The 144,179-nt window shown below is 42.0% G+C and overlaps 7 protein-coding genes and 1 long non-coding RNA gene across 14 annotated transcripts; 3 read left to right on the top strand and 5 right to left on the bottom strand.

Annotated features, from left to right (window-relative positions):
* Nucleotides 1-23,444: 23,444 nt before the first annotated feature.
* Nucleotides 23,445-26,391, top strand: dlx2a (distal-less homeobox 2a). Its single transcript, XM_029643907.2, has 3 exons — nt 23,445-23,941; nt 24,053-24,237; nt 24,476-26,391. Exons 1-3 carry the CDS (start codon nt 23,626-23,628, stop codon nt 24,800-24,802), a joined length of 828 nt encoding a protein of 275 aa, XP_029499767.1. The 5' UTR covers nt 23,445-23,625; the 3' UTR covers nt 24,803-26,391.
* Nucleotides 26,392-30,964: 4,573 nt separating this feature from the next.
* Nucleotides 30,965-34,209, bottom strand: dlx1a (distal-less homeobox 1a). Its single transcript, XM_029633679.2, has 3 exons — nt 33,264-34,209; nt 32,782-32,981; nt 30,965-32,434 (listed from the first exon to the last, which is right to left on the bottom strand). Exons 1-3 carry the CDS (start codon nt 33,574-33,576, stop codon nt 32,180-32,182), a joined length of 768 nt encoding a protein of 255 aa, XP_029489539.1. The 5' UTR covers nt 33,577-34,209; the 3' UTR covers nt 30,965-32,179.
* Nucleotides 34,210-75,185: 40,976 nt separating this feature from the next.
* On the bottom strand, nt 75,186-88,611 carry hat1 (histone acetyltransferase 1). Its single transcript, XM_029633666.2, has 11 exons — nt 88,510-88,611; nt 87,813-87,884; nt 87,530-87,605; nt 87,264-87,384; nt 81,007-81,186; nt 80,700-80,821; nt 80,062-80,166; nt 79,520-79,626; nt 77,996-78,147; nt 77,397-77,513; nt 75,186-75,743 (listed from the first exon to the last, which is right to left on the bottom strand). Exons 1-11 carry the CDS (start codon nt 88,532-88,534, stop codon nt 75,576-75,578), a joined length of 1,245 nt encoding a protein of 414 aa, XP_029489526.1. The 5' UTR covers nt 88,535-88,611; the 3' UTR covers nt 75,186-75,575.
* A 3,170-nt stretch (nt 88,612-91,781) lies between these two features.
* Nucleotides 91,782-112,460, top strand: LOC115109007 (electrogenic aspartate/glutamate antiporter SLC25A12, mitochondrial-like). Of its 4 annotated transcripts, none has more exons than XM_029633553.2 (18): nt 91,782-91,852; nt 92,395-92,448; nt 94,596-94,738; nt 95,405-95,520; nt 96,892-97,031; nt 99,715-99,861; nt 99,946-100,084; nt 100,498-100,591; nt 101,135-101,219; nt 102,478-102,562; nt 103,542-103,700; nt 104,604-104,656; nt 104,870-104,950; nt 107,736-107,876; nt 109,130-109,268; nt 109,546-109,704; nt 109,851-109,941; nt 111,805-112,460. In XM_029633553.2, the coding sequence occupies exons 1-18, from the start codon at nt 91,841-91,843 to the stop codon at nt 112,016-112,018; spliced, it is 2,052 nt and encodes a 683-aa protein (XP_029489413.1). In that variant the 5' UTR covers nt 91,782-91,840; the 3' UTR covers nt 112,019-112,460. The 4 variants fall into 4 exon arrangements, with proteins under 4 accessions (XP_029489413.1, XP_029489434.1, XP_029489427.2 ...); XM_029633574.2 differs by lacking the exon at nt 91,782-91,852 and adding an exon at nt 91,884-92,036; XM_029633567.2 differs by lacking the exon at nt 91,782-91,852 and adding an exon at nt 92,056-92,162.
* dync1i2a (dynein, cytoplasmic 1, intermediate chain 2a) lies at nt 112,356-132,971 on the bottom strand. Of its 4 annotated transcripts, none has more exons than XM_029633594.2 (17): nt 132,863-132,971; nt 130,683-130,800; nt 130,258-130,372; nt 129,342-129,432; nt 127,969-128,028; nt 127,511-127,626; nt 122,451-122,543; nt 122,067-122,229; nt 121,834-121,933; nt 120,712-120,837; nt 119,503-119,649; nt 119,214-119,327; nt 118,646-118,779; nt 116,082-116,226; nt 115,643-115,783; nt 115,298-115,423; nt 112,356-113,435 (listed from the first exon to the last, which is right to left on the bottom strand). In XM_029633594.2, the coding sequence occupies exons 2-17, from the start codon at nt 130,788-130,790 to the stop codon at nt 113,322-113,324; spliced, it is 1,893 nt and encodes a 630-aa protein (XP_029489454.1). In that variant the 5' UTR covers nt 130,791-130,800; nt 132,863-132,971; the 3' UTR covers nt 112,356-113,321. The 4 variants fall into 4 exon arrangements, with proteins under 4 accessions (XP_029489454.1, XP_029489462.1, XP_029489470.1 ...); XM_029633602.2 differs by lacking the exon at nt 132,863-132,971 and adding an exon at nt 132,660-132,814; XM_029633610.2 differs by lacking the exon at nt 127,969-128,028 and having other exon boundaries at nt 132,863-132,970.
* A 309-nt stretch (nt 132,972-133,280) lies between these two features.
* On the bottom strand, nt 133,281-135,954 carry LOC115109066 (plasma membrane ascorbate-dependent reductase CYBRD1). The gene is made up of 4 exons (XM_029633644.2): nt 135,716-135,954; nt 134,888-135,096; nt 134,266-134,420; nt 133,281-134,151 (listed from the first exon to the last, which is right to left on the bottom strand). The coding sequence occupies exons 1-4, from the start codon at nt 135,906-135,908 to the stop codon at nt 133,866-133,868; spliced, it is 843 nt and encodes a 280-aa protein (XP_029489504.1). The 5' UTR covers nt 135,909-135,954; the 3' UTR covers nt 133,281-133,865.
* Nucleotides 135,955-137,178: 1,224 nt separating this feature from the next.
* dcaf17 (ddb1 and cul4 associated factor 17) lies at nt 137,179-142,382 on the bottom strand. The gene is made up of 14 exons (XM_029633632.2): nt 141,773-142,382; nt 141,582-141,685; nt 141,383-141,473; nt 140,845-140,981; nt 140,609-140,687; nt 140,380-140,469; nt 139,713-139,820; nt 139,475-139,577; nt 139,199-139,341; nt 138,650-138,759; nt 138,415-138,499; nt 138,177-138,260; nt 137,881-138,036; nt 137,179-137,689 (listed from the first exon to the last, which is right to left on the bottom strand). Exons 1-14 carry the CDS (start codon nt 141,890-141,892, stop codon nt 137,573-137,575), a joined length of 1,527 nt encoding a protein of 508 aa, XP_029489492.1. The 5' UTR covers nt 141,893-142,382; the 3' UTR covers nt 137,179-137,572.
* An 86-nt stretch (nt 142,383-142,468) lies between these two features.
* Nucleotides 142,469-143,469, top strand: LOC115109076 (uncharacterized). Its single transcript, XR_003860471.2, has 2 exons — nt 142,469-142,591; nt 142,668-143,469. It is a non-coding gene; the product is annotated as an uncharacterized LOC115109076 (long non-coding RNA).
* The last annotated feature ends 710 nt before the right edge of the window (nt 143,470-144,179 follow it).

The following is a 144,179-nucleotide window of genomic DNA, read 5'->3' as shown; positions in this document are numbered from 1 at the left end:
GCCAAGACCTAGGATCAAGAGAGACGCTCAAGTGTTTTAGTACTATATCTCTTGACACAATGATGAAAATAATCATGGCCTCTAAACCTTCAAGCTGCATACTGGACCCTATTCCAACTAAACTACTGAAAGAACTGCTTCCTGTGCTTGGCCCTCCTATGTTGAACATAATAAACGGCTCTCTATCCACCGGATGTGTACCAAACTCACTAAAAGTGGCAGTAATAAAGCCTCTCTTGAAAAAGCCAAACCTTGACCCAGCAAATATAAAAAACTATCGCCCTATATCGAATCTTCCATTCCTCTCAAAAATGTTAGAAAAGGCTGTTGCGCAGCAGCTCACTGCCTTCCTGAAGACAAACAATGTATATGAAATGCTTCAGTCTGGTTTTAGACCCCATCATAGCACTGAGACGGCACTTGTGAAGGTGGTAAATTACATTTTAATGGCATCGGACCGAGGCTCTGCATCTGTCCTCGTGCTCCTAGACCTTAGTGCTGCTTTTGTACCATCGATCACCACATTCTTTTGGAGAGATTGGAAACCCAAATTGGTCTACACGGACAAGTTCTGGCCTGGTTTAGATCTTATCTGTCGGAAAGATATCAGTTTGTCTCTGTGAATGGTTTGTCCTCTGACAAATCAACTGTAAATTTCGGTGTTCCTCAGTGTTCTGTTTTAGGACCACTATTGTTTTCACCATATACAGTGCCTTGCGAAAGTATTCGGCCCCCTTGAACTTTGCAACCTTTTGCCACATTTCAGGCTTCAAACATAAAGATATAAAACTGTATTTTTTTGTGAAGAATCAACAACAAGTGGGACACAATCATGAAGTGGAATGACATTTATTGGATATTTCAAACTTTTTTAACAAATCAAAAACTGAAAAATTGGGCGTGCTAAATTATTCAGCCCCCTTAAGTTAATACTTTGTAGCGCCACCTTTTGCTGCGATTACAGCTGTAAGTCGCTTGGGGTATGTCTCTATCATTTTTGCACATCGAGATACTGACATTTTTTCCCATTCAACCTTGCAAAACAGCTCGAGCTCAGTGAGGTTGGATGGAGAGCATTTGTGAACAGCAGTTTTCAGTTCTTTCCACAGATTCTCGATTGGATTCAGGTCTGGACTTTGACTTGGCCATTCTAACACCTGGATATGTTTATTTTTGAACCATTCCATTGTAGATTTTGCTTTATGTTTTGGATCATTGTCTTGTTGGAAGACAAATCTCCGTCCCAGTCTCAGGTCTTTTGCAGACTCCATCAGGTTTTCTTCCAGAATGGTCCTGTATTTGGCTCCATCCATCTTCCCATCAATTTTAACCATCTTCCCTGTCCCTGCTGAAGAAAAGCAGGCCCAAACCATGATGCTGCCACCACCATGTTTGACAGTGGGGATAGTGTGTTCAGGGTGATGAGCTGTGTTGCTTTTACGCCAAACATAACGTTTTGCATTGTTGCCAAAAAGTTCAATTTTGGTTTCATCTGACCAGAGCACCTTCTTCCACATGTTTGGTGTGTCTCCCAGGTGGCTTGTGGCAAACTTTAAACGACACTTTTTATGGATATCTTTAAGAAATGGCTTTCTTCTTGCCACTCTTCCATAAAGGCCAGATTTGTGCAATATACGACTGATTGTTGTCCTATGGACAGAGTCTCCCACCTCAGCTGTAGATCTCTGCAGTTCATCCAGAGTGATCATGGGCCTCTTGGCTGCATCTCTGATCAGTCTTCTCCTTGTATGAGCTGAAAGTTTAGAGGGACGGCCAGGTCTTGGTAGATTTGCAGTGGTCTGATACTCCTTCCATTTCAATATTATCGCTTGCACAGTGCTCCTTGGGATGTTTAAAGCTTGGGAAATCTTTTTGTATCCAAATCCGGCTTTAAACTTCTTTACAACAGTATCTCGGACCTGCCTGGTGTGTTCCTTGTTCTTCATGATGCTCTCTGCGCTTTTAACGGACCTCTGAGACTATCACAGTGCAGGTGCATTTATACGGAGACTTGATTACACACAGGTGGATTGTATTTATCATCATTAGTCATTTAGGTCAACATTGGATCATTCAGAGATCCTCACTGAACTTCTGGAGAGAGTTTGCTGCACTGAAAGTAAAGGGGCTGAATAATTTTGCACGCCCAATTTTTCAGTTTTTGATTTGTTAAAAAACTTAGAAATATCCAATAAATGTCGTTCCACTTCATGATTGTGTCCCACTTGTTGTTGATTCTTCACAAAAAATACAGTTTTATATATTTATGTTTGAAGCCTGAAATGTAGCAAAAGGTCGCAAAGTTCAAGGGGGTAGAATACTTTCGCAAGGCACTGTATTTTACCTCTTGGGGATGTTATTCGAAAACATAATGTTAACTTTCACTGCTATGCGGATGACACACAGCTGTACATTTCAATGAAACATGGTGAAGCCTCAAAATTGCCCTTGCTAGAAGCATGTATTTCAGACATAAGAAAGTGGATGGCTGCAAACTTTCTACTTTTAAATTTGGACAAAACAGAGATGCTTGTTCTAGGTCCCAAGAAACAAAGAGATCTTCTGTTGAGTCTGACAATTAATCTTAATGGTTGTACAGTCGTCTCAAATAAAACTGTGAAGGACCTCGGCGTTACTCTGGACCCTGATCTCTCTTTTGAAGAACATATCAAGACCATTTCAAGGACAGCTTTTTTCCATCTATGTAACATTGCAGAAACTTTCTGTCCAAAAATGATGCAGAAAAATTAATCCATGCTTTTGTCACTTCTAGGTTAGACTACTGCAATGCTCTACTTTCCGGCTACCCGGATAAAGCACTAAATAAACTTCAGTTAGTGCTAAATACAGCTGCTAGAATACTGACTAGAACCAAAAAAAATGATCATATTACTCCAGTGCTAGCCTCTCTACACTGGCTTCCTGTCAAAGCAAGGGCTGATTTCAAGGTTTTACTGCTAACCTACAAAGCATTACATGGCCTTGCTCCTACCTATCTCTCTGATTTGGTCCTGCCATACATACCTACACGTACGCTACGGTCACAAGACGCAGGCCTCCTAATTGTCCCTAGAATTTCTAAGCAAACAGCTGGAGGCAGGGCTTTCTCCTATAGAGCTCCATTTTTATGGAACGGTCTGCCTACCCATGTCAGAGACGCAAACTCGGTCTCAACCTTTAAGTCTTTACTGAAGACTCATCTCTTCAGTGGGTCATATGATTGAGTGTAGTCTGGCCCAGGAGTGTGAAGGTGAACGGAAAAGGCTCTGGAGCAATGAACCGCCCTTGCTGTCTCTGCCTGGCCGGTTCCCCTCTTTCCACTGGGATTCTCTGCCTCTAACCCTATTACAGGGGCTGAGTCACTGGCTTACTGGGGCTCTCTCATGCCGTCCCTGGAAGGGGTGCGTCACCTGAGTGGGTTGATTCACTGATGTGGTCATCCTGTCTGGGTTGGCGCCCCCCCCCCTTGGGTTGTGCCATGGCAGAGATCTTTGTGGGCTATACTCAGCCTTGTCTCAGGATGGTAAGTTGGTGGTTGAAGATACCCCTCTAGTGGTGTGGGGGCTGTGCTTTGGCAAAGTGGGTGGGGTTATATCCTTCCTGTTTGGCCCTGTCCGGGGTGTCCTCGGATGGGGCCACAGTGTCTCCTGACCCCTCCTGTCTCAGCCTCCAGTATTTATGCTGCAGTAGTTTATGTGTCGGGGGGCTAGGGTCAGTTTGTTATATCTGGAGTACTTCTCCTGTCCTATTCGGTGTCCTGTGTGAATCTAAGTGTGCGTTCTCTAATTCTCTCCTTCTCTCTTTCTTTCTCTTTCTCGGAGGACCTGAGCCCTAGGACCATGCCCCAGGACTACCTGACATGATGACTCCTTGCTGTCCCCAGTCCACCTGACCGTGCTGCTGCTCCAGTTTCAACTGTTCTGCCTTATTATTATTTGACCATGCTGGTCATTTATGAACATTTGAACATCTTGGCCATGTTCTGTTATAATCTCCACCCAGCACAGCCAGAAGAGGACTGGCCACCCCACATAGCCTGGTTCCTCTCTAGGTTTCTTCCTAGGTTTTGGCCTTTCTAGGGAGTTTTTCCTAGCCACCGTGCTTCTACACCTGCATTGCTTGCTGTTTGGGGTTTTAGGCTGGGTTTCTGTACAGCACTTTGAGATATCAGCTGATGTACGAAGGGCTATATAAATAAATTTGATTTGATTTGGGATATGTTGGACACTTAAGTAGAATGTATAGATCGTCTCTAGAGGTCAAAATCGTTATCTGTCACATTGACATCCTGCTGTCTGAACTTTGACTGCTAACAGCAAGTATTAATACCAGCTGATGTTTAACTACTGAAACCTGTTTGTAACCATTTTGCATCATACAGAACTACAACCTACCTGCGGTAGGCTCTTTTATGAGGCTCTAAAGTAGCAGAGGTGGGTGAAGATAGGGCAGGAATGTGTTGTTGTGCCAGTGAGGGCAGTAAGAGCTACATGGAGTCAGAGAGTGAGGTTGTGGGTGGGAATGCAGGGGAGTGAGAGGAAGATATAGACGCCATTGCTTTGCCTTGATTGTACAGATTGTGTGCTGTGTGCATTAGTAAAAAGGACAGAGAGAGAGAGAGAGAGAGAGAGAGAGAGACAGACAGAGACAGACAGACAGACAGGCAGAGGCAGAGAAAGAGAGGAATATGACCCTGTTATCAGCATAACCAAGAAGTTAGAGGATAACAGAGCACAGCAACCTTGTCTGGCCTTGTTGTGTCTTCAGGGGTATTTAGAGAATAAAGTCTAAATAAAACACACACTAACACAGTAATTTATAAATGCCCATTCACACCAAGACATATAAATCACATCAACTCAATGTGGCAATGACATTTGCTTAAAAAATGTTGTCAGCCATCTTTGCTAACGTTCCCTATTGACTTACACAGTAATACATAATATATGAGCATTTTAAGCATCCAATTATTGATAATGCAGCAAAAAAAGAGAAGTGCTTCTATTACACATGATTTCAGGCTTTTATCCTATAACAGATCCAATAGGACGTCTGTACAGCATGTGAATTGGCCAAAGAAAAAAAACATCCAATCAAGATAGGTCCATTTTTCTCAGCCATTGAAACAATACATCTGGAAAAATCCTGTTAATTGAATTCTCCCTGCAGCTATCTGTTCTACTTGCCATCAGCAGATGTTCACACTGTTTCTTATTACGTCAACACATTGTAACCCCATTCTCAAAGTCAGAATGAAACACGTTGGGAGACGGATACTGTCCAGTTAGTGCTGCAAACCAACTAAAACGATAGTCATTGCGGCAAAGATCCTCACAGACATTCAAACCAGACTGGTTAGTGAGCTTCTCCTTGGGTCAAGGAGGTGTTACGAGCACAGGGGTGAAACATGATTGTTCTAGACGGCCTTGGCACCTGCTCCTTGTCTCTTGTCATTATCCTCATTTCAGTTAACACTGAGAAGATCCACTGTGCCATGCTGGAGCACAGCGCTGAGGGGAAAATCTCAGGAAAACAGCTAAATCAATAAGTTCAATACAACCAGGACCTGCTGTCCTTAAGGTAGTAGTGAGAAGAGTAGTCGTGTAGTAGCTCCAGTCCTGTAAATAATCCCCATGTAGGGTAAAACAACACTGAGATAGTGTCATGGCCGTGTGAAATCCCACCATTCCACAATTTGAAAGTGATGACTCACGCATTCCCAGTGCCTCTCTGCTCCTTTTAACAGCTTCTGACAGTATTTATGTTTTTCATGCCAAGTATTTGCACCCTGTGCCTTGTTAGCTGGCCTCCTGAGAAAAACAGATGTTGAGACAATGGGCGAATCTATTCTAGGGACACTCTCGTGGCACACAACCAAGACTCAAGCTGTCACCTCTTCACACAGTGCCAAGCAGAGGAGAGTAGTGGGAGTGATAACTGCTAATCTTTTCACTCCAGACTACTTTATGATGCCTGTCCTGGCTGAAAACACCTTGTCAGTCTATTTCCGCTTGTTGAATCTCAACCCCCAACATATCAATAACCAAATGAATTTGTATGGAGCACATATTCAAACTAATTAGCCACTTAAATGTAGGAAACGTAGCGAGACTACTCATAACCATGCAATAGGTCGCAATAGTTTTTTCCTAGACAAATGCTTATTTCAAAGAACAAACCCACACTTCTATCCTTAGAAAAAACATCAAGTGATACTGAAACAGATCAACTTCAGTGCTCCTACTCTAACTGCACGGGAGCAGCTCATTCTGGCAACAGACTATTTGGTTTTTGCTGGCTGAGTGCAGTGAGACTGTGGAGATCCTTAATTGGCTGTGACAGGCAGTCCCCATCGGTCCAGCCTGGGAATGGAGTGCTGTGTCCCTGGAAACAATGGGCAGACTGTATCTCCCCTCAATATGTGTGGAAGTGAGATCCCAGCAGCCTGGCTCTGAGACCAGGAGAACTCAAACTGACCATGTCCACCACAGCAGACGGCCAGGTCAGAGGTAACCTGGCAACAGAAGAGCATGTGCATGGCTTATTGAATCTCATTTTCCTGTTAACTTATTTATTTATTTTTTATTTCTATTTACAATGTAACCATATTATGCCTTTTTACGTTTTCAATGCAAAGTGCAAATTGGACATCTTTCTGAGTAGGTAAAGTCTTTCTGAAAGGCAGTAGCGGTGCGTTGATAAAATCACTGGAGAAGCCAAGCTAATAAAAAATGCCATATTACAACCTATGTTGTGATATTTGTGTTCTTTTCTCTATAACCCATTTATTCATATGCCACCTTGATATACAATAAGGGCGTGACAACAAAAATACAACAGTCACACAGTGGAGGAATGAAATCACAAAACTATAGAGAGCAACATCTGTCCTGTGAAGTCGACGAAGCAAATATCACAAGTAACAGTTATATGACCTGCAACATGGTCAAGCAAATGAATGTTTTTGACAGTTGACTAAACAACTGCTAATTTAGAACCACAGAGCTACCGCAAGTCAGTACAAAGACAACGAGAGCACTGCCTCCACTATTGCAGCACTATTTCAACTTCAACATTTAAACATAATCAAATCAACAAGGCTATATATTGAATTAGAGGGTGATGCCTCTGGAATTTATACACTGATTGAGTAAATTAAGTTATGGAGATTGTACTCTTGTTAGAGAGACGGTGAGAGTGACAGTTCCTCCGTTCAGGGTTATTTAATGTTGATTGGACATTAACAATGTTTGCAATTTTGTGCCATGTCACCGAGCTGTGATTATCCAATTAACTGTCCATTTATCCATACAAGATGTGGTCTGGAAATAATAAACATGAATACAATGGCATCAATACTAAGATAAGGCACATTCATTTAGCAATAACAAAACAAGATAAACAGCTCTCATCTATTATAATAATCCAATGACTGAAACGAAAATACATGTAGCTAGCAACATCAGACTAACAAGCTAACAATGACAGGCGAAAATGTAGCTAACAATGTTAGATACAGTTGAAGTTTACATACACTTGGGTTGGAGTCATTAAAACTCGTTTTTCAAACACTTCACAAATTTCTTGTTAACAAACTATAGTTTTGGGAAGTTGGTGAGGACATCTACTTTGTGCATGACAAGCAATTTTTCCAATAATTGTTTACAGACAGATTATTTCATAATTCACTCTATCACAATTCCAGTGGGTCAGAAGTTTACATACACTAAGATGACTGTGCCTTTAAACTGCTTGGAAAATTCCAGAAAAGGATGTCATGGCTTCAGAAGCTTCTGATAGGCTAATTGACATAATTTGAGTCAATTGGAGGTGTACCTGTGGATGTATTTCAAGGCCTACCTTCAAACGCAGTGCCTCTTTGCTTGACATCATGGGAAAATCAAAATAAATCAGCCAAGACCTCCAAAACAGAATTGTAGGCCTCCACAATTCTGGTTCATCCTTGGGAGCAATTTCCAAATGCCTGAAGGTACCATGTTCATCTGTACGCAAGTATAAACACCATGGGACCACGCAGCAAGGAAGAAACCACTGCTCCAAAGGTTTGCAACTGCACATGGAGACAAAGATCATACTTTTTGTACTTAGTGTAAGGGGCCAGGAGAGAGTTTAGGGCAGGTAGCGTACAGGCCGGTGCTGATGGAGGACGTTAGCACCCAGCAACAGTCAACAAAGAGCTATTTGAAAGTGTAATACTTAAAACCAGGCCGGTACTGATGGAGGACAATAGCACCCAGCAAACGTCAACAAAGAGCTATTTGAAAGTGTAACACTTAAAACCAGCAAATTAAATTATTTGGGGACAGACTTGGTGGAGACAGCCGAGCACTGAAGGTGATCCTTGGTAAAGATTGCCACTACCCCATCTTTGGAAGATATGTCTTGCCAAAAAAGGTTATAACCAAAAAGGTTAACATCAGTATTCAAAACACTCTTCCTTAACCAAGTCTCAGTAATGACAAACACATCTGGATTGGAGCTGTGAACCCACACTTTCAATTGATTAATTTTAGGTAATAAGCTTCTAGTGTTAACGTGCAGAAAACTCAGGCTTTTACGAGAGCAGAAATCAGTGAAGCAGATATCAGAGCACAAGTCAGAATTGGGGCTAGCAACAGTAGATGGGCCTGGGTGTACATGCACATTTCCAGATATCTTCAACAGTAATATAATCACGGCACGGCATAGGACAGGGAGAGCTCTGCAGTGCTGATTTATGACATCTGAATGTGCATCAGATGGCAACCAGATCATATTGTACTGCAATTAAATCAGGTAGCATGATTACAAAGCCGGCGAGAGGTGGTTACAATGGGATGGGATTCCAAAAGTCAGTGTAACCAATAGAGTCAGAGTCCCGAGTGTGGGAACAAACATAGTCTGTCCCACGGTTGAGTAAAGAAAGTTCGTAGTCAACAAAGCATGCATGAGTCATGAGGCAAATAGCAAAATAGCAAAATGCACAATAATTTAAAAATATATATAACGACTTGAGGCTAGCCATTGTACTTGGGTGAGGGTGAGGGTCTCAAGTTCCGAAGTGAGGTTTACTTGTTGAACAGACTGTGGCAGGACGATGTTACGCTCCAAGCGTCTTCAGGGCTCGGTCTCCATTATGAAGTAAAACCTTCACGACCTTCCGCATTACTTTTGCCAATTGGTTTTGTTCTGTCCAGGTAAACATTGGTCGTAGGGACACTCACCATGAGCACGCTTTTCTGGTTTTCCTGTATGGCGTCAAAAAAGATCATTAGGTGCTGCTCTTTACATGTCTTGTAAGGTTGTCTGAGGGTGCAAGAGATCAGCTTTGGATCGTCCGCACTTCCAACACCTTTTTCCATTCTTTATCCACTTGACGATCTGTTCTGTGTTCAGCTTCTTGAACTCTTCACATTAGTTGAGAAAGTGTTCTTTATTGTCACAGTGGGGACAGTATGGCTTGGGTTTGGATTTCTCCTTGGATTGAGCAGGCTCCTTGGGGTTTGGATCTTCACTTGCGTTGAAAAGGTTTGAAGTAGATTTCTCCTTCTGTCTCGTAAAGACACGGTGGTCTTGAATGGCTCTGCTTCATATGCGCTTAGCCTGGGACTTCTTCCGAAACCAGGCTGCAAAGTCACGTAGGGTGTACATCTGGTCCGTGCCAGTCCTGAGGATGACGCGATCAAATCAATACTCAACTCATTTATCCTGGTAGCTCTGTGGCATCTTGCTCAAAAGCTGGTCGACATAGGATCCCCATCTGAGCTCATAGCCGTTCTGCCCCTCAAGGGTCCTGAGCATGCCTACCAGTGAGTGGATAGACAGGGCAAAGGTGTAGAAGGCTTCTGCATCTCCAAACTTGACGGTGGGGGAGTTTAAGATGGTGGCTAGCTCACACTGGACAAGTTGGCGGGGCTGACCGTACTTGTCCTGCAGCGATTGTAAGGTGTAAGGTCTCGGGTCATGCATGTAGGCCTTAGTAAGCTGGACTGCACTCTGTAGTTTCAGAACTTGATACTTATATCGCTCGTTTAGGTGTCTGTGACTGCTCATCAGGTCAACCTAGGGCCATCTTGAGGAGGGTAAAGTCACTCTCTCTACCGCTCTCTAAGTAGGGCAACGACAACTTCGGTGTGCCGTATGATGAGGCAATCAAATCAAATGTATTTATATAGCCCTTCTTACATCAGCTGATATCTCAAAGTGCTGTACAGAAACCCAGCCTAAAACCCCAAACAGCAAGCAATGCAGGTGTAGAAGCACGGTGGCTAGGAAAAACTCCCTACAAAGGCCAAAACCTAGGAAGAAACCTAGAGAGGAACCAGGCTATGAGGGGTGGCCAGTCCTCTTCTGGCTGTGCCGGGTGGAGATTATAACAGAACATGGCCAAGATGTTCAAATGTTCATAAATGACCAGCATGGTTAAATGATAATAATCACAGTAGTTGTCGAGGGTGCAGCAAGTCAGCACCTCAGGAGTAAATGTCAGTTGGCTTTTCATAGCCGATCATTAAGAGTATCTCTACCGCTCCTGCTGTCTCTAGAGAGTTTAAAACAGCAGGTCTGGCGCAGGTAGCACGTCCGGTGAACAGGTCAGGGTTCCATAGCCGCAGGCAGAACAGTTGAAACTGGAGCAGCAGCACGGCCAGGTGAACTGGGGACAGCAAGGAGTCATCATGCAAGGTAGTCCTGAGGCATGGTCCTAGGGCTCAGGTCCTCCGAGAGAGAGAAAGAAAGAGAGAAAGAGAGAATTAGAGAGAGCATAGTTAAATTCACACAGGACACCGGATAAGACAGGAGAAGTACTCCAGATATAACAGACTGACCCTAGCCCCCCGACACATAAACTACTGCAGCATAAATACTGGAGGCTGAGACAGGAGGGGTCAGGAGACACTGTGGCCCCATCCGATGATACCCCCAGACAGGACCAAACAGGCAGGATATAACCCCACCCACTTTGCCAAAGCACAGCCCCCACACCACTAGAGGGATATCTTCAACCACCAACTTACCATCCTGAGACAAGGCCGAGTATAGCCCACAAAGATCTCGGCCACGGCACAACCCAAGGCAGAGAATCCCAGTGGAGAGAGGGGAAGCGGCCAGGCAGAGACAGCAAGGGCGGTTTGTTGCTCTAGACCCTTTCCGTCCATATTTTCCACTGAATGCACCACCACCACAGAAAGCACTGATTTAAAGGTTTTTCTTACTTTTTTAAAAACTATTTACTATTTTCTACATTGTAATAATCAAATCAAATCACATTTTATTTGTCACATACACATGGTTAGCAGATGTTAATGCGAGTGTAGTGAAATGCTTGTGCTTCTAGTTCCGACAATGCAGTAATAACCAACGAGTAATCTAACCTAACAATTCCACAACTACTACCTTATACACACAAGTGTAAAGGGATGACGAATATGTACATAAAGATATATGAATGAGTGATGGTACAGAACGGCATAGGCAAGATGCAGTAGATGGTATCGAGTACAGTATATGAGATGAGTAATGTAGGGTAAACAAAGTGGCATCGTTTAAAGTGGCAAGTGATACATGTATTACATAAAGATGCAGTAGATGATATAGAGTACAGTATATACATATGCATATGAGATGAATAATGTAGGGTAAGTAACATTATATAAGGTAGCATTGTTTAAAGTGGCTAGTGATATATCTACATCATTTCCCTTCAATTCCCATTATTAAAGTGGCTGGAGTTGAGTCAGTATTATGGCAGCAGCCACTCAATGTTAGTGGTGGCTGTTTAACAGTCTGATGGCCTTGAGATAGAAGCTGTTTTTCAGTCTTTCGGTCCCTGCTATGATGCACCTGTACTGACCTCGCCTTCTGGATGATAGCGGGGTGAACAGGCAGTGGCTCGGGTGGTTGTTGTCCTTGATGATCTTTATGGCCTTCCTGTGACATCAGGTGGTGTAGGTGTCCTGGAGGGCAGGTAGTTTGCCCCCTGTGATGCGTTGTGCAGACCTCACTACCCTCTGGAGAGCCTTACGGTTGTGGGCGGAGCAGTTGCCATACCAGGCGATGATACAGCCTGGATGCTCTCGATTGAGCATCTATAGAAGTTTGTGAGTGCTTTTGGTGACAAGCCGAATTTCTTCAGCCTCCTGAGGTTGAACAGGCGCTGCTGCGCCTTCTTCACAACACTGTCTGTGTGGGTGGACCACTTCAGTTTGTCCATGATGTGTAAGCCGAGGAACTTAAAACTTACTACCCTCTCCACGTGGATAGGGGAGTGCTCCCTCTGCTGTTTCCTGAAGTCCACAATCATCTCCTTTGTTTTTTTGACGTTGAGTGTGAGGTTATTTTCCTGACACCACACTCAGAGGGCCCTCACCTCCTCCCTGTAGGCCGTCTTGTCGTTGTTGGTAATCAAGCCTACCACTGTGGTGTCGTCCGCAAACTTGATGATTGAGTTGGAGGCGTGCATGGCCCCGCAGTCGTGGGTGAACAGGGAGTACAGGAGAGGGCTCAGAACGCACCCTTGTGGGGCCCCAGTGTTGAGGATCAGCGAGGTGGAGATGTTGTTACCTACCCTCACCACCTGGGGGTGGCCCGTCAGGAAGTCCAGTACTCAGTTGCATAGGGCGGGGTTGAGACCTAGGGTCTTGAGCTTGATGACGAGTTTGGAGGGAATATGAATATGTCCGTAAACACACCAGCCAGCTGGTCTGCGCATGCTCTCAAAGCGAGCAAAAACGTTATTTAGTCTGTCTGTGAGCAAGACATCCTGGTCCGTGACGGGGCTGGTTTTCTTTTTGTAATCCGTGATTGTAGACCGTGCCACATATCTCTTGTGTCTGAGCCGTTGAATTGCGACTCTACTTTGTCCCTATACTGACGCTTAGCTTGTTTGATTGCCTTGCGGAGGGAATAGCTACACTGTTTGTATTCGGTCATGTTTCCGGTCACCTTGCCCTGGTTAAAAGCAGTGGTTCGCTGCTTTCAGTTTCGCACGAATGCTGCCATCAATCCACGGTTTCTGGTTTGGGAATGTTTTAATCGTTACTGTGGGTATAACATCGTCAATGCACTTTCTAATGAACTCACTCACCGAATAAGCTTATTTGTCAATGTTGTTGTTGGACACAATGCGGATGTGTGTGATCGATCGAAGCAGTCTTGAAGCGTGGAATCAGATTGGTCGGACCAGCGTTGAACAGACCTGAGCGCAGGAGCTTCTTGTTTTAGTCTCTGTCTACAATATGAAATAACACATATGGAATCGTGTAGTAACCAAAAAAGTGGTAAACAAATCTAAATATATTTTAGATTTGAGATTCTTTAAAGTAGTCATCCCTTTGTCTTGATGACATTTTTGCACACTCTTGGCATTCTCTCAACCTGCTTCACCCGGAATGCTTATCTATCAGTCTTGAAGGAGTTCCCTCATATGCTGAGCCCTTGTTGGCTGTTTTTCCTTCACTCTGCGGTCCAACTCATCCCTAACCATCTCAATTGGGTTGAGGTCGGGTGATTGTGGAGGCCAGGTCATCTGATGCAGCATATCGCTGCAGAATGCTGTGATAGCCATGCTGGTTAATTGTGTCTTGAATTCTAAATAAATCACTGACAGTGTCATTAGCAAAGCACCCCCACACAATCACACCTCCTCCATGCTTCATGGTGGGAACCACACATGTGGAGATCATCTGTTCACCTACTCTGCGTCTCACAAAGACACGGCGGTTGGTACCAAAAATCTCAAATTTGGACTCATCAGACTAAAGGACATATTTCCACTGGTCTAATGTCCATTGCTTGTGTATCTTGGCCCAAGCGAGTCTCTTCTTATTATTGGTGTCCTTTAGTAGTGGTTTCTTTGCAACAATTTGACCATGAAGGCCTGATTCACGCAATCTCCACTGAACAGTTAATGGTCAGATGTGTCTGTTACTTGAACTCTGTGAAGCATTTATTTGGGCTGCAATTTCTGAGTCTGGTAACTTTAATGAACTTATCCTCTGCAGCAGAGGTAACTCTGAGTCTTCCTTTCCTGTGGCAGTCCTCATGAGAGCCAGTTTCATCATAGCACTTGGATGGTTTTTGCGACTGCGCTTGAAGAAACTTTCAAGTTCTTGACATTTTCCGGATTGACTGTCCTTCATGTCTTTAAAGTAATTATGAACTGTCATTTCTCTTTCCTTTTTTGAGCTGTTATTGCTATAATATGGACTTGATCTTTTACCAAATAGGGCTATCTTCTGTATTCCTTATCACAACACAACTGATCGCCTCAAACACATTAAGAAGAAAATGATTGATCTTGATTTGCGTAACACATTTTTGGTTACTACATCATTCTATGTGTTATTTCATAGTTTTGATGTCTTCACTATTATTCTACAATGTAGAAAATATTTTTTTTAAATAAAGAAAAACCCTGGAATGAATAAGTGTGTCCAAACCTTTGACTGGTACTGTACATATTTATTTTTAGATAAAAACATGGGTCTCTGCCCCACCTGTCCTGAATGACGGGTCGCCACTGAGCTTGTGATAGCTGTGAAATCATCACTGAGTTCTTAAAGGGACAGGCTTTCTTACATGTATGCTTAGTTTAATACACAGGAAATACCAAAAACTATTTAGTCCAATCAGTGTTGATAAACATCATGTGGTTGTTCATGGGATTAGTTTCTGTCAGTGTGTGCATGCTTGCGTGTGCGCGCGCAAGTAAAAAATAAAAAATAAAAGTTGACTCACCCTACTTGTAGACTAGTTGAACGCCAATGTCTCTTTTATGTTGGCAAATGGTCTATGGCTCTGTCAAACAGTATGCTTTTAGTTTTTGTTTTCATAGGCTAACTAGCTAAAAGGCTTGCTAGCCTGACTTCCTCACATGGGCAAAAATGAACCAGCTAAGTTAGCTAGCTAGTTAGCGTGAGCCTACTAGGCTACATCTAGGCTACATATTGAACTTCAATCATCTCAGGCCTGCGGCAGGGTAGCCTAGTGGTTAGAGCGTTGGACTAGTAACCGGAAAGTTGCAAGTTCAAACCTCCGAGCTGACAAGGTGTCGTTCTGCCCCTGAACAGGCCGTCATTGAAAATAAGAATCTTAACTGACTTGCCTAGTTAAATAAAGATAAAAATAAATAAATATGAATTTATGATTAGATCAGAATCGCCATCATAATCATGATTAAGAGAATTAAGTCAAAACCACGAGTCCAAATCGCAGTGCCATGGTTGCCAGGTGCACGATGTTTCCCCTGACACATTGGTGCGGCTGGCTTCCGATGGCGCTGTGTTAAGAAGCAGTGCGGCTTGGTTGTAGCGATGAGACAAGATAGTAGCTACTAAACAATTGGATACCACGAATTTGGGGTCAAATTAAAAAACAAAACAAAACAATGTTTCAAGGGAGGCCAAATTCTTGCTGACATCAATCAATTGATAAATTTTTTTTGTTTTGTTTTTTAATTTGACCCCAATTTCGTGGTATACAATTGTTTAGTAGCTACTATCTTGTCTCACAGCAGCTAAATGTGATACTCTTTTGTTCCAGGCAGCATCAGATACATGGGATAACCTTGCTGAGACAGAGGGGCGCTGTTTCTCTCGCTCTGATGATTTCTCCGGTGAGATTCAGACACTTGCCAATTTACGGGAAATTATAAAAACCCAGAGAGACTAAAGATAAATCATTTTATCATTTTAATTTTTTTATTGGTCAAATGATGAGGAAGCCTGGCTTCCCTTGGCATCCATGAATACACGCCACTGGTGAAAGGGTAAAGTTGACAAATTGATTGATCGGGACATTCAGTGGATTGTAGTCTCTTTCTATGTCAGTTTCCTCTTTTAATTTTGAAATTCAACATTTGCCCTACACACTGATAAACGGTGTTGGAATCGACCATCCCGAAAAAAAGATTATGAGAGAGAAAGTGAAACCTACATGAGAATGAATTAAGACAGAGGTCCATTGTGTAAGCGACCTGTTGGTACAGGTGTAGAGTGAGCCATGTATTTATCCTTGCCCATACCCCCAAAACGAATGTGTACTGACTATTACTGTATGCACCAGGGCTTCATCTTCATTACCATATCTCCCTGTTTCTATACAGCAGTATGGGCAAAAAGAGTAGGAGTGTTACTGAACTTCATAAAATGTACTGTACATAGACATAAGCTTATTTTTATGATCATATGCCCTACACACGGATAATATCAATATTAAATGCTGTGATGAATGAATTTTGTATCAAAAACCATTGGAATGTGTATCACATTATTTCAAGAATATGTTGGCTAAATGAGATGATACTGACCCCTAGAGGGCATACCTGGGCCACTCTGAACAACCAAAATAATGCACTCCAATAATTGACTATATAATGTGTTGTCTTATTGACGTCTTCATGTCCTCTTGCATGAGTTCTCAGGTAGGACGTACATGGTATAGCAATATGAGTTGCCTGCCACAACAACCATGTCAGGCGTTTTTTAAAGGACAATCATCCAAGATGATTTCGTAATAGAGGTGTGGAGTGCCCTCATCAAAAGAACATTTATTTTTGTACTGTACCACCCACCCACAACATCGCTGTGGTATATTTATTATACCACGATCAAGGTGAATGCAGGTGTGGCAACAGATCACAATCTTCCCAAGGCTGTGCTTGCCTGGTATGTAAAATATCACTCATGATCATGTCACATTGCCGGGTGAAAAGTCTTTATAATAGTCTAAATAGTCTATCTGGAAGGGGTGGAAGATACATTCTTGTAAGTTTTACAGGACCGAATATGTATCACTTCAAATAGAGGAAGTGGCAAATACTTCAGTTATATTCTCTGGGAAACAAGACATATTTTTCCATTACTGGGATCACATCTTGACAAATCTCTCAAACACAGAGATAACCTCTCCCTCTAAGTAAAAATAGCCTACATATAATGTTACATTCGATAAAACATGACTGAAAAAGCCTAAAAGCCTTCTTCAATGCAGTAAATGTCCGTGAACCATCAGGTTGAACATGCTGTCATCTTGCGGTAGAAAAGGGAACTGCAAGTGATGCAAGAAATTTATTGAGTAGGGTATTGTAGGCTATTTTGTAAATGACATCGCCAAAGTCAATGATCGGTAGGATGGTCAGTTTTACGAGGGTATGTTTGGCAGCATGAGTGAAGGATGCTTTATTGCGAAATAGCAAGCCAATTCTAGATTTAACTTCGGATTGGAGATGTTTGATGTGAGTCTGGGAGGAGAGTTTACAGTCTAACCAGACACCTAGGTATTTTAGTTGTCCACATATTCTAAGTCAGAACCGTCCAGAGTAGTGATGCTGGACGGGCGCGCAGGTGCAGGCAGTGATTGGTTGAAGAGCATGCATTTAGTTTGACTTGTATTTAAGAGCAGTTGGAGGCCACGCAAGGAGAGTTGTATGGCATTGAAGCTCGTCTGGAGGGTTGTTAACACAGTGTCCAAAGAAGGGCCAGAAGTATACAGAATTGTGTCGTCTGCGTAGAGGTGGATCAGAGACTCACCAGCAGCAAGAGAGTCATCATTGATGTATACAGAGAAGAGAGTCGGCCCAAGAATTTAACCCTGTGGCACCCCCATAGAGACTGCCAGAGGCCCGGACAACAGGCCCTCCGATTTGACACACTGAACTATATCAGAGAAGTAGTTGGTGAACCAGGCGAGGCAATTATTTGAGAAACCAAGGCTATCGAGTCTGCCGATGAGGATGTGGTGATTGACAGAGTCGAAAGCCTTGGCCAGGTCAATGAATACGGCTGCACAGTATTGTTTCTTATCGATGGCGGTTAAGATATCGTTTAGGACCTTGAGCGTGGCTGAGGTGCACCCTTGACCAGCTCTGAAACCAGATTGCATAGCGGAGAAGGTGCGGTGGGATTCTAAATGGTCGGTAATCTGTTTGTTGACTTGGCTTTCGAAGACCTTAGAAAGGCAGGGTAAGCTAGATATGGGTCTGTAGCAGTTTGGGTCAAGAGTTTCCCCCCTTTTGAAGAGGGGGATGACCGCAGCTGCTTTCCAATCTTTGGGAATCTCAGACGACACGAAAGAGAGTTTGAACAGGCTAGTAATAGGGGTTGCAACAATTTCGGCCGATAATTTTAGAAAGAAAGGGTCCAGATTGTCTAGCCCGGCTGATTTGTAGGGGTCCAGATTTTGCAGCTCTTTCAGAACATCAGCTGACTGTATTTGGGAGAAGGAGAAATGGGGAAGGCTTAGGCGAGTTGCTGTGGTTGGTGCAGTGCTGTTGACCGGGGTAGGGGTAGCCAGGTAGAAAGCCTGGCCAGCCGTAGAAAAATGCTTATTGAAATTCTCAATTAAAGTGGATTTATCGGCCTCCCGGGTGGCGCAGTGGTTAAGGGCGCTGTATTACAGCGCCAGCTGTGCCACCAGAGACTTTGTCGCAACCGGCCGCGACCGGGAGGTCCGTGGGGCGACGCACAATTGGCCCAGCGTCGTCCGGGTTAGGGAGGGCTTGGCCGGTAGGGATATCCTTGACTCATCGCGCACCAGCGACTCCTGTGGCGGGCCGGGCGCAGTGCACACTAACCAAGGTTGCCAGGTGCACAGTGTTTCCTGCGACACACTGGTGCGGCTGGCTTCCGGGTTGGATGCGCGCTGTGTTAAGAAGCAATTCGGCTTGGTTGGGTTGTGTATCGGAGGACGCATAACTTTCAATCTTCGTCTCTCCCGAGCCCGTACGGGAGTTGTAGCGATGAGACAAGATAGTAGCTACTAAAAACAATTGGATACCACGAAATTGGGGTAAAAAAAAATATATATATATACAAATAAATGAATAATAAATAAAGTGGATTTATCGGTGGTGACAGAGTTTCCTGTCCTCAGTGCAGTGAGCAGCTGGGAGGAGGTGTTCTTATTCTCCATGGACTTCAGTGTCCCAGAACTTTTTTGAGTTTGTGTTGCAGGAAGCAAATTTCTGCTTGAAAAAGCTAGCCTTGGCTTTTCTAACTGCCTGTAAAGTTGCATATCACGGGGGCTGTTCGATGCTAAAGCAGAACGCCATAGGGTGTTTTTGTGTTGGTTAAGGGCAGTCAGGTCTGGAGAGAACCAATGGCTATATCTGTTCCTGGTTCTAAATTTCTTGAATGGGGCATGCTTATTTAAGATGGTGAGGAAGGCATATTTTTTTAAATAACCAGGCATCCTCTACTGACGGGATGAGGTCAATATCCTTCCAGGATCAATTAGAAAGGCATGCTCACTGAAGTGTTTCAGGTAGCGTTTGACAGTGATGAGTGGAGGTCGTTTGACCGCTGACCCATTACGGATGCAGGCAATGAGGCAGTGATCACTGAGATCTTGGTTGAAAACAGCAGAGGTGTATTTAGAGGGCAAGTTGGTTAGGATGATATCTATGAGGGTGCCCGTGTTTACGGCTTTGGGGTGGTACCTGGTAGGTTCATTGATAATTTGTTTGAGATTGAGGGCATCAAGCTTAGATTATAGGATGGCTGGGGTGTTAATAAGCATGTCCCAGGTTAGGTCACCTAGCAGCACGAGCTCTGAAGATAGATGGGTGCAATCAGTTCACATATGGTGTCCAGAGCACAGCTGGGGGCAGAGGGTGGTCTATAGTAGGCGGCAACGGTGAGAGACTTGTTTTTAGAGAGGTGGGTTTTAAAAGTAGAAGTTCAAATTGTTTGGGTACAGACCTGGATAGTAGGACAGATCTCTGCAGTAGATTGCAACACCGCCCCCTTTGGCCGTTCTATCTTGTCTGAAAATGTTGTAGTTAGGGATGGAGATTTCAGAGGTTTTGGTGGTCTTCATAAGCCAGGATTCAGACACGGCTAGGACATCCGGGTTGGCAGAGTATGCTAAAGCAGTGAATTAAACAAACTTAGGGAGGAGGCTTCTAATGTTAACATGCATGAAACTAAGGCTATTACCGTTACAGAAGTCATCAAAAGAGAGCGCCTGGGGAATAAGAGTGGAGCTAGGCACTGACTAACTTGCGTTAGTCACCGAATAAAATACCACTTGAGTAAAAGTCTAAAAGTATCTGGTTTAAAACGTACTTTAGTACAGTGGTGGGAAAAGTACTCAATTGTCATACTTGAGTAAAACTAAAAAGTAAAGGTAGATGCCATCAAATTCCTTATATTAAGCAAACCAGATGGCACAAGTTTCTTGTTTTTCTCATTTATGGACAGCCAGGGGCACACTCCAACACTCAGACTTCCTTAACAAAAGCAGTAGCTGTGTTAAGTGGGTCTGACAGATCAGAGGCAGTAGGAACGACAACGCGTTTTATTGATATGTGCGTGATTCTAACCATATTGCTGTCCTGTCTGAGCATTCGAAATGTAACGAATAGTTTTGGGTGTCAAGGAAAATGTATGGGAGTAAAAATAACATATTTTCTTTAGGAATATAGCGGAGTAAAAGATAAAGTTGTCAAAAATATCAATGGTAAAGTACAGATACCCCCCCAAAATACTTAAGTAGTACTTCAAAGTATTTTTACTTAGTTACTTTAATCCGCTAAGCTTTGTCAGTAAATTTGAGGCACTCAAATTAGCATGATACAGTATGCTATGTTTGATATGGTTTTTTAAACAAAAAAGGAAAGTATGATGGTTAGTCTGGGTGGAAGGGTGGGTGTGTAACACAAAGTCCAGCAACCCAAAGGTTACAAGTTCAAATAACATCAACGATCATTTTTGCGAATTAGCAACTTTTCAAATACTTACTACTTTGCAACCACTTATCAACTACTAACCCTAACCATAACCCTTTTAGCTAACCCTTTCCCTAACCTTAACCCTAACTTTACCCCTTTAACCTAGCTCCTAAACTTAACCTTAACCCTAACCTCTAACCCTAATACGTGTTACATATCAGTTTGCAAACAATGTCAAATAACATGTTGTCTTTTTCTTGCTTCTTGAGTAAGGCAGCTCCAAAATGCATGTGTTTCAGCCTAGCTCAGTGCTTTCTGTGGTGGTGGGGCAGACAGCGGAAAATACGGCGTAGGGGTTGCTAATGTTCTCTAGTTGCACAGTGACTTGCTCAGTGTTCTGTCACTCAAAATCTAATGGGAGAGCTCTTCAATTCAAGCCCCCTGGGTGCTGCCATAGATTTGATGTAATTATATCTGTGGCCAATGACCTTGCGCCTTCTTGGATGGGCACTTCAAATGTAAATCACGTTATATCTGCCGTAGCTTTGATTGGACTGATCAGGTCAATATCATACTTTCAAAATCTTAGCTAGCAAGCAGTCATCATCATGAATCAAGTTGACAATGTACTGGCAAATCCTTTTCATCCTTGTCATATGAATATAAATCATATCGGTACTCATCGGCCATAAACCTTACACAACATATTGGAAATCACAAATTCAACAATGAGTGGTTTGGAAGGAATCAGTGGCTAACTGCAAACGTTTTTATTTTACTAGGCAAGTCAGTTAAGAACAAATTCTTATTTACAATGACAGCCTACACCAGCAAAACCCGGACAACGCTGGGCCAATTGTGCGCCGCCCTATGGGAGTCCCAATCACAGCTGGTTGTGATACAGCCTGGATTTGAACCAGAGTGTCTGTAGAGACACCTCTAGCACTGAAATGCAGTTCCTTAGACCGCTGCACCACTCAGGAGCCCTCAAAGCGATTACTAGCCTGCTTTTCAGTGGAGTGGGTGTGTGATCCGAGTCTGAGTTTAAGGGTCTTTTTTCCAAGCTTAAAAGGATAAGCATTCACATACAACACCATGGGCCAGGAAAAAGTTGAATACATTGGCCATGATATTAAACCAGCATAACTGGAAACTCAGAACTGGGAAATCTCAGACTTCAGTGAGTTCAAGACAACTGGGAACTTGGAAAAAATTAGCTCCGACTGGGAAAATACGTTTTGAACAGTCATCCAACTCGGAATTCCAAGTCAGGAACTCTGGCCTCTTTCTAGAGCTCCGACCTGAAGATCATTGACATCATGATTCAACATTGTTTTTTTTCAGAGTTCCCAGTTGTCTTAAAAGCACTATTAATCCAGAGAATGACAGACTTTGATGACAAAGTTTCATGACAAAATTTCCCCACAAGAAGGATCACTACGCCACCTTCCTGTTCAAGTGAGCACAGAACAACCAAAAATGTCTTGTATGCTGTTGTATGATGTTGCTGTTGTGATGGACATCCACAAATTAATACATGCCAAACGAAATGTAACATATCATCCTAAACGGAGTGTCTCGGATTTACGTACAGAATAATACGAAATTCTCTGAAGCCAGGTTGCACCACGGGCCAGCTGCTTCTAATGTTTTACCCCCAACGTCCTTAATTGTCTCCCCTATAGTTTTTCTCCGTGTAGGGCACTCGTATCCCTGTCCTCTAAGATCGAAGTGCATGCTGTCTTTTGAGGGCGCTCGGCTGGTAGTTCAGTAGGCCTGCAGTAGCCCACATAATCTCTCAGGCATCCCCCTTTCAACGAGAAAAACTTCACAATTTATATTCTGCCACCACAAGAGGACGCCAGCCTACCATGGCCGTCTTCAGGGGGCTACAGATAGTATATCGATGATGAGAGCCCAGGGGTCCTAAATGTCAGGCTCCCTGTCGATCATAAACTCCACGCCAAAAGCAAAAGGTGAAGGGAACATTATCGCTATCTCCCATCATCATATTTCCATTGCTGTGTTGTTTAGGTCTACACCTTAATCTGGTGACTAGCCTAAACTGTTTACAAGGCAGTGTGTGTGTGTGTGTGTGTGTGTGTGTGTGTGTGTGTGTGTGTGTGTGTGTGTGTGTGTGTGTGTGTGTGTGTGTGTGTGTGTGTGTGTGTGTGTGCGCGCGCGTGCGATGGGCTTTTTTTTGCTTGTTTCTATTTGGCACAGACAGGTGGCGCACAGATGCCATGATTCCCTATGGCTATCGTTGAAATATGATCCCGTGTCAAGTAAAACTACAGTTGTCTTTGACATCTCTTAAAACAAATACAATCTTGATCCATATAAATAAAAATAGAATTCACTTAGGGTCGAATTCTAACGTAGATGCGCGCATAAAGTCATGTTAGTGGAACATTTGTGCAAAAGTTACATTTAAGCACGGGTATCTGAAGTTCGGAATTGATTTTAGAGGTAAGGTGGAGGCAGAATGTTTTTCAAACAGCACACTTCTCTCTAACAGATGCATAAAAGCTAAAGATGATATTTTTTTGAATATTTTATATAACTCTGCCTTTTAATAGCCTAGGCTTTACAAGTGTATAAATATTTTTTTACTTTTCAATCGGTGCAAGGCAATCAAGCGGGATAACTCAATAGTGGACTCTGAAAATCTGTGGAGTTGTCAGACATGCATCCTGTACTCATTGGCTGCCTCAAATATACCAGCTCTGCCTCCCACGTGATACTGGATAAATGCCCGCCCGCTAGCATCCTAGGTAACAGACAATCACAGACCACTGTGATAGGGACACACCTTCGTCGTTTTTTGGTAAAGTTCATGGGGATGCCATTTTAAACTCAAAACGAATTTAATCCACGAGATATAAGCATTCATTGCAAATTGACTTTTTCAATTGCATTGCTTCAAGCACATTTAGCTGTGCAACTTTACCCACAAGATGACTGGAGTTTTTGACAGTCTCAGTACAGACATGCATTCGAACCAGATTACCTCGAACAGTTACCACAGCTTGCATAAATCGCAGGAGTCCCCAACTCTACCAGTATCGACTGCAACGGACAGCAGCTTTTACAATAGCCAACAGCCTGGATACTGCGCAGGGTCTCCATATGGCCAACTCGGAACTTACCAGTACCACAACAGTGGTATGAGCAACGTTCAATACAATACTAAATCATACGACCTTGGTTTCAACTCTTATGGCACCTACGGTTCCTACGGTTCCAGTTCTTCACCGACTCCAACGGATGCAGGTAAATAACATGTCAATGCTTTCCTATTCACATTCGTATTCTATTATATGTAAGTTATACTAAGATCAGCCGTGATGTGTTTTAGTTATTGTTCTTACATGTATTTATCAGAGAAAGAAGAAAGTGAACCTGAAATCCGAATGGTTAACGGGAAACCAAAGAAGGTCAGGAAACCTCGAACTATTTATTCAAGCTTCCAACTGGCCGCCCTTCAACGGCGATTCCAAAAAACACAGTACTTGGCTTTACCGGAGCGAGCCGAGCTGGCAGCCTCAATGGGCCTTACACAAACCCAGGTTAGTGCAACTCTTAATGCGTCCCGTAGCTGTCAAATCCCGCATCAATCTGTGAATAATATAATCAGGCTCAGGCTGGCTACTTATTTTATATAGGCTTGACATTTCGCTTTAGACTGCTATTTAACTTTATCCAGCATTTGTTGTGTATACATAGTTAGTATCTCACTATTAATCTTCGTTAGAATACGTTTTAAAATAAACTTCAGAACAATAATAACAATGTGTTCCTTTTCAGGTGAAAATTTGGTTCCAGAACCGACGCTCCAAGTTCAAGAAGTTGTGGAAAAATGGAGAAATCCCCCATGAGCAACATGTGACCTCCAGCGAGTCTCCCCCCTGTAACTCTCCACCCGCCACTGCCTGGGACTTTCCACAGAATCAAAGAATGAACAATGTAAACTCTAGTTTATCTCAGAGCAGCAGCCCTCCAAATACGACTGAGCCTTCTTTCTTGGCAAACTATTCTTGGTACTCATCAACGAACTCTGCAACGCATCTTCAGGCTGGCCCGCTTGTCCAGCACCACCACAACTCCGCCTTGAGCGCTGGGACAATATTTTAATACAACTGACTCTTACTCGGAGAATACTGGTGAAACAGACAAAATGTCATTATACATTTTTACAGACCTCACCAAGCGAACTTTACGCGCAACTTTGGCCTATAGCTGCTAGGGTAATTCAGAATGACACCGTGCTCGCACCGGTAAAATGGCAGACTACATATTTTTACAGTTATTTTTGTATTTATTTATTGTGTTTATTTTAATGGATGAGATTTATGAACCACTAATAGCCAAAACAACCACGTAGTAAGATGCTTTTACGAACATGTGTTACTTTTGAATCAGCGCGAGTCCAAAGTTGATTGCAGGACGTGAACAACTGACACATATGTAGCACAGTTTTCAACTGCGTCGTGCATTTTGAAAATGTCCTAATTTTGTTGTACGAGATCCATGTATTAGCCTACATGTACACATATTTCTATGTGGCCTATTCTTTACGGTTGGTTTCCTTTTGTAGGTCAGAATTCGGCTTTGAGAAATATTTCACAACATTATTTTGACTGCCATCCTGGCATCATTTTTATTTTATTTTAATATTGGGGACCAATACTGTACCTATTCTTTACGGTTGTTTTATCCTTCATAAACTACTGATTGTCCCCTATTCCAATTAACTTGTATAACATTTCTATGGTGTATTGTCTTTAATTTATTGTATGGTTAGCAGTGTTTTCTTTATATGATCAGACGTTATTTAAATAAAATTATGTTTTCTGTTCACAATGGGTTTTTCTCCATTTTAAGAACTTTAAGAAATTGGCATACGGAGAAAGAAGTGGATTTAGTTTTTGATTCAAGCTTAGCCCGATTCTTAATAGCCTGTCAATAAACTATATTGCGCGTTCTTATTTAGCCTATAGAGAGAAGAAACCTATACTCCACTTCCATTCAGTACTACGGCGCCAGAAGAGTTCTGGTTCCGTCAAAAGACATGTTTCTAACCCTTGTAAATCTTTCAACGTAGCTCACAAAATGTGATTAACGCCACAGGTAGGCTATGGGCTCGACAAGCTTTTGGAAGATGCACCTAAAAATAGCATTATTTGGGAATGCATTTGTATTCATTATTGGTTGCAAATTGTTTCCTCTTCTTAACTCATGTTTTATAGACACGTTAAATCTAGCTGGGTATATGGTTCGGGGAACCTGATACAGACAAGATGATTAACAGAGCCGAGACACAGTGCCCAGGGCGCCGAGAACGCTGGAGTATTCAAAGGCACGCAACACGCCTTGGCATGCGAAAGGGAAGATGAGGGCGTATGACTGAGCTCAACCCCTCAGACTCTTTGGAGTCAGAGTGCCGCTCTCCAGACATTTTATGAACACAGCCCAACCAAAAAACTAGACCCAAGACCGCCTGAAGCTGAGCAACATGGAAACATTTCTCACATCTTGTTCACTCACACAACACAAAGCCCTTCTTCTCATCGGTTCTCATGAGCGAATCGACCTACAGTCGATTTGTCCATCGTAGACAAGGCAACATTATAAATAGTCAATACATTTTTTTTGTATATATAATTAGCCATATGCTTATGAGATGTTATTGTTTGCAAAATGGTATCTACTTTATATCCTAGCCAAGTTTGTAAATGCATTCCAGATATTAGGTTAGGTCTAGCCTCTGTTTTGAAATGTAAGGATAAAATCTGGATTTTCTTAGATGCTAAATAAATATTTTATCATGTTTATTTCTATTTTATTCCCTAAAACAGTAGCATATGTTCGCCGTGTTCTCTTAAGTGATATACAAGACATAGCCCAATAGACGAGCGTTTGCTAGGTTTGATAATCATGTCAACCCGTTGCTTTTTATGGTTGAGTGATCATAAGCCACATAAAGTGGAATCGTTTTGCATAATAAGGATGTACCTTGTCAGTGATTGTCACATTACAAGATGGAACATTCTCCCTGGGGCTGTCGTTGCTTTATCTTGATATGAGGAGTCCCTCGGGATAGCAGGCCTACCACATGTTGAGTGAGCCCGTGGAGCAAAAAAGCAATATAACACACATTCGGTTGTGGACTACGGTGAATATATGATTGCTTGGATAGATATATATATGCTTATATATATGCTTAATAAGTGGTGCTTTACATTTAGTAAGATTCACACATTAGGCTTGCGTTGAGCAAGTGCATGCGTAATATGCGTAAAAGTACTCATTCGCTTTGACGCTTTTCCCATGGCGACATTTTGATGGAACAAGAATTTCCTTAAAAAACATGCACTAATTCACCTGCTTCGGATAGGTCTTGTGTCCATATGCCCTTAGCTGAATTGCAGCATTTCGAGTCTTTCCTGTGTCTACACAACAATAATAACGTTAATTTATGGAAACATATTTGTAGCCATTACGCACGGGATCAAATAAATTAAATATGACTGATTTAATAACATTGTATCTTTGTTGAATATAGACCTAGTGTATGTCTGTCAAGTAAAAAAGTATCGAACACACAGTGGTTAATGAAAATCACAACCACACTCTTAGAAATAAAGGTTCTGTATAGAACCAAAAAGGGTTACGTTGCTTGCCTCATATATGGCACCCCTAAAGGTTCTATATATAACTATTTTGTAGTGTCCTTTGATTGGAACCCCAAGGGTTCTTCATCACTGAACCAACATTGTTTCCATATAGGGTTATACATGGAACCAATGTCGGTTCTATATAGAACATAAAGGCGTGCCATATATGAAGCAAGCATATAACCCTTTTTGGTTCTTTCCAGAACATTTTCTTCAAAGAGTGCATGATATGTCTTTCGCTCATTGGCCCTGCACCCATGTCTCCCTCATACGGATTAGCAATGAAGTGGCTTTATACTTCCGGAATCCTGTAGACAATTTGAAAATGACATATTCCTATCCTAGTTAATACCCTGATCTGTTATTTCTTCCACATTTGCTCTAGTTTGAGAATTCTTGGCTTTCCGATCTGAAAGCCTGCAATTAGTATTTAATCCTTCGCAATTTTAGATGTCCTAATATGGTCTGTAATTTTTGCGCAAGATCATTTCCAGCTATTTTAAGCATCAACATTGTCAAAGTTGTATGTATAAAATATATAAAAATATCAATGCATAGTTTTTAGCATACCATCTTGACTCGACGATAATTATATATGTGTGGAGCCTACGCAGATTAGCCTGAATTGCATGGTAACTGCTGCTTTAAATTTTTAAAAATTACTCATCATTTTCCCAAAGATTACCAAGATCTCGAGTGCACAATGTCATCAGCGTAATGAGGAGTAAACATTTATGCTAATAATCTACAATTTTTTCCATCCGCTATAAAAAGGGGAAATAAAGCAGAAATGTTCAGTCATATTCCGTGCTGTTATAGCTGTGCTGTTATAGCACGTAACACTGCATGGTCAACAGTTTATGGGATTCAAGCGCTCAACCTATGGCCATGCTTCAGGATGCTAGTCTAATTTATCTGCCTCTCTCTAAATCAGGGAATCTTTGAATCCTGACAAAGAAAGAGTCCGCATGGTTCCTTTTTAGAGATTTAGGTAAGTATGTATGGAGCGTTATTTCATATATTTTTACAGTTTATTTTTAAAATTGTAAACGTTTTTTGGGGTCGACGGGCTATTTATTATGCACCAATATTTCATTAATTGATGGTTTAATAAATATATCACCATTTTTAGGCTATAACAATCAAACGGATATACCGGTAGTAGGTTAGTTAATGAATTATGCCTATTCATTAAAATATTACAAATCTATTTTCAATTTAATTGGACAGCATATTTCTTATGCATTTCACTTCTGGAAATGCCAAAATTATGCACGCATATCAAACTGTAATTTGCCTATTCTAGGCAACTGGAAAACATAGACATTTGAGTCATTTTAAACAAGGTACTTATGTGACCATAATGTAACACGTTTTGTCATAAACGTCTCAAGCCTGTAGTGGGGTTTCTGATTATTACAAATGTGTTGAAAAACCAACGATTCTCGATTATTATTCCAGAGACAAGACAACACTTACCATGTTATGTTAAGACTGATTCTACATCAGGAAATGGGTACTCAATAGTCTATGGATTGGAAATGGACGGGGCATAGAATAGGCTAAGCCTCCTCTCGTTCTGTAATTTACCCGCAGCCTTCATTACTCTTACATTGTGCTTTGCTAATTTTGAACCTTCTTCGCATAGACAAATCCGCACTATACACCTGCAAGCAATTTACCAGCCATACATGTCAGGGAACAGCAGCGAGATGGCAGCTCACCTATTTAACTTTTTTCATTGCGCAGCAAATTTCTTTCAGTGCACTCTTTTGTTAACGCTGAAAGATTCACTATGCGAAAAAAATTGCTCATAATTACCCCAGAGATGGGAAACTGCATTAGAATAAATAAGGGCGAAATTACTGTAATTATGTTGGGTTTGATGGGCTCGGCTCGTAATCAAGAGGAGAATACAGTGAAATAGCACTGACCCTCTTGGATGTGCAGCTGCGCCTAGTCTTTTGGAGGGAGAGGAGATAAGTGCAGACACCTTACACTTCTTAAGGTTTATTATTTCACGGCTATATAGCTATTCCTCATAAAAAAAATAGGCCGACTAATACCAGGTGAATGGAAAACGCAACGATACATTGTTAACCAGAGTAAAGAAAAGGCACACGCTAGCCGATAATATTGTTGATTGACAAAAAATTAAATGATTTGTTATGCGTATTAGGCCCAATAGTTGATTTAACTGTTGACAAATGAAACAAAAACACATATTTCTGCTCCCTTTCCTGAACAATAATAATAGTAAAATCATACAGTAAATGGCAACGTTACAATAACAGCAATGTGATCAGGTTGTTAGACTAAATCAAACAATAAATAAAGGCGTGCACATGGATGATCTGTGCATGTGTGAACTGTAAGGGCAATTTGTGGCCGTGTTTTCACCAGTTTGCACCATGATTTCTGTGGTTTTCTCAGGGGATGGCTGGAGCCTTTTCTGCGCAGGCCAAGCCGGTTAACAAGAGAACATCCCTGCAGGTCACACAAATCATGTCAAATGTGTTAGCTTAATGACTAAACACTAACAGTTTAATATTCATGGGAAACTACACACGCACGTTTGTGCATACACACATCGTCTAGCACAGACATCTATTGGATTTTTGTATTATGGTAAATAAGCAGAAACGTTTTGTTTTGTCATAAACAACTTGAGGGACATAACACGCAGTTTTGTCTGCAGTATATGTTTTTCCAGGCACCACATAATAGCCACATTTATATTTCTAAATATTTGAACTGGACGTGTAGGCCTAACGTTTATGAAATGGACAACTGGGTGCAAGCTGCAGGGTGCATGCACGGAATGATATTTGCAGTCTATTGTCTACCGTATAACTGTAACGTTTTCACTCAATTGGTCCTTTCCTCAGCTCATCGGGTGCTTCAGAATGTTCTGTAAAAGCGCAGTTAAACCATCAACCCCAAACAAGAGGCCCTTTGAACTTTTCACTTTTACTTATCTACATTTAAACCCCACCCCCACCTCCTCGACCAACCAGTCTGTTTGCAGCACCTGCCTCTCGCCCAATTATTCACTTAACACACACCATTGCTCTCTCCTCTATTCATCGATGAAAACGGGGTTTGTTGGAACCACAGAAGCGAGAAAGGAGCTTATAGCGGCTAAATGAAACTGAAAAGAAACAAGCACTATATTGTTGAAAGAATTACAATGTTATAGAAACCGACACATGATTAATCGTGTCCAGTCTGAATTGACATGTCTCCAGCATGGCGATATCCAGCACACAGAAAGAGATTATGAAAAACGGATAGGCCTATATATATCCATTAGGCTTCGGCTATGAACAATATTCCTGGCTAAAAGCCTATTCCTAATCCCGTGTAGGCTACACGGCCAATGCTGCACATTGTAGACGAATGGAAATGAAATGAGTAACCATAGAGGCTTTATTTTATTACATTGTATCTTACCACCGATTTCGTTTTAAATATAACGTCCTGAAGAAATAGCTGTCACATCGCAAGCCTACATGGACTTGTTTTAGGGTTTCACTTTACTTTCTAATCGTTACCACCACCCCACTGGCTAGGCCAGCACCATGCCTATAAACACAATATTACTGACACCGTTATACTGTCCTTTTAAATCATACTTTTTTTTACTGTTTTCAACAATATGTACATAACTTCAATAAAACAAAGCAATAAATTAAAGTGATCAATACAAAACTAAATATTTCTATAGACTGCTTAACACATTCATCTTAATGAACACACAAAAACCCTATTTCACAATGTATCATTAGGCTACAGCACAAACCAAAGCTGAAAAAAATCATATTATATCTTGTCCTTATGTACATCCACCCGCGCAACACATAACAAACAATGACAAACCATATTTTCATCTTCGGGATCAACTTAGTGCTCTTCTCAAGCAGCCACTAGCCATTTAAACTTTTTTCACATAATGTTTGGGGCTCCGTCGTAGAAGAGGAGTTTTGCTTGCATTAGAGCAGCATTTACAACACTTTGTTGTCGTTTCATAAGTCAAACACACCTGCATATTAAATAAACACACAGACTTTGAAAAAACTAAATAATTTAACTTAAATTAACACACAAAACAGCATGGTAGCAACATGTGGCTAGCGCAATGGCGCAGGAAAGAACTAAGGGACGGACTCGATATTCGATTCCATGCCCATCAAAATGATACGACTATTAATTGGATTGGCCTACATTCGTTGGTCAAAGTTACATTGTAGACCAGTGGTAGTTTTGTCTGTTTGAAAGCAAGGTTTTAAGGTGATGGTCAAATCACTATGTTGACCTTCGTTGGAGATGCATGACCTACATCTGATACTTGGAAACGTGCGGCTTCATACGCCATTTTTTAAAATCATAATTGGGATAAGAAATTAAGCAAATCTTAAAATCAAACATAGGATACATAAATATAGCCTACTCTCACTGACTTGTTACAGCTCAATATATTTACTTTAACACATAGCCTATTAAAATGTCACAAAAGATAATAAGAGCAGCTTGAGGACCCATTTATCATAACAATTTCCGGTGTCTGTCGGTGACATGAAAGGACTTGTTGCCCTCGGGCGCGAACGGTGCCTTTTCAGTCCCTCGGCTCACATGGCTCTTGTTCTCTGTCCCGTCGGTCGGCATGAGGAGGCCAACATGTCAGCTGGCAACTTTGGGAGCAAACTCCGGATTACATCTGTGCATGGCTGCAGCGGGACAGTGCAAGGCCACGCTGGGTGGTTGACCCAAAATCTCCTGATATGGGCCATGATAGTATAGAGGGCGGGGCAGGTATTTTAGCTCACTGTTATGTTCACATGAGTTGCGGTTGCTGCATAGACTCTTGGTGTGCAGTTGGATACCATGAGGTGTAACTTGGAATGTAAGACCCTGGTGTACCCACGGATGTTTTCACCGTGGTCGGTGAGCTCCAAACCGGTGCTACCGGAGAGCCAGTCGAAGATATGCGACCATTAAACTGGGCTAAAGTGTTGTTGTCAATTGTTCCACCACCTTGCTTCATCAGCTTCTTGAACTTCGATCGCTTATTTTGAAACCAAATCTTTACCTGAGAAGAAAGAGACAATCAACGTCATTAAGATTGTCTAGTTGGGCAATTTCAAGAAACTATACCAGGGGACAGTAAGGCACCATTTTGATTTGGAATGTCGAAATAATGTTTTGGTAAAAGCCTCGATTTCTTCCCAGCCTCGAAATATTACTTTTCATATAATATCAGCATGATGATAATCAATATGAAACATTTGATAAAACCCAACTTTATTCAAAACACGAAGACATCGGTCTATAACACAACCAGAAAGAGAATAAATAGCCTACAATTGTTTAACGTGTTCAAAGGTACATTGAAATACAAGCGTTAAAAGAAAGTAAAGATAGCTAACTTTAACTTGCCTGTGTTTGCGTGAGTCCCATTGAAGCTGCCAGCTCGGCTCTCTCTGGCAGTGCCAAATATTGAGTTTGTTGAAATCTTCTGTTTAGAGTCTGTAGCTGCAAACTGGAATAGATAGTCCTTGGTTTGCGAATCTTTTTCCCTTTCCCATTGAACCGTACCTCTCCGCCTTCTACAACTGTATTCTTCTCTGTCTCTGGTGCTGAGAAGGGGAGAAAATAGCAGAATTACTCAGGAGACAGCTCGCCAACGTCGCTGCACAGCAATGCGCATCACAGTGCAAGTTTTACAGGCTGTAGTTTAGGTATAATTACCCTTAATTGCGTACATTGTTTATAGCATTACGCAATAAATAATTACCGAGCGTAATACCCCAACATCTGGGTTGCTTTACCAATCCAACGTTTGCTTGCTGGACCGAAAACAGAAACCAAATGGCTCCAAGAACTTTATAGAGACAAAAAGGATGAAGTTGAAAGCTTACCTGTATCTTCTAACTGTGTCTGTGTTAGTGCCGAGCTGTTTTGGTACGACTGCACTGTACTGAGATATGGACTTGAGGAATGGCTGCCGACGGAGTTAACGTATGGATAACCTAAAGATCTAGGAAAAGATGAGGCTGGACTGTACGAGCTCTCGTGTTGAGTATGACCAGCAGAATGTAAACAGTGCATGGAATAGTGTCCGTGAGACATTGAGGAAGGCGACATTTGTTGACTCGGTGGCCCAAATTCCATGAAAACGGGTTTTCCTGTGACAGGGCTATTAAGACTTTCTGGTATTGTAGTCATTGTCATCTCTTCTGGCGGATCTCTCCTCTTCCTTTTTTGTTTTCTTCTATGATCTCAGTGAAGGATGGATCCCAATTTAAGCTGTACTGATTTTTTCTCTTTCCATTCATAAGAAAATGTAGTTTGTCTCTGTGAAAAGTCTAGGTATGATGCACTGGGTCTAGACAAACTCGCTCAAAGGTTTGAATCAGGGATCATGAATATTCATCAAAGACGGTCGCTGATTGGTCCACTCTATCCAAGAATGATGCCGATTGGCGATCCTGAGGTTGGGTCCTTTGGACCTGATAAACTCAAGAAAAACAACAAAACCTGAGATTCAGCCCGGAGATGTCAATAAAAAAAATATTGCTTAGGTAGCAGAGAAAGGTATTAGCAAAATAGACACTGGAATCCTAAATATATGCTTTAAAATAAACAACACACAATTAAATCCAGCCTATTTTATAATAATAACAATAATAATAATAATTAAATTGTTTCTTATAAAGAAATAGCCTATTTTATTGTCAATCACAAGTAGGCTGTGGTTAGATCCTGTTGTATCGATAGGCCTGTTGTTCACTTAAACATTAAGAAACAGCCTGTGTTATTATTATTATTATTATTATTCTCATTTAAGAACTGTTTCATACAAATGAATCACACTACAACAAAACATAATAATGTTCAGAGATAGCAGTATGAATACATTGAAGTGTAACTTTGAGGCGTTATAGGCCTATTTAACAGAAAATTTATGTTTTATTTCTCATTAGATTGTTTCGATATCTCAAAACAAACTGTAATAGATTTACTAATTATTGACAGAGTCTTTTGGTGTTCACATGCACATATATATTACTTACAGGTCTATTTGATCAAATGCCAGTCTCAAGTGCTCTGAGCCACAGCTGAAGCAAGATGAATTAGCATAACACTAATGTTTAATTTTCATACGCATAATTAAACATATATTTAACACTCGCAATGGCTCATGGTCTCAAATATCTGAGTCCTGGTTGAATTGATAAATTCAAGCAATGATTAACCTATGTTTCATGCTTAAAATATTCTTGTGAAAAGAAACACTTTCTTAACCTTGATATTTGTAAAAACCATTGGGCTGTTTCTCTGCAACATTTATCCATATAGGCTATAGCCAGCTAAGTAGAAAACACTTGAAAGTATTACTTAAGTAGTTTTGAGGGGAATCTGTACTTTACTATTCATATTTTTTTGACTACTTTTACTTTTACCTCACTGCATTCATAAAGAAAATAATGTACTTTTTACTCCATACATTTTTTCCTAACATGCAAAAGTACTCGTTACATTTGGAATGTTTAGCAGGACAGGAAAATGGTCCAATTCACATCCCTGGTCATCCCTACTGTCTCTGATCTGGCGGACTCACTAAACACATGATTCGTTTGTAAATTATGTGTGTTGTAGCTTACCCCTCGCTATTCCTAAATTTGAAAGAAAAAAAAACATCGTACGTTTGCCTAATATAAGGAATCCAAAATGATGTATACTCTTACTTTTACTTTTGATACTTAAGTCTATTTGAGTAATTACATTTACTTTTGATACTTAAGTATATTTAAAACCAAAGACTTTTAGACTTTTACTCAATTATTATATTACTGGGTTACTTTCACTTTTACTTGAGCCATTTTCTATTAAGGTATATTTACTTTTACAAAAGTATGACAATTGGGTACTTTTTCCATCACTGGCTATACGCCTTTTATTGCTCTATTCTCCACATGTGAAATCATTTCATGACCAGAAACAAAAGGCTTGTAGTAGCCTATATAACGTGCGTTATCAACCTACAAAACAATAATTGTATCTCGTAGGTGTATATTGTCAACCGACGTAAAAAACTACACCGCTGGCAAATCTCCAAATGTTCCATTTGGGGGTTAAACATAGAATTCATTTGCGGTTGTTATTGAAGCATGGTCAAGCAATGTAAAACAAAAACAAACAAAAAAACAACAACATTTGAACAGGTTGTGTTGAGTGTGGACAATGATGTGATTATATTTATTATTTATACCTTAATTTCAAATTAAATATCACCCATTTCCAAATTCTTGTCCAGTACATGTTAAATAGGAGTGCATTATGCTATAGCTTTGATATAATACATATTGGGTGTCCTTGGCTGCCATAAATGTATTGCCCAGCTCTCATAATATACTAAATGATGCACCATCAGTTGCCATTAATGGGAAGTAAATCGTTTTATAATACCGTATTAAATATGGCGCGAGCATGCAGACCCATGCTGTTAGTCATGCTGCCCGCACCTCCTCTGTATCTATTAGTGCCTATTAATTGGCCCAGCAGTGGGTAAATCCAAATGGCCTAGAAGATCATGATTTGTCGTGAAATTCAAACAAATAATTTTACAATTAACATTTTCGATTTACTCTGTAACATAATAATATAGGCTAGTTTAATCGTAAAACAGCCGAATATTAAACATAGTCTCAATCAATTAACATAATTCCCAGCGAGGTTGGTGGGGGTGCGGCCAGTTTCCCATTACGACTGCAGCCTATGTAGACATGAACAATGCTTTTCAGAGGACGTTTGATTTACCCGAAACTAACGACTGACTAAAGATTAGGCCGTTTCCCTTTGTTATTGGCTCAGTTTTCGAAGAACATTTTGTTCAAAAAACCACGCTGATCCTTAGGCTATAACAGGCACGTTGAACATTTATGGTTACAGTAAGAATACAAGAGATCCACATTTCATTCAGCATTGAGATGAAGTGTTAACGACGATTAGTCATCATTTTCACTTACTTAATATCGACAATCATGTGATGAAAAAGAAGAAAAAGTCTCCCCAATATCGGAGATCAGAAATACTCCATTGCGCACCACTCACTGAGGGTGACGAAGATGCAGCAACCATCCTGATCTTCATTTTATTTTTCAATGTGGCCTATGTTGAGTCCTTCTGCTGTGGATGAGCCGAAAGCAAAAACACCACTAGCCTGTTCCCCCGGCAGCTCAAACTCCTCACCTGAATAACACATTAAAGGCAGTTAAATTCCGTCACTGTGATTATCAACCTAATTACATAATTGAACTCAAAGCAGATCAAGCAACTTACGAATGTGTTTTGAAAATGCGAGCGCTGACATCATGGTGAGCAATGTCTAGTCTCCGATGTGCATCTAACAGTGGATCTCTGGATTTGAAGAATTCTATAAAATATTAACGCTTATAAGGATAACTGGGCTTCTCTCCTTTAAATTGCCCAATTTAAAGCAATCTATTTCTGGAATTACGTTCGAAAAATACTTAAAGGGTTCCTCTATCAACAGTGAAAATGATAATAGTAGTACAACCAATAATTATCATCTTCCAGAACAGAGGACAGATTTTTATGGGCACTTGGTGGGTGCGACTGATAACTGTCATTATTTTCCCCCGATTATAGTATCTGCAAACTGGAATTCTGAAGATGAACATGCGTGTTCTTAGCAATAGGCCTACATTTCAGACCATTAACAGATGGAACATAGACTTAATTCTAAGGAAAAAAGCATGAAAAATAGAAATAATCACAAATGCATTTCACTGATGAAAATGCCAAGTAGGCCTAATCTTAAACATATTGATATTTACATATAATAACATACATCATTCTTTACCATTAATGTTAATTGTCTTTCTCAAATGTCATTGTAATTACCTTTGTATACAATAATATTTCATTTGACAAAATCCACAATAGCCCACTCAAAAAGGGTAAATATTTCTTTGCATTTCATGTGACTAACGCTTTCATTATTTTCAACCTATATTTTGATTAGGAATTACAAAGAACAATACAGGACTTTTTAAAAAACTAAATACTATTGTAACAATCAAACTAACTGCAACTCCAAATTAAAATACGACAGCTTTCAGAAACACTGCTGACTTGGAGAAGCATTTAATAACATGCCTCAGCCTTTACATTCTCGGCTCCTGCAGTTGGAAGTACCTTGTAATGGCCAGTCTTACAGGATTTCTTCATCTTCGGATGGAATCATGGCATGGCTCTAACTGGCCTACACTAAAAACAAAGCCCTATGTGCATGGAAGCATCAGTGAGAGAGAGAGTTTAAGGAGACAGGACTCATTAGCAGTGAGTAGCTCTATGGCAGAGTGTGTTTTAACACCTGCTGCACTCCACCTGAGGGTTAGCAGCCAGCGCTGTGGGTGAAGGGTGGAGGGAGCAGGGCCTGAAGTGTCCCCTACTTCATTTCAGCCCTCTGACGGAAAGCCCTCTCTAACTACCCCTTCCAACCTACATTTGAACAGTCGCCAAATATGCATGTTGTGGCTCTGGAAGAAATTCGTTTTTCAAATGAATCTTCAGTACCTATGGGGCTTGCTAAACTAATTCACTTATTTTGCTTCAGACTTTACAAGGTCCAGGGTAAATGGGAGTAAATGTCAATGATTAATTACTGTTGTTGGTGGCACAGGATACTCCTTTTCATTTCATTTCCTCTGTTGAAGGGAGGGAGACACGCTATCCACGGCAAATCTGACCCATGATTTGAACAGTTGATATGCGGAATAACTTAACTCTCTAAATGACCATTTATTGCAGATGCTAGTGTTGTTTTCACGAGGTGACCGTTTAATATGAATAATATCCGAACAATGTTGTCAAATGCAGACAATATAATGCTTACTTGTTTTTGTTCAGTTTGAATAAATAATGTATTAGCAACATTGTCATCTCATGCTGGACAGAGTGATACTTTATGGATATCTGCAGAATACTTACTTATGTCAAATAGGAAGAGGAGATAATTATGTCCCATTTCAAAACATTCACGAAATTTGTTCCGTGTTTTCTTAAAGATTGCACGATCAATCTAACAGTAGTTGAAGGGATCGTGATGTATATCCCTTCCAAGTTCTTCTTTCCTGTGTACTGCATTTCCTGCTTCTTGTTTCAATGCATGTGAGTCTCTTGATGTGTAGTACACAGTTCTCTGTGTTCTGGACATAATCTTTCCGTTTATATGAAGATGTAGTTTCTGCAAACATATCCACACTGTACATTTCTAACAAGCCAGGAGTACTAGAGACTGCTCTTAAAGACCACTTTGTTAATCAAATGTATGAGAAAATTGAAAACATAATTTGCTGTGCATGTATTTGATATACTTTGTCATCAATGAATACTGCATTCATTATTTGTACTGATGCTGTCTTTATGCAGCATTAAAAAAAAAAAGATTCACTGAACAGTGACCTACATGTACATTACTGAACTGCAACATCATGACCCATTTGCCAATAATAGCAAGACAAAATGACTGTATATTTCTCTCAAATCTGCAATAACGCATTGTTTTATCAGAGTTCCAATACTATTGACCCGTGATCAATATCTGTCTGATGTCTAAAGCATGCTGCTGATAAAACAAAATGGTGACTTAACAAAACATGATCAATCCAATGTGAACAGATCCTCGGGATGGTATTTCCCCCAGTTCCTTCCATGCCCTTGGAGGTCCTTGCCTTCTTGTAATTTGCTGCTTCGCTGGGCACCAACTAGAGGAATTAAGCCAACTTTAGAGATGTATTTTCCTGTTCAATTTACCATCAAAAAGTGAATTGCTTTGGATTTACTGAATGTTATGTTGTAAACAGATACTGAATTAGGATGTAAAGGACATTCAAATGCAATACAATTCAGGAAGTGCTTGAACTATTAGGATGAGAAGTCATGATTTCTTTATAAAAATGCTTATTTGTTATGAAATGGTATAATTTCTATAACAAGATATTCTGTGTTTGAAATATTTTTTTAATCATAAATTTAACAAATGTGCCAACTATCAATAGTCCTTTTATTTCAGTTATTTCAAACAGAAGGCATGATACATTATTTACATTTTCTCAAGTATCAAACTGTGTATATAGGTATATCACAATTGTATTACAAAATAAAGAGTGAGGATTCAGAGCAGTGTACCTTCTCTGATCTGCAATGTCAGTGAGTCACACCTGAACTGCAGAGCACATCCAGATAGCCTTGTACCCTTAACAATCAATTCTGGGTTTTTGATTCAGTCCAAGTGGTTAATGAAACTGTGGTAATGAGTGATATTTATCATATTATGCATGTTTCCTTTATATTTCTTAGGCTGCGTTTAGACAGGCAGCCCAATTCTGATAATTGTTTCACTAAATGGTCTTTTGACCAATCAGATCAGCCCTGAACAATATCTGATGTGAAAAGATCTGATCGGTTCAAACGACCAATTAGTGGGAAAAATTATCTGAATTGGGCTGCCTGTCTAAACGCAGCTAAATAAACTCAAACTCCTACACTTTGATAGCCATTTGTTGGACTGGATGAGTTGTTGGCTATATTGAGCCAGTTCTCCAGAAGGACATAGAGACAAGATGGACTTGTTTCTCCTGGGTGAATCAAGAAAGACCTAGCAATCAGGCTGTGGGTCAGTCTGAGTTTCTGCTCTTACATCTGTCAAAGGCACTTCCTGATGTAGTTAGAAAAACTCAAATCAAGAATTAAATTACACCAAACAAGCACTGCATGGCTCTTAAAATCTCAAAGCAGTAATACTGTCTCTATAAATCTGTATTTGAAATAGTCAGTATCTCAACATCTGATCAACTGTTGTTGGGTTATTTTTGTGTGTGCTTTTTTGGGGGTGAAAATCATACACAAAATATCATCTGTCAAAGGTTGAATAAATATGCAGGTTTTTCATCCAGGTTTTTCAAAGATTTGATTTTTAGCTTTCCCAAGCATATAATATGACTTTTGAACAATATTTTCATTGTTATGTCAAGGTTGAGTATTTGCCAGGCTTGGATGGTGGAATTTTAGCAGAGTACCACATCAGTCTTGGAAGATCAGCCAGACATAATTGTCTCCAGACACTGCAAGTAACTGACACCTGCACACTGAGAAATATTACATAGACAGACTGACTTCCCATTTGCCATCTTTTTCAAGGGGTTTTCTTAGAGCGAAGAAGAGAAGGCTCATTTATGCATCATATTGGAGTTGTCTGAAGCCCTGTCCCACAGTAAACCACTGAAGTCCTTGGACATATTATGTTGGAGCAAAATAAGTTAAATGAATACAGCTAGCTACATATTTTCTTAAAATATTATGATATTCTCTGACATGAGAAATTATAAATTGGAAGTTCCTCTGCCCTCTCGCCTCTGATGATCAGTCCAGCTCCCTCACCTGAGAATCTGAAAAGCCAAGGGTCACACTGTGGCAACCCACAATGGACTCTGGGTAAAACGCTGCTCCCCATTACTGCAGCAGCAGGGGTCAGTGGGTGGTGGCAAGCCTCCAACCCGCCTGAAATTGGCCACAAAATGACCAATTACCTAAAAGTATAGCTGAAAAAAAGTGGATTTCGAAAAATATGTCTGTTACTTAATTCAGTAAAAAATAAAAAACAGTCTTGACACTTTTGATGTTTTACAGTTCTAGCTGTTGGCTTAAAGTTGAGAATAACTGGGAATCCACATCTTTAGACTAATCAGAAACAGGGCTGTCACCAGCGTTTGAGTTTTAGTGAGGCCCTGCATTTGTATAGGCTTACAGTTAATAACTTTAAAAATGCTATTTGGAGAACAGCAAAAACAAGCAAATATGACCCCAGCCATTATCATCTTGGTTGCGGCATCTCTAGTAGCTGCCTCCGAGCTGGGGTAGTTTGTTTCATGTCTAAGTCCCTCGGCCTATGCTGCGAGAGTGCGGAGCTAGCCATTTGAGAGAGAGAGGTGAATGTGTTGCTAAAAAGTCAAATCCGGAGGACGCAGGCGAACATAACCAACAAACCGCTGTTCATGATTCCACTCGTTCGCAGAGGCAGGCTCGATCAGATCAAGAATAGCCCAAGCGTTCTGAGCTTAGATCAACGTTGGGAGCAATATTTAGATGTTGACTCGTCATTTCATTTCTTTATGTACAACATATTTGTATTAGGCCTATTATTTATATGTTTTTTATTTATATATATTTTTTATTACAGAGGTCCAGACCTCGATGTTCTCATATGTAGTTACGGCCATGATCAGGAAATACATCCATGAGTTAACAGTAAAGAGAGCCATTGGGAGTGAAATGTGATTAACTGTGGGGTCTTCATGATCTTAATGTAATAAATGAAAGCAAAATATATTTTATTTTAGTAGAGGGGCAAATCATACACAGGATAAGGTGACAGGGTAAACTATCTGTCGAATTTTCTGTGACCCATGTGAAAACAATGCTTAATTATATGGATGCAAATGTATGTCTCATTGAATGTATTTCCTCACAAATGGGAATCATGCAAATGTCCTAATTAAGTCATTTGCCATGGAGGACTAGGCTGCTGCCTGGAGTTCAGCTGCCTCGGTGCCTTCATCTGGCACCTCTTTCTAGTTTTTGTTAAGAGTTAAGTCTCCAACAAAGACAGGAAGGAGGTCAGCACTCAGCCAACACCTGAACGTGCTCCCTTTTTTGTGTTCCCCTTGATCCCCACAGTCCGTGCCTGTCATTAGTCTTAATGATGGAAAATTGTCATGTTGATACAAGTCTCTTACTCTCCCTCTCTCTTCTTTGTATAAGTAGTAGGTGGAAGCTCTATTTGTTACAAAGTTCTTTGTGACTAAAAGCCGTGGACAGTGCATTTGTGCTGGGGAAGAAAAAAGACCCTAGATGCTCTTTCCATAGCTGGGATAATTATTCCTACTGTGACCTTAATGATTCGCACTGTTCCCCCTGTATTTCATCCACGTGCCAGGCCCTCAGTGGAGCCCGGAGTCAGGGAATATGAAAAACCCTTATAATGAAACCATTTTGGCTGATGGAAAAAGGCTACTGAAGCTGCACTTGCTACAAAGACTGCTCAATTATATGAGTAATTGTGATAATTTCCCTTCCATTCATGGCTCTTTCTGAAAGGTAAAAAACAGACGCTGAAAGGGAAATTACTTGGACAATATAGAGTGTGAAATGGCTACGACAAAAAAGATGACTGTAAGAAAGTGTAGGACTATAAATAAATATGTTAAGTAGGACCATATAAATACACCCCTCGAAAGCTACCAAACAAAGACATAAATAAACACACACACTCTCTCCCTCACACGCACAGACATACACAAATACATATGTAGACAAATGACCATTGAATAATAAGATTTTAAAAAGTAGATATGCAGCTGCCTGAAAATTATACCTCTCTCTCCTTCCTATTGACAAAATTTCAGCTCCTGCAAATGCACGCTAGTAGTTGGCTATCATTTGTTGTTTTGTGACAGGAAAAGGATAATTACCTCTCTGAGATGCAGGACGACTGACATGACCTTTAGCCTTTGCCACGAATGCAGGAGGCCTGATAGAAAGCCTGAGGAATAATTGAGTACTTTGGCTTTTCTTTATATTGCAGAACATGTTTTGTTCAATGGAACACAGGAATAGCAGTGTTGTAGAGTGCATTAAACCCAGGGTGTTCATAAATATGATGTTCCCTTTCCTATCAACTCTGCCTTTTCGAAAAACTCTGATATGCATTAAAATGTCGATTTCATCACACTAGCAGACAGGAGAGACAGTGAAATATGCATTACTTTTTGTTTCCCAGTGGGGGTCGGATTAAACATTTCCTCCCCACAGAAAAGATAGAAAAGATTCTTGGCAAGCAGGAGCCAGCCTATAATTTCAGTCTCTGTGGAGAAAAAAAGTTCATTGTGCTACAGTAAATGGCCAACATACATCTTGACAACAGTAGACCTGCTGAATTCAGGGATCATCATTTCATACAGTGCACCTTTGTTCTTTGGAAAAATGCTTGCAACAAATGCATGATCCACAAAGCGAATTGAAACAATTTAGAGAAAATTATTCAGCAAAATAAATAAATGCATGCTCTCCTCAGAATCACATTGCCCTGTCCAGACTGAACAACTAAACAATAAATACAATGTTTGCATGTCTTGCCAGTGTACCCTACTACCCTACTATTCTGTAAATGTTAAACTGTTCAAACCAACTGTTATAACACATTGAGTGATTGAGCAATAACTACCCCATTGCTATCAATGGTTGATTATTGTTTCTTATTATTTTTTCTGACTAGCTGACACCTGGATGTTGTCCATATTGGGATGTTAGTAGACCCCCACAAAACTGCAATTTATTCAGACAAACCTTAAACTGTTCCCACATGTATGGCTGCTGACCCCTTAGGCCCTGTAATCTGGGATAAATCTTTCCAGGCAAGGCGAGAAACATTACAGCCTGGCAGCTCAAATGCTTGTATCACACTCAAATGATGAGTCTCTGTCACCAACCATGTCATCAGCTTCATCCCAAACCCCCCAATAACTTCTGTCCCATTGAGCAGCCTGTGTGCTTCTTGGCCAGCCAGTCAGAGACCCCCTGGTCCCACCTGATTGTGCCTCTGATGACATGTAGAGGGGTGTCCAGCTCACAGGCGCCAATAGCTGCGTCCCGCCACCAACACTCAGCTCCCAGCATCCCCCAGCAGCCTCCCGCAGCGCCTCTCCTGACAGCCACCAGAAATGTCTCCAACTTGTCAAGTCGCCATGGTAATAGTCCAGAAACAGAGAATAGCACAAAGGCTGGGCATACTCATGCAGGAATGCAGGAATGAAAAGTCTATGAGAACACTGACGTTCAAAATGTTCACAGTTTGAAGAAATAGAGAGCCTTGAAGCCATACAGTATTTCACCTATGGGCTGCGAAAAGCTCCTATTATTTTTTTTTGTTGCCATTGTTGACTTTTATGTTTAAATTGAAAACTGTCATACAACTATCCCTGATCTACCCTATATAATGTAACACTCTCAATATCTCCAATTGGGAACAAGCTAGATTCATTTGACTGACTGTGCACACTTGGGCCTATCTGTCCCAAACCCACATGCAAGCAGGGAAGCACTTCCATCTGCAAGCACTTCCATCTGGTGTGTCACCAGTCTTTGTAAATATATTTGATGCTAGTTGTCCATGCTAAAGTTGGAGCATTAAGCTAAAATGTGGAGCAATGTCATGGCTGCTAAGGTTGGGGTGAGTTGTAACACAAAATGTTACAACTATCCAGTGGTGATCCGTCATTCTGCCCCACCTGTTTTGAGCCCCAGATTTTTAGCAAAAACATTATAATAATTTTTCTTTTTGGGGGGGATTGCCTGTTTTGCTTGTTATTTTTGCATTAATACGTGTCACATATCAGTTTGCAAACAATGTAAAATAGAAATAAAAATCATTGCATTAACAAAGCCGCATACAAACATGGTCTCTTTTTTTGCTTTCTTGAGTAAGGCAGCTCCAAAATACAGGTGTTTCAGCCTAGCTCAGCACTTTCTGTGGTGGTGGGGCAGCCAGCGGAAAATACGGAGCGTAGGGGTTGGTAATATTCTGATTGGCTCAGTGCTCTGTCACTCAGGGGGACACTACCTCACTGCCAAATTTAAGGGTAGAGTTTGAAAATTCCAGCCCCTTGGGTGCTGCCATAGAGTTACATTAGAAGTGCCCATCCAAGAAGGCTCAAGGTCATTGGCCACAGATAAAATTACGTGAAATCACTTTATATCTACAGTAGCTTTGATTCGACTGATCATATCAACATCATACTTTCAAAATCTTAGCTAGCAGTCATCATCATGAATCAAGTCAACAATCTACAGGCAAATCCATTTTAATCCTTGTCATATGAAGAGAAATAACGAAGATAAATTATAGATCAAATGTATCGGTGCTCATTGGCCATTGGACATAAACATTACACAAATCGCAAATTCAACAATGAGTGGTTTGGAAGGAATCAGTGGCCATCTGCAAGCATTGCAAAGCCATCACTAGCCTGCTATTTAATAGAGTGGCTGTGTGGTCCCAAGTCTGGGTTCAAGGGTCTCTTTTCCAAGCTTAAAACGAGGAACATTCAACATTGGCCATGCTGTCAATCCAGCATGATTTCTGCCGTGCTCAAACCAACTGTTAACTCGGAAATGGAAAATCTCACTTCAGTGAGTTTAAGACAACTTGGAACTTGGGGAAAAAACAAGCTCCGACTGGGAATAAAAGTTTTGAAAGATCATCCAACTCGGAATTGTCAGTCGGGAACTCGGGCATCTTTCCAGAGCTACGACCAGAAGATCACTGACGTCATCTTGTAATATGCCAAGGAGATAATTATACTGTTTCTAAGAAAGTAATAGTAAGTGTATGTTGTGTAGTAAGCTGTTAGTAGCCCATGTGCCTCACTCTAATCATTTGGTCTATTTTCCCCTCTTAATTTCACCTACTGTTCTGACTTGGTGGTGCGCATGTAACCTATAACCTGATATTGAGAAATGTAATCTTCGAATAGTGTAAGAGCTTTCATTGTCTGCTTATATGCCCGCTTTATTTATCCTACGGTTCTGACTTGGTGTACAGGGAGAATACTGTAAGAATGGCCCATGTTCTGAATTATGTTGCTGTAGATTTCAAAAGTGCTGAACAAATAGTTATATTGATGACGTGTGTCTTAGCTCGCTCATTAATGTCTTAATCGAAATTACGGATTGCCTCTTATCCACTTATCCTTATGCCATAGTTTATACATCTCAATTGTCAGTAGAACCCACATTTGTTTAAGCAAGTCAGCCATATCAGATATGTTTTTTTTAAAAGGCAGTAAATGAGGCTGAATGAACTGTTTTGCTGCCAGACAAGGCTCCGCTGATAGCCAGGTGTAGCAGTGGTAAGGTGTTGGGACAGCTTTATGTAGGCCCTAACAGTTTGTGGGCACCGTTTGTCACTGTTGTAGTGCAATTCATGTATTGTTTAGTGTTGTGTTGTGTAGTGGCTTTGCTGGCATTCATCCCAAATTTTGTTTGTTTGCCCCACCAAGATTTCCAAGCTAAAATCGACACTGCAACTATCCACTGCAACTGAGATGTGGGTGCAGTGCTTTGAAGCACACAAAGTTGTTGGCCCACAAAGGATGCACTCCTAGAGGACAAGTGTACATGTTTCACAACTGTAAATCTGAGGGAAGAGGCTTCCAATGGGTGTACACACACGCACACACACAAACTTGCGAAGTCAAGTGTGAAAACACAGAAACAATATAACAGTGATTGGTTTAGTTCAGCTGTTTGCGTAAGACATTCAACTGAAAAAAAAGTGCCATAAGGTTTGTGAGTTTTAAGTCATTTCTGTGCCACATGACGTGTCATCAATTGCAATGCTTTTCTGATATTTGTTCAAATGCTCAATGAAAACATTTATTACTAAGTTGCAAGTTATGATTTATGCATTTCCTGAAAATGTTCCATTTCACCCCAAGCAGTGTTGCAACTGACCCTGGAGGTGGGGTAAATTGTAACATTTTACTCCTTGTACATGAGACCAAGTCACACCTTGTCTGTTTGATTTAGAAAGATAATACCTGTACCTATTTGTAGCAGACAGATGGAAGTTGTTTGTGTCACATTTGACTGTAGTAGCTCAAACAATCTCTGAAAAATGGACAAAAAGGTGAATAGTGCTACAACTGTATCCAGTCTTCCCTACTGTAAGTCTCTCTGCTAACTTGTAACACTACCTGCTACCTCTAGCATGGTTTATTTGTCTAACACATGAACAGAAAACAAACATTTCAAGGGGTTCCATTCGGCTTGCCTGACATTAATTGATGATTGAGATAAATGGTTGACTCACAGTGAAGGAAACAAAGGAGTTGTCCCTGTATGACAAAATCAGCATTTGTCATTTTGTGGAGGGAGTTTCATACATCAAAACTGGCTTTACACACAAACTCATGCACACAAGTAATTCCTAAATGGGTGTAAGGAGCAAGATCAACCAACCACCACTGCATCATCCTATCAGTGACCCTCGCGTATGACTCCAGACAGACATGACAGACCTTACGACACAGGGGGCTTGACTATAACCTACCATGATTGGTCATCATACCCCGCCGGGCAATGCAAACCAGACCATCTATACCTTAGCACTGTCACGCGGACAGATGGCCTACTATTAAAACCTATTCCTGAGGTTAGTGTGTTTACTAGTCATTCCACGGTTTCCTTTGAGCACGAACATCTACCCAGTGAAAGCTCAACAACAGCAAGGGTTTTTAAGGTGTCCCTAATGCACTCTGTGGCCAGCAAGGCTGTCAGGGATTGTAATAAATGTAGGGAACACTGCGAGGGAAAAGTGTTGCTGTCTCAATAGAGTGACACAGACAGGCCAAGGCTGTCAATGGAGCCCCTAATGATAGAGTAAGATAATGACAGACCCCAGTCAGAATCAGCAGGAAGAGGAAGATCAATCTGCAGCGAGGGAGGGAGGGATGGAAGGGGGAAAACGGTAGGCTCTTTCTTTTCTATTTTTCTCCGTTCTAGCTCATCTCATACATATCTATCTGCTGCAGCTGGCCCACACAGTGGCGAGGGAGCTCTGCATTAAGTACACAGTGGATCAATAACCATTACGACTCCTCCACAGCCTGACACATAGCAGGGACGCGCTTGACATTTCACTCAGGACTGCATTGATCCCAGCACACAGTATTCCAGCCTCCAGTTTGTGCCTGAGCCTGGGGTCTGGCTGGAATTGAAAAGCGAGGGGGTGGGAGTGTAAAATGGCAGAGAGAGTAGCTAACCAGCTGCCGGTGTACAAGTAAACAGCACACCCCTCTGTGCATTCCTCGTTTTCAATCTACTGTTTTTCCTGCAGCTACTGGCAAATCAAGAACTGGATCAAAGCCTGACCTGTGTAGGCTATGTTATATAGGCTATGTTATATAGAGTATACATATGCAAACACTGTATATGCATGAACGTGTATGAGAGAGATAAATAGTCACATTGACATCATTGTCGATAACATCTCCAGCTTGAAGTGGCCGTCTGGAAATCCAGAGGCATAAAAAACAAAAACATTTGGAGCAATTAAAAAAGTGGGAGTTTCTGAAAACCTTTCACAAGATAAACATACAGAAAAAGCAGACAACATCAAATTAGAAGCAATTTAGGCTAATTTCTTTTAAATCGTCCTTAGAGACACAAGACGTTATCTCCCGGGTCGGTCTGCTCTTGAAGTGTTATCATGTAAAACAGAGGTGGAAGTGATGCAAAAAGTAAGCTACAAGTTCTCACAGTCTCACAGTCAGAATTAGATGTTCGTCCATGTTTCTCAAATGTCAAATTTCAAAGTTGTTCCAAACGTCACATTTCAAAGTGTTTAAGATTAAGCTTGGGCATTAACTCCACATTTTTAAAGGTTAGGGTTATGTTTAGGCATTAACTACAAATTCTTAAGGTTAGACATTAACTACGAATGGTTAAGGTAAGGGTTAAGGTTTGGGATAAGCTTAATATAAAAATATAAAAAATTACTTTGTATCTTGGATTCGAATATGCAACATTTTGAATCGAATATGCAACATTTTACTTTTACAACGACCTACTTGAAGGTAACAGTGCTCACTGTTGCCCCTAGTGGCTGGTTTCCACGTCATCACCCAAGTCCTCAGCCATGGATGGTTGTCGAATACGGACTTGAATCACTGCATTAAATAAGACCTTCATATGAACCATTTAAAGTATTTATTTACATAAACAGTGCCTTCAGAAAGTAGTCACACCCCTTGAATTTGTCCACATTTTCTTGTGTTACAGCCTGAATTTAAAATGGATTAAATTGAGATGTTATGTCACTGGCCTACGCACAATACCCCATAATGTCAATGTGGAATTATGTTTTTCAAAATGTTTACAAATGGATTAAAAATGAAAAGTCTTGAGTCAATAAGTATTAAACTGCTTTGTTTTGGCAAGCCTAAGTAAAAATGTGCACAAGTCACATAATACATTTTAATGGACTCTGTGTGCAATAATAGTGTTCAACATGATTTTTGAATTACTACCTCATCTCTTTACACTACACATACAATTATCTGTAAGGTCCCTCAGTCGAGCAGTGAATTTCAAACACAAATTCAACCACAAAGACCAGGGAGATTTTCCAATGCCTCGCAAAGAAGGGCCCATATTGGTAGATCGGTAAAAAAAAAACAGACCTTGAATATCCCTTTGAGCACAGTGTTATTAATTACATTTTGGATGGTGTATCAATACACCCAGTCACTACAAAGATACAGGCAATCCTTCCTAACTCAGTTGCCAAAGAGTAAGGAATCCACTCAGGGATTTCAGCATGAGGCCAATGGTGACATTAAAAAGTTACAATGTTTAATGGCAGTGATAGTAGAAACCTGAGGATGGATCAACAACATTGTAGTTACTCAACAATACTAACCTAACTGACAGAGTTAAAAGAAGGACGCCTGTACTGAATAAAAATATTCCAAAACATGCATCCTGTTTGCAACAAGGCACTAAAGTAATACTGCAAAAAATGTGGCAAAGCAATTCACATTTTTGTCCTGAATACAAAGTGTTATGTTTAGTGCAAATCCAATACAACACATTACTGAGTACCACTATCCATATCTTCAAGCGTAGTGGTGGCTCCATCATGTTATGGGTACGCTTGTAATCGCTAAGGACTGTGGAGATTTTCAGGATAAAAAATTAACAAAATGGAGCTAAGCAGAGGCAAAATCATAGAGGAAAACCTGGTTCAGTCTGCTTTCCACCAAGACGCTGGGAGATAAATTCACCTTTCAGCAGGACAATAACCTAAAACTAAAAGGACAAATCTACACTGGAGTTGCTTATCAAGAAGATAGTGAATGTTCCTGTGTGGCTGAATGTTCCACTTGGCCTTCAATCTGCTTGAAAATCTATGTAAAGATTTGAAAATGGTTATCTAGCAATGATCAACAACCAATTTGACAGAGCTTGAAGAATTTTGAAAAATATTGTACAATATTGCACAGAAAGACTTGCACAGAAAGACTCACAGTTGCCAAAGATGATTCTCACATGTATTGACTCAGGGGTGTGACCACTTACGTACATTTTATATTTTTGTATTTAATTTTTCTATAGATTTGTTAAAAATACTAAAAACATACGTTCACCTTTGTCATTATGGTGTATTGTGTGCAGATGGGTGAGATGGGAAAAAAAAGGAATTTAATCCATTTTGAATTCATGCTGTTACACAGAAAAAATATGGAATAGGTCAAGGGGTATGAATACTTTCTGAAGGCACTGTACTTTATATCAGGAACTCAGGACATGTTAAAGGAATATGAGCTATTATATTTGTTCTAGTCCATCGTTGTTCCATGTCTATGTCTTCCATACATACTCATGCGTATTTTTCCTTTCAATGGATTTTCATTTTCAATATGCCATACAAATCATTAACTGCATGTCATTTGTTTCTCTTGTGTTGGCAGGATGGGACATCAATTAGCTTTTTTTTCATAGCAAAGGACAAGCCTATCTATGACCATACAGGGATCCTTTCCAAGACTTATCTGTATATCAATGCAACCCAATAGACTGTGTTCCCTTGTTCCTATAGGCACATCGCTTTATTTAAACGAAAAAAAGACCGCATAACTCCACTGCCAGACATCACTGTTCCTGGGGTTGATCCTAAATTGGGCTGCCATAATGGAGAGGGGGGGTTTCCCAGCCAGAGCCTGGGCTAGAGCCAGAGCCAGACTGTACAGCTAAAAGGAAGTGAATACCTGTCAGGTATACTGTGACATACCACATTGTTCACTGTGATAAAGATTGATTTTGGGAAGCTTCTGTGGAGCCAGATGGCTATTGTGTCTGATTGCTTTTTTGCTGAACAATAAAGTCTGTTTCTTCAGTTGTCATGCCAACCTGCAGATTTAAAAACAGGATAAAAAAAAACAGTTTCCCCCTCTATCTCTCGCTCTCTTTCTGTCTGCAGTAGATATGACTCCCTGATAAAATAAAGGTTAAATAAGTACAGAATAAAAGATTGCAGCTCAACTCCAATCATGAGTAATGAACAATTACTCGGCCATGCACACGAGACTATATATATATAAGTAGGCCAAATAGGTTTGCAGAACTCATTATGGTGAATGTAGGTGGTCTATGCATGCTGAACGCACTTTTGACATCGAGATGCTAATGGTGGCACGGACAATTATCTGTAACATTTGTAGAGAAGAGTTGCATGTATGATCTCTGCTCTTTCCTTACAAGTCTTTGATGTTGACAAGGTACTCTCTGAGCTAACATGAATAAATAACTGAAATTACAGGGATTGTGTCATTATTGGGAATCATTGTATAACGTTGCATATCACAATAGGACTTTTATGTCAGGCCTGCCTGTTAACCAAGATATGCATCAAATTACAGGGCTAAACCTAATATTGATTTCTTGCTCTGGGCAGCTGATCTGAAGTTAACTATTACATGTGTAGGAAACAACAAACAAACGCGCACACACACACAGACCTTACAATCATTCGAACCAGTGGCAGGATACAGCACGCCAACTAAAGGCAGCCCCTGAATCGGATCTTCATCTTTAATTTCTCTGTGGTCGCCCCAGTTGGATACAATACCCGTCGTCACATAGTCTGGGGTCATTATATGCTGGGAGGCAGCAGGGGAAAAAGAGACTGTGCATGAAAATGAGAGCCGATCTGCAGTCACAATGCAGCCATTTAGCATGATGGGGGTGTAGGGATCAACAGCAGCCTGCCCTCCATGTTCCAGGCCGACCCAGGGTAGCTCCAACAGAAAGATTCCAGAGCCCTGGGGACTGACAGGGGACTCAATCCACCTCAACACTCCCAGCCCCTCATACAGTATAATGTTTGTCTGGCACACAATCACAAGTAAGACTGGGCTTAACTCTGGAGCTTGTTGGCAATCCTCCATCTGGCGGTATGGATATCTACCAGTGAAGAGTTGATGTCGATGGACATTGACTCGATGCTTATTACCTGCATGCCATGCTGGTTCAATTGTTGACTTTCACATCAAATCCCAATCAGATATAAATTATAGGCATTTCATCTCAAGAGAATAGTGCTTTATAGCAGTAAAAAAAACAATATATGTTTTTTATACACTGCTCAAAAAAATAAAGGGAACCCTTGAACAACACAATGTAACTCCAAGTCAATCACACTTCTGTTAAATCAAACTGTCCACTTAGGAATCAACACTGATTGACAATACATTTCACATGCTGTTGTGCAAATGGAATAGACAACAGGTGGAAATTATAGGCAATTAGCAAGACACCCCCAATAAAGGAGTGGTTCTGCAGGTGGTGACCACAGACCACTTCTCAGTTCCTATGCTTCCTGGCTGATGTTTTGGTCACTTTTGAATGCTGGCGGTGCTTTCACTCTAGTGGTAGCATGAGACGGAGTCTACAACCCACACAAGTGGCTCAGGTAGAGCAGCTCATCCAGGATGGAACACCAATGCGAGCTGTGGCAAGAAGATTTGCTGTGTCTGTCAGCGTGGTGTCCAGAGCATGGAGGCGCTACCAGGAGACAGGCCAGTACATCAGGAGACGTGGAGGAGGCCGTAGGAGGGAAACAACCCAGCAGCAGGACCGCTACCTCCGCCTTTGTGCAAGGAGGAGCAGGAAGAGCACTGCCAGAGCCCTGCAAAATGACCTCCAGCAGGACACAAATGTGCATGTGTCTGCTCAAACGGTCAGAAACAGACTCCACGAGGGTGGTATGAGGGCCCGACGTCCACAGGTTTTGGGTTGTGCTGACAGCCCAACACCATGCAGGACGTTTGGCATTTGCCAGAGAACACCAAGATTGGCAAATTCGCCACTGGCGCCCTGTGCTCTTCACAGATGAAAGCAGGTTCACACTGAGCACATATGACAGACGTGACAGAGTCTGGAGACGCCGTGGAGAATGTTCTGCTGCCTGCAACATCCTCCAGCATGACCGGTTTGGCGGTGGGTCAGTCATGGTGTGGGGTGGCATTTCTTTGGGGGGCCGCACAGCCCTCCATGTGCTCGCCAGAGGTAGCCTGACTGCCATTAGGTACCGAGATGAGATCCTCAGACCCCTTGTGAGACCATATGCTGGTGCGGTTGGCTCTGGGTTCCTCCTAATGCAAGACAATGCTAGACCTCATGTGGCTGGATTGTGTCAGCAGTTCCTGCAAGAGGAAGGCATTGATGCTATGGACTGGCCTGCCCGTTCCCCAGACCTGAATCCAATTGAGCACATCTGGGACATCATGTCTCGCTCCATCCACCAACGCCACGTTGCACCACAGACTGTCCAGGAGTTGGCGGATGCTTTAGTCCAGGTCTGGGAGGAGATCCCTCAGGAGACCATCCGTCACCTATTCAGGAACATGCCCAGGCGTTGTAGGGAGGTCATACAGGCACGTGGAGGCCACACACACTACTGAGCCTCATTTTGACTTGTTTTAAGGACATTACATCAAATTTGGATCAGCCTGTAGTGTGGTTTTCCACTTTAATTTTGAGTGTGACTCCAAATCCAGACCTCCATGGGTTGATCAATTTGATTTCCATTGATCATTTTTGTGTGATTTTGTTGTCAGCACATTCAACTATGTAAAGAAAAAAGTATTTAATAAGAATATTTCATTCATTCAGATCTAGGATGTGTTATTTTAGTGTTCCCTTTATTTTTTTGAGCAGTGTATATATACTGGTATAATAACAATGATTTGTGGAGTTCAATCTCAATGTAGGTACATATTAATTTCATACACCCTTTCCTAAAACTGATTTGCTACAAATAATGTCTGTAGGAAAGAAAACTATACATTTCAATCCAAGTTTATGCACCTACATATTTTGTCATGTTCCCACACTGCAAATACTCTGATGCCCAGGGTCGGCCCAGCCAATTGGCCCAATATGAGGCCGCATAGGGCCCTAGAATGTCAAAGGGCCCCCCAAATCTAGTGCCCCAGAATGTCAAAGGCCCCAACCAAATATTACATTATCTTTTTTTTGGTCAGGCAAGTTCAAGAGGCCCTCGCACAAACCTGTGGAGAGTTACAGATGTGGTTTTACGTAGTGGGGGACGGGTGCAAGTTGCACAGAAGCAGTGCTGCTGATGAGAGAGCGAGGAGGAGGAGGTGGCTAGGCTAGGCTAGGGTATGCATCTGTCAAGGCATCTAATAAAAGGTCAGACACATCGGGTGCAGAGAAGAGGTGAAAAGAGGAGGACAAGAAGGTGCAAGGTAGAGGTACGTTACAACTGGTAACTATTTATTTTCACCTGTTGAGTTGAGTGTTGAGTGTGTCCTGTCCTGTCCTCAATCCATGCAACTAGCTAGCTATTAGCGAACTAGTTGTCAATCAATTTCTAGCTAGCTTCTAAAATAAATGAACACACCCAATACCATGTGTAAGCAGATCTAGCCTGCCAAGTTATGAAGAGCACAGTGCAACAATAAAGACAGAGTACTTATCTTGTGGGGACAATGCATCCAGTCCATGTGTTTATAGTTGTTGTGGGGTAAGGAGTGGGTATAGAGTGGGGTCTAGATTGCAGGGAAAAGCCGTTTCAGGTGTTCCAAATGTTTTGGCTTCCGCAAACCTCACGTACTTCATGGGGGGGTGCACCTAAGCACTCTCCTAGGGCCCCCGGGACACCCGACCCTTGCTAATGCCTCTATCCCTGTTTATGCCGATGCCTCCATCCCTCACAGTGTAAATATATATATTTTCACCTTTCCAACTTATGACCCCATCCCAAATAACTTTATGTTTTAAAGAACATTGTAAATGTCAATATGAAACTTGAAACGCAACAGAATGGCAAGAGGTGGCAATTTGGTTTACAAAGCAATGGCACCTCTGACTTGAACCTCCTTTCAGTCCTCGAGAATAATCCAATAACAAATACTGTCCAAAACTATATCTCTCAGGAGTTGCATGTTAAAATACAGAAGTACAAACACCTTCAATTCCAGCACATTCCAAATACAGTTGAAAATGTGTAGATGGGGGAGTACCATTATGGCTGTTGTTTAGGTTGGCCTTAGAAGACACTGGGTGGATAGACCACAGCACTACTATACTCTAACAACGCTGGAGGAACTGATCCCCAGCCCCGCTGGAGGAAACACCTGCACAGACCAGATGTTGGAGATGTTCTTCTCGGTCTGTTTCTCTGGTAAGTGAAAGACGATGACCTTCGTCTAGAAAAGCTTTGGACGCTGTTTTGAATGGACCTTAGGAGACCAGATAAGTATCATCATGACTGTTATATCACTTACAAAACAACACATTTATGTGAACCAGCTCTGTATTGAACAGCAGCAGCAGGAGGAATAGTGGTGTTGGGGAGGGCAGACGGCCACAGCCTGATATGAGCTGTGTAGCGTAGTGTGTAGCTCTCTCTGGGCCATGTGACAAAGTACTCTCCCTCCATGTGGCCTGTTTAAATTAGCCCAAGCCCCAGAGCAAGTGTGGACAGCAGCTGGAGTGCGAGAGGCAGTGCTGGCAGTGGTGATAATCATCAGGGAGGATGTGGGGAGAGAAGCCCTGAGGGGAGGGCATAGAGGGGCTTGTGATCTTACAAGCCCAATCAGGGCCCGAGTGGAGCCCGCCGAGGCCTCATATGGCTTAACAGCACACCAGCGCACCACTCAACGTCCTGGACACAGAGCATGTCTCCTCCCTGACCGCCAGCTTAACCCTTTCAGAGTGTGGGGGCTCCCCTGGCCCGGGCTCACGCCGCTCATTCGCTCATCACCACACCAATCAGCCTCAGACGTAGCAGCGACGGGGAGCTCCACTCCCAGCCTGGGCTGGAGAGGCTTTTATCCTCCACCAAGAGGAGTGCAAATATGGAGCTTAGTGTTCTCAGCAGTGACAGCAAGAGGATCCGCATACAACCACACCGAGGAGGCTCTTCTGTCATATCAACAGTATGGCTACGATCAGAAACACAGAGAAGGGAATATGGATATATTGCAAGCATTTCCATGACAGATATAGAACATTGATTTTCATTATATTTAATATGCAAGTGCTAGCATTTGAGTCCCCGGAACTGTGAATTACAGTCATTATACTGTAATAATGTATAGCAATGATTATACTGTTCAGCAATGATTGAAGAAAATAACAAGAGCAGGCTACTTGCTGGGGTGTTCCTAGTCCCTCTGATTTTAGGCCCACTGACACCTGTAGCCTCTCAGTAAATCAAGCATCAGGTCAAAGCTCCTCAGAGGTTGCACGCGACCAGTTCATCAGGAGCCCGCTCTGCTCGTGCTGCGTGACAGGAGGACATGATGGAGAGGCCCTTCCACCCAGGTAGGGTCAGAGCCAGGCCCTGATTACACAGCTGCTGATATTCCCCAGCACAGAGCCCTGAGACGGATGGACCCTGTATCCCCCATCCATCCATCCATCCATCCCCAGCCCTGGCCCTGCTGTTGCTGAGAGGACAAGGGCCAGAGACACACACTGCCTTCAACAACACCTCCCTAACAGAGATGGGTGAGGAAGAGAGATCCAGAGGTAGAGGATTGTTACGAAGGCGAATACCACAGAGATGAATGCTCGTGCCTCCATTATGCCTCAGTATCAGGCCCAGCTGGCCACAACATCCAGTAATGATTTTAGTCTGTCAATCAAAGCAGAGGAAAATCTATACCACTCGGCAGAATTACATAAAGTGCCATTCTCACAAGAGATCCTTTCCCTCAGTGTACTTTTGTCTGGGGCTTTAGAAGAACTCTATGGCCCATGGGAGAGGAGCATGGGAGGGTGAACAATGTGGGAATCCAGAGAAGAACCCACACATTCCCTTTTTTACCATCCCTGCTGTGACTCCAAGAAGAGGCTGTATCTTCACAGGCTATTTCATACAGCAACATCATCAATCACGTCAGACAGGCCAGACTGTACCTTCTGCCCCAACCCTTCCATTACATGACCCCAAATACTGCTCAGATGAAGACAGGACAGACCAAATCAAAAAGTGTTCTTGCACAATACAAACCTAAAAATAATATTGTATTTTGGCCATTGCGTGACAGTCTAAAGGGTAACCAAACGGTATACTTTTTGTACACACCGTTCTATGTGGACTGGTGCACTGAGAAGGCATATTTAAGTTGGAAAAATGTCCCATTGCTTTCAGCTCAGTAATGTACTCAAGCTCATTTAAAGAAGTAGTCATGTAACCTCCACATATAGAAATGATTACAATTCTGAGCTGGTGTTGATAATGCCTGAGCCCAGAATAAAAACATCTAATATTACATGAGTCCACCTGCACATTATCACCAACCACTACATTATCAATTCCACCTTCTGAATTCAATGGGATTATGGCTAAAATGCCTGTCAGAGGAGGTTGTCATTTGCTACATAACGATGGATACAGTCTGATTATGGCGCAGATAAGATGGTGAGAGCCTGTCCTATTATAGGCTGAGTGGTGGTACGGAACACTCTCATGGAGATGATAAAGGGACAAGCGCTGTTGACCCCTGTAGCAATGCAATGGGCTCCCAAAGACCCAGGCACGGTGTCTGTGTGGGCATGTAATGCTGCAGCCCTCACCCAGCCAGCGGAGCCTCTGCTGTGGCCTGATGTGACAGCCTCCCCCCCAGGGCCCAGCCACCAGAGGATCAGTCGTGCTTAGAGCTGCCTAGGCAGCCCAGCTAACAGGGGAACAAGCAGTGCTTTGAGGAGACCTCTGCCAGTCAGACAGGGAGCCCCAGGCCTCCAGCCCTCAGGGGTTAACCTCTCAGGCTGCCAAGCAAAATACTGCAAGAGGCTCATAATTACACAGGCAGTCAAAGGGCATGCGCAATTTCCAGAGCTATTTACACAGTTGAGAAGGCCCCCTCGAGATGCATGTTAGCGTTTTTCGTTATGAATCTTGTTCTAGAGGCAGCTCTGCAGAACGGTCACTAGCTAGCACAGCCAAAAAGTCACACAATCTGATTTTAAACCTAACCCTAACCTTAACCCTTACCACACTGGTAACCCCAACCTTAAATTAAGGTTACGTTTTAGTTTTCATTAATATGAATATACAAAATCAAGATAGTAAGATGGTAAGGTGGTCTCCATTAAATATGCCTACTGTAATTTACGAAGCAGGACATTGGCTGTCCTCAAATTAGAGGTCATTTTAGATCACATGACATGTGTACTGTGTGTTTCAAAAACAACCAGGGGCTTTTATGCAAAATTATAAAGTATGTAAGCCATGATAGCTTCAGCCTGAATAATGTTTCAATTTTCAGGTGTTGTCAAGAGCTGGTGTCATTTGTTCAAATGAGTCTATCATGTATCCTCCAAGAACATAAAAGTGAACACTCATATTCAACTACCCAGCAGAGATGGATGGTTGTGAGGTGTAAGGTGTTGTTGCTATGCTGGCTCTGGCTCTGACTCTGGCTCTGGCTCTGGTCTGCTGTAGTGTGAGGATGAGGTTGTGCAATGGGACTGAGAGTGTATAAATAGCAGTGTGGAGCTCTACCTCCTGCCTGGTCCGTGCAGAGGCCCCAGGGGAGCAAGGAGTGCTGGGGGCCCCTGCAGCCTCTTCCAAGCACAGCTGTTCACCAGGTCCAGAGCCTCTCCAGAGCCCACCTCTTCCCCCTGCAATGGAGACCGCCGGCCTGGGGGGGCGTCGAGTACTAATAATAACAACATCCAACATGCAGAGCCCGGGTCAGGCACTCCATGACCCTCCCCATCACAGTGCTGGAAACTGGACAGGAGCCAGGCCACAGCCCCATGCTGCAGCCCGGGAGAGCCAGGCAGGGAGGGGTAAGAGGGAGAGGAAGGGAGGGCAGGGATGGGGTCTGTGGGTGGCTACAGCTCAGAGGTCTCCTTTGACTTCCTGCTCTGTGCTGTTTCCTTCCCCCAACAGGGCTCCAGGTCAATCTCCAACAAATTCACAGACTTCAGGGAGAATATACACTGAGTGTACAAAACATTAAGAACACCTTCCTAATATTGAGTTGCACCCCCCAGTTTTGCCCTCAAAACAGCCTCAATACACTGGGGCATGGACTCCACAAGGCGTCGATAGCGTTCCACAGGGATGCTGGCCCATGTTGACTCCAATGCTTCCCACAATTGTGTCACGTTGGCTGGATGTCATTTGGGTGGTGGACTATTCTTGATACACATGGGAAACTGTTGAGCGTGAAAAACCCATCAGCGTTGCAGATCTTGATCCAAACTGGTGCGCCTGGCACCTACTACCACACCCAGTTCAAAGGCACTTAAATATTTTGTCTTGCCCACTCACCCTCTGAATGGCACACATACACAATCCATGTCTCAATTGTCTCAAGGCTTAAAAATCCTTCTTTAACCTGTCTCCTCCCCTTCATCTACACTAATTGAAGCGGATGTAACAAGTGACGTCAACAAGGGATCATAGCTTTCACCTGGATTCACCTGGTCAGTCTATGTCATGGAAAGAGCAGAAGTTCTTATTTTTATGTACACTCAGTGTAAATATTTATTTGTATTTGATTGTTTTTGAAATTGTAATTCCAGTTTAAACGGCCACTAATCGTCATGGTAAAATAAAATGACTTGGACGCGTGAACACCTGCAGATGAGGTAGGAAAATACATGATTTCACACTGGAGAGATGGAGGCTGTGAAAGACAAGCTCAACTCAGTTGTGGAGTAATGGCTGACTGCTTCTGTACAGTGCCTTCAGAAAGTATTCACGCCCCTTGCCTTATTCCGCATTTTGTTGTGTTGCAGCCTGAAATCAAAATGGATTCCATTTATTTTATTTCTCACCCATCTACACACAATACCCAATAATGACAACTTTAAAAAAATATTTTTTGAAATATTTGCAAATGTACTTCAAATGAAATACAGAAATATCTCATTCACATAAGTATTCACAATTTGTAGAAGCACCTTTGGCAATGATTATAGCTGTGAGACTTTTTGGGTAAGTCTCTAAGACCTTTCCACACCTGGAATTGTGTGAAATTCTTCAAGCTCTGTCAAATTGGTTGTTGATCATTGCTAGACAACCATTTTTAGGTCTTGCCATAGATTTTCAAGTAGATTTAAGTCAAAACTGTAACTCGGCCACTAAAGAACATTCAGTGTCTTCTTGGTAAGAAACTCTAGCATAGACTTGGCCTTGTGTTTTAGGTTATTGTCATGCTGAAAGGTGAATTCATCATCCAGTGTCTGGTGGAAAGCAGACTGAACCAGGTTTTCCTCTATGATTTTAACAGTGCTTAGCTCCATTCTGTTTATTTTTTCATCCTGAAAAACTCTCCTGTCCTTAACGATTACAAGCGTACCCATAACATGATGCACCACTATGCTTAAAGATATGGATAGTGGTACTCATTCATGTGTTGTATTGGATTTTCCCCAAAATCAGTTACTTTGGCACATTTTTTGCAGTATTACTGTAGTGTCTTGTTGCAAACAGGAAGGATGTTTTGGAATATTTTTATTCAGTACAGGCTTCCTTCTTTTCACTCTGTCAGTTAGGTTAGAATTGTGGAGTAACTACAATGTTGTTGATTCATCCTCAGTTTTCTCCTATCACAGCCATTGAGCTCTGTAACTGGATTAAAGTCACCATTGGCCTCATGGTGAAATCCCTGAGTGATTTCCTTCCTCTCCGGCAACTGAGTTAGGAAGGACGCCTGTATCGTTGTAGTGACTGGGTGTATTGATACACCTTCCAAAGTGCAATTAATAACTTTACCGTGTTCTTAGGGATATTCAATGTCAGATTTGTTTCCCTATCTGCCAATACGTGCCTTTCTTTGCGAGGCATTGGAAAACCTCCTTGGTCTTTTTGATTTAATCTGTGTTTGAAATTCACTGCTCATCTGAGGGACCTTTCAGATAATTGTATGTGTGGGGTACAGAGATGAGGTAGTCATTCAAAAATTGAAACACTATTATTGCACACAGAGTCCACAAAACGTATTATGTGACTTGTTAAGCACATTTTTACGCCTGAACTTATTTAGGCTTGCCATAACAAAGGGGTTGAATACTTATTGATGCAAGACATTTCAGCTTTTCAGTTTAATTAATTAGGAAACATAAATTTAAAAAAACGTAATTCCACTTTGAAGCCAGTGAGAAAAAAATGTCAATTGAATCCATTTTAAATTCAGGCTGTAACACAACAAAATCTGGAAAATGTCAAAGGTGTGAATACTTTCCGAAGGTACTGTATTTGAGGCACACACAAAGGCACAGCAGTAAAGACATGCTGAAACCTGCTGCCTCTGGCTTTAGAAGAGCCAGTGGATCCTTAATTACAGTGTTCCTCTCAAGAGTCTGGCTGCACCTTCGGCAGGAGGCATTCTGTCAAAAGGACTGTACTAATATCTCCAACAATGATCGAGCCGTCCCTCCTGCTGGAGCTGGTCTCCATGCTCCAGGGCTCTGGACCTACCAGGAAACAGACCCAGTCCACTTACACACACAAAGTGCCTGTCGATGAGCTGCTACTACAACAGTAACCACTGAAACCCTACGTGGTGGTCGTCTCTAGCAACTCCAAATACAGAGCTCTGAAACCATTAAAGACGTAAGGGGAACCAGATAGCTAAAGTGTAGGATGGAATGACAAATTCCTCCTCTAGAATAACACTTCTGGTTTACAAACGAATAACAAAGCAGTGTTTGTTATATTCAAATGTTTGGAGTCTAAACACTGAAGTTTCACTCAAATCAGGTCTGATACTGTAAGTTGGGCAGCAGTGCACTTATGCTTCTCACACACTCCATAAAAGAGGGAATACTTGGCCCTAATTAGAACTGAGCATCTGGAAAATGTCAGCGTGTCTCCTCGCGGCATATGCAACATTCCTATTTACTTACTAAGCTTGGGTTCGGCTCGAAAATACACCGGGAGCTTCAGAATGTTTCAGACAGAGAAAACCGGAGAGACATATAGAATGAAAGTGACGTATAGAATGGAATGGCACTCATCTCACTTTCCCCTGGTTTTATTAACATGGATTTAGATGTCTGTTGATTCAGGTTGGACTCCCACCACTCTATAGCTTTCTGTTTGCCAGGTTAAAGTGTACCGTCAGAGCATGAAAGAAATGGCACCTTCACAGACACCTTTCCCAACACACCAAACTTGACACTCTATGTAGTTCTGCAGATAAACACGGAAAAGATTATATCCCCATAGAGTGACACTTCCCTCCAGCCAAACCCAATATCTTAATCACATCTTCTGGTTCAGGCTGCTGGTTCAAACTGAGAAAAAAACAGCATTTGAACTTTGCAAACAGTCTTCCCTCTATAGCCTATGGTGTTGCCAATGACCTGGGTATTTACATATCAATCTGGATACTATGTTTTTGAATTAACAATCTGTCTCCCGAGATAGGTCTCGCTTCTGCTATCGAGAAAGTCCTTTTTATTGCACCACAGTTGTCAGTAGTTATGATCGTTCTGATGTGTTGCACTCCTAAAAAGGTTTACTGTGTCTCACTAAATACACAGGATCAAAATGAATAAGTGGGCTATGCCTTCAGGGAACCGTCTATGACCATTAAATGGGACACTTCCGTAAATGTTTGTTACCAATTAATAATGAACATGCAGTCTTGCATGACAACACTTTTTTTTACCATAAACATCTACCAGGTTGAATTTATGCCAGGCTCCGTTTAGAAAGCCTCATAGTAAAATTGTGCGATAAGACAGGAGTTGAGAGGAGGTGCCCTGTCCTATGCAGCGCACTGATCCCCAAACCTGACAAGATTACAGAGAGGCTTCCTGTCTCCTAGACCTGATACCATCTTAGTCTGACTCCTAGCTCCCCTCCCTTCCTTACGCCTCCATCACAAGTCCAGATAGTGCTGCACCAATTACCGCCTAATGGGACAGTTTTAATTAGAAAACGACATTGAGCAAGTATGTGCTTTTCCTCAGCCTCCACAACATGGCTCATTGAAGAGATGAATGCTACCCAGCCCTGGATGGCAGTACAGTTAGCCCTGATGAATAACCTTTATGTCAAGGAAGCTGCTCCTCCCCAGACCCAAACACAATTTCAGATATTTCTAGCCAACTTCCCGGATGATTTTATCACGCCACATGGCAACATGTACCCACGCATAAAGTAAATGAAAGCCAAATGTTACCACACAGGTTCACATCATTTATGGCACACATGTTCAGTCTAATAGCATCTGGTCGTTTGCATTTGTTCAAGTCAATTTAAAAAGTGGAACATTATACAAGAGGAAAAAGCAAAAAAAGAGGCATAATAAATGAGCACATCGGATGAGGACGACAAAAACCCTCAAATATTTCACCAAGCCATACTGCCAGGCCAAGACGAAGTCGTCTTTGGAGTTTGAAACTGGATCTTTATTGAGCTGTGATACAGGAAAGGCTTGTTTATATTTTCAGCACTACCAACATACATCACATGGACAAAAAATAACAAGCTCTTCCCTGGAACTGTTCAATCACTGTCAATCAGTATAACGAAATCCATTGAACACCACTGATTTCCTGCATTGTCATTCAAATATGAATCCATTTTCTCCTCTTCTAATTCCCTTAGTATGGGAATGAAGACTTGGCAGTTCTTTGATAAAAAAAAAAAATCACAATAACATTGTCGATGCAGATGTAATCACAAAATGATGCAAGGATGAACACGTTTAGAATACACAAACAAATCCTGACAGTACGGTTCACAATCCATCAAAATGAGCAACACATTTGCAGATTTCTCTTGATCTTTTTCAGTTATTGCACAGGTTAAAAAAATATTGCCGCCCTTGATAAAAATGAGCAAAAAATACTGTAAAATATAAATAATACAAATATTGAGCTACAGCGTATGCAATTATATTATTTTATACTAATACAATTGCTCAAAGAAAGATATTTGGTTTAACAAGTACTAGTCAAAAACATTGGCAGGGGTGTTCAATACCTTTCAATACTTCACCTTCTAGGAAAATGTTTTACGAGATTGGAAAACACATTGGAGGAGATCTTAGACCATTCCTCCATACAAAATCTTTCCAGGTCCTTGATATCCTTTGTCTGTGCTTATGGACTGCAGTCTTCAATTCAAACCACAGGCTTCAATGGCAACATGAACTTTACCTAGTACCAGGACATTTTAGCCAAAAACATTGTTGCCTCTGCCAGGAGGCTAAAACTTGGCAGCAAGTGGATCTTCCAGCAAGACAACAACCCCAAGCCCACATCAAAATCCACAAAGAAATGGTTAATTGACCACCAAACCAACATTTTGCAATGGCCATATTTCAGTCTCTGGACTTGAACCCCATTGAAAACCTGTGGTTTGAATTGATGAGGGCTGTCCATAAGCACAGATGAAGGACATCAAGGATCTGGAAAGATTGTGTATAGAGCAATGTTCTAAGATCCCTTACAATATGTTCTCCAATCTCATAAAGCATTTTAGAAAAAGGCTCAGTGTTGTTATCCTGTATTACTTGTTAAAAAAATCGTAATTATATTAGTATGTGATAGTCTTTTTTTGCTGATCTCTATCAAAGGTGCCAATCACTTGGGACCTGGCTATGTGTCTGCCACCTGTTTCAGTCATTCAATTCTGTTCAAATAAAATGTATTTATGAATGTTTCTATTTCGGCTGACACAAACTGCATGTCATTTGCTAAAGCAAAGGCCAGTAAATAGGTGCACTGCCTGAACCATCTTGACATGTTTATGGATCATTTGAAGCGAGCCACAAGCAAAGTGGTCTCCACTTTCATCACATCCTTTACTTTAGAAAATTACCATATCAGCAGCATGATCTCAACCGGTCGAAGAGCCGCAATCCTTCTTTTCTGACACACAATTAAAAGATGTCAAACCTGGTTTATTTTACAGTGTTTTGGTTCTGCTTGTCAGCGCATCAAACATTATCTTAAAGAGGCCTCATTTAAGCAGAGAAAGCCACTGGCCAGGTTCAATGATGGCGAGGGGGCCCATTGGCCCAGGGGTATGTGGGTAACCGAGGAGCACAATAGAACTGGGAACACGATAAGGAGGACAAGGGAGGGAGGGGTGGCACCAACGTGCCTCCTTTTCACTCTCCTGGGAATCTAGAGGCTAAGACATCGCTTAGACGTTGGGGTTCCTCAACACAGGTATCATATTCATCAGGTCCTTCAGTACAGCTGGGCCGGTGTCCAAACTCCCTGTCTGTCTCAGTGGAGGGATAGGGAGGCGCCATTGGGTAAGAGCAGCAGACAACCTGCATGCCAACAGGTGAAATCAGAGACTTAAAGTCTAGCTCCCTACTGCACAATAGTCATCAATAATAAGCCACATTTCTGGTTGAAATTGTATTTTTCTTGAGACCCAAGGCCCATGCACAGTGCACACACTTAGTCCGTTTTTGGTAATAACACAACATCAATGATAAGCATATACTGTATTTCAATAAAGTACCCCACAAATAAAAGGCATCCACTATAATGCATACATAAATACACTATACACTGAGTGTATAAAACATTTGGAACACCTTCCTAATATTGAGTTGCACCAACTTTTGCCCTCAGAACAGCCTTAGTTCGTTGGGCAAGGTGACGCAAACATTCCACAGGGATGCTGGCCCATGTTGACTCCAATGCTTCCCACAGTTGTGTCAAGTTGGATGAATGTCTTTTGGGTGGTGGACCCTTTTTGATACACACAGGAAATTGTTGCGAGTGAAACACCCAGCAGCGTTGCCGTTCTTGACACACTCAAACCGATGTGCCTGGCACCTACATACCCTGTTCAAAGGCACTTAGATATATTGCATTGCTGACTCACCCACTGATTGGCACACATACACAATCCATGTTTCAATTGTCTCAAGGCTTAAAAATCCTTCTTAAACCTGTTTCCTAACCTTCATCTACACTGATTTACCAAGTGACATCAATAAGGGATCATAGCTTCACCTGGATTCCTCTGGTCAGTCTATGTCATGGAAAAAGCAGTGTATATACGGGTAACTGCCAAAATAAAGGAAACACCAACATAAAGTGTCTTAATAGGGAGTTGGACCACCTCAAGCCGCCAGAACAGCTTCAACGCGCCTTGGCATAGATTCTTCAAGTGTCTGGAACTCTACTGGAGGGATGTGACACCATTCTTCCACAAGAAATTCCACTATTTGGTGTTTTGCTGAAGGTGGTGGAAAACGCTGTCTCAGGTGCCGCTCCAGAATCTCCCCTAAGTGTTAAATTGGTTTGAGATCTGGTGACTGAGACAAACACATTTTAAACCCCACATGCTCCTTTGAGAACCCTCTTTGAAAATCTCTTCTTCTAACCATGGTAGCGCCAAAATAATGGGCACGGCTGGCTCCTCTGTAGTAGCCTGGAATGGGCTGGGAGAACCGCGTATGTCCTATTTACATTTCAATTCACTGCGCCTGAATGGTTGATTGACTGCAGAGGGAGAATAACCTGCAATAGAGATGTCCAATAATATTACACTTTACAGGGAGTCTGGATGTGTCTTTTGCTAAACATGGTTATTTTCTATCACGACTACCACAAGAGGTCCATTTGAACACAGTGCATGGGAGAACATCTGATTACTAACTGTATGTAATACAATAGATCCTGGTCAGAACATAGCTCCACTTTGTCTCTCGTCTCTACCCCACCCAAATACAAAAACATGCTTACTGTTCAATAGAAAGTCTGTTCTTCTGTCATCTCTTTCGAAAGTGTAGTCACCTGTTTTGAGACAGTTATTTGAGTGCAATTAAGCAACACTTATATCCTTATACCAGGTTATCAAGCAAGCCTTTTGAAATATATTTGTATGCTCCTTGCTGGCTAGATGTGGGTTGCTGTCATCAGCATTGCATCAATCTTAGCCACATTCTCTCCTAAACTCCCAAAGACTATAGCCTACTACGTAAGGCTGGCACAATTACCGTATCGTGTAACCAAAGATTATGGATGAGGACCGTCAATGAAAATGAAATGACTGTCATAACCGTTTTAATAATTATTATTGTATTTTTTTTGTGGAACAAACAGCTAACTGAAGACTGCCAGGAATTTGTGCGTTTGAGTCCTTTTCTGCTGTAAAATAGACTCTTTAGAACCGGGGATTGGCATGTGATATGATTTTTTTGGGGGGGGGGGGGTAGTCGGTGTCTCAACTTACTGTAGAATAGTAGAATACGCAAGGTGCAATTTCTAAATGCGTTTGTGCATCAGCAGTTTTTCTGTTGTTATTTCAGTCACTGACCATCAATTAGTCCATGTCAGCTAAAATGAATGGTAAGTTAGTCTAGCCACCTATCTAAACTAGAAATCATGGTAGAATTACTGACCGCAGGGCCCCCATTGATTTTGTTAGTCACTCTCACTTAAATATCATATTAAAAACTGCTAACATTTCTATCCACCCTATGGCAATATGTGTAGAACTGCAGGAAATTAGCTGTAGAACTGCAAAAAAACAACTCTCCCCCATGGCAGAATTAGTAGAATTGCATGAAATGAGTTATAAAACTGCAAAATCTTCCCTCCGCCCATGGCAAAAGGTGTCGAATTGCAGCAAACGTTTTCTCTATGCCCCATGGCAAAATTTGTAAAATTGTGGCCCCCACCCCCAACAAAGTTGTCCATCCCTGCTTTACGATGAGGAAACTTTGTTGATCCTTGCTGAAACAAGCAAGGTGTTGTAGAAAGCAAGTCTTCGGCTGACTAGGCAACACCCCCTCCCTGCAGCAGCAGCAGTACATGCAGTCAAGAGTGGAGGAGATTTTAAAAAATGTGTCTTTTAAAAAGGGGTGAAAGTAGATTTAATTTCTTCCCTGTAGTGGACCCCCAATGTCTGCATGCTCTTGCACAAACATTTTTTATAGGCCTAATCATAGAATTACATAAAGCCTAAAGGTCTACCTACTAATTTAATAAGATCTCTGTGGGTCTACTAGTAACGATTTGTCATTTAACTTAACTAAATGTATTACCTATTAATGTGGCATTGTATAAACACAACCAGTCATGATGTTTTCATCTGTTGATAGTCAGTCACTTCAAAGGCTCATGTATTAAACTGCCCGCGCACGTTCCTCCACTCAATAATTTCAACAGCCAAACAGTGCTCTGTCCATTGATGAACGGAAAGAAACATCTGTTAAAACACCAAAAGGTTGAATGACGTTCGCCGGTTGCCGTTATGCCTACACTTGTAGCCTGAATTCGGTGGTGTAGTGGGGATTGTGTATAATCAAGTTTTAATCACCACGATCAGTGGCAATTTTTAGCATGTAAATCTTGGTGGGGCAAACCATTTTGGGGGGGTGGGGGGGGGACGCATGCCAGCAAAGCCACTACACAACACTAAACAATACATTAATTGGACTATAACAGTGACAAACGGTGCCCACAAACTGTTAGGGCCTACATAAAGCTGTCCAAACAGCAGAGTCCCAACATCAGTTCCAACACCGTCCACCGCTACACCTGGCTATCAGCAGAGCCTTGTCTGGCAGCGAAACAGTTCATTCAGCCTCATTTACTGCCTTTTTAAAAAACATAGCTGATATGGCTGACTTGCTTAAACAAATGTGGATTCTACTGACAATTGAGATGAACAAACTATGGCATAAGGGAACGATGAGCGGATAAGAGGCCATCGATTAAGAGTTTCGATTAAGCCATTAATGATCGAGCTAAGACGGACGTGGTCAATATAACTATTTGTTCAGCACTTTTGAAATGTACAGCAACAGAATTCAGAACATGGGCCATTCTTACAGTATTCTCCCTGTACACCAAGTCAGAACCGTATGATAAATAAAGAAGGCATATACAGTGGGGCAGCAAAAAAGTAGTTATTCAGCCACCAATTGTGCAAGTTCTCCCACTTAAAAAGATGAGAGAGGCCTGTAATTTTCATCATAGGTACACTTTAACTATGACAGACAAAATGAGAAAAAAATCCAGAAAATCACATTGTATGATTTTTTATGAATTTATTTGCACATTATAGTGGAAAAAAAGTATTTGGTCAATAACAAAAGTTTATCTCAATACTTTGTTATATACCCTTTGTTGGCAATGACACAGATCAAATGTTTTCTGTAAGTCTTCACAAGGTTTTCACACACTGTTGCTGGTATTTTGGCCTATTCCTCCATGCAGATCTCCACTAGAGCAGTGATGTTTTGGGGCTGTTGCTGGGCAACACGGACTTTCAACTCCCTCCAAAGATTTTCTATGGGGTTGAGATCTGGAGACTGGCTAGGCCACTCCAGGACCTTGAAATGCTTCCTACGAAGCCACTCCTTCGTTGCCCGGACGGTGTGTTTGGGATCATTGTCATGCTGAAAGACCCAGCCACGTTTCATCTTCAATGCCCTTGCTGATGCAAGGAGGTTTTCACTCAAAATCTCATGATACATGGCCCCATTCATTCTTTCCTTTATACGTATCAGTCGTCCTGGTCCCTTTGCAGAAAAACAGCCCCAAAGCATGATGTTTCCACCCCCATGCTTCACAGTAGGTATGGTGTTCTTTGGATGCAACTCAGCATTCTTTGTCCTCCAAACACGACGAGTTGAGTTTTTACCAAAAATATTTTGGTTTCATCTGACCATATGACATTCTCCCAATCGTCTTCTGGATCATCCAAATGCTCTCTAGCAAACTTCAGACGGGCCTGGACATGTACTGGCTTAAGCAGGGGGACACGTCTGGCACTGCAGGATTTGAGTCCCGGGCAGCGTAGTGTGTTACTGATGGTAGGCTTTGTTACTTTGGTCCCAGCTCTCTGCAGGTCATTCACTAGGTCCCCCCGTGTGGTTCTGGGATTTTTGCTCACCGTTCTTGTGATCATTTTGACACCACGGGGTGAGAACTTGCGTGGAGCCCCAGATCGAGGGAGATTATCAGTGGTCTTGTATGTCTTCCATTTCCTAATAATTGCTCCCACAGTTGATTTCTTCAAACCAAGCTGCTTACCTATTGCAGATTCAGTCTTCCCAGCTTGGTGCAGGTCTACAATTTTGTTTCTGGTGCCCTTTGACAGCTCTTTGGTCTTGGCCATAGTGGAGTTTGGAGTGTGACTGTTTGAGGTTGTGGACAGGTGTCTTTTATACTGATAACAAGTTCAAACAGGTGCCATTAATACAGGTAACGAGTGGAGGACAGAGAAGCCTCTTAAAGAAGAAGTTACAGGTCTGTGAGAGCCAGAAATCTGGCTTGTTTGTAGGTGACCAAATACTTATTTTCCACCATAATTTGCAAATAAATTCATAAAAAATCCTACAATGTGATTTTCTGGATTTTTTTCTCATTTTGTCTGTCATAGTTGAAGTGTACCTGTGATGAAAATTACAGCCTCTCTCATCTTTTTAAGTGGGAGAACCTGCACAATTGGTGGCTGACTAAATACTTTTTTGCCCCACTGTAAGCAGACAATGAAAGCTCTTACAATATTCGATGATGATATTTCTCTAAAACAGGCTATAGGCTATATGTGCACCATCAAGTCAGAACAGTAGGCTAAATTATGGGGGGGGGGAAAGGGACCAAATTATTAGGGTGAGGGACATGGGCTACTATCAGCTTACTACAAAACATACCCTTAGTATTATTTTATTAGCTGCAGTATACATATTTACCTGACATATTACATCATTTATGCAGCAGCATACAAGACATTTTTGGACTCACCTTGTTGTCTTGTTCTCACTTGAACAGGAAGGTGACGCGGTGGTCCTTCATGGGCAAATTTTGTCATCAAACTTTGTCATCAAAGTCTGGCATTCTCTGGATTTAAGGTGCTTTCAAGACAACTGGGAACTCTGAAAAAAACAACGTTGAATCATGACGTTAGTGATCTTCAAGTCGGAGCTCTAGAAAGAGGACCAAGTTCCCGAATTCCGAGTTGAATGACCATTCAAAACGTATTTTTACAGTCGGAGCTTGTTTTTTTTCAGAGTTCCCAGATGTCTTGAACTCACTGAAGTCTGAGATTTTCCAGAGTTTCCAGTTGTTTTGAACGCGGGAGAAGTCATGCTGTATTAACAGCGTGGCCAATGTTAAATGTTTATCCCTTTAAGCTTCGAAAAGAGACCCTTAAACTCAGACTTGAACCCCAGATCCACTCCAATGAATAGCAGGCTAGTGATTGCTTTGCAACACTTGAGGTTAGCCACTGATTCCTTCCAAACCACTCATTACTGAATTTGCGATTTCCAACTTGTGTAATGTTCATGTCCCCGATGGCCGATGGGCACTGATACGTTTTATCTATCATTTCTCTTCATATGACAACGATTGAAAAGGATTTGCCAGTAGATTTCCGAAGTGAGGATGACTGCTTGTCTAGCTCGTAAGCTAATATATTGAAAGTATGATGTTGACATGATCAGTCCAATCAAAGCTACAGTAGATATAAAGTGATTTGACATCATTTTATCTGTGGTCAATGACCTTCAACTTTCTTGGATGGGCACTTCTAATGTAACTCTATTGCAGCACCCAAGATGCTTGAATTCTCGAGCTCTCCCCATAAATTTTGGGGGGACATAGTGTCCCCATCAGTGACAGAACACTGAGACAATCACCACAACTAAATTTTCCGCTCCGTATTTTCTCTGCTGAGCTAGGCTGAAACACCTGCATTTTGGAGCTGCCTTACTCAAGAAAGCAAAAAAGAGACCATGTTTGTATGCAGCTTTATCAACTCCATTATTTATTTATTTTTTACATTGTTTTGCAAACTGATATGTGACACGTATTAATGCCAAAATAACATGCAAATCAGGCAACAAAAAACAGGTGGGGCCACTAAACAGGTGGGGATCACCCCCACCTGCCCTAGATGACAGGTCGCCACTGACCACGATGCATAGGCCTATCAAAGTAGTGTAGTGGAGGTGTATGCCACGGCCTTATCAATTAATAATGCTGACGGCACAGATCAGAATGTTTAGCTTAAAAGGTTGATAAACTATTATTTCTTCACATTTAAGTGCAGCAATCTGTACACGGTGGTAGGCCTACATGCAAATTGATCTTAAAATGCAATGACTATCATGGGTTGCTAATACAACTAGGATAATGCCTTTGGCTGCTAGACAATGAAAAACGGTTGATTTGAACAGCAGAGTGCATTTGAGGAAGTTTTAATAAAATTATTGATTCCACGTTTCTATGCTGGGACTTTCAGCTATAGGCTAATTTGAAGCAAAGTAAGACATGCCGCATAATATGAAGTAAAATGTCCAGGTTTTAAACAAGTAGGCCTAAGGAAAAGGAACAATATAGTGAAGCTAATGAAAGGCCTAATGTCTTCTGGTAGATGGAAAGGCCTTCCCAAAAACCTTAATTTAATGTTAACTAACTACAAAGTAGCCTATGCCTACTTGGCAGAATGATATGATTATTTGCATCAATACATTGGTCATTTGTTTTTCCAACTTCATCTCATATGTGCTACAGAAACACTGCTAACCAATCAACAGTGCTAGGTGCCTGCACAGTTGAATTAAAGGGTAACTACACTCAAAACCCCAAATGTCTTAGATTTTTCCCAGACCTCAAAAGTGTTCTCCTAAAGTGGTTTAAGCATTGTTGTGAACTTAGAACATCCAATTTTTTTGATTTTCTATTTAAAGAAAGTGTGACTAAATGTTTTTGGGAAAAGATCAGAAACGTGTGCAATTGACTCAGTTGACAGCCTAATTGATCTATTTCAACAGTAGGCCTACTATTAGTCTACTTCCACAATACGACTTGGGTTGGCCTGACTGTGAAAGACCAACATGTGATTTATAATTTTTGGTCATTCAAAATGTCACTGTTTTGTCACAGAATTTGTTTGGCAAAATTACTGTACATCCACTTCTCCATGTCCACTACTGCCTGGATGTATGCATCTACTTGGAAAAATGTCAGTGTTCTCATAGAACCACAGCATATTTTGGAGCATGTACGGTATACACCCATTTTCCAGCCCATTCTTTACATTTTTCATGCGGCTGACATGTGGTAATGATAATGTTGTAAAAGCCTCAAGTTTCCTTGACATTTTGTTTGAACTTTTATGATAGGCTCATGTTTTATCAGTAGTGTACCCCCACTATCTATCTTGCCGGGACACCAGCCTTTCACCCCTACAAGAAACAAAACTAAAAAAACTAAAATTATTTTGCTTTTCAAATGATAACGGAGACCGCGGTCATTTAGCTGACCAATAACAGTCATCCAAAATTCCAGGACCGTCACAGCTCTTCACAGGTTTCACTGAAGGGGCTGAGGTCTCCCTCTGATTCGCATGGCAGAGCTCTAGGGGAGTAATTGTGCTGTTTCTGTACACAGCACTAGTGTGGTCTGGTCTGGAAGGTGGCACAGGGTCTGACAACATCACTGAGGCCTGTAAACTGTCCAACAGCATGGAGCCCTATCCAGCCAGGTCCCAACACGAAGTCAGAACTCAGATGACAGCAACCACTATTCCCAATACAATGAAGCCCAAAAACGTATCTTACCCGTCAGCTCAGCATCTACTGTAGCTATACACTAATTATAAAAAAACATTACAAACACCTCTTTCCATGACACTGACCAGGTGAAAGCTACAATCCCTTATTGTCACCTGTTAAAATCCACTTTAATCAGTATAGATGAAAGAGAGGTGATAGGTTAAAGGAGGACCTTTTAGCCTTGAGACATGGTTAGTGTATGTGTGCCATTCAGAGGGTGAATGGGCAAGACAAAAGATTGAAGTGCCTTTGAACAGGGTATGGTAGTAGGTGACAGGCGCATCGGTTTGTGTTAAGAACTGCAACGTTGCTGGGTTTCACACACTATAGTTTCCCCGTGTGTATCAAGAATGATCCACCACCCAAAGAACATCAAGCCAACTTGACAACTTTGGGACGCATTGGAGTCAACATGTGCCAGTATCCCTGTGGAACATTTGACACCTTGTAGAGTCCATTCTAGGAAGGTGTTAATATTTTGTACACTGTATAGTCACATTACAGGAAAATACATGCTCTGGTCTCCAATAGTGAAATGACACCCCTGGTGGCCACGAGTGGATCAATTTAAATCAGAGCTGGTCAAGTATTACGAGGTTTTACTTCCTACAACTGAAGTGGAGAAAAAAAAAGGAAAATGAACCTGGAGACCTTGATTCAGCAACAATGTGTGAAAGTATGCATAGATGGCTATTCATCACAGCGCTTTGGACAAGTGGGCAATGCAGAGGCAAAGAGGTTTTAAATTGAAAACCATAACGCTCATTAGACCAACACTCAGCATAAAGGGCAATCAGAAGTTGCATTAGCCACAAGAGGGTGCCTGAACAAAATTACATCTGTAAATTGATTAGACTAAATAGAGTAACTGATATTGTATAAATGCATATTCAGTCCAGTTGAAATCCACTGTGCTTAAAAGTACAATTTCTGGTACAATCAGGACGCAGTTAACAGTAGGAAGGCATTAAATAGAATACTGTAGTTTACACATTCTTCTCAACATTAATTATAACAGTACAATAGCAGCTACCGGGAAACTGATCACAGAGCAAAAATTATTGCATGTAATACATTACCCCAACAACTATAAAACATGTGAATCTGAAATTACACTTTAGAAAAGAGTCAATAAAGAGGACAAATCAGTTTGATCAATGTACAAAAAAAACATTTATTTCAGTATGAAGTGCTTCAAAACCAACATGTCTTCAGGAAAAAGCTAGACAGATATTGAAAAAAAAAAAAAAACCTTTCTCCCTTATTCTCTATATGAAAAGGAGGCATGTTCTGCCCAGCCAGACCGTACGGATGGTGTTCCTATCACCTGTGAATGATTGCCAAATCACTAAAGCTCACACAGCGTGATTACACACATGGGACAGAGTGGACCTTCCCCAGGCAGCCAACCAGCTGCACCGCACAGCTCCACCTCTACTGTACATCTAGGACCACCAGTGGAAAGGAGGAAGGGTAGGAGAAGGGGCCAGGGGGGTTGTGTTACAGTGGGTAGGCAGGGCTGACATTAGGCCCCCTGGATCAGGCCTGTGCTAGCCTCTCGATGACTCTCCTGTACTCGGCCAGCAGTTCCTGGTAGCTCTTCTCCAGCTCCTCCTGCTGAAGCGCCGTGTCCATCTGACTGATGTGGGATGCCAGCTCCTCTGGCCGCAGACACTTCATCATCTTGGTCATCTCCCGCTGGTTCTTCTAAGTACACACACAACAAAAAAAAATCCACCAGTTAATGCACATCCTGTGTTTAAAATCCATTGCCCCCCTCACCCAAGCCTTTGTATAATTAGCTTGTGTTAACCATGTTTTATTTTATTTTTTGAGGCTATTAAATGCTATATGGTATTATGCAAATGCTTCTGTTAAGAGGGGTGTATTTTAGAAGTGTGATGCAGTTAGCAGCAGCTTATCTTACATAATGCACATTTAACAGACAAGAGCAAGTTTATATTGAGTATTATTCCTCCTGTGGGTCCTCATTTTGCAGACCTGACAGCATCTCAGCGTCTTAAAGCCAAATAGTCAGAGGGGAGGGAGGAAAATGATTCTGTAATCAAGTCTGCATGAGTGCTGACAGATTCTGGACATGGACCAAGATTCCTCACTTGTGTATTTTGGGGACAATGCTAAAAAGAAGCATGTGTTCACACACGGGCGGGCACACACCCTCTCTCTCTGGGGAATGGGGGATAAGAGACGCAGAGGTGAGCAGAAACGTGTAACCCTCCACACATTCAATGAGAGATGGGCTCGCTACAAACCAAACCTCCACAGGAACTGCCTGCTGCATCTGGCCACCAGATCTCTCCACTCCAGAGTCTACAAAGGAATTTCTACTTCCGTTTTCCGCCACACTTTCTTCCTCGTTGGCCTTTTGCCCAAAATGTGCGGTTACACTGCTGACAGCAATCCTCTAACGGTTGCTATGCTGGGTTTCAATAAGACACTCAACAACTACAGGTCATGGAACATGCATAATATGTAAATCAATGTTAGCCTGTCAATACAAAATGAGTTGCAGTTTGTTTAAAATCAGATTTCAAAAGCACAGTAACAGTGCTGATATGAAACGTGTGCCATTTGGCAAGCAGCTTCTCTAACTGCTTGAATGTGTGATGTCAGCAACCTACTTCCACCTAAATTACCCACCCCCTCAATGACATGCAAATCCTGCATAATGAAACTGCCCTGAATGGAACTGAATCCTGGGGTAACACTACCATGGACGCCTGCCGTGCTCCATTGTATATCCTATAATAAGCTTTTGGTACGCCAGACATTTTCCTGCAACTGGGGAATAATCGTTCTCCTGATTCTGGATAAAGTCACGCAACATAAGTAACATCTTGACAGGCAGTCCAATTCTGATCTTTTCCCACTAATTAGTGTTTTGACCAATCACATTAGAACATTTCACATCAGATCTTTTACAAAGCCGATCTGATTGGTTATAAGACCAATGAATTCAAAACAAAAATCAGAATTGGGGTGCCTGTCTAAACACAGCCGAAGTAGCTCTAAGCAGATAAAGTGCACTTCATATTCTTGGCCTCGTTCTCCGCACTTTCTGAAACCATGTATGTAAAGTCATAAGTTATCAAACACTAAGCACTTGGAGAAGCACTGTATAATCAATTATCAAATCAACTTGATTGATCCTGGTTAAATAGTGTGACTAACAGCCATTAACCACTGATGAAGCCCACAGGGAATTACACAGCCGTTAGCAGGTTGTCTGTACAGTGTAATGCTAACTCCATTGGACTAGAAACTAAAGCACAAGGCGGACGCTGCTGGAGGGAATGCATTTCACTGGAGAAGCTGCGGCCCTCTCTTATAAAAACGTACCTTGGTAGGGGCAAATAGCCTCTTTTTGACCTCCAGACGGTAATCCCTTGCTTTCGTCTCATCGCTCATGTCCGTCACCCTCAGACGCAGGATTTCGTACACTCGTCGTGCGTGTTTCTGTAGGCGCAAAAACAGGACAGGGCTATTATTGCCTTTAAAAAGAAACCGTAGTCAGTCTCCTCATCATCTAGAAAAGACTGAGCCATTCATTAGTAGAGATATTAAGGACCTCCTGGTACAACAGTGCCTGGAGCTTCACACAAGAGCCGAGGCAGAGTTAGAAACAAGCATTTGGTCTTTCCACATCATGGTTAGAAAGCTGTGATAATCATCTACATGCAAGACGGACACAGGAAACTAGTAATATAAATTGGGACAAAGTGCAGTAAGAGAAGTCAAGCAGGGGCCACTTTTGAAGTGAGTGCCCACTGGTTTAAATGGAATGGTACATTATCCCCTCTAGGACTGGAGAGCCATGGGTTAATGACTGAATTTGTCCATTAATGGTTTTGTGAAAGTTTAAAAAAAAAGCCTTATTAAGAAAGTGCAGTAATCAAACATATCCTCCTCTGGGCTCTGTGGATGAAGTTGCTGTTGACCTTGTTGATCTTAAATTTCTCCCTGGCCTCTGTGGCCATGTCATCGCTGAAGCCCAAGGGAAGCTTGTCTGTGGAGAATGATGGCAGTGTTTGGCAAAGCTTGACCAGAACGTAGTCTCTCAGCTTCACATAGTTCTCTGAGGGGTCTTCAGCTGAAGAGAACAAGATGATAATTAAACAAGCTTGGGATTCCATTTAACACTAAACACACACATTGCATTGATATTTCAGTTCAGTGTATATCACATAAAATTACATCAAATGTTAGGTATATTCAATATATACATTTTTAAACGGTTCACATTACCGCACCAACACATCTAAGGCTACAGTTTTTAATACAGGCTTATATTCAAGTCCCACTGACTCCTGACACAGTCAAATAATTACACCATTGTCAGACTATTATTGTGGCTGCATGTAACAAGCCCAGTACTGCTAAACCTGCTCAAATTTACATATATCCACTGTTTTTTTGTTGTTGAAAGAATTCAGTGCAGAGCCACATGGAACAAGACCTCCTTCTAGCAGGAGTTTTCCCTCCATGTCCCCATTCAAAATAAGAGGGAAAAATAGACAAGAAAAATCAGGGTGCTCCTCTGGACAGGGGAGCTGAGGTGCTTCTGTTATTAATTTCATTTGCCTATGCAAAGCAACTACACTGAACAAAAACACAACATGTAAAGTGTTGGTCCCATGTTTCATGAGCTGAAATAAAAGATCCCAGAAATTCACCATACACTTAAAAAGCTTATTTCTCTCAAATTGTGTACAAATGTGTTTACATGCCTGTTAGTGAGCATTTCTCATTTGCCAAGATAATCCATCCACCTGACAGGTGTGGCATATCAAGAAGTCAATTAAACAGCATGATCATTGCACAAGGCCACAAAAAATGCAATTGTGTCACACAACACAATGCCACAGATGTCTCAAGTTGAGGGAGCGTGCAATTGTCATGCTGATGGCAGGAATGTCCCCCAGAGGTGTTGCCATATAATTGAATGTTAGTTTCTCTACCATAAGCCACTTCCAATGTTGTTTTAGAGAATTTGGCAGTACGTTCAACCACCCTCACAACCGCAGACCACGGGGGCCAGCGGTGTGCTGATGTCAACGTTGTGAACAGAGTGCCCCATGGTGACGGTGGGTTTATGGCAGAAGCGACAGACAACGAACACATTTGCATTTTATAGATAGCAATTTGAATGCACAGAAATACCGTGACGAGATCCTGAGGCCCATTGTGAGGCCCCTTTTTTTTGGGGGGTATATTTGATCAGGTGCATATCTCAATTCCCAGTCATATGAAATCCATAGATTAGGGCCTAATATAACTCAAGTCAAATCTTTGAAATTGTGGAGTTTATATTTTTGTTCAGCATATTGGTGTGCAACTGCTTTGTATTTTATACTATGCAAATACATGCATGTAATTGTATGTGTGAAACTCTAGCACATAGCCTCCTCCCCAAATTGAAACATAAGATAATATAAGTAACACAATTAGGTTAACACACACACCTGTAATGTCCTGTACTTTGTGCAGATTGCAGTAGAACATGTGCACTGCCTCCAGCAGCTGGGCTCCATGACCCTCTCCTTGGAACGGCGGCAGGATCAGCATTTGGCTGTTCAGAAGGACACCAGGTCAACATACACAAAGACATGAAAGAACAGCTTCCCAGACCTCGCAAACCTAACCCTCTTTCACTTCATACACATGGGGAATCCTTGTAAACGTGATTAAAATTGAAACATGACCAATGTTAAAGACTGAATGAAAAAAAAAAAAAAAAACACTTGACAGAATGATGTACTAATTAAGCGAAAATTGAGGGAGCAATTTTTCACTTGATTATAAGAAACGTAACAAATTGTTATCATGTCCATCAATCCAAATGCTTATTTACAGCCAAAAGCCCCCCCAAGACACTGATCATTTGGTTGGATACATAAGCCAGTAATTTGGGATTTTTTGTAGGACAAGGGAGACCGAAATGTATAATTTTCCTCTGGTTTTTGGTACAAAAGAATGGGAAGGCACGTGCACCCCTAGCAATTACCTCACACGTGGTCGGGTTTTGTCTGGATACACATAGTAATTATAAACTGTCATGTAGCCAACAGTTGCGAAGAGCGTCTCCCCATCCTTATTGTACTTCTCAAATCTGCAGATAAAACACAAAGACAAGCGGGTCAATTCCAGGCACACTCCCAGGCCGCGGCCATTTTCTCCTCTCCATTCTCCGGGTGCCCTTTTTCAGTGTCCACATGCTGGAGCAGCCAGGCCGTCCCGATCCGTACACCTGCTGCAACCGGAATACATTATGCACTTAATTGGAGGACTGCAATTTAGAAGAGGAGATGGGGCTAGACAGGGGAAATCGAGGCCCTCCACATCATTTCAGTCCATTTGCCCATTGTCACTCTTAATAATAGTTGGTTGGCTAAAGAAAACACTGGCAGGGGCTCTTTTTACTGTTTTAGATGTCATTCAGTGTTTCAAAAGACAACAGTGTTCAATTCAGCTCTTGCCCCAAAACATTTTACATCAAGAATTCTCAAATGGCCAGGGAAAATATAAATCAAACTGGTCAGATAAATTGGTGGTGAGCGCCTCAAAAAGGAGCCCATAGTTTCTCAAGGAGACAACGAAGGGTTCGGGGGAGAGTGACATTGGCTAAGGAGGGCGGAGACTCACACGAGAAAGAAGTCCCAACGATCGTCGTCCACGTCGATGAAGCTGGCCGTCTCAATGAACCACATGAGGAAGGTCTGCAGGCGCTTGTGGTACTCTCGGAATCCCGGGCACGACAAGTCCACCTAGGGAACACAACACATGGAGAAGGTGCAAGGACAATCAAAGTCATGATAAATAAGCAGATCACCCTCTTACACTGAAATAATCTGCAAGTCGTACAGTAGGCATGGAAAGCACTAACATCTGTTGGCCTGTACAACAACCTAATGTTTTTGTATATTGTAAGAGCAAGGACTAGTATGTGAACCTTGTGAATCTGGTAGGTAAAGTCTTCTCCCTCCTCCACATTGTGGACGTTGTATGTGTGAAGCAGGGTGCCGAAGGGTTTGAAGTTGGTCTCCTTCTCCAACAATGAGGTGAAGTCGTCCGTGTTGCAGCTGAACCCAGCGGGGATGATCTCCCGGATCTTCCCTTCAACATCATCAGGCTGCAGGAAGAAAAGAAAGAGGGTTTAGTAGAACACAAACTCACAGCATCTTGTACACGGAAAAGCAGCCTGGTATTTTATATGCATTGTTCCATTTCTGTTGAAAAGTGTGATTACCAACAAGATACGTTTTTGCTAGGGAGGTCATTTACAATCTTATCACCTTCCAACATACATTTGAAATAACCCCATTTCTTCAACATTTAGCATAGGTCTTTCTAACAGTCATTTCCCCAGAGTACAATGGGTTTGTTCTTTGATATAGTGTCATCATATCGATAACAAAAAATGGCCAAGGTCTTTATTACATGTTTTCATTTTTACCAACTATACTATAGCCTAGACAATAATCAAGAAGTGTGTGGACATTTTTCCATTTTCCTCTTCCATATGTAATCACTAACAAGACCAAAAAAAAAAAAAAAGTCCTATTGTTCTGTAATTAGGCTATACTCCAGCCCTGATTGACAGAGAACACAAGGAATTAAAGTGGAAGAATACATATTTTGTTCCACAAAAAGGAGAACCATTAGGCAATTAAGACTGTCGGCTGAGCAGACAAGGATCCCCCCCCCCCCCTTGGTGAAAGAGCACTTAATTGAATAAATTTACTACTTATGTTAAACCATGAATATTTTATGAAGTCCCCACAATAACGTATTTCTGCTTCTCACTGGGCAATAAAATTTAATGAATTGATCTCAACTTAAAAAAGCCTTGGGCATCCATAATAGAGGCCTTTCCTCTAACCCTGGCGAACTCAATCAAATGAATTTGCCCCCATGTTTCAAAGAGCCTGGCAGACAAAGGGCCCCTCCCCCTGGACTTTTTACTCACTAGAATGTGTGCTTGGTTCAGCTGTGATGTTTGCATTGTATCCATTTCCACAAGGATTGACACGAGAACACCTTGTATTAACTTGCTAAGCTGCCCTTTCACACCATTTACATACGTGATGGGTATTACTTCTGTAGAGAGACCCGTGCTGCTCGCCATTGAAAACAGGGAAATTAAGAAGGCCCGAAAAAAATGCACTACAAAAGGCAAATAGAACACAGTGCCAATTCCTCTCCTTTCAGACATCAGCTAATATCCAACTGGAAGTAATGCACCTGCAGCTGAATGCCACTTCACCATTGTAATTGTTCAACTGCATTTCTGAAGAACAAGGAGCTGACCATGGACAAACAAGTCATATTGTCCAAGGCTCTCTCCTATATACTAGATATTAAATTGCACAATCCGGCATAAAAGAAGCCATAGTTTGGTATAGATGACGCAACAATGCACCTTTAGAACATTTTGTTTAATCTGAAAGCCTTTTATCGTCGGGATATAATTGACCATGTGTACACATCTTATTTAGAGTAGTCAACATGTTGGAGGTAAAAAGGCTGATAACGTGATCTGATTTAGTGTTCTATTCACAGTGGGGCAAAAAAGTATTTAGTCAGCCGCCAATTGTGCAAGTTCTCCCACTTAAAACGCGGATAGAGGCCTATAACTTTCATCATGGGTACACTTCAAATATGACAGACAAAATGAGAAAAAAAATCCAGAAATCACATTGTAGGATTTTTAATGAATTTATTTGCATATTATGGTGGAAAATAAGTATTTGGTCACCTACAAACAAGCAAGATTTCTGGCTCTTACAGACCTGTAACTTCTTCTTTAAGAGGCTCCTCTGTCCTCCACTCATCACCTGTATTAATGGCACCTGTTTGAACTTGTTATCAGTATAAAAGACACCTGTCCACAACCTCAAACAGTCACACTCCAAACTCCACTATGGCCAAGACCAAAGAGCTGTCAAAGGACACCAGAAACAAATTTGTAGACCTGCACCAGGCTGGGAAGACTGAATCCGCAATAGGTAAGCAGCTTGGTTTGAAGAAATCAACTGTTGGAGCAATTATTAGGAAATGGAAGACATACAAGACCACTGATAATCTCCCTCGATTTGAGGTGGAAACATCATGCTTTGGGGCTGTTTTTCTGCAAAGGGACCAGGACGACTGATACGTATAAAGGAAAGAATGAATGGGGCCATGTACCGTGAGATATTGAGTGAAAACCTCCTTCCATCAGCAAGGGCATTGAAGATGAAACGTGGCTGGGTCTTTCAGCATGACAATGATCCCAAACACACCGCCCGGGCAACGTAAGAAGCATTTCAAGGTCCTGGAGTGGCCTAGCCAGTCTCCAGATCTCAACCCCATAGAACATCTTTGGAGGGAGTTGAAAGTCTGTGTTGCCCAGCAACAGCCCCAAAACATCACTGCTCTAGAGGAGATTTGCATGGAGGAATGGGCCAAAATACCAGCAACAGTGTGTGAAAACCTTGTGAAGACTTACAGAAAATGTTGGACCTCTGTCATTGCCAACAAAGGGTATATAACAAAGTATTGAGATAAACTTCTGTTGTTGATCAAATTCATAAAAAATCCTACAATGTGATTTTCTTTCTCATTTTGTCTGTCATAGTTGAAGTGTACCTATGATGAAAATTACAGGCCTCTCATATTTTTAAGTGGGAGAACTTGCACAATTGGTGGCTGACAATACTTTTTTGCCCCACTGTATGTGTATATATATATATATATATATATATATATATTTTTACAATTCTTGGACTTCAGCGACACCCTTATACATGTCGCTAAACAGGAAATACATTCAATTAGATCACACTCGGGGCCCAGAGAGGAACTATTTTGCTAACTAACTTTAAAAACTTTTCCCCCCCTCGCTTTCTGCTTAGAGAGGAGCTTTGAGAAAAGTTGTAGATCTAACAAATGACCTTTTGTTGTATTCTTTTCCACTCAAAATAATCATTGCCAATGGAGTCAGCCTCAAACAATCTACATATGGCAATAAAAATCCTGACCAGACATTTGTACGTGTCATCTATACATTTTACACCTAGGCTAACAGACACCAACTGATTTATTTTTCTCTCCAGATTTTCACTATTGATGCCCAGTATGAAACAATGACGGAGAACAATTTTTTTTGACTGTGTGGAGTCCATCATTATAGCATTTGGCTGGTTTAGGGTTAAGGTGATCACTGACAAGTCTTCCATTGGAGTAGCAGCTGCATGCTGAACACTGTCCCACAGCGCCCATCCTCTCCAACTCCCACCAGCTGCACTACACCCAGCCACAGTGAGCACGCACTCACAGACAAGCACTTCAGATGCAGCCTGAACTCTACTGCTCCCTAACTCTACCTCACACCAGCTGCACTAAACCCTTAACGAGGTGGACACTCGTGGGTCAACGCTGGCTTTATCATCAGAAATTATTCAGCCATGCTTTTACTTCCGAGTACTATTTAGTAGAGGTCGACCGATTATGATTTTTCAACGCCGATACCGATTATTGGAGGACCCAAAAAAGCCGATACCGATTAAAATCGGCTGATTTATTTATTTATTTGTAATAATGACAATTACAACAATACTGAATTAACACTTATTTGAACTTAATACAATACATCAATAAAAATCAATTTAGCCTCAAATAAATAATGAAGCATGTTCAATTTGGTTTAAATAATGCAAAAACAAAGTGTATTGACAGTGTAACAGTATAGCTTCCGTCCCTCTCCTCGCCCCTACCTGGGCTCGAAGCAGGAACACATAGACAACAGCCACACTCGAAGCAGCGTTAAACTATCGCTCCACAAAAGCTGTGGCCCTTGCAGAGAAAGGGAAATAACTACTCCAAGTCTCAGAGCGAGTGATGTTTGAAACGCTATTAGCGCACACCCAGCTAACTAGCTAGCCATTTCACATTGGTTACACCAGTCATTAAGCTGATAGGCTCGAAGTCATAAACAGCGCTGTGCTTGCGAAGAGCTGCTGGCAAAACGCACGAAAATACTGTTTGAATGAATGCATACAAGCCTGCTGGTGCCTACCATCGCTCAGTCAGACTGCTCTATCAAATCATAGACTTAATTATAACATAATAACATACAGAAATACGAGCCTTTGGTCCTTAATTTGGTAGAATCTGGAAACTATAATTTCGAAAACAAAACGTTTATTATTTCAGTGAAATACGGAACCGTTCGGTATTTTATCTAACGGGTGGTATCCCTAAGTCTAAATATTCTTGTTACATTGCAAATCTTCAATGTTATGTAAAAATTACGTAAAATTCTGGCAAATTAGTTCGCATTGAGCCAGGCTGCCCAAACTGTTGCATATACCATGACTCCGTGTGCAATGAACGCAAGAGAAATGAAACAATTTCAACTGGTTAATATTGCCTGCTAACCTGGATTTCTTTTAGCTAAATATGCAGGTTTAAAAATATATACTTCTGTGTATTGATTTTAAGAAAGGCATTGGTGTTTATGGTTAGGTACAGTCGTCCAATGATTGTGCTTTTTTCGCAAATGCGCTTTTGTTAAATCATCCCCCAGCGTTGCATTGATTATATGCAACATAGGACACGCTAGATAAACTAGTAATATCATCAACCAAGTGTAGTTATAACTAGTGATTATGATTGATTTTTTTTTATAAGATAAGTTTAATGCTAACTAGCAACTTCCCTTGGCTTCTACTGCATTCGCGTAACAGGCAGGCTCCTCGTGGAGTGCAATGAGAGGCAGGTGGTTAGAGCGTTGGACTAGTTAACTGTAAGGTTGCAAGATTGGATCCCCCGACCGGACAAGGTGAAACACTGTCGTTCTGCCCCTGAACAAGGCAGTTAACCTACCGTTCCTAGGCAGTCATTGAAAATAAGAATGTGTTCTTAACAGACTTGCCTAGTTAAATAAAAGGTATATAAAAAATAATAAATCGGCGCCCAAAAATACAGATTTCCGATTGTTATGAAAACTTGAAATCGGAACTAATTAATCGGTCGACCTATACCATTTAGTATTTGGAACAGTATAGACAGTTTTGGAAATACTGAAATAAGAAAACTACTATGGAAAAAAAAGTAGATAAGGAAAAACATTTGCACTGATAACTGATCGGTGTCTAAAAAAGGATATTGCTGCTGCTTTTCTTATATAGAATGTTACTACTGTCAATGCATTTCACATTCAATTCAGCAATTGCTTCCCATTCTGACAATTTTAGTGGAACACAACATTTAGTTTATCCTACTAACAGGCTCCCGAGTGGCGCAGCAGTCTAAGGCACTGCATCACAGTGCTAGAGGCGTCACTACAGACCCTGGTTCGATCCCGAGCTGTATCACAACAGTCCGGAGTACCATAGGGTGGCACAACAATTGGCCCAGGGTAATCCGGGTTAGGTGACAGTTTGTCCTTAACTGACTTGTTAAATCAATTTAAAAAAACGTTCCACCTAGAAATATAGAAATGCTGTAATTATATAAGTTAACATTGTCTTCTTGATATTGTGTAATAATGAACATCAGCCAAGTCCATACAATGACTAAATGACAATGTGTTAATGCAATGTTAATGCAGCAATTACATCAATGCTGTGTGTAAAGCCAGTGAAGCGTTATTGGCCATTACTTTATAAAGAATAGCTGATGACCAAGAAGACTTTGGCAGAGGTTCCGAACTGTAGTTGGAGTTCATTCCATGCACCAAGTTCTTCAGTGATCTCCCTCATGATAAAAACACACTTATGGGAAACACACCCAAGCAGGACATATTCCATTTCCTGCAGCCTATCACAGAACAACTCAAATCAATGGCTGAGCCAACACCCCCCCCACATACACAGAAACGAGCCACAGAAACATGCACAAAGCAACCCACTGAAAAAGCTCACAAAACAGCTCACCTCAAAACAAAGCAGGCTGGGAAACTGGACAAGCTTCAGAAGAGAAGATACTAGAAGGGTACTGAGGGTGGTTAGTCACCTGACCAGGAAAAACTATAGTCTATCATCACCAAGTCCCAGAGTCTTCCCTGGTCAAGTCATGTGGTTGAGAAAACCTCATTCACAATATGATGGGGCCCCATCTCTGAATGCCTATAGTTTGACAGGACAGCTCTTTTTTAGGTAAACGGAGTCAGTGTTACCGCACTTGGCATAAATAACAAAGGGCATCATTTCAAACAACTCTTACCTCCACACAATCAAACTTTTCTGTGACTCTGGCTGAGTATTTCACTTTGAAGAGGGTGCTCAGGTTTCCAGCACTGTAGTACAGCTGAATCTGAAGGCCTTTGTATCCAAAAGCCACCTCACTGAGAAAAAAAAGTGAATAAATGAGTTAGCATTCACACAATACTGTTATTAACGGTTTAGTCATGCAACCAGAACACAGATGTAGAAATCACATGCAGATGACATTCACACAGACCTCAGGGTTGAATCAGGTTTGATACTCACTCATCACCATAAAGCTGGTGGCTGTACTCTGGATGGAATGTCGTGCTTTCATCCTCCAAATCATCTGCGAAACGGACTGAGATAAATAGTTGTTGTTAACTCTTTGAGTTAGAGGGTGTTGTCAATAGTCAGTCAACATAAAATATTGCATTATGAATATGAAACACTCAAAGTGTATTCTACCAAACTACAAATTCCAGCGAAAGTAGCTACTTTCTCTCAACATCCTAAACCAAAAGTATAAGATTACACAAAGCTAAATAAGTAGATGAATGAAACAAACCTAGTTTTAAGCTGATTGCTTCGTTGGTGTCACACTTATATTCTGCCAACTTCTTCTCCATTGGGTTCATCCCTATGGATCAAAACAAACCATTTCTAGCTTCTACATTTACATCATTCTCCATTCTGATTTGAACACCAAGTGGTAAGTTTGCTAGTTAGCAGTAAAGCAAGACAATAGATAGCAGCCCTATTCTTGTTTACAAAGGAAGCTAGATTGCTTGCTAGCCAGCCAGCCACTGGCGCTGCATAGCTAGCTAGTTAATCGACCTGCATTGAACATTGAGCTATTGAAGCGACAATAAACACACCATGGTGAAGCATTGCACAACACAGTCAGTCGCTTGCCTAGCGTCATTTGCACACCAGTTAGTTACAAGCTATTGCTAACATGCAGTCAAATATATTATTCTATATGCGATGCAGTTCTACATTCAGGATCTGGCTAGCTTGTGAATAGCCACACCATCATCACTGACTCAGCAAGCTGGCTAGCTAGGGCCAGAGCCTCTGGCTAACAGTTAGCTACCTAGCTAGCTTGTTTGCCATCTGGATTGCCTGTGACAGCAACATACCACGCCCTCGAAAACTCAAAAAAAGGTAAGCACAGCTGTCATACAACTTGTAATACAAACCACAAGACAGGTTTTGTCCATTTAAATAATTTATATAACGTAATTGATGTAGCTATTACTTACCCGCCATTTCTGTACACTGTTGCATCTCTGTTGTCGTCAAAGGCCCGCGGAAAATACGCACCAAGAACTTCCTGTTTGTTTACGTATTTCCGCCGCATCTGGTGTATGCGGAAGAAATCCCTTTCTTTTACCATCGCGCTCTCCATCGATTTTTTAGCATACCCTTCCAGCGTGTGCTACACTTTAACCACAAACGATTGCGCATCACCAATCGATGGAAAAAAATAGAACACTTCTCTGTACACGTGTACAAGTTATTATTTTACTGATGAGAGGATTTGATGCTGTACCTGTGTTCTATGATATTCTATTATTTACATTTTATTTTACATAGGCTACTGGTAGCCTGAACATGTGAATCCTTTTAAAATATACAACTTCATTTCCCCCCATAATTTAACACGAACTATTAACTATTGTTATTTATTTGATTTCTAAACGACCAACCTCCTCACACACACAAAGTTTAAATACAATTTTTAAAATCCTCTGTGGTTTCCCTTTTATAGTACTCCCACAAAGAGAGAAAAAACAAAGCGTACTGTCACGAAATAGCCTTAGAACTCCAAGAGGGAAGCACACTATGTTGTGGTAAACAAAATTGACCCTTTAAATGTCCCATTATGACAGTCCATCGCAGACTTAAATGAAGAATTTGAACCTTGAAAATTGTCTTTCAAAAAGTGGATTACAGTACAGTGATAGCTCAATAAAATAAATGGCCTCTCTGGGGGAGAGTGCATGGCTGAACACTGAACTGTGGTAATGCTGTGCTATCATCCCTGCCATGGCAATTCTGTCCTCCAGAAGCACCAATGACTGACCCACACAGTCATGTTTAAGCCACTATAATTTTACCCCTACCTACTACTCTGACAGCACTAGATTATCCCTTTCCTGCAACAACGCCTTTTACTCTCTTGCTATGTGTTAGGGTGTCAGTATGGAGGCAATACATGCAGCTTGATCTCTGACCTTTATGAAATATTTCTGGTGGAACCAGAATTTTCTTTCCTGAACTTTTGTCTAGCATTTGTGCAATGTGTAATGTGTAACTTGTTTGTGTCTGTTGATGAAAGACAGACTGAAAAACAGCTCCTATCTCCAGGCCATTCGACTGTTAAACAACCATCACCTATAGTAAGAGACAAATATAAACTCACAAAACACCCACAAGCTCACACACACATACAAACACGCACACACAAGCACACCCCCCTCCCCCACACACATACCCAATCCGACTCCTGTACTCACATATACATTCACACACACGCATACGCCCATACTCAGCCACTGCTGCTGTCCCATGTACAGAGGCATTAAACAATGGACACTTCCCATTTCTTTTATACAGTTTTTCACACTGTGTATTCATATACTGTATTCTTCACATAGCTCATTGTAATATATCTACTACTGTATATTGCATTTTTGTTACACTGTTTATTTATACGTCGGATTCATGATATAGCTCACTGTAATATATCTACTGCTGTACATTTCCTTCTTACTATATATTGTTGGTGTATATATTAGCAAAAATTGTATTTGGATTACTGATACAGTGCTATTTGGGTTGTTAATTGGATTTGTTCTGACATGATTTATTTTTTTCTAGTTTTTGAATATTTATTATTTATGTACTTATTTGACATTTTACTGCACGCTAGTAACACAAGTATTTTGCTGCACCCGTTATGACATCTCCACTAAACTGTGTACGCAACCAATAAACTTTGATGTGATCTGTTGCGGCCTATTTAAGTTTGTGGGTAGACTGTTTCTCGTTTAAGCTTTATAGATTTTGTATCATTGGGGTAACAGAACATTATCATACAGAGCTTCTTCACAAAGCAGATAATAAAGTATGTTCTTATGCAAAAAAAAAAAAGAAGCTGTGGATGGTTTTATGAGAAATCAAGTATTGAAACCAAAGAGAAAACAAGCCAGACAGTTGCCTTCTCAATTGTATTTTTCATGACATTTCAGATTCCAAGTGCACAAAATCCTTAAAATGTTTTTTTTTTTTATTCACCCCCTATAATAGTCCCTGGATACTGGATGGACAAGAATAGTAAATGCAACATTTGACCCTTGTTCATTAAGATGATAGAAAACGTATAATAATTTTGGACAGCATAAATTGGAGAGGTTTTCACACAGTGGTCACCGTGCGCTATCGTGCATAAATGTATTTTGCCACCTCCACCAATGAGGAGATGGAGTTTTATTTTAGCCCTTGGCGTCGCAGACGCTCGTTGGCGCGCACGAGCAGTGTGAGTGCAATAATTGAATAACATGGCTTTATAAATTTATTTTGCGACGCTCACGCTCCTGTCTAGTCAGCATGTTACACTTTGCGCACAGCTAGTGTAGCCTAGTAATCTGATGATTTGTTTTAGTTGAGCATGCATGCTATAAAAAAAACGGTATCTGCAGGTTCAGATAGCCCACACAGTAGTGCATCATGTTCTTACATGACCACATGAACCATGCCAGACTCTGCTGACCACATTGCAGACGCTTAAAATACATCCTAAAAGACATGGATATGTAGGTCTTCTTCAATATTGTCATGCTGTTATCACAGAATCAAAAGTTACAGTAGCCAACCGCCTGTGCTGGAACCCAGGCTGCACTCGTGCGCTATCGTGCATAAATGTATTTTTTATTTTGCGACGCTCACGCACGCGACGTGTCTGGTCTGGTCTGGTCAGCATGTTAGTCAAAGTGACGTCACACCCAGCATGGCAGTCAAGGTGACTCTGCCAATATTTTCTTATCAGAAATTAGTATTACCTTTATTTAAGTTGTTTATTTCTATTGGATGAGAACTTAAGCTTATTGATGCGGAAGCATATATGGAGAGAGAATTGAGTTATGTTTACCTTGTTACAACGTGTCGTTTACTGATCTAATGGAAGTTATTCAGCTACTTTAATAGTATAACACGTTTATTGCTGTGAAGGTCGAGTAGCCGGTTCAGTAATGATAATGGCAATGGTGACTGTTGCTGCTGGCAGGGCTGATTTTCAACTGTAGACTATGAGTCCTGTGTTATTGCTTTTTCAAAAATCGAAACTTCAGAGACAAGCAACCGATTACCCTCTGCAGTAATGATTGTATTATATTGTAGCCAATGCAGAGTCGTTGCGTCCTATGTCATTTTCATACTCTCATTGCATTACCAGATTCATAAGGGTTTGGCTTTGATGACTCCAACTGTATGTTTTAGTTCATCTTCAAAAGTGTCATGCTGTTATCCCAGAATCAAAGGCTACAGTAGCCAAGCGCCTGCGCTGCTAGTCAACGTGACGTCACACCCAGCATGGCGGTCAAGGTGACTCTGCCAATATTTCCTATCAGAAATGAATATTACCTGTATTTAAGTTGTTTGTTTATTTTGGATGAGGACTTAAGCTTATTGATGCGGAAGCATATATTATTTACTTTTTTTTAAACGAACAGAATGGTCCTCTTTCAGCATCTTTCCGTGGGCACGTCGGCCTTGGAGAGCGAATTGAGTAATGTTTACGTTGTTACAGATTTTCGTTTACTGATCTAATGGAAGTTGTTCAGCTACTATAATAGTATAACACGTTTATTGATGTGAAGGTCGAGTAGCCGGTTCAGTAATGATAATGGCAAAGGTGACTGTTGCTGCTGGCAGGGCTGATATTCAACTGTAGACTACGAGTTCTGTGTTATTGCTTTTTCAAACATCGAAACTTCAGAGACAAGCAACCGATTACTCTCTGCAGTAATGATAGTATTACATTGTAGCCAATGCAGAGTCGTTGCGTCCTATGTCATTCTCAAACTCTCATTGCATTGCCAGATTCATCAGGGTTTAGCTTTGATGACTCCAACTGTATGTTTTAGGTAGAAACAACCGCAAGAGGCGATTCCAATGCACTAAGGACTATATTTCTGAAGGTAAGACTGTCATTCACAAGTGGATCTTTAACCCAATATTGCTATGGCACTAAAAACACAATTCTTTATATTATTTTAGTCTGAATGCAGCAGTTCAACTCGTATTATTATCTACCCTGCCTTCATTTACATATCTACCTTAGATACCTTGTACTGTACCTCTGCAGATTGATCTGGTACTCCTTGTATATAGTTTCATTCTTGTATATTTGATTTTATTCCTCTTTTGTTACAATTTAATTTGTATTATTATTATTTTTAACTCTGTGTTTTTGGGAAGGGCTCATGAGCAAGCATTTCACAGTACATTTTACACCAGTTGTATTTGGTGCGTGGGACAAATAACATTTGATTGAATTTTGATTTGAAAACAGCATGTAACTTTACATTGGTTGTCGTCAATGGTATAAGGTTATAACCTTGATTGTATGGCAAAGCTACAGTTAAACAAATATGATATTATTGCCAGCAGGCCAGCAGTCTCTCTCTCTCACAGACACACACACAGTTACACACACACAGGGAGAGATACACTGAGTGTGTTGCGTCTACTGTTGAATACTACAAGGAAAGGTCACACAAATGCTTGTACTAATTCTGAATTGCCTTCACAGAGGAATTTGTCCTTCCCAGACTTCTTTTAGGCTGTGACATTGGCTAGGATTTTCAGATGTCTGGGTGAATCAGTTGTTTTTGCTACAAATTTGGACCATGCATTCTTGTGCTTTACAAAGTCACACACAGTACCAAGTTGAAGGGTGTAAGGCCATTGATTGGAGGAAAATGTGCCTCTAGCAACAGATAGCGCCAAGGAGGGACTTATTATTTTGACCTTGTACTATTTTAGGATCTTCTTTTTTCTTCATACAACACTGCACTGATTTATCTTGAGCGCACACCAATGTATATTAGGCATAGCTGTTCTAATACACACATGCAATAATTAGTCATAAACATATAGTTAATTAATGGATGAATGGGCCATTTTGTCCAACCTGCCTAATCTTATCAAGAAGCACTTGAGGCTTACTGTGACGTTGAGTTGATGCCAAATTATGGAGTGAAGAAATGGGTTAATAAATTGCTTGGAATTAATACTTTCACTTAAAATATTAACGAAAGAGTGTGCAGTGAGATGTGGTCTGAAATGCATTCTTTGTGAAGGTCTCTTGCTCGCTCTCTCTCTCTCTCTCCTTGGCTGTACACCCAAAGCCTGGCCTTTATGCTGCCAGTTCATGCAGTGTTCCAGCTTGTAACCCAACCCTGACTCTGAAACTGACCTTTTGTTTCTTTAAGCCTAGATGAGAGGTAGCAACACCAGTGCACGGGTTGCATGTTTTGCAGCATAGCAGAAACAAAACAATGCTGTTCCTTTTTTCTTTCTAAGTAGTGCACATGGATTAATTGAGAAATATATTTTTCAGATGACTTGGTAGTCCCTTGCATTGCCACAGCTAAAGCCCTAATGTCACATATCATTATATACGCTGCTATAATACTTATCTGTTACATTATACTTAAACATCCCATATTGTATATTAAATATAGTATATTGCACTGCACTTATCTGCATACATTGTGACAATTAACATGATAGTGGTTTGGGAAGCTTTGTTGCCTTGATGGTTTCCTACACTATACTACAGCTTGTGCTGGCTTATTGTGGGTTAAACCACAAATCTCCCAGATTTTTCTGAATAAGGTATTATAAAGCTTGAAAGTGTCTTGAAGTGTTTTGAAAGCAAATTTGAAGTCTGTTTACTCACTGCAACAACTCAAAGAAATTAATAGAATACGATGAATTGCAAAAACAAGATTGTTTTGTTCTATGATATTTTTGCCTAGCTTTGATGCGATGTCTGAAAAGTACATGATGGGATTCATATAAATCACACTAAGCATAACTACGGAGACAAAATGCATTGCTTTGACAGACACTGCATCAGGTTGTCTGAACAAATCATTTATTGTCATAAGTTTAAAAAAAATGTCCGATAGCTGTTGGGGGAACAGTGATGCAATACAAAGACGGGCTGTTTTGGGAAAGGGACTTCAAGGAGGGAGTTTTGTATGAGTATAAGTTTGTATATTGAGTTTCTGAGCATTTATATTTAACACTAACCTGTATTTTTTGGTCTCCCCTTCAGTATGCCAGTGTGGTTGAGAATGGGGTGCGTTACATGTCCCCCAGGGACTTTGTGCAGAACTTCCTGGGTCTGCACAACCAGCCTGATCACAACCGCAAGACTGTGCAGCTGATCGCTGGAGTAGCCGACACCAGCAAGGATGGGTAAGTCTGCTCCCACTACGGGTGAGGTGGATGACCGTTACTAATAGTAACCTTGCTATAGAAGGACTTAAACAAGAGGTCCTTCAAGACATCATACAGCGAAAATGGAATTGAGATTTTTTTGTGAGGAAAAAAAAGGATCATAACATGTTTCGATGACAGTTCCACTACCTACATGGATCCCAACGTAACCCATGTTGATACACACAATGGGGTTCACAATGGTACATGTATTGGCGTCGTGAAGAGAAATCCGTAGCAAGGAGAAGTTAGGTTAATGATTGGTCACAAGGTTGTTCACAGATTGCCTGACTAGCCATCTTTATCAGTTGTTTAACACCCATGCTTGTTTGATTGAATATCCACCTGATAAGATAAGCGGACATATTATTTGCATAATGCCGAAGACTCGAGAAAGCATCTTGTTGAAATAGCACTAAACAGCACGTTCCTATCCACATTATACTGTAGACTGTAGAGCATGTTATAAACATAGGCAAAATAAAATGTTATACTTGAACTTTACTTGAACGTTCATGTAAATGAATCTGGTAGGCTACAGTTATTGGTGTGCTCAAGTGAAAATTTGAGTTGCTGCTGTTCTTTGGGCTTTGTAGGGACATGTCCTTTTTTTCAGATAGTACTCTTTCTTTCTTGTCCAAACAGACTGATCTCTTTCCAGGAGTTTCTGGCCTTTGAATCGATTCTGTGTGTCCCGGATGCCCTTTTCATAGTTGCCTTTCAGTTGTTTGACAAGACTGGCACAGGGGACATCTCATTTGGTATGTACATGGGGATGCCCGGTGACCTGGTGTCTGCTTCATGTCATAACCATGTCATAGGTAATGGGGACAGCATCATTAGAGCTTTTACCTTAGGGCAATGACCACACACTTTCCCATTGTGCAAGATCTCTATGCAAGAAGTGGATAACACAAGATTACTATATCTTATTTATAACCTAGGGCCGTAGGTAAAAAAAAGTGCTACATAGCTGTTTCAGTGTAGAAAATGAATGTAGGTCTCATGTTACTCCTAGTGCTCAATGTGTATTCCGTTTGTGCACTAGTGTGTCTCTCTATACTGGACTTCTGGAGACTGCAGAGTAGTATAGGGTCTGTCAGTCAGCTGCTTCTATTCTAGAGGTCTCTTCTAAGATAAGAATTGTCTCAGCTCTGAGCGAGCTGTGGATAATACCACATCATAACAAGTCCCATCTGACAGGGGGAGAGATGAATCCAGTGTGTCACAAAAACAGGGAAAAAAGAGCTGTTGCAATGCTCATTGTGCACACATTGTGCAGCGCGGGCCCCCATGAAGGCGATAGAAAATGGAAGGCAGTGCTCAGACACAGAATGACCTAGATCTGCTTAGAACTCACACAATATGAAGGCACTGGGATTGTCAGCTAGGCCATATTCTTTCTCTGTGCATATCAGGTTCCCAGAAATGAGATAGGGCCATACAGTGGGGTCTGAAATGATTGGCACCATTAATAAAGATAAGCATGAAATAAATAATTAAAATACTGAGCTATATTGGATGCTCAAGAAATTGTGGAAATTCTATTATTTTATACTAATACAATTGCTGAGAGAAAGTGGATCTTCCAGCAAGGCAAAAACCGCAAGCACACATCAAAATCCACAAAGAAATGGTTAATTGACCACAAAATCAACCTTTTGCAATGGCCATCTCGGTCTCAGGACATGAAACCCATTGAAAACCTGTGGTTGGAATTGAAGAGGGCATTCCATAAGCACAGACGAAGGACATCAATGATCTGTAAGAATTCTGTATGGAGGAATGGTCTAACATCCCTCCCAATGTGTTCTCCAACTCATAAAACATTTTAGAAAAGATATTGAAAGTTATTTAAAACAGGGGTGTCAATACTTTTGACCCCTACCTTTTTGAGAGAAAAAAATACATACTTTTGAAACAAAATCTATTATTCAGAATATAATAAAATGATATAATTTCACATTTGTTTTGGCATACAATATACAGTAGCTCACTTTTCATTGAATTGATAAGGTAATTTTTGCATATCTTTAACAAGGGTGTCAGTCATTTCAAACCCCACTGTATATTGTATGGTTGTTTTGTTTTTTCAATCTCTTGATGTTACTCATTCATCTCTCATTTGGCAGCCAATGTGCGAGACATCTTCAGCCAGACCACAGTGCACCACCACATCCCCTTCAACTGGGACTGTGAGTTTATCAGGCTCCACTTTGGCAGTGACAGAAAGAAGAACCTCAGCTATCTGGAGTTCACCCAGTTTCTGCAGGTACAGTATACAGTAGACATTACTAGACACCTTATGAACCGTACAAATACAGTGCATTCGGGAAAGTATTCAGACCCCTTCCCCTTTTCTGCATGTTGTTACATTACAGCCTTATTCTAAAATTGATTAAATACATTTTCCCCTCATCAATCTACACACAATACCCCATAATGACAAAGTGAAAACAGGTTTTTAGAAATTTTTGCAAATGTATGTAAAAATAAAAACAGATACCTTATTTAGTATTCAGCATTCAGACCCTTTGCTATGAGACTCGAAATTGAGCTCAGGTGCAGAGGTGTCACTACAGACCCTGGTTTGATTCCAGGCTGTATCACAACCGGCCGTGATTGGGAGTCCCATAGGGCGCCGCACAATTGGCCCAGAGTCAACCGGGTTAGGGTTTGGCCTGTGTAGGCCAACATTGTAAATAAGAATTTGTTCTTAACTGACTTGCCTAATTAATAAATAACATAAAATAAATAGATTGGCCAGATGGAAGCCACTCCTCAGTAAAAGGCACATGACAGCCCGCTTGGAGTTTGCCAAAAGGGTCCTAAAGAACTCTCAGACCATGAGAAACAAGATTCTCTTGTCTGATGAAACTAAGATTGAACTCTTTGGCCTGAATGCCAAGCGTCACTTCTGGAGGAAACCTGGCACCATCCCTACGGTGAAGCATGGAGGTGGCAGCATCATGCTCTGTGGATGTTTTTCAGAGGCAGAGACTTGGAGACTAGTCGGGATCGAGGGAAAAATGAACGGAGCAAAGTACAGAGAGATCCTTGATGAAAACCTGCTTCAGAGCACTCAGGACCTCAGACTAGGGCGAAGGTTCAACTTCCGACAGGACAACGACCCTAATCACATAGCCAAGACAACGCAGGAGTGACTTCGTGACAAGTCTCTGAATGTCCTTGAGTGGCCCAGCCAGAGTCCGGACATGAACCAGATCGAACATCTCTAGAGAGACCTGAAAATAGCTGTGCAGCGACGCTCCCCGTCCAACCTGACAGAGCTTGAGAGGATCTGCAGAGAAGAATGGGAGAAACTCCCCAAATATATGTATGCCAAGCTCGTAGCGTCATACCCAAGAAGACTCGAGTCTGTAATCACTGCCAAAGGTGCTTCAATAAAGTACTGAGTAAAGGGTCTGAATACTTATGTAAATGTGATATTTCTGGTTTTTAATTTGTAATACATTTGCAAAAATTTAGAAAAACCTGTTTTTGCTTTGTCGTTATGGGGTATTGTGTGTAGATTGATCAGGGGGAAAAAACTATTTAATCAATTTTAGAATTAGATAGTAGCATAACAAAATGTGGAAACAGTCAAAGGGTCTGAATAATTTACAAATGTTTTTTTTAATCACTTGCATGCAGGAAGTTATTTTTCTATCATGGTTTAGATCAGGGCTGTCCAATGTCGGTCCTGGAGTGCCGAAACACTTCTGGTTTTAATCCTCTCTTTCTATTAAGGGACTTATTCAGACCTGGGACACCAGGTGAGTGCAATTAACTACCAGGTAGAATCAAAAAACAGAAGTGTTTCGAGCACTCCAGGACCGGAATTGAACATCTCTGGTTTAGATAGACATGGGCCGATTATAATAGCATAACAGATACACAATTATGTAATGTATTAAAGCTGTAACACATATATAATCACAGAAACAGCGAGGGCCATAAAGCCAGTAGTATGGCTGTGGGACGTAGCTTGTTCGGAATGATGGGGTTTGTGGGTTTATATGCAGCTGGGTGGTCTGGGACTTGGAAGGGCTTGGCTGTAGTTCCACTACTCTACTGTGTGTAAACCCTCATAGCAGTTTGCGGTGGATCATGGTTGACTAAGGGTTCCCACTAGCGCGTCAAGGATTCTTGTGTGCGACCCTTTTCATTCAAAACAACATTTGCTTTAGCTGTTATTTCACTGCTGATGTTTTGCAATATTGTTTCCTGCTAATAGATTATTGAATGTGATTCAGCTAAATCCAACATAGTCATAAACAAAACTGCTGAAAGTTTAGTTTTTAGTTTTGTTGTTGCAGAATATGTCCTGCCACCTTGTGGAGGTTCCATAGTTCTCAGAATTGTCTAACCGGAATTTTAAAAAGCATCACTATTTGTAGCATATGTGCTGCAATAGCCCTCAATAGTGCAGCAGCCTAGTACAGTACCTGGATTTGGGTACCAAAGTATTCCCCAACTCTTACAAGATGTGGAATAAAAGTATACAGTATAAAATGTTACCATTGTCATGATGGGCTGTACTCTGCTATGGCCTGATGAGTTATGTAGATGAGAGGGATCTGCTGGTAGTATGTGATCAGCTTTGACAGCAGTGCTGACCCTGGGTCAGTGGTACCCCTGCTTCCCCTCTGATTGCATGGCTGTCCTATTGAATCATCCCTGTGCTCCTCCGGACACACCTGCCTGCTCTCCTGCACAGACTTGAGATCAGACTTCAGGGGGACATGGTTTTCATCAAGACTCCTGAGAGACAGCTGTGATTACAAGAGCCAGGGTCTAACACTATCTCATCTGATGCTTCCACATGTGCCAAGCAGTGTCCCACATCATCCAACACCATGTTTTTTTCCCCCCAATGTTCCATTCCATCCCGGGTAATTTGACTTGTCTTTTGTCACAAGAGCCTGCTCTTTCTATCTTTCCTTTCATTGTAGGAGCTGCAGTTGGAGCATGCCCGCCAGGCCTTTGCCCAGAAGGATAAGAGCAAGAGCGGTACCATCTCTGCCATGGACTTCAGCGACATCATGGCCACCATCCGCCACCACATGCTCACCCCCTTTGTGGAGGAGAACCTGGTCTCAGTGAGTTAGACAGCTATGGTCTCCCAGTTTCAACATGAGATGATTGTACGATGAGACCTCAGTGTCTGTTCCTCTCCCCTTTAGGCCGCTGGAGGCAGCACCTCCCACATGGTGAGCTTCTCCTACTTCAATGCCTTCAACGCCCTCCTTAACAACATGGAGCTGATCCGCAAGGTCTACAGCACACTAGCCGGACCATACAAGGATACCCTCGTCACCAAAGGTAGCCTAGTCCTGCTCAAGTGAGGAAATGTGATTTCAAACATGAACTGAGGCTGTACAGTACCGTCATGGGAGTTTCACCTCTCTTGGCAGAATGGTGTCAGGAAACACAAGAACATGTTACCCTAGCTCTAAGTAAATAAGGTAAATGTACACTGTAATATTCTGTTTTATTAGTTTAGTCTGTTCCCTTAGATCTGTGGAATGAATAGTTGACCTGTTCTGATGGTGATTAGTTACCTGTATTATAGGAGTTTACCCTTTCACCTTTAGACTGTACTGCTGATGTGGTTGGTTATCCTTGCAGCAGGCCTACCCACCCACTGTATTTCTAAATATTTAGTCTTAATAAGTGACCCCCTGTCTGGTTTTTCTTACATAACATGCCTCCCTCTGCTCCGTATTGTACCACAGAGGAGTTTGTTAGTGCTGCCAACAAGTTTGGTCAGATCAATCCAATGGAAATTGACATCCTGTACCAGCTCTCCGGCCTTTACGCTCATTCTGGGTAAGGTTCAAACTCTCTCCAGTCTCAGTGACTCATCACCGCTGCGTTGTGCTTTTTACTCACAACCATACAACGTGGCATTTGCTCTGCCAAGTATTGAATTACTGTCCTCCACATGAATTCAAAATATCTAACACATTAATCAGAAAAAGCTATTTTCAATAAATCTGTGAATGGAATAAAAAAAGTTAGAATTTACTTCTAATAAATATAGCTATAAGTTATTACCTATTCAGTTTAGCAATAGTGGCTCTACTGGTTGATGTGCAAAATAAATCTAAGCATGCAGACTTTATGATGCCAGCAGGGAATATCTGTGTCTCACTGGCATTAAGAGAGCTTCATTTACTGCTTGAGTTGTGGGCATGTATCCAGCTTTTTTTGTCTGTTGTGTATACAAACTCATATTAAACCAGCAACAACCTCAAGTTATATGGCCATAAAATGTCTGTGGAAAATCGTGCATCAACTCCGTGTGAGGGATGCTATGCTGTGTTTGCTACTCCTGGCGTAACATTGTGATTCTCCCCTGCTGTTCTGAAGAAAGCTCAACTTGGCGGACATCGAGAGGATAGCACCGTTGGAGGAAGGCGCACTCCCATACCACCTGGCTGAGATCCAAAGACAGGTACCCTGCCTGAATGACTGTCCACACGGCGCTTACCTGCTGCCTTTTATTTGCTGCATCCCTTCTGTTCCCCCACCATGCTTTCTCATTAAAGAGCAACGAAAGGGAGTGTTCAATGATGGAATTAGCAGAGTGCTGATGTTTTCTCTTTCTTTGTGAATGTGCATTACACCACCTAGGATAAAAGTCCCCCCCCCCCCCGCAATTACAGGTACAAAAGACGAATGGATTGTTGCGATGTTCCCTTTTTCTAAAAGCCTGTCCCATTTTATTCAGTGTAGACATATACATCAGACGCAATCATACACCTGAGAATCTAATAGGATGCTTTTATCAGGGTGGCTTTCCATGAGTCTGCTGGTGTATGAAGCCTCTGGCTAGGTCTGTTTAGAGTAGGAGGCTAGGAGCATGGTGAGTGTGCTGGCGAGAGGTGGCTCTGGGAGGGAGGAGGAGGAAATAGTTCCTGTCTTTCCAGACGACACAGCTCTGTAAATCGGACTGTGGTCAGGCCCAGGTCCACCCAATGTTCCGGGACTTTTGCTCGGAGGTCTGGAATGTGATTTTGGGAAAAGGGAAAGACACGAACATGTTGGCGTTCTCAGGTCCGCCATTTGTGGAAGTAGGGTAATTGCTTAAACCTTTTGATCAAGGCCTCGATCTCATTAGCATGCTGCCTTCAGTGAAAGCAGCTGGGTAGGAGGAAGGGCCTGGTCTGGGAGATGTTGCTCACTGCCCCAAGGAGGGCAGACACACTCCAACTGTTACTCAGCCAATGTAATAATTCATGTGGATGCTTATCTCTACATGGGAAAGGCTTGTGGGACTAATCTGTTACACGGCACCACAGAGAAAACAAAGGGGCTCCACTTTCAAGATCATGAACCAAACCAGAGATGGAGACAGATAATGCAAAATCATGCTTAGTTGATTTTTTTTTTTTAAGGAAAACCCTTAGCTTCCAGCCTCTGCCTAGCTCCATCGTAATCAATGGATAGCCCTGGAGAGTTCTCCTACACAGCCATTTACTGTATCCGTAGCCAGAGTGTCTATGTCGGTGACATACAATACTGGCTTATGAATAAGACTTATACCACGACGAGATGTCTACATTCCATAGCTTTCCTCCACTGTTGAGTGGTCCATAACGTTTTTCTTTCCACAATGTATCTGGTTCACTACAGTTTAATAGAAGTCGATTCTTTCCTGGTGTTCTGATCCCCCGTCTTTCTCCACATCGGTGTCTTTTCTCCCTCCACAGCAAGCTCATGGGGATCCTCATCGGTCCGTCTTGCTCCAGGCTGCAGAGTCTGCTTACAGGTTCGGTCTGGGCGCACTCGCTGGAGGTGAGTGACATGTCTGCGACGGAGACCTGGGCCCACTGAGGGGTAACCCAAGCCGGTCAGACTGGCGCACTGAGGCCCTGGGGCCGGTCTGCCCATTGTGCTGCTGTGCCACTGGTGGCTCCAGGCTGTCTTTGGAGCCGGAGCTTTGGAATGACACAAATCTTCCGGAACCGCACTGGAATCTCTGTCTAATTACACTGGGAGGAACTAATATAACAGCCATTGAGATGTTTGTGCGTGAAACCAACATGCAACATTCTAAGAGCCTACTGTCTCAGTGGGTCTTTGATCTAGCAGCTCAGGAGGGTGATCAGTTCTGAATGATCAATGGACAGTTGAGGGTCAGAAGTCTTGTGAAGCATTGTGAAGACGGCGGCTCTCCATGGCGATAATGAGACCTTTCTCACCCTCTCTTGCTGACGAAGGGTGAGAGAGCTCTCTGCATGCTTGAGAGCCCGAGTCATTACAGGGCCTTTGATGTCAGAGACAAGACATGACAAGCCGCTGTGGCTAAGAGCTGCATTTAGGGCAACCTGCTGCATGGCTGCCTCCTCAGACAGTAGACACCCTCTACACTACGGCTCTCCTGCAGACTCCTAAATAGTCACTACTCTGTCTGGGCCTAATGACTGTTTTTAACTTCTTTATATGCCCACATCTCACTATTTATCACTGAAGCAAAACACTAAAACACCAATCTTTAAATATACCCCACCTAAAAACGATTGGCTAAATAGTTAAAATAATGATAAAGATATATGCTGTGTCTGAATATATGAAAATCATAGGATATTATCACCAACAAGAGTATGTTGATGGTGTGAATGCAGGATGTTGATGGTGTGAATGCAGGATGTTGATGGTGTGAATGCAGGATGTTGATGGTGTGAATGAGGTATGTTGATGGTGTGAATGCAGTTTGTTGATGGTGTGAATGCAGTATGTTGATGGTGTGTTGATTGACATGTGTGATTTGCAGCCACGGGTGCGACAGCTGTGTACCCCATTGACCTGGTGAAGACCCGTATGCAGAACCAGCGCTCCACCAGCTCCTTCGTAGGAGAGCTCATGTACAAGAATAGCTTTGACTGTGCCAAGAAAGTGCTCCGATATGAGGGATTCTTTGGATTCTACAGAGGTATAAACTAAAGCCTGGTGAATGCGTTTCTATTATGTAATGCTAGATACTGTCATCTGGTCCGGCGGCAAATGGTGGCAAAACACATTTTTGTGCCAGTATCATCATCAACATGTTTTGCATAATAACATAATCATTTGACTGTTCTAAATTGACCAAGTCTATGGAAGGTCACATTGTCATTACTTAGCTAGCTCAAAACATCCCCCAGAGGTAAAATAACTCCTGTAGTAGTGTCAGATCTATGTTTTCCAGTGTGGTGATAACGCTGCTGAAGGCTTGTGATATATATATATATATATATATATATAACACTGCCACAGTGAGGGCTATCAGATGAAGGAAGTCAAGACTGCCATCTACTGCTGCATCTGCCACTGCAGCTCTTTGTTTATCCTCTCTGCTTGGCTCTCCCCCTCCCTCTTTATCTTTCCACGCTGATGAGAGGGGTGATTGACTGAGAGACAGACACGGTTGGCTGTTTTCTGGCTGCATACCACAAGCAGTCACTCAGCAGCTCCTTCTGAAGTTTATCTGGCTCGCTGAAGGACGGACGGTGAAACAGTATGGTGGTTATTACCGCTATAGCACTGCCCCCCCACCACCACCAGGGCCACACAGCTCTCTCTGTTCCACACCAGACTGGGATCAGGCCACAACAATGTTGAGCCCATACAACTGCCAGTTTCATATTTGAGCTTTTTGTCCATTTCAATGGGAGCCATTGTCGTTTGGTTCATCAGATGTAGCAGTCGTATCTGTAAATATTTATGGGTTTATTTTATCCGGACAAGAATCATGCCGATTTCATTGTTGTAACTGGCAATGGAAGTATTCATTTCCAGTCGGAGTGTCTTCCTCTGTCAGGTCATCTAAATGGTCTCCATGAATACTGTTTTGCAGGTCTCGTACCACAGCTTATCGGTGTTGCCCCAGAGAAAGCTATCAAACTCACGGCAAGTCATTACAAACCCGCAGAGTGCCTTCATGTTTATTGCACAATAAGGAAAGGTTGTACCATTTGTATGTTAAATATGAATACAGTCTCACAGAAAATACAATGTCTTCCAAAATACAAGGCGTAACTAGATGCACTCATTGTCATTCTCTTTGAGCATTTCTTTCTCTAAAGGTATGCGTTGTGCTTGCCTCATTCTCTTTTCTCACAGATGAATGACTTTGTAAGAGACAAATTCACCACAGAGGATAACACCATTCCCCTGTTTGCAGAAGTCCTGGCTGGTGCCACTGTAAGTATTGGTGTGAGGATGTCTTCGTAGACAGTCTGTCTCTACAGAGTGAGGGCTGGAAAGGCGTGTGCTTCATGCAAAGCAAAGGGAAAGCGTTGGCAGCTGCTACATTGACTCGTTTAAATCTAATTGATCTCGATGTGGGGGAACTGAAACAAGATTTTTGTTGAAACTAAAACATGATTTAAGATTTTCTCTTTCAGTTTATGAACATTTGGCATCTCATGGGTGTAAATTGTGGATTCCAGATATTGAGCTAAGTGGGAACATTTTTTGTGGTTTTCCAACCCCTTCAACTTTAAGGTTTAGCTTAATTATTTCTGACTGATCTGGATCTACAATTATAATCTTTTCATCTTCAATTTGAATTACGGACATTGAATTATTGTATATGAATTTAAGCTCTAATTCAAGTTTCCTGCCGGTGTATTGACATCCTAAATAAGTGGCGGAGCTTGATAAAAAGGTGCTCTTGGGTCTCTGAACTCTCTAATTGGGCACAATTTGAGAAATTATGTCTGTGAATGGACTATTTTTTTACCTCAGCGTGGTAATTTGGCACGCTGTAACGTTTGGTGAGTGCATTGGTGGATTAAAGCGTGTAATTCCATCACCCTACCTCTGCTAAATGAGTCTAAGTGAAACGAAACAGACAGGGCAGGGAAGAGAGCCTGCAGGTTGCCTACGGAGGGCAGGGTCTGCAGGGTTGTGACCCCTGTCAGCCTGTAATTGGAGGAAGAAGGCCTGGAGGGCCCTGGATGGAGCTGGCTTTACCTCACTGTGATTGAGTTTGACAGGACTGCACATACCTGAGGCCTGATCTGCCATAGGCACCACAGTTCCATACACCATACATGTACAACAACAAGCATAGTCCCAGGCGGTATTAGATAGAATGCCCGCCTGTAGGGAAAACAACCTGTTTTAGGTTATCCCATTGGTTCACAGCAAAAACTTGACCCTTTTCAAATGCAATTTTCTTGTCGGCTTGTTTTAAGTCAATTACAAAACTACATCTAAGAAAGGTGCGTGTCTAAAACGTACTTTTCAACATTGCCTGCTCCAGAGGGTTCTCACTACTTAGAAAAACGTAATATTGTAGGGCTTTAGGACGGTGCTAGCAGCCACGTGAGTGACAGTGCTAGCTAGCTATCGACTGGAACTTAAGCTAGCCAAGAACAACTAAAACAAAATAACTATTCAGCTACAAGTAGTGAGTGGAGTTACAAATAGACAGTAGTAAACAAGTTAAATGTCTTATCTGTGATCAAATGTTTTCCACACATACTGTAGCTAGGTGTAACCTACTTGGACACCGGGTCCTCACATTTCCCACTCTCCCATGCCGAATAGCCTGAAGCCACAGGGCTCTTCTTGCAGGCTCTATTTCCCTACGTGGGAGCATTGCGATTCATAAGTGAGAATTTTTGACCCGGTTACATGTACATTGAACAACACAGCAGCTTTTCTGTATTATTTTTTAAATTTGATTTGTATAACAAGAAACGAAGTAGACTTTTACAATGGGGGGTGAATGGGAAATAATTTGCTTTTCCCCAAAGTGTGGGTGCGGGCGAGGGAAATTCCTTTTTATGACGTGAATATCCACTCGGGAGTATAGCATGCCATCTAGAACTTTAAGATTACGGTAACCTAGTTCTGGTGAAGGACTCCACCCAGCAATATTATCGTATATAATATACTATGTATATTTTTTTATGCTAGATTCTTCCCATAGTATCAATTTCTTGCACATCAGATGAACGTGGTCTTCGTGTAAAGTGGTTTCACATTGTAGAAGGCAAATGTTTTACTAGTTTGTGGAGATGGACTGTAATGTTATCCCTCCTGACTGTGAATAAGTGGAAAAGATAAAGGAGATAGGGACAGAGGGATGAATGCATAAATCTTCAGAGTAGCGGATCTTCCCCTTCCACTTTGAAAATGACTAAATGTGCCTGAGCTTTTTTTAGGACAGCGCTCGGATGTTTACAGATAGGACCCCTGCCCTCTATGTCACCAGCAGGCATCCAGGGGCCTGATTCGATTTGGGGAGGGTGATAAATGTGCCAGAGTCAGAGTGGCTGCACCCTGGGGCGTCCCTGCCAGGGCCCTGAGCAGAGCAGTGTGATTCAACGCTCTCCCCTGGGAGTGGGGTGAATTGGGGAAGTGTGCGGGGCGAGGCTGGGCTGGGCCACTCACCCCTCCACAGGAGGTGCCCGGGGGAGAGGGAAGGGGCAGAGGGCTGTTGTCGGGGTCAGGGCCTTCCAGCCATAAGCAAGGCTTCTCCTCGCACCCTGCCTGTTCCTCCCCTGACCCCACTGTTTCCTCCCTCAATGCCTGCTTGTTTCTCCTGCTCTCATCAAGGCCACTTTCTGACAGCTTGACATCAGCACTTGAAAAGAGTGTCTTTTGTGTTTGAGTTTACCAAGCTAATTTGAAAATGCTTATTGGGGTGAAATGCTTAGACATTATCATCCTCACTACAGGCTGACCCCTGAGATGTTGTAAAACCTATTAACCCCTTCCTAATCATGGGACACAAGTAAAAACAAAACATGTATGATTGTCTTGATGTACTTACTGTAAGTGATTGCATTTGTTTTTCATTATAATTATAGATTTTGTTTGTGCGACAAAGTACTACAGAAAGAAAGACAAAAAATAGTGTATAAAATTGGTTCTGCAGATTGAGACCTACGATTTTATCACGCTTCAGTTACGGATGCACTGTGACATGTACCATTGGTTTCTTCTCACTCTCAACCTGAGTTGTGTTCTGCAGGCTGGAGGATCACAGGTGATCTTCACCAACCCTCTGGAGATAGTCAAGATCCGTCTCCAGGTGGCCGGAGAGATCACCACGGCCCGCAGGGTCGGTGCCCTGACCGTGGTCAGGGACCTGGGCCTCTTTGGCCTCTACAAAGTGGGTAAACCCCTCTACATCAGCAGCTTCACTTACCACATCACCTCTTAAAACCTCTGTTATAGCCTAAGTTAATAACCCCTGCATGATGTCACCCGCAAGGTGACATAGTTTATGTGGTAGTTTATGTTGTAGTTTAACAGTTTATGTTGCAGTGGTGTTGAACAATAAATACTGTATGACTGTGTATCAATGCTGATATTACATAAGACACTTTTGCAATATGAGAGTTCTGATGAGCAGGCGCAGTCTGCAGTAGGTTGACTAGCTAGATTCCCTACTGATTGTTACAATCATATTATTTATTTCCAAAACAGTGTTTAACATGCAGAGAGACCACAGCTGCCAACAACCAACAGTAAATTATGCTTAGCTACTGCTCCTTTCCAAGTTCTAGTCGGTTTACTTACATCTCAAGTAATGTGTTCATGGTTCATATTTTAATGAGTAGCAGACAATGTGGAGCTTGTTAAAAGTGACTGACTTCCTCCCTGTGGATGGGCCCAGTAGACCATGGGTCCATGTTAATGTAGTCTCTGTGTGTGTGTCTGAGAGACTGTGTGCTGGGCTGGGAGGGAGGGAGTTCTCTGGGGGCCCCGGGGGAACCATGGGGGGAGCAGCGCTGCCTGAGGGCCTTCTGGCTCCTGCTGTGATCAACCGCACCGCCAGGTTCCTCTGTGGGTTGGCTGAGGCTCACAGCCTGCCAACAATAATCCACTGGAGCTCCCAGGCCAGATCATCCCAAAGCCACAGCGGCCGCCTCAACCACTGCCCTACCTTCCCACCATCAGGGTCAATCATATTTTGGAAGATATTCAGTACATTACAATATTCAGTACAGTAGTCCAAATCTGGACTAATGAGACCAGATGTCTACACCACTTAACTCATTTGTAGTTGATGATTCCAAATAAACCTGTGCAATATTCTATACAGTATTTCTAGTATAGAATATATTTTTTAAAGCACTCGGTAAGCATTATCCTAAGCAAATATCTTACAGAAATTCAGGCAGGTCCAAATGCATTTTACATTTCATGTACTGTACATTTCATGTGTAACTGTGTTGTTGTATGTGTTGAACTGCTTTGCTTTATCTTGGCAAGGTCACAGTTGCAAATGAGAACTTGTTCTAAAACTAGCCTACCTGGTTAAATAAAGGTGAAATAAATAAAACTGAAAATGCGATATTTTTGCAGGTGTAGTCATTTTGGGTTATATAAAATAAATCCTTTTGTGTTTGTGTGTCCTAGGGAGCGAAAGCCTGCTTTCTGCGTGACATCCCGTTCTCTGCCATCTACTTCCCTGTGTACGCCCACACCAAGGCTGAGTTTGCAGACGAACAGGGCAGAATTGGACCTCTGCAGCTGCTCACTGCTGGTGCCATAGCAGGTAGCTAGCACTAACAACCATTGCTGCAAACCTCACCATCTCAACCTATAGACATAGTATAGTATACTAGAGGCCTAAATAAATGCTTCAATCAATTGAATGTTTTATCATATATATTCTATATATGATAAAAAAAATATGTACAGTAAACGACTGGACATTCTATTCCTTTTCTATTTTAAACCTGGCGTTGTACTACTCTGCTTGCCATCAGTGGTGATACTATTCCTGCATAGTGAGAATGACTCATTATGTGGGTTGTGCAACACCTCCTAAGGTATACCTGCTGCCTCCCTGGTGACCCCTGCTGATGTCATCAAGACCAGGCTCCAGGTGGCGGCCCGCGCAGGCCAGACCACATACAACGGAGTCATAGACTGCTTCAGGAAGATCATTGCTGAGGAGGGCTTCAGGGCCCTGTGGAAAGGAGCAGGAGGTAAGCACACACATGCGTGCGCTCCACAAATGAGCAGTTTCATGACCGGGAAATGAGGCACTCCTTGGCTCCCATAATTGCTCTCTTGAAGACATCAGAGAAAAATGTGAAATCCTACATTGTAATTTCAAAGTCTCTCCCACCAGCCCGTGTCTGCAGGTCCTCGCCACAGTTTGGTGTAACCTTGGTGACTTATGAACTCTTGCAGAGATGGTTCTACATTGACTTTGGAGGACAGTGAGTATTTCTGTCTGGTTCACCCAGTGGCAATTTTAGTATGTAAATCTTGGTAGGGCAAACAAAACAAACAAATGGGGGATGCATGCCAGCAAAGGCACTACACAACACTAAACAATACATTAATTGCACTATAACCGTGACAAATGGTGCCCACAAACTGTTAAGGCCTACATAAATCTGTCCCAACAGCAGAGCTTTCTTTTCAGGACCATGGAGTGAATCCTTACCACCGCTACACCTGGCTATCAGCGGAGCCTTGTCTGGCAGTGAAACAGTTCATTCAGCCTCATTTACTGCCTTTTTAAAAAACATAGCTGATATGGCTGACTTGCTTAAACAAATGTGGTTTCTACTGACAATTTAGATGTACAAACTATGGCATAAGGGAACGACGAGCGCATAAGAGGCAATCCGTAATTTTGATTAAGACATTAATGAGCGAGCAAGGACGGACTTAGCTATCAATATAACTATTTGTTCAGCACTTTCAGAATTCAGAACAAGTCAGAACCGTAGGATAAAAAAAGGGGGCATATAAGCAGACAATGAAAGCTCTTACAATATTAAATTATTACATTCCTCTAAAACAGGCTACATGTGCACCACAAAGTCAGAACGGTAGGCTAAGTTATGAAGGGGGAAGGGACCAAATTATTAGAGTGAGGCACATGGGCTACTTACAGCTTTCTACACAACATACACTTAGTATTAGTTTATTAGCTACATTATACATATCTCCCTGGCATATTACATCATTTATGCAGCAGAACACAATACATTTTTGGACTCACCGTTCTGCTGTGCTCACTTGAACAGGAAGGTGGCGCAGCCGTTTTTCTTGTGGGCAAATTTTGTCATGAAACAAAGTCTGGCATTCTGTGGATTTATGGTGCTTTCAAGACAACTGGGAACTCAGAAAAAAAACAGGTTGAATCATGACGTCAGTGATCTTCAGGTCGGAGCTCCAGAAAGAGGCTCGAGTTCCCGACTTGGAATTCCGAGTTGGATGGCTGTTCAAAACTTATTTTCCTAGTCAGAGAGCCCCCCCCCGTGTGGATGTTTATCCTTTTAAGCTTGGAAAAGAGACCCTTAAACCCAGACTTGGACAACATACCCTCTCTCCCGAATAGCAGTGATTTCTCTTCAATACTTGGTTAGCCATTGATTCCTTCCAAACCACTCATTGTTGAATTTGCGATTTCCAACTTGTTGTGTAATGTCCAATGGCCGATAAGCACCGATACGTTTGATCTATAATTTTTCTTCATCTGACAAGGATTGAAAAGGATTTGCCAGTAGATTTGACGTAATACTGCTTGTCTAGTTTGCTAGCTAAGATTTAGAAAGTTTTATGTTGACATGAGTCTAATCAAAGATACGGGAGATATAATGTGATTTGACAGAATTTTATCTGTGGCCAATGACCTTGAGTGTTCTTGGATGGGTACATCTAATGTAAATCTATGGCAACACCCAAGGGGGCTTGAAATTTCTAGCTCCCATGAGTGACAGAACACTGAGCCAATCACGGCGCAAATAGAGAAGATTACCAACCCCTACGCTCTGTATTTTCCACTGGCTGCCCCTCCACCACAGAAAGCACTAAGCTAGGCTGAAACACCTGCATTTTGGAGCTGCCTTACTCAAGAAAGCAAAAAAGAGACCATGTTTCTATTGCGGCTTTAACTATAAAAAAAAAGTTTGCAAACTGATATGGGACACGTATTAATGCCAAAATAACATGTAAAACAGGCAACAACTTTGAATTACAGGTTGCCACTGGGTTCACCCTTAGTGAACTGAAGTGAACTGAAGTATTGTCTGTATGTTAATTATCCTTCCTAAATCTTTTGCCCCCAGTCGCCCCACCGGCTCTGAGCCAACTCCTAAGTCGAGGATCTCAGACCTTCCCCCTATAAGTGCCGACCACATAGGAGGCTACCGTCTAGCTGCTGCCACATTCGCTGGCGTGGAGAACAAGTTTGGTCTACACCTACCCAAGTTCAAGTCTTCTGGAGCGGTGTCTGTTAGCCAAGCCCCAGCCCCGACCAAAAAGGAGCCTACAGCCTCATAGGCTGTCTGTCTCCCCCTCAACACTTAACTGCTAAATGGCTGCATGCTCCTTGAGTCACGTGTCCTAAAATATCTGTCCCTTCAGTCCTCTGAAATGGTAAAGAAAATGGTCTCCTTCATTCAAAGGCATTTGAAATACTTACTCTGAATGCTGCATGAATAGTGCTTCCTTGGTTAGTCTTTGTATAGCTCGCACAATGTTACTGTACATTTTTTATTTCTGTGGAGAGACATTTTTCATTGAAAATGAGTGGTGTCACTACAGCATTCCTCAAAGCGAGGCTGGTGAGGATGTCATCTCGTCAATCACATTTCAGAGACTTGAAAGGATGTACAGATGTTTTCAAAAGTATTTATTTTGAAATCATGACCAGGGTTTTGGGAAATCATTTAAATGTATCTATTGTATTTTGTTGAAATAAATCAAAATGGCTTAATTTTAATTGTGAAAAGTACATTGAGATTCGTGGAAGACATTCTCTGTAATATCTAGGTCACACAAAGTAATGCTTTTGCTTAGACACACCATAAAGTATGGATACTGAATTCATACAACACATTAAGCAATTTTCCAATACAGCATAATATCTTCAGGTAGTTCTCCCTCGATCAAACTTCTAAAGATTCTGGTTCTGATATCTTAAGTGTCAAATTTAGTTTAAGAGCAATAGTCAAGTTGAAGGTTACAATTGTCCATATAGTACAAAAACAAGTGGAGATCTTGTGCATCTAGGTTAAAGGAACATAGAAAAACACTGGCTGATGTATGATGAGACCACTACATTCCTGTGTGTAGTGATGGGTCTACTGCAGTTGAAGTGGACACGGGCATCGAAGCACAGATGGTGAACAGCAACCATGAGTCATGAGGACAGCAAACACATGCTCGAGGTGGTGTAACCGCAAACAAGTCGAGTGGCCTGTGAAACTGAAGCTAAACCCACAACACTACCGTATGGATTCAGACATGGTACCGTTAAGGCATTCTGGTTTTTGAGTCGTTGAAAAAGAGTTCCAACTGATTTGTATTGCAGAGTAAGAAGATGGCTTTGTTTCTTGTAGTGTCTGAGGTTGATAGATAGCCCTGTTAGTTATCCCATCGGAGACTGGTGTACTTAAACCAGCCGAAGTAGAAGGCTATCCCAGTTAAGTAGCTATGTGTATTAAATCTGACTACAATGTTTCCAAAGAAAAGATGTCCACACGCCTGAACATTGTCGCAAATCTCGTCTTTTCCTCCAATCAAAACAAGGCTGACAATATGAAGCCTTTCGCTGGTCCCTAGACTGGAGTTTCCATGGCGATCAGGCAGAGAGGCGCTGAGCGGCCAGCTCCTCTGCGTCGTCCCGGTTCTCGTTGATCTCCGCCAGGGTTCGGACGAAACGGGTCCACTCGTCGTTGCGTGGAACGGCGATTTGCTGGCGGGAGAGGAAGACAAAGCATTGATATGGGTGAAAATACTAACACATTGTTGAAACTGGGACACTTCCAGAGGGCATGGGATCACAGGCAATCTTCTAATTGTCACAAGAGACTTGACCTGTCAGTGGCAGAGATCAGGGTGGGGGGGGAAGAGCTGCTCTCTGCATCTGCAGCTCAATACTCAGTGACATGACTGACACACACTCAGACAGAACCTCTGGAGCAGTCTCCATCCAGATAGCTGGCCTCCTGACAAGACAATGGCTTAATTGTTGTCCGGAGAAATGGAGCATGAAGTATTACCAGAGTGCCTTCACCTCCACTTGGAAAATAGGGAATAACCCCATTGAACATTTTAGATTTAGATCTCAATTCTTGCTCAAATAGAAAAACTGCCTCTCACTGTCAACTGCGTTTATTTTCAGAAAACTTAACATGTGTAAATATTTGTATGAACATGACATAAACTGAAGAAGTTCCACAGACATGTGACTAACTGAAACAGAATAATGTGACCCTGAACAAAGGGGGGGTCAAAATCAAAAGTAACAGTATCTGGTGTGGCCACCAGCTGCAGTAAGTACTGCAGTGCATTTTCTCCTCATGGACTGCACCAGATTTGCCAGTTCTTGCTGTGAGATGTTCCACCAAGGCACCTGCAAGTTCCCGGACATTTCTGGAGGGAATGGCCCTAGCCCCCACCCTCTGATCCAACAGGTCCCAGACACGCTCAATGGGATTAAGATCCAGGCTCTTCGCTAGCCATGGCAGAACACTGACATTCCCGTCTTGCAGGAAATCACATACAGAACGAGCAGTATGGCTGGTGGCATTGTCATGCTGGAGGGTCATGTCAGGATGAGCCTGCAGGAAGGGTACCACATGAGGGAGGAGGATGTCTTCCCTGTAACACACAGCGTTGAGATTGCCTGCAATGACAACAAGCTTAGTCCGATGATACTGTGACACACCACCCCAGACCATGATGGACCCTCCCACTCCAGAGTACAGGCCTCGGTGTAACTCTCATTCCTCGACGATAAACGCAAATCTGACCATCACCCCGGGTGAAACAAAACCGCGACTCGTCAGTGAAGAGCACTTTTTGCCAGTCCTGTCTGGTCCAGCGACGGTGGGTTTGTGCCCATAGGCGACGTTGTTGCCAGTGATGTCTGGTGAGGACCTGCCTTACAACAGGCCTACAAGCCCTCAGTCCAGCCTCTCTTAGCCTATTGCGGACAGTCTGAGCACTGATGGAGGGATTGTGCGTTCCTGAAATAACTCTGGCAGTTGTTGTTGCCATCCTGTACCTGTCCTGCAGGTGTGATGTTCAGATGTACCGATCCTGTGCAGGTGTTGTTACACATAGGTCTGCCACTGCGAGGGCGATCAGCTGTCTGCCCAATCTCCCTGTAGCGCTGTCTTAGGCATCTCAGAGTACTGACATTGCAATTTATTGCCCTGGCCACATTCTCATGCCTCCTTGCAGCATACCTAAGGCACGTTCACACAGATGAGCAGGGACCCTGGGCATCTTTCTTTTAGTGTTTTTCGGAGTCAGTAGAAAGGCCTCTTTAGTGTCCTACGTTTTCAAATCTGTGACCTTCATTGCCTACCGTCTGTAAGCTGTTAAGTGTCCTAACGACCGTTCCACAGGTGCATGTTCATTAATCGTTTATGGTTCATTGAACAAGCATGGGAAACAGCCTTTACAATGAAGATCTGTGAAGTTATTTGGATTTGACTAATTATCTTTGAAAGACAGGGTCCTGAAAAAGGGACATTTATTTTGTTTGCAGAGTTTATGAAGAATGCCATGCATTTTTATTGGCACAGTAAAGGCTCTTAACACACTCACCTCTCCAACATCATAGACCAGAATCTGTCCATCAGAGTCTCCCACGGCAATCTCTTTGCCGGAATGGGCCCATCGCACGCGGTTCAGGGCTGGGTTCCCCTCCACTGTGGTACTGGCTGTAGGAACCTGAAAAAGAAACACCTCATCTGTCAACGCCAATACTGATGACTGACTGGATTTCTGTCACACTATGGGCCAGTTTCCCAGACACAGATTAAGCCTAGTCCTGGACTAAACGGCACTATCAATGGAGAATCTGCCAGGACCAGGCTTAATCCGGGAAACCGCCCATATAGATGCTGCATTGGTTCAAAACCTGTGGTAAAGAGGGCATGCGCCAGGTACCTCAGTGTCGTTGTTGAGGTTCCACAGGTCAAGATGGCCCACTCCATCCACACACGCAAACAGCGCCGGGTGAGTGGGAGACCACATGACGTCGTAGACGTAATCCGAGTTGTCCTCGAACGAGTACAGCGGCTTGTTGTTCTGAAAGAGAGAAACATAGTAGGTGGCACCTGAAAACATAGACCCATTGAACTGACCATGCCAAATACAATTATCTGGATTAATGCAATAAAATAAAAAAAATAAAAAGATGCAGCATTGTGGGCTTAAACGGGTCCAAATTCAACCACATATTTTGCTTCCTAAATGGCAACCTATTCCCTATTTAGTGCACTACTTATAGGGCTCTGGTCAAAAGTAGTGCACTATGTTGGGAATACGGTGCCATTTGGGACGCACAATAGTAACAGCAGGCTTTCTAATGGAGACGGTACAGTACCTTGGTGCTCCACAGCTTGACGGTCCAGTCGAAGGAGGAGGTGACAAACAGGTGGGAGAAGTCGACGGGCCCGGTCGCTGTGTGACAGTCTATCCCTGTGATAGGCCCGTGGTGGCCCTCAAACATCTCACTGATCCCTGCTTTACTGTGGCCCAGACATACAGCAGATAAGAAAGCAATAATTAGCAAACATCACGTTCCACTTCTTAAAGAACCCCTCGATGAATACATTAACCAATAAGAGTCTAAGCTCTATCTGAGCCAGGGGGAGGGGTTTACTCATTTTATTTGGCCTTAGTACTATTAGCCCATACAAACACATTGAACAGCTAGCCCCAAGGAAGTTTGTTCTGAAGTGTCTGTCCTATATCTGAGAGATAAGAAAGATAAGGAAACATTGTATTATTATTATTTTTTACATGCAATTGTGCGTCGCCCCACGGACCACCCGGTCGCGGCCGGTTACGACAGAGCCTGGGCGCGAACCCAGAGTCTCTGGTGACACAGCTGACGCTGCAGTACAGCGCCCTTAACCACAGCGCCACCCGGGAGGCTCCAGCTATGATCCCTTATTGATGTCACTTGTTAAATCCAATTCAATCAGTCTAGATGGAGAGATTCAAGGTTAAAGCCTTGAGGCAATTGAGACATGGATTGTGTACGTGTGCCATTCAGAGGGTGAATGTGCAAGAACGGGGTGCCTTTGAAAGGGGTATGGTAGTAGGTGCCAGGTGCACCGGTTGGTGCCAAGAACTGCAACGCTGCTGGGTTTCCCACACAAAAGTTTCCTGCATGTATCAAGAATGGTCCACCACCCAAAGAACATTCAGCCAACTTGACACAACTGTGGGAAGCATTGGAGTCAACATGGGCCAGCATCTCTGTGGAACGCTTTTTACACCTTTTAGAGTCCATGCCCTTACGAATTGAGGCTGTTCTGGGGGTAACTTAATATATTAGGAAGGTGTTCTTAATGTTTTGTACACCTAGTGTATACTGTGATATCATTACCAACTAAATATACTGTACATTAAATACGCCAGCATATACAATGAACAAAAATATAAACACAACATGTAAAGTGCTAGTCCCATGTTTCATGAGATGAAATAAAAGATCCCAGAAATGTTCCATATGCACGAAAAGCTTATTTCTCTCAAATTTTGTTCACAAATCTGTTAACATCTCTGTTAGTGAGCATGTTATCAAGGTAATCCATCCACCTGACAGGTGTGGCATATCAAGAAGGTTATTAAACAGCATGGTCATTACACAGGTGCACCTTGTGCTGGGGACAATAAAAGGCCACAACATAATGCCAGAGACGTCTCAAGATTTGAAGGAGCGTGCAATTGGCATGCTGACTGCAGGAATGTCCACCAGAGCTGTTGCCATAGAATTGAATGTTACATTTCACTACCGTAAGCCACCTACAACATCGTTTGAAAGAATTTGGCAGTACATCCAACTGGGGGGCTGGAGGAGGTATTTCTGTTTGTAATAAGGCCCTTTTTGTGGCGAAAAACTAATTCTGATTGGCTGGGCCTGGCTCTCTATTAGGTCAAACTGGCTCCCAAGTTTGTGGGCCTATGCCCTCCCAGGCATGTGAAATCCATAAATTAAGGCCTAATTTATTTATTTATCAATTAACCGATTTCCTTAATTGAACTTTAACTCAGCAAAATCTTTGAAATTGTTGCATTTATATTTTTCGTTCAGTATATTTCTGAATTTTATAGTACACAAGGTTTGGTTAAGACCTCCTTTTTGTCTCAATTTACTTTGAGAATAACATTTAGAGAATTCCCATTTTAACATGCCTGTAGTTTCCCAGCCCAGTGGGGAAAGAGAGACAGCATTCAGCTCCAGAGTCAAATGTTGCAGAGCTGTGGCCCTGATAATTACGCAGAGAGGTAAATACCCAGCATGAGTGATGCTTATGCGTTATTAACTGGGATGAGAGTATCATACCATTGTAAATGAGGTGGAAAAATCAGTCCCTCAATTACCGAGGTGAACCTGCAACGCAGAACCTAGCAACTATCCCCTCTCGGCGGTCTCTGGGCATAATGCAGGACATCCACGTTAACACCGTAGCCGTAGAGACCAGGCTCTCCGTCGCAGGCAGCACTCCGAGTTCAGCCATGTTGCTCTGTCGCCCCACATGCGGACACACTGACTGTTCGCTCAAACGAGAGCATTGTGCAACAAACTTCAGATTCTAGTCTCTTTGGGACACCCAGTTTTAAACAAGCTCCCTCACTCCGAGGGAGAACTCCTCCAAAAGAAAAGAGGGAAAAAATGATTTGTTTCCCCTCCATGTGTGCCCTGTTTAGGTTGGGCGACCTTTACAAACATAACTGACAGAAGCTAAAGCAAAACAGGATGACTGGGGTAGGAATGAAAACCTCAAAACAGCAGGAGATCAAGTGTTGGATTCATATTGCTTGGGGAAGTGAGGGGGATATATTTATGTTTTAAACCGGGGCCTAACAAGCCTCCTCAGTTTCCTGGAGGTGTCTGTCCAGCCAGAGGGGACGAGGATGGGGACAAAGGGGGTGTACCTTCCATGACGACACGCCATGTAGACGGAACCGTCCTCGCTCCCCACCGCAAAGTTGTTGACATCCCCGAGGGGGAAAGACATGGAGGTGACAGCGACGGCCTTCGACTGCTTCAACACCAGCTCCAGGCTGTCCTGTAGAGTAGGAGGAGGGCGGGAGGGAGCAGAATAACATTCACAACCAGCTCTCTCTGCGCAGCCTGCATGCTAACACACACACACTACCCTAGCCACAGCCTATACATTTCACTTGACAGGTTATTAATGCAGAATTTAAATTCAGCTAGCACTTTATAAATGATTAACATTTGACATGGGTGGGTTTGGCAGCGGCGTCGGAACAACATTGCTAGCGGAGATCATTTCCTTGACTTTGGGAGAAAAAATAATAATTTTTTTTTTTTAAAAGAGTTGAGCGCAAAATGAAAGGTTTTACGTAAAACAAAAGGGTTCTAGTGAGGTCCCGGTGTTTGACATGCCCTATGAATGGGCCGACGTGTTGTGTGCGCAGAACGGGCTGAACGGTCTCATGTCAGTGTGGTGGCGGGTAGGTGACTGATGGGTGGTACCTGCGGCTGAGACAGCATGTCCAGGCTCCAGGAACACATCTTGCCGTCAGTAGAGATGCTGATGAGATTGTTGGCGTTCTGGGTGCCCAGCACGTTCACACAGTACACTGGGTGCTGCATAGAGAGAGAGAGAGAGAGAGGAACAGGGCCCCACAATGAGGCTGTTCACGACACGCCAACGAAACCATGTTCCTGCACTCACCTCTAATTGCCATTGTGTGTGTCAAATGCAACTTGAGATCAATATACATTCTGGTGATGGTTGATTGACATTCCATCCCAGTGTTACCGTGTGTGCTGCGGCTGACAGGGGGGTCCTCTGTACAGGGGTCCTCTTGTTGCTCCGGTTGTCCCACAGAACGATCTGCCCTGAGTAGGTGCCCCCCACCACCAGGTTAGGGTGGAACTTGGCAAAGGCGGCCGACATCACTGCAGACTGGCAGAGAGAGAGGGGGAGGGTGAAAAAGAAAAGAGAATGCCATGTTAGCGTCTGCTGAGATGGAGAGCACAGCGGAATGGCGACAGTAATATACGTCTAATGTCACCTCCAATCAAAAACTGCTGTGTGCAGTCCCCATTTCAGTCCTGCTCAAAATAACATACAGACTTGAGCCATTCAGGCTTCTGCAGCAGTATACCAGCTTGCTGCATAACGGGCTGCTTATTTTCATATTTAAAACTAACAATCCCGGGGTTTCCATGACTCACACTTCACCACTCACGGCAGAGCCTTCTGCTGGAGGCTGCTCACGACAGGATAGGTCTACATTATTCATGCTAGTTTATTATTTGTAAAATCTCCTTCCTTGCTTTCTGGGTTACTGGTCCAAGCCCTACCTTCCCCGTAGCCTGAAACACATCCCCTGTAAATCCTAAAACATGTAGTCGTCATATGTAATCATTAATTCATCCAAGTACCATTTTTTTTTTTTTTTTTAAACACAAAAGGTGACACCTGGTGAGGAAAAATTGCATTTCCCGCCCACTTAGAGGCATGAGGAAAAATGAGTTCACACTTCTGCTCAGTTTTATTTCGTCGGCGCAATGTGCCTGGGACTACATCCGCTCTGGCAGCAGCAACATGTGGTTCTACTCAACCTGCCTTAGTCTGCGAACCGCAGGGCATGCAGTATATTAAGGCAAGCTCGCGGAGGAGCTTCTCTCTCTCTCTCTGCTGAACACAGGGCCCTTGTTTAGACACACATGATAACCACTCCAGCCCTGCACAGCACACTTAATACGACTGCTGCAGCCTCTTGGACCCCAGTCAGCTATTACAACACTGCTCTTCTCCGGCGCCTCACTAACATGTGTTTGTGGATAGATGTGGAGGAGGTGAATGCCAGCCCGGTGAAATCACAATGTGGATAAGAGAGGGGGGTGGAGGTGAGAGAGAGAGAGAGAGGTGGGAGGGATAGTTGGCGGTGTGCCACACTCGTCAGGGAGAAAGCCACCCATGTGGCAGAGGGAAAGGGAGGGCCCTGCGTTGCTTTAGTACCTGGCAGTGGAAGACGTACTCCGGCGTGTTCTTCTTGTACTTCATGTTCCAGACCAGGGCCACCCCGTCCGGCTCGTGGGGGGCTTCCTCGTTGTTGTTGTATGAGGCAACCAGCAGCTCAGGATACTGGTGACAGACAAATCAGCCCAAATGAATGTCAAGAGGAAGTAGTCATGGCCCCCAGGCTTGGCTCCATGTGAACAAGCCTCCCCTGCCCTCCGCGGTGCCGGTGAATGCCTAGCAGAATGCGTAACCGCCCCTCCTTCAACAAGATTTATGGCCGGGAAACTTTTCCCCAACAGCGCAGTCTGATAAATAACGTTTGAATGATACAGCTTTGCATAATGTTAAAGGACTAGAGCCTAGACTTCTGAGAGAGCCGAGTGAACCACGGTAGTAAAGTTGGCCACTCCAGGTCGTTGGCCACTCCAACTCAACCCTCCCAGTGCACATTTAAAACACAAGGAGAAATAGCGGAGGAAAGAAAAGCTTTAAAGACCTGCTCTCAACCACTTACCAGATGTAAACAAACCATTAACCTCTGCTGCTTCTCATATTGGAACAACTGAAGTTTACAGTTTGTGAACACACAATTAAACACAAGGGAATGGATTTTGCTCTAAGCGAACGACGTAGTGGTGAACAATGAGTTGGTGTTCAATCACTGACCGAAGCCATTGCAGAACTGTGAATCAAATGAAGGGCGACGTTAGGGGAAACAAATCATTGCGAGCTTGTACTAAGTGACAATTTGTGCATGACGCAATCCCAGCTCCAGGAGGAACATGGATAAATGTCTAATATGTAAAATAAGTCCCATGTATACCATACAGAATTAGGGCAGTGGTGAAGGAGTTAAAGACAACAATACATTTACATACTTCCTTCTTACAATACCAATGGCATCCTAACACACAAAGACAGATTGACATGAGTCACAAAGACACAGGGGCCAGTGAAACCATAAATAACTATTGCTTGCATTGCCACTCAGTGACTGAGTCAGTGAAAAGGTTGCATCATGAGCCAACGCTGACAGACGGGTGCTGTGTAGGATTGGAAAAGGGAAGCTGATCCTAGATCTGCACCTAGGAGACACTTCACCCCGGAGCATGTTTTTACCTGAGCGGACCAGTCCAGACAGGTGACCACACGGTGCTTGGACCAGCGCTCGTCCATAAACTGCCTGTTCAGAAACAGCTTGGCCCCTGCCTGGATCTCACTAGAAAACAGCATAGTCACAGTCATAACAATACCACACTCCTTCCTATTACTAAACAGCGACATGATTTAGCCCTTTTCTACTCAAAAGGTATCAAAGAAATGGGACTCGTCTATCGGAGAGCTTTCCTAACCCCTCCTTCTCCTCCATCTCGCGACCACTGTAGTCGAAGAAGACGTCCACATGTTCAGACAAGGCCCGCTCCACGATGCGGGTGCTGTGGTCAAAGAAGGTTATGAACTGCTCAGAGTGGAGGATCTGCAGCTTCTCCTCCTCGGTCAGCTCTTGTGGAGGTGCTACAGACAAACGGACAGGAAACGTTACGGGCAAAAGACACAGAATCATCTAACAGGTTTGAGTTGTCTCATTCAAATTTTAAAAAGTCCAAAACAAAAAAAGGGACGTCATACAAAACTTTGATGTAGAAATCCCACAAAAAAACGGTTTGCAAGATTATTCAATGAAGAGGACGTCAAAGAGATCCAATTGTTATTCGTTTAAACACCACAACTCCTACCTTCCTCCTCCTCTTTCTGGACAGGTTTCTCTGTTTGGGCCTCAAGCACTTGTTGTGGTGGAGCAACTTCCTCCTCCTCTTCTTCTTCTTCCTCTGTTGGGTCAAAGGTGCATGATTTCAGTTGAACACCACATAAACCTGGCAATGCTTTATATTTCATGGTTGAGACAAAATGAGTGACGCCAAATTTGACAGTGACAAATGAGCAAAGTAATGGCTTATTTGAATTACAATGGTTTGAAGTAACAACTGATCCTGCAATTCTGTGTCAATGTTTGGTTCATTCCTAATGAGTACTAGTCTACCGCCGCAACGTTGTTTTTCTCCTCAATATAACACACTGAATGTTAAGCAGGCTAGCATGGGTATGGGAATGAAATTATTCCCAATCGTTTGGTTTGACAACACAATGTCACCTCTCTGAAAGGACCTGCGCCTCTAAAGTTGTCATTTGTGTGGAGGGGGTGACGCAGCAGGGGTCTGGGTCCTAGGGTCCCCCCCCCCCCTTTCCCCCTCTTCCTGTTAATGAGACGCAGCTATTCAACAGGGGGCTTGCACTTGTCAGTGCAGCCATATCCTCCATGTCCCAGTAACAAGTCCCCCCTTCTAACCAGGCCAGGGGCCGGGGCCATGGACCGGGGCCAGCGGGCGGGGAGCAGCTGCCCAGGCCCACTCCCAATGGCCTGACCAGCTGACAGGACGGTGCTAACCAGATGGCGCTGCTTCGATTGTCTTGTTCTACTACAAGGTGGCATGAGGATGGCACAGAGGTTTCCCGCCTGGCCGCCCCTAGACAAGTCTCTCTCTGAACGGCAAGCCTGTGCAATTACCGCCCCACCAGGGGGTCCACAGACTGCTATTCAACCTCGTAGAACGTACGACAAAATACAGCTTGTAGGCCGGACCAGCTGGCAAAACCACACGCTGGCTCAGACACACTAGACAACTCTGCTATCTCCAACACATCACCGTCCCCTCTCCATACACGCCTCTTCAATGCATAAATAGGCCGTCTAAACAAACACATTCACGTGGATGAGAACATGTACAGTGTGTTACTTCCATACCTTTTTAGAGCTCTGCGTATGCATAGTTCATCTTTAACGGCAGCAGCGTTGCACACAACCTTTCCATTTCCACTGAGATCTATGATAAGGTAATCTGTCACTTTTCCCATATAAAGTGATTCTCTTCCCTCCTTCCTATTAGGTGGGAGGACGTTGGGTGCTCTGATAAGTTTACAGAACTGCGTTGATGACGAGCCATTTCAAATGGACGGCCGTACCCTGAGACCCAAAGGAGAAGGTTAAAATCTTTCCTTTCAAGGGCCTCAATCAGGCTTAAAGGAAAACAGTAATCACTGTCTTTCAGCTGGGCCCGGCCGCGCTCGTCAGCCGTTTCCCCCGGCGAGGCAGGCAGAGCAATCAACCTGCCAGGCATTAGGAGCGGAAAGACAATCTGAAAATAAAGGGTATAATGCACCTGCCAGCCAAAATGGCCATTTGGAGAAAAGCTAGTGATCCTGGTGACCCTGCTGGGGTAAGAGGACAGATTCGGGGGTGGGTGGGGGGGGAACATTTAACAGAATTCAACACGGATCAACCATGTCCTGCACACTGACACCTCCCCTCAAAGCAGGCCCAATTATGGCTTTTGTACCAGAGAAATAAAAGCTTTTGGGGGAGGGGTGCCGGGAGAGGGAGGTGTAATCAAAGTTCTTTGTCAATAGACACTATATTAATGCAAACGAGACATGGCCCCAGTGTGTTGTTCACGTACAAAACTAATGACCTTTACTCCCCACTGCAGGTGTGTCCGTCGCCTCCACAGCCACAGGATGGACAACACAAATCTGACTTTTACACGTGTCAGTTTACTAAAGGCTGTTCCACAAACCTCAGCTTCCATCTGCTGGTCTTTCTAGATGAGCTGAGGAGACAGCACACAGTCTGTCAGTAGAGAGAGAGAGCCCACTTAGCGCTAAATACAGAACGCGCCTTGGCGTCATTCAATTCACCGCTAGTTTTCAATCCGTAAATGAAAAATGTCCTTCCCCTTCAAGTCTAAAGTAAACAGAATTACTCATAACAACTGTTCACAAACCACAGACGACAAGGTTCCTTTTCATTCGGTTCTCCTATTTCTTGCATTTGCCAGCTAAAATGAACGGCAAAATAATTTGACATCTCAGAAAAACACCATAATGCCCCAAATGTATTTTGCTGCCATCAGAAGCAGGTCAAGCTCCAAAATAGGTTTACGTGCATAGCATATGCCTACATCACATTTTCTACAAGTGTCACATACGGATTTACTAGAGGGACAACACAACCCGGGAGATTTCAGCAGTCACCCTACTGCTATTCTGATGAGCAGGTTAATCAGGGTTCAGTCTGCTTTAAAATGGGAGGCTTTGGTTGAGTTTACATACTTGGTTACCTCACTTTCTCTGCATCTCTATCACTTTATATAGGCTCTCTTTCTCTCGCAACAAACAAAGGATTGAGACAAAAATTACCTTTCTGAGAAGATGTGATTAAGCAAAAAAACAAATATTATCTACCCTAGAAATCTTTCTTTCTGGTTATTTTTTCACATTTCATACCTTGGAATAAACTCTACTAGAATTGATATGAGCATGCTGAAATTCTAGTTAAAAATGGTAGCCTGGGTCTAAACTTAATTCAACAATACAGTCAGTTAAGGGGTACTAATCATCAAGTGCCAAGCGCATGAAATGAGACAATGTTCAAAGAGTGCCACTTCGAACAAGAGGCTGTTGAGTTCCTTTAGTGATTAAAAGTTATAGCCTTCCCCTGAATTCCAAGTGATTAAAACAATTGAAATGAATCATATTTCAAATGTACTCAAATGCTCTCTTGTATTGCCTGAAGCCTTTTTCAAACAGAGTTCCAGGCAGACCACTCAATGAATTTCCCCATATCTTCTTCCCATAATTACAACCTCTTGTTAAGCAGCACTTATTGACATTGCATAAAGTCTACTGCTGTAGCCTGAACTCACTAACGTTCTTGATATAGGCTACCACAACATTTGATTTCTACACACGGGGGGGGGGGGCTGATTCACTGCTTTTCCTTGCATGACCTGGAATGGGAATTACAGCCATCCCAAATAAACAATGAGTATTACTTTTATAAATATTGTTGGGCCTAAGATTTATGGGGAAACGTCTCAAACTAATAGATACTTTCCCACCAGGTCACAACATTTGCATCTACACTGGACTCCTAGTAGCCTATATTAGAGAGTCTCGAGCAGTGCCTTTCAAACCTCTCCCATCAGACCCCCCCAGAAGTTTCACAATTTAGTTGTAGCCGTGAACTATTTCACCTGATTCGCCTATTCAAGCCCTTGCTGATTAGTTGACAAGTTAAAAATCAGGTGTGATAGCTGTGGACTTGTTCAAATACAGGGAACGCCTGGGGGTCCCCCGAGGAGAGGTTTGAAAACCCCTGGTCTAGAGGATGGGAGCTGGAAGGACCAGTGCCCCCTATGTAAATTAAAGATGACTAATTAGCTTTTTGTGCCTTTTTCAGAGAGGGGTTGTTCTACTATGGGGACCATTTGGGATCTCCCTCTCCACCCCCGCGCTCTCTGTCGAGCATGGCACGGCAGCACCTCCCTCCAATGCCACCGCCCGCTGACCTTGTGTGCCGTGCCGTCGCCTCCTCTTGACAACATGATGAATCGCTCAAATCAGTGCACACGCCCGACTCCACCCCCAACATGGAATATGCACAGAAGGGTGCGAACAGCCGAGGGAACGCCGCCTCACCAAGTGCCAGGAGTGATGCCGCGAAAACGCACAATGTCACTGAGTGTGTTTTGTTATGTGCCTATTGGGTGAAGGGAAAAGACAGGGAAGCAAGAGAGTTGATGAAATGATTACAGAGTGACAGAGAGAGTGGAGGGGGGGGGGGGGTCTAGTGTTGAACAGCCAGCAGAAACCATCCTTGTTTAACACAGTGTTACAATGCCCTAGAGAGAGAGTCCCTATGCCTCCACAGAACAGACAGAGAGAGCTCCACTCTTCATTCTTCACTGGGTCTGGTTGTTTTTCCCCCCAGAGTCACACAACTTGTTCACAGCCAGACTGCAGGCAATTCACAATCCTCAATGACAAATCACCACAAGTCATCTGGCATCGTTTCCACGGGAGATTGAAATGATAGGGAACTAACTTGGTTCTATGCAGTTTGAAGTGTGAAGGGGGAACTTAGAGGAGTTGCTTCACAAGCACAAAGACAACTAGCCCATGCAGGCAATCAACCTTTTGTTCATCAACCAAAACTTCTACGGACACAAATCCGCAATCATAACATTTTTAAAATCACTCACTGTGTAAATATATATATATATATATATATATATATATATATACACTCTTTTTAAACAGCTAGGTTACATTGCCCCTCTTTATAGCAGTAGGGTAGTCTGACATGTCTTGCTGATAAAGCAGTGTAAACAACTAAGATGGATTTCAGTCCGAGAGAGTGTTTGAACTGCATCTTAGCAAAGACAAACGAGGGGCGTAATCAGAATATTGCACATGTGGACTTTGAGTAAATATGCTTTTCTTTTAAAGATACGCATAGACAACCACATGAAAGCTGCTGTGCAACAATAACATACATATTGACATGCTTCCAATACATTAGCCGAGCATGCACAAAGCACTTCCTATCTAGCCAATCTACTGCCTTTCTTCCCCATTCGCTCTGGCCCTCTCAACCTGCACATTTATTGTAGCAAGGCCCTATTGGTTTGAGGATGGGAGTTGAGAGAGGAGTGGGCATACGTGTGTGTATTTAATCTTTCCTTTGGTTTCTTATGTTTCTCGGGGGCCCCTGCAATTTCCCCCAGCTTTCATCTCTGTGCTCGGTAAGGCCAGATCATTTCCACTCCGTGTTCACTTCCTGCTCCCACAGGCCAGCCGGCCACATCTCACACACACACACACACACACACACACTTTAGTTGTGTTCTGAAAATATCAACTCCTAAAAGTGTCTAGAGTAGTTGAGTCAGGCTTTCACCTTCTTTCTGCTGGGTCATCACAGGTGTCTGGGTCTCCTTGGTGTACGACACAGTCTCTTTTGGAGGGAAGTCAACATGGGTGATCTTGGCCATGCCCATCTTCAGAGGTCCCCGCCTAAAAGCAGAGCACAACTTCAGAACACATGGAAGGGCCAAGGAGAGCTGAAACAAAAACATAAACCTAGGGCCAGCCCAGACAAAGCACACAACGGTACTATCATATTGCCGCCTTTTCATTAGCACCTCAAAGCTGAAGTTGCCTTTAAGACCGATGGGGGATTTTGTCTTCTGATAATCACTTATTCGTGGAGAAGGAAAGGAAGGATAACAGCGTGTATGTAGGTCAAAGAAAGATGCCACCAAGCTACACACTTTTCTTCTGATATAAAATGGCGGCTTTGAGCGGGTCAAGAAGAGCAACAACACTAGAGGTTGAAAAGAAGGTAGTGTCCAATACCGCAGCTCAGAGTCAGAGTGAAGCTGAAGAGTGGACGGGTCAGAGTCCCAGTGGAGAGTCCTGGTTAGTGTCACAGCAAGAAGGCAGCATTAGTGAGAGAAAGCAGGCATAACCCAGAGGATACATGTTAGAACATATACACGCAACATGCCCACACTGAAAAACACCGGTTACAAACCAATTGACTGCATAGGATTTCATTTCAGAAACACTGCGTGAATCATTTTACATAGAGGTTGGGAAAACGAGGTTACCACAACAACCCTCTAGTAGGCACTTCCACATTTAAAAAAAAAAACAATTAAAAAAAACAAGGACAGTATCTGTTTAAAATGCGTGGACACAGGTCCTGAGAGTGTGATGACACGGTGTAATTAGGCAGCCTGAGGGACTGGCGAGGCCTGAACTGTGTCACGCCAACGGCTTGAACTCCCACGTGAGGGAGCGCCCTGCGGGGAAAACATGACCTCCATGTGTGTAGGAAATGGCCACGCTGCTGAGGGAAACGAGTCAACACGTAGAGCCTTGGGGTGGAGGAAGAGCTCCCTGGCCCTGATGGGACACTGGGGGATCTAGAGTTTCAGCAGGGGGGCCGGGGCTCTAATTAGGGGTTAAGATGTCCCCCAGGCATTGCACAGTCCTGCTGTTTTATTGTCCATTTAGGACCATCCTAATGCAACAGAACACAAACAAAATGAACATGCACACCCTCAGCATAAGCTAGTAATCATTATCTTTAATGGTACTGCATATACCATGCAACACCATGCTTCAGATGGGATATTGTTCATGTACACTCTTCAATGCATCAGCTTACCCTGTGTAGTGCTATACGAATCTAGAACAATGTGGAACCTCGTGCTCTGCAAAAACTACTTTACTTTTACAAGTGCGTCATGCTAGGTTTTAGACTGCATGAAAAACCATGGCAAAGCGTTGTTGGTGGGCATTTGTGTGTTACTTTGAGAAGAACACCCGTACTGTGATCTCAAAAACTGTACATGTTTATGGGCATAGCTTATAAGGCAAAATGCACATGTGTCAATTTAGTCAAACTAACTTAACGATAGTTTACATTTTATTGTAAGAACATTAGCAATATCTTACTAAAAACCTAGATGCGAGGTTACTGTTCCAGCTGTGACATGGATTTATAGAGAAGAGACCTGCTCAAACCTGTGATACACAAATCCTTCAAAATGACACAGACATTAGGAGAGACAGTCCCTCATTCATTCCTGCGATTAAAAGCACCTGCACGCATCACAACCTAAATTACAGCAACGCTGCACTGTGCTTAGAGGATGAAGGCTCTTTGCAGAGAGAAATTAAAGCATTTTGTCATTAAACATTAGACTGGGGGGTGTTTGTACCTGGGTCCCACGGCGCCGTCGCCTGAGTCTTGGCTCCCTGCCTCGCTTGGTGTGCCCACGGATTTGCAGGTTGGAGACATGGGAGGAGGGACTAGATAGTGAAACAGACAGGTATCCTCTGTTACTATGCGCAGAGGCTGGTCTGTTCACAATGGCGTAAAAGTACGTAGTGTTGGGGTCCCAGGAGTGGTAATATATATATATATATATATACACACACATGTTAATCTGGCATGCAAAAAGGCAAATAAGGAGTGGGTATGAGCAGCACAAAAGAGAAAATACAAAGATTTTTTTATTTATTTCATGCCATATGCTGTGAAAATGGAAGGGACAATTCAACAGTAAGACAAATACCAATAGTATTACAAACAACTAATCACACATCAGCATACCAAAAGTGAATGGATGAGACATGGTAGAGAAGTTGAGGCAAAAATAGAGTTGTCAAATTTTAAAATACAAACAAGTATTTAATCATGTCACTGTCATTTAAAAAAAAAACTATTTACATTTCTAAGGAACCTTGGCAAACCTTAGATTTATTATATTTAATTTTCTGATTTCATTCATAGCATCAGTTCCCTACTTTTCAATCGCAAAGATTCTGGTTTACACACTGACAGGCCTGGCCAGTCATTAGGCAACATTAATTAATCTACTATGGACCACTTCTGCCCCCTTCTGTTAGCTTGGTGACAATGTTCTCTCACATAAATCTCAGTTTAGAAAAACACATTACATTTACATTTAAGTCATTTAGCAGACGCTCTTATCCAGAGCGACTTACAAATTGGTGCATTCACCTTACACATGTCAAGAGTCAGATGGTCTACACTAGAGGCACAATACACGTCCTTGTAAATAGCAAATGTGCAGAGATCTATTAAAAATCTGCTGGTACATGGTTTCTTACCAACAGGAACATCAGCTGACGTGATGCCCATGCTCTGCAGAAGGGCATCTGTCTCACGTCTCTTTTTCTCCAAGTCGGAGTCATCCATTGGGGCTGCATCTTTCTTCGAGTCAGCCTGGGAGAGAAGCAGAGCAGATACACGGTTAGTATCCTGGCTGTAAGCACGAGAAATAGAGGGTTTGATGGAGCGGTCGAGTCTGATAGTCCGAATTAGTTGCCTGGTTTACATGCCTAGTGAAATAAAAATAAAAAATAAATTTAATTGGCAAGTTTAATAAAAACAATTAGTCTAACCGTAGAATCTGTACATTTTCCATGGAATCAAAGCTATTGTTCCTCTTTACACTCAAATAGCCCTACTCAGAGACTGAGCAGAATGCGCTAGGACTAGTTCAGGGGGTAAGTCCCTATAAGCATGTACTAACCTCTTTCTTTTTGCGCTCATCTTCCTTCCTTTTTTTCTCCTCCCTGATCTGAGCCAGGCGTTGCTTCTTCCTTTCAAGTTCCGCTTTTAGCTCGCTTTTGTCTGACATGATGCCAACACTGTAGGACACAAACACACTTCAGAACAACAAGATCAGTGACCTACAACATTTTACAGAAGTCTGATTTGCCATTATTTGTACAGGTGTTATTTTTTTTGTCTCTCACAAATAACCACGAGTTAGGCTATACATTGGAATATAGACTATAGTATGGTCAGAAGCACATTTCATGAGCTGTTCTGAAAGTGTAATAAGATCACTCCTTTGTTTCAACGTTTCAAATCAACGAGAATAGCACCTGCTCCTTTGATCTACCAGGTCAAACCATTTAACTAGGGGGACCACTGCTAGGTTTTTATCATGAATTAAGTTTCAGCAGGGCCCAGATAATTTGGTTCAAGAGCACACTACTGTCCAGGCAGAGAAAGGATGGATGCTCTTCCATTAACAGGGTCCTGACCATCTGGGCTGTAAAACCCTCTCCTGGTCCAAAGCCCCATTCAAGGCTCTTTTGTCTACTCAACTTCACAATGCACTCTTAGAGATTAAGTTGATAATTTCAAGAGGCTTTATATTTTCTGCATACAGCATTAATCAACCCTCACATCCTCCACAGCACCTGACCCTTTCCAGATCCAACACAGAGACCACTTCAAGACATTTGTCCTAATTGCACAATTTAAAACAATGAATGGAGGTCTGAGCTATTATATTGAAATAGATGTGTAAAAGCCTTCCTTTTAAGATGGTCTGCGCAGTGTGAAACCCCTTTTGCACATGAAATTTGATCAACCTTGAGATAACAATGTGGTTGATGCAGCTGTGTTTATTTAACTCATACATTTGCATTCTGCTGACAAAAACAGACAATAAAACATGCTTTTTCAAGGTGTTAATTGAGAATTCAGACTTCTGCAAAAGTCAAATGTATTTGACTTCAGTTAGCTAACTCTTATTAAAAAAAAAGTGTTTCGTTTAAAAAAAAAATGTTATTATAATAATTTTAAAAGCAGAAGAGATAATCTAGAGCTCCAACATAAGCGATGCTGGCAAGAGTCGAGCCGAGAAGTAACTAGTCTAGCCACCACAGACACTGGTCAAGCCATGATGAGTATTGAGCAGCATATTCTTGCATCACATTTACTTCTACTAGAGCCCCAACATTGTGTACATATCCCGTACCATCTAAAAATTCAACACATGAGAAAAAAATGAGTTATTTTTTTACTGACACAATTTATCGCGTTGGTAAGCTAGCTGCGGCCCCACCCAGCCACTGACCCAGTGAGGGAGTTATATTAACATGAGTCGCTGTGCACCGGACTAAAGCCCGTGAGAAGTGAACGGACAAATACTGTGAGGGAGAAACGCAATCCTCAAATCGAACAGTCATCTGCGCCACTCGGGTCATGTTGTCACAACAAGGCAGCATGGTGCATCGTCCATAAACATCTATTTTCCATCAAATATATGTTCGAATTTACAAACTAGTTTTCATTGGGAATATATATGTCTACCTGTTGTTTACGAAGCATGTGACGAATACAATACGGCTTTATCAAAAGTAACCACTTTTGCATGCGACAACACAGAATCCAACTCATTACTCCACGTGCTTAACCTAATAACTACGTCACTTTTGTTTGTGTTTAGCATACTTCGCCGACAGACAAAGCTGACGAAAGCCCAGGAGGCTTTCCCGAAACAATCTCCTATCACCGGGGCAACCCGGGCCTTAATCGAATCCCCTCACTGTGTGTAGTGACAGACAACATTTTTTAAACTAGCGAGCTAAATAATTGATGACTGACTTGGCATCCTGATCTCTTCAAGTTGAAAGCATTGATTAGGTAGCTGAATATGTCGCAAACACTTTATAACTACCGTTATTTAACATGAAGTTTTATTTCAGCTTACCTTGTAAAGTTAAGATTCTCAACTAACGTTAGCTAGCTATATCACAATGAAGTGCAAGTGAGTCAGCTCGGCCTGCTAGCCAGCCAACTCAAAGACAACGGGAGGGCTGGCATGGCGACTAAATCGCAAAACGTTTTTATTAGCAACAATATGTAAAACAAAAAAAGTACGCTCCACGTTTCACTTGTAGTTTGGTAACAAACCTGGTTTCTCCTAAGCTTTCCAATCGCTTGAATCAGGAACCCAGGATCCTTTCCTAAATTTGCCAACACAACCAATGCGGAATTACGAATGCCGAAGAGGGACATCTAGATTGATATCCGCAGCCGATTTGCTTGCAATGAGTTTACTGCTCCAGTGGGGAGCACTGTCTGCGCAAGGTAGTAAGATCCCAGTGGCTGCCGATAAAGATAAGTGTAGGTGGAGATATCATTTGAGAGAGATGCATGTCCAAGTCCTGATAATTTATCTGCGCGCAATACTATGATTTGGATCCAAGAGGGTGTACAATTCCATTTACCCTACAGCAAATATATTTAAAAAACAAAGACCTACTAATCATAATTCAACAAAAATATATAGAGACATGTCTACAAACATTCAGGTAATGTTACAACTTGATCATTTGTAAAATATGCTTTAATTTTATGCCGCAATTATGAATTCCTCACTGTATGAAACCCCAGGTACACAGTGCATTGAACAAAGTAATGAGGAACTTTGTTTGCCTATTATTGCCTTTAGGTAGGCCTATATGTAATATGACATTATATATTTGGATTATAATGGATTCACCTCTCACATCCCTTCCCTAAAGATGTGTTGGTTCTGTAATTCCTCCCTTAAATGAAAATAAAAACTCTGAAGAATGCAGTATGTAATCGTTATAAAAGCTATACAAATGTAAAGAATATGTATTTTATTATTATTTTTCTATGCTTCAATAGGTTAGTTTAATCCTTTATCAAATCACTATTCAATGATATCAAATTGAGCTGTGTAATTTATTTGTAAAAAATTACAAAATAAAAAACTGCTTAAAGGTCAACATTCTGGAATGGTTGGGAACAATTCCTCAAGGTGCTATTTGGAACAATAGTTAATACAAAGGTTTACATTTGCTTTGGGACTGCCAGAACAGTAGATCCATGCAACTTTTTAAAGCATCAACAAACAGACAGAACCAGAAGTTGTTTTTCATATTACTCAGTTGACCTGTCCTGAGTCCTCCAATTTACCGCTCCTTCTCCTGGCATCTCCATTGCCTTCGGGGTCAATCGGGTCAGTTTGTTGTGACAGGGCAGTGCCCATTTTGGTGCCAGCTGACCCATCCCTGTAAGTTGGCAGGGAGCGCAGGACCTGCTCACTGGGGCGTTTCCAAGAGGGGCGAGTAGCGATCCAGAGAATTATTGCGCCAAAAACGACTATCAATACTCCCAGCACATTCACAAAGTTGGCCTCTGGGGGAGAGTCCTTGTACTTGGGATATTTCCTGAGAGACAAAGAAGAGAGAGTTACCTATAGCTGTAATATTATTTTACGAAATGGGGTCTCTAAGTACCCAAGTTTAGTATATTTCTCGTATTTCCTGCCTTGTAATACTTACAGGCCAAAAATGAGCTTCTCTGTGATGCCCATGAGTGCTGTGGCTATGACACTGGCAAAGATGAACAGGCCACTGTAGACGTGCAGGGGCATAAATGCTGCTCTCAGGTATATTGGGGTGATGGGTATCAAGTATATACACACTCCCAGAACAAGCTGCTCAGTAAAAGAGGAAAGATCAGGAAACTCTGTCAAGCATTGTAATAAAGAATGGCATGTGGTATACCTACTGTGCAATAAAATGCACTTCATAAACAGTCTTCACAAGCATCCATGCATAGAACTCTAGTTATATAGTAGAGGGAAAAATATTAATAATGCTTTATAACCAAGCTTTATAACAATGTAATAGATATTATGAAGCAATCATTATGGACAGTCCTATAGTGTAATACTAGCTCACATTCAGTGCTTGACTTGGGAAGGAGCTCACCGGAGCAGAGTACCAGCACCTCAAATATTCTACTGTTTGAGCTCCTGTTCCTCTTCTAAAATATTAGCTCAAAAGTATTGTGTAGCTCCTGCCACTAAATATAAACAGTACCAGCACTCAAAATGAGTACAATGACCTATTTCAGTCCAAGTCAAGCACTGGCTACATTATATATTTGAGGTGTGCTTACCTGTAGTGAATATAGTATCACTGCTGCTAGCCCCACCCAGCTGTGCAGGCTATACATGTTGGGGATGATTTGTGCATTGTGGAAGTCAAATACTGCTACCAGAGATATGACAGCGAAAATGAAGGCCAATATGTTTAAGCCAGCATGAATAAACTTCATCATTAACTTGCTGCACTTCCAGGTCCATGGCAACCTATACACCACAATGGCTGAAACATAAAAAAAAACACTTATTCAACTTATTAATCATGAAAATGCATTCACTTCACAGTAATTGAATGGGAATAATACACCTTCTGGGATGTGCAATTCCTGCTATGAATACCAAATGTTGCAACATCCTGTTTTGACAGAATCGCTGAGGTATACTTCTATACTTCTTTTTAACTAATGTAAGTGCATACCAATCAAAGTTGCTGTGTCATTCAAGTTAATTAGGCTACACTAAAGGAGGTACTTCACGTGAAATATTGCAAATGATTCTGGAATGTACTTTTGTAAATGATCAAAGGGTGCTATTGATTTAGGCTCCTCAGTCAGTAACTTTACTCCGAAATGCATCAGGGTAACACATTACCATAGAGCACCTAACATTTGTCTGCAAAACAAAGTCGATAACAGGCTATTTCTACTAAACATTGACACGTTTCATAACAATGTATATTTCGTTCAATAACAGCCTTGCATAGCAATCTGTTCCAAGATTGATTCATTCCCAAACTTCACTGCTTGTTGAAATAACTTCACTTTTGTATGTATTGACAGACTTCCATCGCTTCAGATTTTACTGTGATGTATGTACAGAAGAGAGAAAAACAAACTTCTCACCAATTCCCTGCATAAAAATGAACCCGGTAACGATTAAAACCGGGTGCCAATTGAATTCCGCAAATCCTCCATCCCATGCTAAACCTTCCTTGAAGTAGAAGACCCATCTCAAAACAAAAATTATCGACACAAAACCAACGGATACAGCGGCCGACAGCGCGAACAGGAACTGCTTGAAATTCTCCATCGCCATCTCCGACGAACGCAATTCAACACTGGACTAGAGGAATTTCAAGAGGTTACTCAGGGGGGATGGGTCATGACTCTTCTTCATAACAGAAGGTCTGAATGTTTTTAACTACCAGTTTTGTAACCGCAGGTTGTTACAAAAGCGCCAGACACAAGTTATTGTGGAAGCCCATTCCCGCCACCATTTCTTAAAATATTTTTTATGTCAATATTAACTCGAAATTTCATGGTATGCAAGTAAAATTTTTGAGATATGTATTCGAAATTACGAGATATGCAAGTAAACATTTCTAGATACTAAGTCGAAATAGACCATAATCAAAGGATATGTTTCCTCGTTTATAGCATTGTGTGATTTCAGAGGTGGCACCACATGTCCCAAAGCCAGTGGTGGTGGTGGTGGGATTGTTTTCCTGATCTGGATGGTTTACCTAACCAGGTAAAACTCTTGCCCCCAGTTGTAGACCATTGTATGACAGAGTTCAAAAGGTACTTGCACACAAACCATGAAAAGGAATAACCCAAGGAGGCCAAGATGCAAAAAATAATATACTTAATTTAATCCATGCCCAAAAGAATACAAAAAGGGTGGCAGTGCAAGGTGTTAAAAATAAAAATAGTAATAATGTCAAATCAGCTCTTAAAACGGTTTGATATGGGCTGTTACGAGACCAGATTTGTTCTAAATCAGGTCAGATGTTATTAAAAACTCCTGGCCCTAGGGAGTACTTATTTACACAGAAACTGTGATTAGACAATATAACAAACAGGGCTGAGCTTGCATCTGTAATTAGAGTTACTCACACAGTATGTCTTCGCTATTGTGTTGATTAATTCCAGTCAATCATTTTGGATAGAATGGGTCTAGCCTAGCCACCCGAAGTTAAACAAATAAATGGGCCTATTATAGACTATAAATACATAGCTTGGGCTATAAATACATGACGTTACCACTTCGTTTCCCTTGGCCAGAGGGGATCAGAGCACATAGGCTTCTCTAGGCTACCTGCAGCTGTGGTTAGGCTACAGTTGATCAGACTAAAGCACAGATGAATTGTGCACAAGTTGTCAAATCATGAGGTAAATCAGTGTAAAGAACAATACTTTGTCCTTCTTTTCAACGCTTTGTGTCAATATTTTTTACAAAGCCGAATCAAAAGTGCTGGGGACAAATTCCAGGTTGCCACACATTTGCCAGCAGCCTTGCTCTGCGGATCTCTGCAAAGGAGAAACATGTCCTCAATTTTGAGGATACAAAATGTTTGACTTCCATGCATCTTGACAATAATTTTTTTATTTTTGGGTGGCAGGAATGTGCTTACATGCGGTTAAAAAAGATCAGAGATCCTAAATTCACAGCTCTTCTCAGATGATCAAACATGAATAACTATTTTTATCAGTTAATTTAGAAATGTTGTGGCTTAATTCATATGTCCTAAAATATAAAATGCAGAGGTAGCTCAGTTAGCCAACAGTTGTATTGGAAAAACTATTTCAGACACTTTATTAGAGTACCAACAACATCTTCAAAATAACAGAATGACAACATGTAGTCCTTATTGGGAAAGAAAGTATAAAAAATAACTAGGAAAACACATTCAACAGGGCTATTTACTTGAGGAATCTTTTTGACTAACATCATTAGCAATTGGAAGGATTGTCTCAACTTCACTCATCTGCTTGTCCACGACTGATTTTGTAGACATGGCAGCAGAAGTTATTATTCTTCGTCTGTTCAATATGAACAATTGTATCTCTGTCAAAGAACAGCTCGTGGCTGTAAGTCTGAAACAAGAAAAGACAATACATTAATAAATAACATGAAAAGGAGAGATTTCCCACATTCTCTTCCTCTACAGTGGCCTCGTTCGACCATTGTGATCTTGCAAGCTTACATTCTGTTTAAACAAAATGAGAGTGCAGCGGTCAGGATGGCGGATCAGGCTACATTTACACAATATTCTAAAAGCACTAACCACATCCCATGACTCCACAAGTGGAACCCTCTTCAGTAACGCTCCAGTGTTGTTGTCATGGAGTCTGACGTGGGCCTTCCCCTCATCCTCTCTGTGGGTCACCTCCACAACAGCCAGAAGGTCAAGCTCATCCTCATACTCCACCATCCGGAATGTCTTTGAAGTAGCATGTTGCAAGAGGCATCAACAAAAACACTCACCAGCAATAACCAATATGCCTATATAGAATGCCACTGAAATGTCAGTAAAAGTAATTTAGTCAGGATACAGTCTAAGCCTAATCCTTTAGAATCTACCTCTCGGTCTGGGTCATCATCCAGCTGATAAAATCTTCTCTTCACTGTGCGGCCTGAGGAAGTGACATTGATCTGGGAGGCAGCCTATGGTGGATAGAAGACGAGAGGTTTTATGAATCCATCACAGGAAAAGCAGCAATTTTCAGCCTTCTATCATAATGATGGAGAAGATATATCTAATTTAAAATGTATTATGACCCATGGTTAAAAAAGGTGCCAAAACACTATGTTAACTCACATTGTCTCGATGAGCTGTGATGGAAAACTCCTTCACTATATCAAACTGTGAATCACTCTCCAGTTCACTCAGAATCTTCAGCACACTGGGGGAAAGTATTCAATATTCAGTAAAGGCAGAAGAGAAACGTTGTTGTGTGAAATCTGACTGATGAATAGCACTGACCTAAATACCATAAAGCTGCAGTGTAAAGCATGGTCTTGTGGACAACTTTGTTGGGGGGTTTTAAACTCACTTTATGGTGCTAGGTCCAACATGGATGATTCTTCCTGAGTCATCAGGGTGGAAGTAGATCCAGTCAGACTCCAGAGAACAACACTTCATGTCTTGTATTCCATGCTTTGCCTATTTACAAATGCGTACAGTGGGAATATTACAGATATTGACACTGGGTATGACAACTACAGAACACTTTGGACCTTAACTGGATAATTACTTAGCAGAAGCTTACATTTAAAGCAACTTAGTACCCAAAAGTATTTGTGAGCCACGCATAAATTGACTCAACAACATTGGTGCTGCCAGCACCATGCTCCAACCAGCTGAGCCATCTAAACATCCTTTTGAGGATAATTTGTGTTTGAGTAATACGTTTGTTGTGTCAGTTAAAGACAATGCCTGTCAAAGACATCTGTAGTGCTCCGAAACTGACATGCTCAAATGGCTCTGGCACACTAGCAGCAGGATACTTAATATGCTTAAATAGTCTCACAATTCAGGAGAGACTTATTTGCGACTCATTCAATGTGTAGTGCATAAAGATAGATATGTACAAGTATATTACCAGGGTGTTATCCTTGAGAGAGCAGATGCGGTACGACCCCTGGTGCTTCTTATGGGGTAGGGTGAAGATATAGTGCCATGGATGGCCTCCGATCTGTACTCCATTATCGAAGCATGACACCTCAAACAGTACTGGGGGGCATTCTGCGAAAAAAAATGAGAGAAAAAAAAAAATCACTAAGAGTCCCCTGAGGCAATTCTGCAGATGGATAGACAAATGAATGGTTGGAAAATCTGAGGGACAGAAAGATGGATAGACAGATAAACAATCACCTACCATTGATGTGGATATTCACTGGAATGCCAAATGGAGCTTCTCCCACAGTTTTACCGCCTTCTGAATGACACTGCTCCCCAAGAACCAATTCCGTTCTTATGTACTGGCAAAGAAGAAAAAAGAACAATCAATAAATGTTTTTAGAAATAATGGAACATACAGTATGTAGACAATCTGAACATTTTAAGAAGCATGCATTAAAACAACTGAAATGTTATTGTTAATCATAAATTCACACCTTATTCAGAATGTCTTCAAAGCTGTAGAGCTTCACAGTCTTGGTACTGTGAGAAACTGCAAGGACCCCTTGGGACAGAACTACATCAATGACGGTGCTTCCAAATATCTGAAATGACAGAGATATACACAGTGCTTTCGGAAAGTATTCAGACCCCTTCCCCTTTTCCACATTTTGTTACGTTACAACCTTACTCTAAAATGTTTTAAATAGTCCCCCATCAATCTACACACAATGCCCCATAATGACAACGCAAAAACAGGTTTTGTGACATGTATAAATAAAAACTGAAATATCACGTTTACACAAGTATTCACAAGTATTCATGTTTACATCTCAATGATGATCAATGTAAACAGGATGCACCGGAGCTCAATTTCAAGTCTCATAGCAAAGGGTCTGAATACTTATGTAAATAAGGTATTTCTGTTTTTAATACATTTGCTAAATATTTTACAAACCTGTTTTTGCTTTGTCATTAAGGGGTATTGGGTGTAGATTGAATATGCTTTTTATTTATTTAATCAATTTAGAATAAGGCTGTAATGTAACAAAAATGTTAAAAAGGGAAGGGGTCTGAATACTTTCCCGAATACACTGTACAACATAAATGTCATTACAAAAATACATTACTTAAAGAAACCTTAAGAAACAAAATGTTGCATACACTTTTGTTGATCTCCAGAACGCCCACAAGTTGCAGGGGGAAAACGCGGAACACGGCAAGGTACAGCAAGGTGTTTTGGTTGAAACCTGCCTGTGAGAGTTAGAATAGGAAATAAGTGAATACTTCTCAGATTTCACCAGTCACAAAGAGAAAAACTACATGGAATGGTTCTACTTTACAAAGGCAAATTATAAGATGAATGGGCATATCAGACTCGTGGAAACCACACCTGTCTTGCTGAAGATGTCACTTTATTCTGAATGGACTTGACATAAAATGTCTCCTGCGATACATCCCAGCCAAGGTATCTGATATAGAAAAAATGTGTCATGTTAAGTAAAATCAGCGGTTACCTACAACAAGAGGAACCCCAGCTCCACAATAATAATAAAAAGACATCTGTTGGGTTCATGATTTGTGGAGGACATTTTAATTGTAATTAAATCACATACAACTGCCAATTACCTGAACTTGTGATGTGGGGACAAGTAAACTTTCTCCAATTGTTGTCCTGTCACAGCTGAGAAGCGATACAGCCAATTATTGCTAGTCAGGGCCAAGAGGCTAGGTTTTTGATCTGACGGTGTTGGCAACGCTTTGTCCTATGAGGGTAAACATAATGATGGTTAATTAGGATAACACTAATACAGCACTCTGTTTATAGCATTTCTACTCATTTACAATTACATTTAATATACTTTATTCATCCCCAAGGGGGCAATAATTCAGAAATAGGTATAATAGACAATAAAACATGCCTTTTATAAATACAAAATGCAATACAGTGCAGTCCATTCACTAGTCTATAGTCCAATAGTCCATAAGTCCACAGTGATGCTGACGATGTAAGAGCGTCTGCTAAATGACTTAAATGTAAATGTACAGAACTAAAAACTGGAAGTGATATCTATTGACCTCTTAGGAATTCTAAGCTGTTGACACCTGTTACATTTCTATACAGCAACAGTGAACTGGCTAAGATGGAAAATATTAATTCACTTACAAGAGGGCACTGGCATAGCAATGCATCTTCAATCTTCTCCGCTTTGGACCGCTTGGGTAATTCATACAGAAGTTGTGGCTCAGATGGAAGGCTGGAAATTATATTTTTTCAAAAAAAAAAAAAAAAAGTAAGGGTACTCATGTGATGAAACATAACAATGCCACATAATGTAGTTTAAAAAATAAAATATACACATTACCTACTGAAGCAACACTGATAATTTTCAAAATATATCCTCCCACTCTCATAAAATATAGTGGATTTTGAGGACTTGGTCCAGACTTTGGTGAAGTCTTTGCTGTCCTAGAGTAAATGAATAAAAGTCATTACTCAGATTTATTTTTGTGGAATTAATATATTCAATTACTTAATACATTGCACTTCACATACCTGGAGGACAATACCCCTAAGAATCTTCAAGTTGAGTTTTGACAAAGTGCCAGCATCAAAAATGCCTCTCGATCTCAGGTCTAGGTAGGTTGCAACATTTTTCCCTCTCAGCTGAGGCATCACTAGGAGGCGCTCAATGCACAGGGGCTGGAACACTCCACACAATAACACCAGTGTGTCCAAAACAAAGCAAGCGCAGTTCAACTGTTATCCACGTCGGTATTCGATACTTCCAACCATGTCAATGATTCATTTACAACCAAATACTACGTATACACAAACCTCGTCCTTTAGAACACGATAATTAAATAGTCATAACTAACTATCACGACTGCTAAAACGACATATCCTTAGCATCAGATACACAGTGATCGCAGATAGAACGAGCCATATATTTCCCCGGATGTATAAATGTGAAGCATCCGGTTGGCGTTTCCGCTCACTACCAAATATGGGGATGAGGGGAAGACCAGCAGTCGGCAGTGGGAGACGATAGAGCGAGGTGGATTTTGACCGGCATTCTTCAGATTATCTCAACGATGAAACATTTGATCTCCATACCGTTTTCAGTTTCCAAAACTAGAATCTGTAACAAACAGAGTGGACTGCGTTTTGTAGACGTTACCTTTCGCCAAAGTAAAAAAAAAAGTAAATCGTTTAGGAGGGCAAGGGGGAATTGAATTACTAAACTTCACATAGTAGGCGTTCTGCCCCACCCTCCTTCTTCTTTGGTGTAAGAGCTTTTGCGACAATTACGTGTGCATTCCGCCACCTACTGTACAAGTGGAAAATAAAGATCCGAAAGGGAAAAAATGCGGGGTAATTATTAAATAAAATATATATATATTCCATACAAACTATCAATAACGACAGCCTGCTTTTCTGTTTTAATCAGTTCCCTACACAGGCCCAGAAGGATCCTGTGATGGCTGGACATTTCCTGGCGACAATAGTCCTTGCAGTGCTTCTGTGGTTAAGTCTTGGAGGCCCAAAAACTTCTCAGCTGCAGATGTAATGATGTCCGCTTTCTTGGACTTCTTGGACAATTGGCCAGTACAATTAATAACTGTGGCTATAAATGGTACAAAATCCACCTTCTTCACAATAAATGTATCCAGACCACTTGATTGAGATATACAATATCTTATTCAGAACTCTCTTCACCGCCTCCACATAGGAGATTTGCTGTACAGCCCTAATCCTTGACACCTCAACCTCTTTCACTCTAACAGGGCACTCAGGGAATTCGTAAATGTGATCCCCCCCCGTCACAGTTGCAACATTTTACATTCAACTAATCCTGATTGTCAATGCCAGAGATAACACCTTTAACTGGTGCCCTGCTCCGACAATCAAAGCTGTCCACTTCCTGCGTTGATAACTTTGCGAGCCACAATGCATGCTCCTTTTGCTCTTTTGATATATACAAGATATCAACACCACACCGCTCCTGGTTACTGTTTCTGTATGATATGTTAGATTAAAGAATAAAGACAGACACAAATGTCAAGTTCAATAGCCATGTTCAAGTATTGTACAAGTCCCAGGGGAACAGCCCAGCTAGTTGATTACCTATCAACTAAACTCCGTAGCATCATCCTTTTCAATAGAAAGTGCTAACGTAACAGCACAACATTAAGTTCTTAACAGGCAATTCATAACAAATGAAAATACATTACATTTTCTTTTTACTTCAATTGTCGTCTGCCTCTTTTTTTGTTGTTGTTGTATTTAACAGAGGACAGGTTAACACTGTCCCTTGCTTACAAAGTAAGCCTGTCTGGTGGCTTACACAGCCGACCCACCCGTGAGTAAGTATTGGCTCTGACAGGGGTAGGATTAGGGCCACGGCTGGAGAGCTTGGTGGGGTAGAAGCCTCACCCTCAGTTGGCTCATGTCTCAATTCTGCAGCCCTTGCCCTTTGGCCTGGGACTGTCTATGAGTGTATGGAGTGCAGGCATTCTTGTACGTGTAGTTCTTGAGGGCACACTTCAAAGTTGTGATAGAGTGACATGCCACTGAAACTCAAAAGTAAAATATGGCAATGTCAAATCAAATCAAATGTTATTTGTCATATACACATGGTTAGAAAATGTTAATGCAAGTGTAGGGAAATGCTTGTGCTTCTAGTTCTGACAGTGCAGCAATATCTAACAAATAATCTAACAATACCACAACAACTACCCAATACACACAAATCTAAGTAAAGAAATGGAATAAGAATATATAAATATGTAAATCCCTTCATATCTGATGAAAACAGTTGAGTGTAATTGTATGGTTTAATTTGCATTTTAATACTTGCTTTGATCACTTTCCCCCAATTTTTTTGTTTCATCCATTTCCTTCCTAGCTTACTTCAGTTTATTATTTCCGAGTTCATGGTTCATCCAAAGAGGAAGTGGAA

Source organism: Oncorhynchus nerka, linkage group LG3 (assembly GCF_034236695.1).
Source record: "Oncorhynchus nerka isolate Pitt River linkage group LG3, Oner_Uvic_2.0, whole genome shotgun sequence".
Taxonomy (NCBI): domain Eukaryota; kingdom Metazoa; phylum Chordata; class Actinopteri; order Salmoniformes; family Salmonidae; genus Oncorhynchus; species Oncorhynchus nerka.
This window is presented reverse-complemented; position numbering and strand designations above follow the sequence as displayed.

Coding starts and splice junctions, on each gene's coding strand:
- dlx2a (XM_029643907.2), top strand. CDS start 23,626: ATGACTGGAGTTTTTGACAGTCTCAGTACAGACATGCATTCGAACCAG. Junction 23,942..24,052: donor ACCGACTCCAACGGATGCAG/GTAAATAACATG, acceptor TGTATTTATCAG/AGAAAGAAGAAAGTGAACCT. Junction 24,238..24,475: donor TGGGCCTTACACAAACCCAG/GTTAGTGCAACT, acceptor GTTCCTTTTCAG/GTGAAAATTTGGTTCCAGAA.
- LOC115109007 (XM_029633567.2), top strand. Junction 102,563..103,541: donor TCTGGGCGCACTCGCTGGAG/GTGAGTGACATG, acceptor TGTGATTTGCAG/CCACGGGTGCGACAGCTGTG. Junction 104,657..104,869: donor AGAAAGCTATCAAACTCACG/GCAAGTCATTAC, acceptor CTTTTCTCACAG/ATGAATGACTTTGTAAGAGA.
- LOC115109066 (XM_029633644.2), bottom strand. CDS start 135,908: ATGGCGATGGAGAATTTCAAGCAGTTCCTGTTCGCGCTGTCGGCCGCT. Junction 135,097..135,715: donor CATTTTTATGCAGGGAATTG/GTGAGAAGTTTG, acceptor TTTATGTTTCAG/CCATTGTGGTGTATAGGTTG. Junction 134,421..134,887: donor TGATACTATATTCACTACAG/GTAAGCACACCT, acceptor TTTACTGAGCAG/CTTGTTCTGGGAGTGTGTAT.
- dcaf17 (XM_029633632.2), bottom strand. CDS start 141,892: ATGCCTCAGCTGAGAGGGAAAAATGTTGCAACCTACCTAGACCTGAGA. Junction 141,474..141,581: donor TATCAGTGTTGCTTCAGTAG/GTAATGTGTATA, acceptor TATAATTTCCAG/CCTTCCATCTGAGCCACAAC. Junction 137,690..137,880: donor TTGTGGAGTCATGGGATGTG/GTTAGTGCTTTT, acceptor TTCTTGTTTCAG/ACTTACAGCCACGAGCTGTT.
- dync1i2a (XM_029633594.2), bottom strand. CDS start 130,790: ATGTCAGACAAAAGCGAGCTAAAAGCGGAACTTGAAAGGAAGAAGCAA. Junction 119,650..120,711: donor AGTACGTCTTCCACTGCCAG/GTACTAAAGCAA, acceptor TCTCTCTGCCAG/TCTGCAGTGATGTCGGCCGC. Junction 119,328..119,502: donor TGTCAGCCGCAGCACACACG/GTAACACTGGGA, acceptor CTCTCTATGCAG/CACCCAGTGTACTGTGTGAA.
- dlx1a (XM_029633679.2), bottom strand. CDS start 33,576: ATGACAATGACTACAATACCAGAAAGTCTTAATAGCCCTGTCACAGGA. Junction 32,982..33,263: donor GACACAGTTAGAAGATACAG/GTAAGCTTTCAA, acceptor TCCCCTTCTCAG/CACCAGAGACAGAGAAGAAT. Junction 32,435..32,781: donor TGGGACTCACGCAAACACAG/GCAAGTTAAAGT, acceptor CTTTCTTCTCAG/GTAAAGATTTGGTTTCAAAA.
- hat1 (XM_029633666.2), bottom strand. CDS start 88,534: ATGCAACAGTGTACAGAAATGGCGG. Junction 80,822..81,006: donor TTACCTACCAGATTCACAAG/GTTCACATACTA, acceptor TGTGTTCCCTAG/GTGGACTTGTCGTGCCCGGG. Junction 79,627..80,061: donor AAAACCCGACCACGTGTGAG/GTAATTGCTAGG, acceptor CCTTCTGAACAG/CCAAATGCTGATCCTGCCGC.